At 48.0% G+C, this 144,179-nt stretch overlaps 1 protein-coding gene and 1 non-coding gene across 2 annotated transcripts; one reads left to right on the top strand and one right to left on the bottom strand.

Moving 5' to 3' along the window:
- Window positions 1-24,581: 24,581 nt before the first annotated feature.
- SCARA5 (scavenger receptor class A member 5) lies at window positions 24,582-141,783 on the bottom strand. The gene is made up of 9 exons (XM_029203414.1): window positions 141,755-141,783; window positions 137,798-137,918; window positions 117,495-117,623; window positions 72,913-73,587; window positions 63,003-63,083; window positions 60,836-60,934; window positions 58,866-58,922; window positions 36,353-36,547; window positions 24,582-25,875 (listed from the first exon to the last, which is right to left on the bottom strand). Exons 2-9 carry the CDS (start codon window positions 137,910-137,912, stop codon window positions 25,739-25,741), a joined length of 1,488 nt encoding a protein of 495 aa, XP_029059247.1. The 5' UTR covers window positions 137,913-137,918; window positions 141,755-141,783; the 3' UTR covers window positions 24,582-25,738.
- TRNAD-GUC lies at window positions 91,010-91,082 on the top strand. The gene has a single exon. It is a non-coding gene; the product is annotated as a tRNA-Asp (tRNA).
- Window positions 141,784-144,179: the final 2,396 nt, after the last annotated feature.

The following is a 144,179-nucleotide window of genomic DNA, read 5'->3' as shown; positions in this document are numbered from 1 at the left end:
TTATCAGTTTAGACAAAAAACTCTGTTGATATTTTGATTGCATTGCATTGAATCCATAGAGAAATTTTTTTTTTTTTTTTTTTTTTTTGTGGTACGTGGGCCTCTCACTGCTGTGACCTCTCCCGTTGCGGAGCACAGGCTCCGGACGCGCAGGCTCAGCGGCCATGGCTCACGGGCCCAGGCGCTCCGCGGCATGTGGGATCCTCCCGGACCTGGGCACGAACCCGTGTCCCCTGCATCGGCAGGCGGACTCTCAACCACTGCGCCACCAGGGAGGCCGCCATAGAGCAATTTGACCTCTGAGTAATATTGAGTGTTCATGTACACGGACAAAGTGTACCTCTCATTTTTTTAGGTCTTCTTAGCAATGCTCTATGGTTTTTGTGTGTAGAGGTTTTGCATGTCTTTTGTTAAATGTATTCCGCAGTAGTCTATTTTTTTGATGCTATCGTAAATGACCTTGTTTTCCACTTTAATTTCCATTTCTTGTTGCTAGTATAAACAATAATACAGACATACAATTTTTGTACGTTGAGCTTATATCCTGGTATTAACTTAACTTATTTACTAGTTTTAGTAGATTTTTTGAGATTTTTTAATATACATAATTGTGCATATATATTTTCTTAATTTAATTTTCCAATTTTTTTTTTTTTTTTTTTTTTTTGCGGTACGTGGGCCTCTCACTGTTGCGGCCTCTCCCATTGCGGAGCACAGGCTCCGGACGTGCAGGCTCAGCAGCCATGGCTCACGGGCCCAGCCGCTCCACGGCACGTGGGATCTTCCCAGACCAGGGCACGAACCCGTGTTCCCTGCATCGGCAGGCGGACTCTCAACCACTGCGCCACCAGGGAAGTCTTGTTTTTTTTTTTATATCTCAGTATTATTGATTAATAATTTAATTCCATTTGGTCAGAGAACATACTCTGTAAGATTTTTTTTTGGAAATTTACTGATACTTATTTTTAATGACCCATAACTTGGTCTATATTAGAGAAATTTCCATGTGCATGTATAGAAATGGTATATTCTACAGTTTGGAGTGGATTACCCTATAAATGTCCATTAGATCAAGTTGGTTGACAGAGTTGTCCTACAAATAGGACAGCATATATTCTATGTATATAGTGTCTATTCTTATTGATTTTTTCTCTCCTTGTTCTATCAGTTATTTAGAGAAGGGTGCTCAAATCTTGAATTATGATTGTAAATCTCTCTCTCTTTTTTTAGTTCTGTTAGTTTTTGCTTCACGTGTATTAAACCGTAAGTGGTGGCACGGTTTTTTTCATCAGGAGGCACATATGTCTGGTTGTCTCTCTTTTTATGATGTTAGTAGTTACTGATGGTTAATCCTTTGATTCATTAATTTATTGAAGGTTACAAAATGGTGATATTTTAATTCTCTCAGTTCTTCTTCATTTAGTAGTTGCTTCTCAAACTACTATTTTGTTAATCAGTTATACTATTTATATAACTGCTCATTCTTTCCATTCATACACCAGTTTTCAAAATAATGAATTGGTTGCCAATCATCTTTCTAAGGTGACCACTTATGGTTTTTAAAAAATACCATTATAAATACATGGATTTGAACAGATTTGATGGATTTTAATTCATTTCAACTATAGTCCTTACTGACACACTGTAACATCTTTTGCCGGTGGAAGACTCTTCCAGTTGCCTCCTGAATCTTGTTTACATGACTTCAATAGTTTTTGATAGTTTCATTTTCAATTGATATGACAAGACGTTTCAGACCCATCTCGTACATTTCTCACCCCAGACTTGGTATCAGCCATTTCTTCAAGAAGCACCCATGTTTTTCTTTTTAAAGTGGGCTATTTCAATACCACAATCTGGGTGCTAGGGATGAATCTTGCTTTTGGTTTGGTCACTGTTTCTAGGTCTAACTGTTTCTTAAACAGAGTTGCAACCAATTTTCTAACTTTAGCCACACATTCACCCCCACTTTCAAAAGTCATTACTGCCACTGAGTCCTAAGCTTTTTGGGAATTCCGTAGCCTTCTCCGATCATGGTTATCATTCAGCCTTTTCACGTCTGTTAAGTCATTCACTTCTTGTCCATCAGCTTCCCAGTTTGTTATTGCTTTTGTCTCCCTCCTGTTAACCCATTCTTGTAGGTTTATGCCTGCAGTAGACAAAGTCGCTTTATTCTTCTTTCATAAGGGCATTAGGAGGAAGTGAAAGAAAGGACATGGGTCCACTTTCTCATTTTTAGCTCTGAAACTCTCCTTGACCTTTGTATTCGTTGTTCAAGTACAGCCTTCATTACTACTTAGTAAACATTTGTGGAAGAAAACTGTCCTCTCTTGGGCTTGCTTTGTGACAAGATGGGTCAGTCCAGGACATGCTGGATGAGTTGTTCCTAGACACTTTCCATTTCTCCTCATTCCCCGACTTTGCCTTGCATATTCCCTGGCAATCGCCTTATTATTTAAGTTTTAGATCCTGAACTTGCGTTCCCCTGAATTTCAACACATATCTGGTTGATCTGGACTTTCTGATTCTGTCATGCTTAGAGCCCCTTCTTGTTTATTAATCTTGCTATTGACTGACTAGTCACCAAAGCTTAATCCGGAGCGCAGATTCCCGGGTGAGGCTACTGGTCAATGGTAAGCTGCAACAGAAACCGTTTAGCTGAGTAAGACCTGAAGATGCTGAGTTTTAAGGCAGGTAGGTCTGCTCAAACAGGAAGAAAGCTTTAGGAAAGAACCATTCTCATCCGTCTATAAAACATGGAATGTCATTCAACCCAGAGCTCCTTTGGCTTAAAGAAAGTTGAGCTCTACTCTGTTGAGCTCTACTCCCCACCCTAAAGCCCAGGGAGGAGACTTTTTGCCAGAATTATTATTTATTTCAAAACATTTTATATTCTGAGGAAGAGAAAAAAAGACATTTACATTATTTGGTTTGGAAGTTATTTTGCTTTGCCCAAGTTATTCCTCATCTTCTAAGTAATTTGTGGGATGAGGGGATTACCTGATACCTCATGTGAAAAGGAAAAAAGGAAGAGGAGAATAACTCTCATAATTCTCTGGGGAAGCAACATGTAATTAAAATTGGAAAAGGAGGCACCAGTGACACATTCCATTTACTTGCAGTAAACACTGTGTAGAGAATGCCTTGACCACAGAATCCACAATGCCAGAGATGAAGGCTGACTCCTTTTCTCAAATGTGACATATTTTCTTCAGAATTTTACTATGATCTTTGCTATGGCTGCCCCTGGTCACTCAGTTACTGGAAACCTACAATGCCAGTTCTTCGCTAAGTGTCTTTGGCAAGGTCTTTGCTAGTGTTTAATCACAGTAAGAAGGCTCCAGAGACTTTATTAGCTGTATAAAGAATTATAGAGATATTAGCCTAAGTTGGATGAAGCCCAGAGCAGCTGTACTGCTCTTCAAGTGCAGGAGAATTTCTCAGAGATACGTTATGCTAACAGAAAAGTATCCTGGGATTTAACCCTTAAATTATGTTAACAATGAACATAAGTGTTCCTCGTTTTACAAAACAGCTGTATTCCTGAAAATAGTTGTGTAAATCTCACATCTCATACCTACTCTTACATCCCCTTTGAATACATTGTAATTTCCAGAATGCTTAATCTCCATTTATGGCTGAATGTCAATGTACATACTGTTATCTTTCAATTCCTCTACTTCTCCAAGTTTCTTTGACAAGTACTTGAATATAAAAAATGTAAATATACTCTGATAGCTATGTATTTAGGAGGTGTTTATTAAATGTTTTGGTAAAGTGAATATTCGCTCAGTATATTTTGATTTTTACATATTGATAGGAATTAAGTCTAGGCTTTATCCAAAATGTATGACTAGGGAAGGGGTGCCTTGCAAAAACAAGGGAGCCCAATAAGTTTGCCATTTTTATTTGTTTAGCTTGCAAATTTCGACGGTTCCCAAATGCCAATTTTCCAATCAGTCTGTAACAAAGCTTCCACAGGACTACCATTAAAAGAGTAAAAAGGGGGAATAAATGACATTTTAGAAGGCTAAATGCATTCAGTTTCAAAGATCATCCTTCATAATCCTGAGATTATGGCCTCCTTTCCTTATTGATGCTCAAATGCCCTCTCAGATCTGAAATGGTGATGGTTTGTATAGATGGTTTTTCAAAGATGTCCTTATATGGCAAATATTAAAAGGGGGCAATCCTACAACAGCCTCCCAATATTTTTTGGAAATTAACTGATCAGTGAAACTCAGAAGTATGGAATCCACTGGTTTACTTAACCTTCTGAAATGTATTTGCCTGTAATTAATATATACTGGCATGAGGTACTGGGAGTGCTTTGGCTATGCATAATTTATGGAAGGAGACAAATATGCTCTTCCTTTTGAAAGTAAAAATAAAAATATTCCACTGTTGAGGGCTTCCCTGGTGGCTCAGCGGTTGAGAATCTGCCTGCTAATGCAGCGGACACGGGTTCGAGCCCTGGTCTGGGAAGATCCCACATGCCGCGGAGCAACTAGGCCCATGAGCCACAACTACTGAGCCTGCGCGTCTGGACCCTGATGCTCCGCAACAAGAGAGGCCGCGATAGTGAGAGGCCCGCGCGCCGCGATGAAGAGTGGCCCCCGCTCGCCGCAACTAGAGAAAGCCCTCTCACAGAAACGAAGACACAACACAGCCAAAAAAAAAAAAAAAATTCCACTGTTGAAATGGGTGTCATCAATGTATTTTCTATTAATCATTAAATATCATCCTTTTCAAATTAATCTAATTTTCCATTTATTCCAGTGCTTGATTAGCCAACAGCACCACTTCACAAAGTAAATTTTGTAAGGGCACTAGTTCCCTGTGTAACAGTTTTCCATGCTGCATGACAAATTACCACAATATTAGCAGCTTTAAACAACAAACATTTAGATTTCCACCTCTAGGATGACAGTGTTGAGAGCTCTGCAGTCTCCAGCAAAACAAGCATAACTAGTGAAAATTATTTCTTAAATCCTAATATTTAAAGTCTCTGGAAATCGTCCTTAGGGTATAGAGCAAATGAAGAAATACTTATTCAAGAAAACCTGGTAAAACTTGGTGAGAGCGGCGGGAGTCTGTAGTATTTGAACCATGACTCATCCCCTCCCTCCCTCCTCCCAGCTCAATGGGACAAAAACTGTATTCCAGGCAGGTGACGCCAAGAACACAGGGCTCCCTCTTCTCCCATCTCTCACTTATGGGATATGGTATCTTCCTGGCAGAGGCAAGCCATTGGAAGTTCTCATCAGCCCCAGCTATGCGTTGGTAAGGAGGTTGAGAAATCAGAAACCTCATACACGGCTGGTAGCAATACTGCCTTGGAAAACAGTTCGGCAGTTCCTCAAAAGTTTAATCATAGTTACCATATGACCCAGCAATTCCACTCCTGGACATATACCCAGGAGAAATGAAAACACATGCCCCCCAAGAAACTTGCACACAGACATTCGTAGCAGCATTACTCATAAGAGCCAAGAGGTAGAAAAAACAAACGCTCATCATTTGATAGCCAAATGCGGTATATCCACCCAATGGCATTATTCAGCAATTTTTAAAAAATGAAATACTCATACATGCCACAACATGGATAAACCTTGAAAACATTGGGCTAAGTGAAAGAAGCTAGTCACAAGAGACCACATATTGTATGACTCCATTTATGTGAAATGTCTAGAATAAACAAATTTGTAGAGACAGAAAGGAGGTTAGCGGTAGCCTGGGGCTGAGGGAATAGAAGAATGGTGGGTGACTGCTAAAAAACATGGGCTTGCTTTTGGGAGTACTGAAAATATTATGAAACTGATTATGGTGATGGTTTCACAATGCTGTGAAGAGAATAAAACCCAAAGAATTGTATGCTTTTAAGTGGGAAAATTGTATTGCATGTGAATAAAAGCGTTAACAGAAAAAATCTACTTGACCCAACATTTATCAGCTCACGTTTTCTGTGGATCAGAATTCTAGGCATGGCTTACCTGGGTAGTTTGCTTAGGATCTCATGAAGCTACAGTGAAGGTGGTGGGCAGGGCTGTGATCGTATCTGAGGTTGGGATCCCCGTCTAAGTTAACTGGTTGTTGGCTGCATTCATGTCCTTGCCATTGTAGGACTGAGGTCCTCAGCTCCTACAGGCTACCTACCATTCTTGCACATGGCCCTCTCCACAACACGGCAGTTCGCTTCTTCAATGTCATTTACAAGCTTTGGTGACTTTGAATAAATGAGCTAACCTATGTTCCACCTTCTTCATTCGAACCTGGTAACAACAACAGCAACAATAAACATAGTAGCTGCTTACCGTGGTTGTTGTAAAGATCGAATAATATGCCTGGATCCTCATATCAGTCAACAAATCATAGCTGATACACTATTAATAAGCACAGGATGGTAACAGATGTGGCATAAAGAAAGCGTTCTATGGTTTAAAAACAAAAGTTTGGAGGATCTGACTTCTAGAATGATGTAGTAAAGAAAACATCTGCTCCCCCAAAAAGCAATGAGAACACCAGTAAAAATTATCCAAATCAACATTTTTATAACTCTGGAAATTAAAAGTTTGCAACGATCCAATGAACGTTTATTAAAAGGAGGAGGAGAAGGGGGAGAGAAGAAGCAACCGAACCTCAGTAAGAAGAATGAACTTTGTGGTGTTTTAACTTGTCCTATCCCAGCTCCCCCTCCTCAGCTCCATGGTAGCCAACAACAACGATGGTAGGCATGAACTGGCAGGGGGGAAACACGTTTGAGGTCCCCTAAAAAGCCCCATCCCCAGAGAACTGGCACTATTTGACCTGACTGGCAGTTCCTTGGAAACACCCACTTGCAGGGCTTGTCTTTATCTGATCTGACTCAGAGTTTTCTCAGTGTCAACAGCCTTTTCCCTGGGGCATTTGTTGAAAATAATTAGTGGCAATGGTTTAACATCACAGCTGCCTAAGGCAGCACTAACAGTGGGAGCAACGAAGAAGCTGCCCCAAAACATAAAAGGAAAAGCTGGGGAATAAAATATCCATAGGGGTCTTTGAAAAGCTCTGACACATTCCTGGGAATCTAGAAGGCCGCATACGTGGGCAGGGCTGTGCACTTTCCCAGGAAAGTCCTGAGAAGGCTATAATCTTTCACCTCTGGCTGACCTTGAAGCTCCATGCAAGCACGAAGCGAAGGCCAAGGCAGTGTTACAAACTGCCCGTCAGAGCATTGAAGGCATTTTCCAACACACACAGAGCCTCTAGACAGAGGCTGGGAGACTTTAAGGTATTTAAGGAAATCTCTATTTGATGAACCCTAAACTAATCTAGCAGAGACTTCAATGGCAACACATTGAGTATAGACTTTACAGAATTCATTTAGAAAAGTCACTAAACAAACAGTAACAATAACAACAGCAAAAGGCAACAGCAAAAAAGCCCAGGGGAGGGGAGTACAATTTTCAGAGTCACTGTATTACACAATTTAAATATCCAAGTGTCCACAAAAAATTGTGGGACATGCAAAGAAACAGGAAAGTATGACCCATACACAAGGAAAAAATAGCAGTCAACAGTAATTATCCCTGAGAAATACCAAGTGTTGGAATTAGCGGACAAAGAACTTAAAAGCGATTACAAATATTTTTAGAGAACTAAAGGCAACTATGTTTAAAGAACTAAAGGAGAGTATGAGAACAATGTCTTACCAAATAGTAAACGTTAATAAAAAGATAGAAAATATAAAAGAGAATGACCACAACATTGTAAATCAACTACAATAATAAAAGAAAAGAAAATATAAAAAGAATAAAACAAAGTAAGAGAGCCAACATGCTCCTCAAGAAATACCAAAAGGAGTCCTTCAGGTGGAATGAAAGGGTACTAGGCAGCAACTTGAATACATAAGAAGAAATAAAGAGCACCGGGAAAGGTAACTACATAGGTAAATATAAAAAGGCAGTATAGATATTGCTTTTGCTCATAAGTCTCTTTTTCTTCTATCTGATTTAAAAGGCAACTGCATAAACAATCATTGTAAATCCGTGTTGATGGGCACATGATGTATAAAGACATAATTTGTATGATGATCATAACAGTACAAAGGAGAGTGGAGGAAATGGAGCTTGCGGGCTCTAGAGCGCAGGCTCAGTAGTTGTGGCGCATGGGCTTAGTTGCTCCGTGGCATGTGGGACCTTCCCGGACCAGGGCTCGAACCCGTGTCCCCTGCATTTGCAGGTGGATTCTCAACCACTGTGCCACCAGGGAAGTCCTGGATTTTTGTTTTAATTTGGGGAGATAATGGCCTTAATAAAATTAAACAAATTTCTTTATTTCTCAGAGCCTTGAATAAGCTTTGAGATATGCTGGTCTACCTCATTCTAATGAGTAATACTTCCTATCTTGGAGTCAAATTTGGATACACTTCCGGTTAATTTTGTGTCAGAAGTGGTTTGTGTACAATACTGCACTTTGCTGTCAAAATTTCCTTAGTTTCTTTAACACTATTGTTGGGTTTCTGACTTTTTTCCCTTGCAGCTCCCCCCATATTGCTACTAAAAAAATATTTTCCCAAGAGAAACACATTATTTTTTCCATGGTTTCCTACTTCTCCTGGGTTTCTTTCAAGTGGCATAAATAGGAAGGTGAAGAGTAATTACACAGTATAAAATTCCTGATGATGAGAATAACCCAGAGACAATTCTTAACAACTTTTCATTTTTCTATTATAAAACAAGTGTCTCCAATGTTAGCTACCAAGGTGCTATGTGTACATAAAACACTTCTCTACAGCTTGTTGCTATCAGCCACCTACAATTTTTGCCCTCTCCAAGTCAAACCATTCTGTAAAAAACATTTAAATGACTTTTAAAAACAAAGCTACAATGTTATTTCAAGTCAATTACTTGGTTTTACATCTTAGGTCATCTTATCTTTTCATCTATGCTCTCTCCCAAGGCAGCCTTATCTTTCCCCATGGCTTTAGTACTGTCTAATTTATGGTAAGTGCTAACAGCTTCTAATTCTATATTGCTAGCCATTGGGTTGGCCAAAAAGTGCCTTCGGTTTTTAAGTAAAAAATAAAAGACACATTTTTCATTTTCACCAAGAAGTTAATCGAACAACGTATTCACCCTTCTGTTCCATGACCTTCCGCCAATTTTTAGGCAACTTCATAATTCCACCTTCCCAAAACATTTTAGCTTTTCGAGCAGAAAATTGTTCCAGGTGCCTTTTACAGTCTTCCAGGGAATTGACATTTCTTCCATTAACAGAATTTTGTAAAGACCGAAATAAATGGAAATCTGAAGTTGCAATGTCTGGTGAATACGGCGGTTGAATCAGAATGTCCCAGCCAAGCTGTAACAGTTTTTGCCTGGTCATCAAAGAGACATGTGGTTTTGCGTTATCCTGATGGAAGATTATGCATTTTCTGTTGACTAATTCCGGATGCTTTTCTTCGAGTGCTGCTTTCAGTTGGTCTAACTGGGAGCAGTCCTTGTGGGAATTAATCGTTTGGTTTTCTGGAAGGAGCTCATAATAGAGGACTAGCTTCCAGTCCCACCATATACACAACATCACTTCTTTGGATGAAGACCGGCCTTTGGTGTGGTTAGCGGTGGTTCATTTCACTTGCCCCACGATCTCTTCCATTCCCCATTATTGTACAGTAACCACTTTCATCGCCCGTCACAATTTGTTTTAAAAACGGAACGTTTCCATTACGTTTAAGTAGAGAATTGTATGCGGAAATATGGTCAAGAAGGTTTTTCTTGCTTAACTTATGTGGAACCCAAACATCAACGCGATTCACATACCCACGCTGGTGCGAATGATTTTCAACGCTTGATTTGAATATTTTGAGTATGTCGGCTACCTCCTGCGGGGTATAACATTGATTGTTCTCCAAAAAAAAAATTGATTGTTCTCAATTAATGTCTCCATTTGATTGCTGTCAGCTTCAACTGGTCTGCCCGACCCCGTGGAGCATCGTCCAGTGAGAAATCTCCAGCACAAAACTTCGCAAACCACTTTTGACACGTTCAATCAGTCACAGCACCTTCTCCATTCACGACACAAATCTGTGTTTGCGTTTCAGTTGCGTTTTTACCTTTCTTGAAATAATAAAGCATAATCTGCCAAAAATGTTGCTTTTTTTCTTCCATCTTCAATATTAAAATGGCTACGCAAAAATTCACCAATTTTGATGTCTTTTTTTTAAATGCACACTGATATGAGAGCTGTCACAATACAATCTAACAAAATTGTTTCGAATGAAGTTAAAGACAACTAAGTGCTACTACAGCCATCTTACAGAAAAAACCGAATGAAACTTTTGGCCCACCCAATAAATATTTAACTATTGCACTGCCTCCCTGATTCCTTTGCCTGAATATCTCAAAAGAACCTCACATTCTACATGCGTCAAACTGAATCTGTGTGTTCCTCCCACCTCCACTCCCTGCCACATCCAAAGAATCGCTTCTGCTCTGATGTTTTTCTACTGATGCTTCCAGAAACCTCTCCTCCACCTTCTACCTCAAACCAATCAACTCCTATCGATTCTACATTCTTAATATATCTAGAATTTGGCCCTCTCTCTCCATTTCTAATGCCACTTCCTTTCTCCATAACACTGTTATCTCTCCTGGATCACTACAATTGCCTCTTACCTCTTACCTTAGATTCTATTTGTCAAACACATCTATTACATTTTCATACCACTAATTTATTTATTTATCTATTATTGTTGTTATTATTATTATTTTCTTGGCCGTGCCATGCAGCACGTGGGATCTTAGTTCCCTGACCAGGGATCGAACCGGCGCTCCTTGCGTTGGAAGCTCGGAGTCTCAACCACTGGACTGCCAGGGAAGTCCCCATACCACTAATTTAATTGTGCATTATGATTTCAATATGTGAATTTGGGGAGAGGGCACGAACATTCAGACCATAGCACCAGCTATGTGACTTTAGGCAATTTACCTAACCTGGCTGTGCCTCAGTGTCTTTACCTACATAATGGAGATAATAATAACAGCCTTAACATCACAGAGCAATTACAAAAGCCAAATCAGATAACACATAAAGCTGCCTTAAATTAGGTTATGCTATGCAAATGTAAGGGTTTATATTCAAGCAAATTATCCTTGATTGATTAAACAGGTTTAAAACCATAGAATAATCAGTCATTTACTAGGATGGTGGTTCTCAAATTTGAATGTGTTTTAGAATCATCTGGAATGCTTACTGAAACACAGACTTCAAGACCCTCTTCTTCAGGGTTTTCTGATTCAGAAAGTCTACATTGGGGTCTGGAAATCTGCATTTTTAATAAGTCCCCAGGAGACACTGATTTTGTTAGCCCAGAGACCACAATTTGCAAACCACTGTCCTGTTCTAAGAGGATAGGAAATTTTCATTCTTGTTACAAATTTTGGTGCGTGCCCTGAGGGAAAATGGCAGGGGGATATGAAAGCATTTTTTAAAAAAGAACCTGCCCTGGTCCAAGGGGATCCCAGAAATCTCTGCGAAGGGAGGAGCATTTGAGCTGAAATCTGACACACGGGCAGCAGTTAAATCAACGTAACAGGGTGGCAGGTGGAAAGAACTGCTAGCCCCAGAGGAAAAGCATGTCAAGGACTCTGAGGCCTGATGGAATTTGGTGCTTCTGATGGAGCAAAAGGCCGTGCTAGAGTACGGGAGGTGGAGGTGGGGCGTCAGTGGAGGCACCAGGGCGAGGCTGGGGAGAGAGGAACAACCAGACCATGTGGATTTTGAATTTTATCCTAAAAGCAGCGGGAATTGGTGGAAAGGTTTCCATCAAGGGACTGAAAAGACCAAATTTGTGTTTGGTCTCCTCTCTGCCTACTGTAGAGAAAATTGATTGTAGGCAGGCAAAAGTAGAAATGGTGCAACCAGGTAGGAAGGTACCGAAGTTGCCCAGGTGAGTTGGAGGCGTGGGCTAAGGCGTGGGGTGGAGAGCTGCAGCCAGGGTGGGTGATGCAGTGGGTGGGGCGGCAGCAGAGGAAGCTGTCGGCAGGCCACCTGGACCGTGGTGTTTCTTGTTCACTGCACCGGAGAGGACTGAATGACAGAGGACTACTGTGTGATGGTGGTCATGGATGGAAGGGGATACAGGATTTAGTTTTGAACATATTGTATTTTAATTTGAAAAAATTCACATAGAGTAAAAATCAGGGCTTTCTTTTTTCTTTTGGAGGGTATACACTTCTATGAATTTGGGCAAGTGCATAGACTCACATAACCACCACTACGCTGAGGATCTATAACAATTTCATCTCCAAACATTCCCTCAAGCTGTCCTTGGTAGTCAAATATTCCCCTTACTCCTAAAACCTGGCAACGCCCGACAGAGTGTTGGTCCTTGTAATTTTACTTTTTCAAAAATGTCATTTAAGTGAAATCCTATAGTATATAGTAATCTTTTGAGTCTGTCTTCTTTCACTTAGAATAACGCATTTGAGATGCATCTGGGTTGTCATGTACAGCGATAGTTCCTTTCTTTTTATTCCTAAGTGGTATTGCCTTGTATGTACCCCAGTTTGTTTATCCACTCACCCACTGAAGGACAGCTGGGTATCCAGTGTTGGATATTTGTGAATAATGCTGCCAGAAAGATCCATGTACAGTGAACATAGGTATTCATTTCTCTAGAGTTGCTGGCTTGGATAAGTATATAATTAATAAAAAACCGCTAAACTATTTTCCAAAATGGCTGTGCCACTTTGCATTCCCAATGGGGAAGTTATGAGAGCACCAGTTACACCGTATCTTCATCACTACTTGGTATTGTTTGTTTGTTTAGAATTTTGCCCATTCTAGTGGGTGCATAGTGGTGTGGGTTTAACAGTGTTGAATGTCTTTTCGTGTACGTATTTTACATATGTATATTGTCTTTGCTCAAGTGTCCCTTGAAATCTTTTGTCTAATTTTTAACCAGGTTGTTTGTTTTCTTCTTGGTGAGTTGGTCATATTGTATTTAATAGGATTTGGTGAAATCTTGGTGACAAGGTCAGCCCTTGGAGATATAAGCTTAGGGTTCAGAGATGTCTGGTCTGCAGATAGACATTTGGGAGTCGGGGGCATAGAGATGCATGATAGTCCAAGGAGTGCTAACAGAACTGAGTCTGGAGAAATTCCAGCACCTAAATGGCCAGGGAAAAGGGGGAGCTCACAAAGGAGACTAAAGATAAGAAACCATAGAGGGTGAGGGAAACTAGAAAAGCGTAGTGTGAAGGAAACCCGATGAGCTTGTTCCAAAAGAAAGATGGTGGACAGCAGAGCTGAATGCTGGTGAGTGAGCAGGTGTAATAAAGACTACAAAAGGCCCATTTTGTTTACCAACTAAAGGAAAACTGTTTCTCAACTCACGACACTTCTGACACCAAATGTGTGGGTTGTCCACACCAAACATCTCTCCAGTTCTCTGTAGATATCACCTAGTGTCTCACAATTTAATTCAATTCAGACACTAACTACCTGGGGTTAGTGCAGACCCCACGGGTTAGGGGCTCAGTCCCCCAAGATGCCAGTCTCAAGTCTGGGCCTCCTGTACTCATGACCAATCAGCTATAAATCAAGGGTTCCCAGGACTCCCCTCCTGCAGTTTGGTAATTTGTTAGAACGGCTCACAGAACTCAAGGAAACACTTTACTTACGATTACTGGATCATTATGAAGGATAGAACTCAGGAACAGGCAAATGCAAGAGATGCACAGGGCTTCCCTGGTGGCGCAGTGGTTGAGAGTCCGCCTGCCGATGCAGGGGACACGGGTTCGTGCCCCGGTCCGGGAGGATCCCACATGCCGCGGAGCGGCTGGGCCCGTGAGCCATGGCCGCCGAGCCTGCGCGTCCGGAGCCTGTGCTCCGTAACGGGAGAGGCCACAACAGTGAGAGGCCCGCGTACCGCAAAAAAAAAAAAAAAAAAAAAAAGATGCACAGGGCAGGGTATGGTAAGAGGCAAGGGGCTCTCATGCTCCCTCCAGGCGTGCCACCCTCCTGGCACTTCCCTGTGCTCACCAACCCAGAAGCTCTCCCAATCCCGTTGTTTAAGCGTTGACATATACACACTACTAACTGTAAAATAGATAGCTAGTGGAAAGCAGCCGCATAGCCCAGGGTGATCAGCTCGGTGCTTTGCGATGACCTAGAGGGGTGGGATAGGGAGGGTGAAAGGGAGGCTCAAGAGGGAGGGGATATAGGTATACATATAGCTGATTCACTTTGTTGTACAGCAGAAACTAACACAACACTGTAAAGCAATTATACTCCAATAAAGTTGTAAAAAAATAAAATACAATAAAATGTTTAACTCAGAAAAAGAAAGATTAAAAAAAAAAGATTTTTATGGAGGTTCCATTATGTCGCATGACTGATTAAATCATTGGCCATTGGTGATTAACTCAATCCCCATCTCCTTCCAGAGATCAGGGTGGGGCTGAAAGTTTCAACTCTCTAATCAAATGACTGGTTCCTTTGGTAACCAACCCCCATCCTCTGAAAGTCACCTCATTAGCATAAACTCAGGTAAGGTGGAAAGGGACTTACTATGAGTACCAAAAGATGTCCCCTCTCATCTTTAGCACTCAGGAAATTACAAGGGCTTTAGGAGCTCTGTCCCAGGAACCAGCGACCAAGACCAAATATACACATTTCACAGTGTCACACCAACACCAAAGTCACTGGTAAGCCTAGGATTATGTCAGTGTCCCTCAAGGGGTAGGTGTCAGTGGGAAGAAGGAAATGGAGTCAGCAGTCATCCCTTCAGATTTGGCTTTAAAGAGGAGACACATAGGGTAGTAACTGGAAGTAGGATCGAGGAAATTATGATCTTAAGCCCTGCCAGAATTGTAGAATTTCTAAATGAAGACTTGACTCTCTTCATTCACTTACTCAACATTTATGAGGTCCTGCTATGTGCTGAGGAAACACAGCTGAATATGATCTAGGTCCTAGATGGCAAACAACTAGCTCTGGACAGCTGGCCTGTGTCTGCGGGTCTGCCTCCATGGGGTCCAGGGGTCAACCAACTCTGTATAAAAGATATTCCCCCCCAAAATCCAGAAAATTTCAAAAAGCAAAATTTGAATTTGTCTGAACCATGACTACTGTTGACCCTTGAACAACACAGGTTTGAGCTGGGCGGGTCCACTTATACACCGATTTTTTTTCAATAAACACTACAGTACTACACAATCCAAGGTTGGTTGAATTTGCGGATGTGGAAATTTGGATATGCGTAGCTGACTGTCAAGTTCACAGCTAATTTTCAACTTCAAGGGTTGGCACCCCTAACCACAGAGTGGTTCAAGGGTCAGCTGCATTTACATAGCATTTACATTGTGTTAGGTTTTATAGGTAATCTAGAGATGATTTAAAGTATATGGGAGGACGTGTGTAGGTTACATGCAAATCCCACACCATTTAATATAAGGGACTTGAGCATCCTCGGGTCTTGGTATCCATGGGAGATCCTGGAACCAATCCCCCACAGATACCGAGGGACGACTCTATACAGTTCCTGAGCAGAACAGACAGTTCTGTGTGTGACATTAAGGTATAAGAGACCCCTTACTAGCATTTTTCTTCTGTTTGTGAAACCTATACAGGTTTTGAGGTCATAAAAAATCGGAGCTGGAAGGGAACTGAGAGATCATCTAACAGCCCTTTCATCTTACAAATGTAGGAATTTGGGTCCCAGAGAGGTTAAGTAGCTTGCCCAAGGACGCACATCTAATAAGTGGCAGATTCAGGAATAAAGCCCTTATCTTCTGCTTCCCAATTCAGGGAATTTTCCACTACTCCAGGCCAGATCATACATACAAGTGTCAATTTCTGCACTTGTAATTTCATAGAGCTGAACCATTACTTTAAATGGTAATGTTAATGAATTCCATGAGTCAGTGCTTATTTTCATATTGTGTCAATTAATTGTGGTTTGGGGGTAATTCACTCCAAGGCCCTGGATTATAAAATGCAGCGTCAGCTGTTTTTTCAAGGTAATTCATTCCAAAACTTGGACCAAGGACACCTAATGTAGTTCAGAGTTAGTTGAATTTGTCTCTAAGTGTCCTCGGATTAAAAATCAAGAGTCCTGTTCGTTTCCCCCATACCATGGCTACAGGGAAGAATTGTGGCATTGGGCTGGGGTGGAGGGGGGTTCCATGGAACCTGGGGAAGTGGGTACGCTGGGGAATGTAAGGGTCAGGCTTGAGGTAACCCCGCTGTAACCTGGTGGGTGATGTGCTGTTGCGACTGTTTTGGGAGATGGCCTTTCTTTGTAATTGCAGCCAGAGATGACAGTTGGAAGAACTAATGGGATTTCTGACCCAGACTTCCCTTCAGCAATCTGGACTGGGCTCTTACCATCTGGAAAATATCAATTTCATTTGGAAACCAAGAACATCATCTACCTCATCTAGAACTAGTTACTTCCCCAGCCAGGAGTACAAGGAGGTCAAGGAGAAACAGGAAAAAAAAAAAAAAAAATCATTCAGTTGTACAAAACAGCCATTTTGATGCCCAAGGCATTTGGTAATCAGATGAACCTTGGGGCGCCTCTGCCATCCAACCTGATCTCTTGAGCTCATCAGAGGAGGCAGATTAGACTCGCATTGCTCTATCTAAGCAGCGTGGCCTTGGGCAAGTGATGTCTTCATTAAACGTAAGAGCTGGAAAGCCTGTCTGAGCTCAGGTAGTCTATTGTTACAGACCAGGAAGCCAGATTTAGAGAAATGAAACATCTTGTATTACTTACATTTGTGGAGGTGCCCACCTTCTCTCTGTGCCCTCAGGCTTCCTCACCTGTAAAATAAGGAGGTTGAACAAGATGACCTCTAACACCCTCTCCACCTCTGCCATTCAATGCCCTGAAAGTTCCCGAGAGCCCTGCCACCCGGCAGGTGGAGTGGTCAAGCAGTCTCGGGCATTACCCGGGAAAACAGACCTGTGGAATCTCGGGTCCCAACCAGACCTACTGAATGAGAATCCGCATCTGAACAAAATCCCCAGGCGATTCATTCGCACGTTAGAGTCGTCTTTAGAAATCTGGTTGATTTTGGCCCTAGATAGTTTGCGTTCTTTCCCTAGGGCTTTCAAGCCTCATTCTCTCAATAGCCTGCAGGTGTCACCAGAGAGCCAGCAGTGATCTTACTGGAGAGGCGGGAACTGTGTAGAGTTTTTATTCCCCTTTCTTTTGTGTATTCTACCCTCCTGCCCTTCAAGTTCCCGTACACTCTTTGGCCTGTTATCCAGTAAGCTGGAGAAATGGGCTGCAAAGTGTATTTTGCAGCTGTTCACACTACAGGTGCTTCAGTGTCTGCCCTTCCAGAAAAGAACTGGACCTAGGGGACCTCTTGTTTCATGAGCAGACTCCCATGGAGTGATTTTTTAAAGACCCCAATTCTGTGTCTCCTTGACAATTCAGGCAAATCTGTGGCTGATACTCTAACAATGTAATACTACAATGAGTATACTTTATTTTGGTCCCAGAATTTATTTATTAAGGTATGTGTATTGTATTATATTATCAATCAATTCTTACAATCTTAAATTATAATGACCATCTTTCCAGTAAACCAAAGGCTGAAGTCTTCCATGTTATTATATACATGTTATTATTCGTATAACCCTTTAGATCTTTTTAAAAACACTTTTAATTTAACATATTTTTTGAAAATCCTTGTAACATACGGTGTGTAGGATACTTCAATTATAGATGATGATCTTGAGGCTGGAGTTTCATCTCGTACCTTGTGGAAATAAGACTTGGATCCAGGTCTCCTGATTCCATATTCTATAATCTTTCTACTTTACCAAATGGCCTCCCCTAACTATAATCAAATTTCTGCTCAATGAATGATGTCAAGCTACAGTTGCTCACCACTGAGGTGTTTAATTGGGGGGATGTGACATCTTCACCTACTGATTTTTGTTTGTTTCTGTTTTGGGCCGTGCGGCATGTGGGATCTTCGTTCCCCACCAGGGATGGAACCCATGCCCCCTGCAGTGGAATTGCGGAGTCCTAACCACTCCACCGCCAGGGAATTCCCCTACTGATATTTTTCTGAGCTGTGTTAATTCACCAGCAATAACTGATTAGATAATGGAATTTCCAAAGATCTCCTTATGTCTGTGGTTGGGAAGCTGCTACTGGGAAAAATATACTTTAGAAATAATAATATCCCAAGTACTGTGGGATGGGGTAACAAAGCCAATACCCCTTGTCCCCTCAACCATCCGTCTACACAGCCCCCAACACACCGGGGACACTGTGGGGGCTGATGTGCTGATGACACAGTGGGTTCCTGCCCTCATGAAGCTGACAGTCTACTGAGGGAATCAGACACCAGAAAAATAGCAGTAGTGATGTGAAAAGGAAAGAGCAGGGTACCATGAGAGTGGATAATAAGGAGACATACCCTAGAGTGGGGCTCCGGGAAGACTCACCCAGCAGCACTGATATTTAGGTGGAGAGCTGAAAGACAGCAACGGCAGGGAGTGGGAGTGGGGCCGCGGAAGGAGGAACTCTCTCTGCAGGGGAAATGGCACACGTGTCGGGACTGTCAGGCAGACCGGAGTGAAGGGGCAGGAGATGGACAGTGGGACAAGATGAGGCCAGAGAGATGGCCTGGGTTCAGATAGTCAAGGGCTTCATGGTCCAAACACAGTACTCCCTGCTCCAAAATTATTGGTCATGAATCCACCTGTTTATATATTTCAGTGGGAGCATCCTGCTACTATTCATATCTTTTGAGGAGCTTTAAAATATACACTGGGGGAATTCCCTGGCGGTCCAGTGGTTAGGACCCTGCACTTCCACTGGAGGGGGCACGGGTTCAATTCCTGGTCGGGGAACTAAGATCCTGCATGCCGTGTGGTACAGCCAAAAAATAAAATAAAATTAAACTAACATTGGGATATAATATTTCATTTTTTTAAACATCAGAATTAAGAGTGTACCTAAAAGTGATCAGACATCAGAATGAGAGACTGCATGTTTACATCTCTTTCTGTCTCATAGTTATTCATTCGTGCATTTAACTCATACTTATTCTAATAGCTTGTTCATATTCTAAGTTTTCTGTGTGTATATGATCATGTTTCCTATGTATATCACCTGTAAGTGCTTAGTTTTGTTTCTTCCTTTCCACTCCTCACACTTTTAATTTCTTTTTCTTTTCTTATTGTGCAGGCCAAGATGTCTGGCACACTGCTGAAGGGTAGCAGAGATGGCTGGCATTTTTAATCTTGTTTCTGATGTTTGAAAGGAAAGTTGCTGATACTTACATGTAAGTATAGTTGTTACATGTCTTTTAAGTATATTTGTTTATGAGGAATTCCTGTCTATCCTTATTTGCAAAGAGTTTTTATTATTAATGAATACTGAATTTTCATTTATTGAGATAACCATTTACTTTTTCTCCTTTAACCTGTTAATGATTTACATTAGTAGATTTTCTAATGTTAAACCAAGTTTGCATTCCTAGGATAAATCCAACTTGGCATGTTGGACAATGCTTTTTATACTTCGCTGGATTCCATTTGCTAATACGATGTTTAGGGTTTTTGCATCTATGTTGATGGCTGAGATTGGCCTATAATTTTTCCTTTTTCATGTGTTTTTTCTTCTTTTGTTATGGAGGTCATTCACGTTTCATATAATGAGTTTCATAAAATTATCTTTTTCTATCATCAGGAAATATTTGTGTAAGATTCCCACACTCTGTTCTTTGAATGTTTGGTGCAGCTTATCTGTTCAACCACCTGTAGATTCTATTTCTTTCAATGTCATTGCAATATACACTACTATCTATAAAATAGATAACTAATGAGAACATACTGTATAGCACAGGGAACTCTATTCAATGCTCTGTGGCGACCTAAATGGGAAGGAAATCCAAAAAAGAGGGGATATACGTATACATATAATTGATTCACTTTGCTGTACAGCAGAAGCTAACACAACCTTGTAAAGCAATTATACTCCAATAAAAAAAGAAATTAAAAAAAAATGTCATTGCACTGATTCAAGTTCTTGGTGCCATTTAGGCATTTAAAAATTACCTGAGATTTCATCCTCGATTTTCATCAAAATTTCATCTAAGTTTTCAAAAAATTCATAGACATAAAGTTGTTTATAATATTTTCTTATTTTCTTTTTATTCTCTGCTACGTCTCTACTTTGTCCTTGTTTACATTCCTAACATATTCTTTGTTTCACCTCTTTTTCTTCTTGATCAGTTTTGCCTCAAATCTATCAACATTATTTGTCTTTTTAAACTTCCAGCTTTGGCTCTGTTCATCCACAATTATGTCCATTGTTCACAATTTATCTATCCATTCACCTGTTGCTGGGCACTGATGGACATACAAAAAAATACATTTTTGTGTATTAGAAATAAAGCTTCTATGAACATTAATATATCAGGTCTTTGTGTGAACACGTGCTTTTATTTCTCTTCCATAAAAACCTAGGACTGAAATGGCTAGATTGTATGGCAGGTATATAAGTAACCTTATAGAATTCTAGTACTATCATTGCTTGTGTTACATAGAGTGTAGTGTTTAAGACTTCTTGGATTCAAGTCCTAACTTCTTCATTTACTGTGTGATCTTCTCAGTGCCCGAGTCTCCCCCACAGAACTGGAATGATTAGAACAGAACCAGTGGTTGTAAAGACTGAAGGAGTTCATTCTTGTAAAGCCCGAAGAACCTGTCCCACGTTAAATGCTAAAGGGATGTTAGCTATTGTTTCTGCTTATGTACTGCTATTTGGAATGAACGGGCATGTGTACTTAGTGTTCAATCATCCTCATTTCCTATTTGTTGATTATTTGCATAACCAGAGCCACCTATGCTGCTGTTAACTCATTAGCAATGAAGATGATTTTTTTTTAAAACAATTGAGCTATTTGTGTTTTGTATAAGTAGCATGGCAGGCAACCACTGTTCCCTCACCTGGGCATTTCCTGTTGTTAGATATTATTGTTCTTGTGTGGTTAATGTTATACTGAAAGCCTGTGTAAAGGATATAAGAGCTAGAAGGTAAGCTCCCTGAGGGCAGGGACCAAATCAGTCTGGTCTTATATCTCCTATACCTGGTCTGGGCCTCACCCGTGGCAGAGACTCAATAATTACGGATTAAGTGAACATGCAGACGAAGGAAGGGCAAGAACTTTGTCAGAACCATTGCCCTGGGTTTCCACCGGGAGAGAAAGGTGATCTGTTGTGCCTGTTAAAGTGATCTGTATCCGTCAGCAGCAGAAGGATGAGGTCTTCCCCTGGGCCCAGAATGAGCTCTCAGTGACTGGAGGTCCTGGAGGCAACAGAGCCAGTGCACTCGTTTCTGCTTGTTGAGGAGAACAAGATGGGAAACGAGAAAGCACCCATGATGTAGACACAGGCAGAGGCTGAGAGGGAAGTGGACCAGGCAAGGAGCCAGGACATTTTTACCAGATCTTGGGGACCACAACTCAAGTAGTTTTTGAAGGATCTAAGACTTCTGTTTTGGAGACTTGTCTGTTTGAAAGCTGTTTGTCTCTTTCTGAAATTACTTCCTCGTTGCTCATCCTTAGTTTAACTGGGCCAAGTGCTGAGGAGAAGCATGCAAGCAGCCCCGGGGAGCTGACCTTTGGAAGGAGTCTGAGCGGTCGGGGGCCATGAGAGAATGTGACAGGGAAGCCCTCTCCCCACCTGGAGAGCCTCTTTCCAGAACTAGTCTCCACCGGATCCTCATGTTGTGCTGAGTTCTAACCTCGAAGGCTCTTCCCTTATGATTCTCTCCCACCAGAAAATACCCACAGGGGAGACTTCCGCTTTGGGCCATGAGAGAGTCCTTACCAGAATTATCCTCCTTCTGTCATAACTAGAAAATTGTCCAAAATACTTGACAAAATATTTTCAGACTTTGGACCACAGGTAGCATAAGTCTTTGCTCCTTGAGAAAAAGACAGCAAGTGAGGTGAGCCTCCCCTGGCCTAGGTTCCCTGCTGACTGCGGCCAAGTGGCAAACTCGCGGAGGTGAGGAGAATTGGAGATTGGGTAGGCCAAGGTGGCTGGAATTTGCAGGGCACAGTATCCGAGAGTACGGAGCTACGCACAGAAATTTCCAGAAAGGTGTATAGGGTTCCCTTGAGTTGTCCGCTGAATACCAATCTGTGTGAACCCCAGGAGGCCAGCTAGAACAACTTCTGAGGAAGGCATCATTACCAGAGCTCATACAGAGCTGGGAATAGTTCAAGTTCCCTCCAGCCAGCGTGGGAGGATGACCTGGGGGACTGGGGGTCCTCCCAGAAAGCTCCTTAGCCTATTCTAACTGGGGGCTGAGCTGGTGGAGAGGATTCAATAACAAAGCTCCAGTCAGTCAGAACCCATCTCGGCTCCCAGAAGCGAAAGGTGGAGGAGAAGGAGAGGAAAAGGAAGGGAAAGATGTTCCATGGAGGGTTGAAGGGAGAGCGCTTCTAATATGGAGGGTTGAAGGGAGAGCGCTTCTAAGAAGAGAAAGACAAGTGATTCACACAGCTGACATCTTACAGAAATGTTAAGAGTAACTGTCAGCAAACAATGTAGCTGAAGAAACCACGGTGCCTATGGTGGAGAACGGTGTAACTCCTTTCCATAATTCAAACCCACTACAGTGGTTGGCTTGACCACAACACACGAAGGCGCCAAAGGTCAGTTCTCAGGTATCTGAGACCAGGGAAAAGCAGTGCCTTGTAGACATTAGAGTGGAGAAGAAGGGCCACCGCCCTTCTCCATGGGACTGAATATAGAACGGGAACCACAGTGATTTGGGGGTGGGTATCACCGGACTTTTTAGAGAAAACCAGGATGCCTCCTTTGTGCATTTCCAGAAAGTCCACTTTTCTCTGTTGACTTCCTCTGGCAAATTTTTATGGCCTACAGGAAGCTTGGGCCATTAGGTTTTCCCACAGGTGCAGCTATGAGTTTGCGGCCAGGACTAGGTGGTGACCTGGGCCATCCCCACACTCTCCCCGGGTCCTGTGCCTGGGAGGTCATACCTCTCACTGGGTGACGAGGCCCAGTGACGTCACAGACCTTGTACCAACTCCGGACGGTCTTCTTATCTGTGAATGGAACTCCAGATGAGAGCACATCCCCAAGTAAGAACTCTGGAGAAGTGAGGAAATAGGTGTTCTTTCCTTTAATGACTATGAAAGCAATTCTCTTACAAGCTGGGCCGTGATTATTGTTCTGCTGCTTGGGACCCTTTCCTTAGGTTACCGAATAGGGCTTAAGACATCATGTGCCACCATGTTCTTGGTCTAGACTGTGGTTATTGACCTCTGGAAGTATTAAGACAGCTTCTCATAAGCCACCCATTCCACCAATTCCCGCTGAAAAATTATCAGACGATCCAATTTTCACCCGTCCTCCCCACGCTCACTGGGTTTTCATGAGAAAGAATATGAGGGGAAGCTTGTTAGCCACATGTTTTTAGCTTTATTGAAATTCTTTCTTATAAAAGGTCTGATGTATTTTAGGCCTGGCCTAATTTCCTTTAGTCCCTGAAATACAGGTCCATGGTTATTTTATTTCCAGGTCCTCTTAAGTAGGAATGTAAACTAGTAGACTTTTATTTTAAGGTTCAAACACTTATCACCGTTGTTTTTCTTTGATGTAAAGCAAGACTTGTATTTTCCCGAATGAAAAGACCAAGTAAGAAAGTTATGTGGGTCTTCGTTGGTAGGATAACTGGATTCTTTGCCAGAACGGACTTGGGAATTTACATCGTTCAACGTGACATCTTTCCACCTTGAGTATTTTCTTTTTTAATGCAAAATTTGTGGTGTGCTGAGCTATTTATAGTAAAGAGTGCTGTGTTCATATATGCATACATATATTGGCTCTGGGAAAAGATGCATGAGTACATGCGTGTTATGTAAACATAGCAATTAGTCAGAAGGAGAGTCTCTGATCGTTGGGACATTAATGAATAACAAGCATATGGTTCGCAAAGAACAACCAATAGCACATATTGGTTCAGTTGTCAGCCAGGAACTTTGCTGGTCTTACACCCAGAGGGTCCCAGCTGTCACCTTCCCCAGGCAAGCGGTGCTCACCAGATAGGACAGGTGACTGTGTATCTGAGGCCTGACTGAGTTTGTGTCTCCCTCAAGGGAGGAGGGTCTGCGCTCACTTGCTACCATGTAGGTCCCCAGGCCTAGAACACATATATGGCCCAGTCTGACCTCCTCCTCGTGTCAAAAGCAGAATATGATCTCCCCATCACTAGGAAGGGGGTGCAGATTGAGGACTTGCAAAGGCCCACGGCCTCTTCTTCCCCCAGAGATTGTAGGGAATCCTCATTTCCTTTCAATCTTTTTTTTTTCTTTTAATATTTATTTATTTGGTTGCAGTGGGTCTCAGTTGAGGCAGGCGGGCTCCTTAGTTGAGGCTCGCGGCCTCCTTAGTTGCGGCTCGCCGGCTCCTTAGTTGCGGCACGTGGGCTCCTTAGTTGCGGCATGCATGTGGGATCTAGTTCCCTGACCAGGGATCGAACCCGGGCCCCCTGCATTGGGAGCACAGAGTCTTAACCACTGCGCCACCAGGGAAGTCCCCTCCTTTCACTCTTATAGGCTCCATCAGGACATGTGTTCTCCTGACCACAGGATGACACCCAAAGAGGCCTGGAAGGTTCCATATCATCACCTCCAAACAGCTCCGAGACACAGGTGACATAGCTTCAACCCTGACTGCCAGATAACTGAGGGCTGATCTTGGTTTAACCCCATGTCCCCATAAAACCCCATGTCCCCCCTCCAAATCAGCTTTCCTCCTGTGTGGATGGTTGCCCTGGGAGCCAGTCCTGTCTGACCTTGAACTCATACCCTGTGGGGTTTGGAGTATGTAACCTTCTAGTCACACCCGTCCTGCACCCAAGCTTCTTGCTCGAGCCTGGCCAAGACACAGGAAAGTTCAGGTAGCAACAGTGGTCTCAGTCATTCTCGATCTGACTAATAGGTCAGGTGAAGGGGTCAGTTGAATGCTACCTGGCGGTGACGTGGTACCCACACTAACCTGACTTATAGGAATGCTGCGAAGTGATAAACGAATTTAGCACCCAAGATACTACATAATAGCACGCGTGGCAGTCACTCAATAAATGTTCCTTTCACTCCTCTTCTCTGAATCCAGACTGGTTCCTGCAGGAGACTCGCATTTCCCTCTGGCCCCTACAGCTGGCCTCTCCTCTATGTCAGTTCCCTCAACTAACAAACGCTGTGCAGAGGCAGAGTAAAGGGGGAAAATGAATCACTCAGTATTGTCTCTGGCTGGTCAAAACTCTTGGCCTGAGGTTAGGGAATGATCTGCAGAGTAAACGATCTGGGATGCCTCCCTCCCATCTTCACGGATGCATTTGTGGCCAACATTTATCTGTAACTCACAGACCACAGAGAGCATGGATACGGAGGCCTGATGCATGGTGTTTTAGAAGACTTGGCAAAATGGCGATCCAGCTGACCAGGGCTCCATGCAGGAACCCTGGTGGAAGGGAGAGACAGGCAGTAGATCCCAGAGTTGTATTTGGAAAAGATGTCCAAGGAGAGGAGGATGACAGGCCACCATGGGTCCTGGGATGGGAATCCGGGGGGTCTGGGGGTGCTGGGCGGGGAGGCATGGGTCAGGGGAGCCCCGAGCGATGCCCCCACCCCAGGAATGCAGGAAGGAGGCTTGGCAGCTGGGTCCGGACCTTGGGCTGTGCCCACCGTCAGTGTCTCTTGCATGTCACTCCAGCGTCCTCAGCGTGTCCGCAGTTTGTCACCCCCCATTTGGAGAAGCTGCAGTGGAAGACGCTTTCCTCCGTGCCCTTGCAGGCGACATCATCCATCCAAATCCTCCCTGTGCCTGTGGAGACAAGTCAACACGATTTCTTAGCGGTGATGCAGGAGAGCAGAACAGACAGGAACACTGCTGCCTGTCCTTGACCCGGCTGTCCCAAGCTCTGCTGTCAGTTCTCAAATCTAGTGGTTCCCATCTGCCTTCTCCATTCCACCAAGACCAAATACTCCTTTTCTAGGCTCAGTTTCTTGAGGGCAGAGTAAGAATAATTGACAGTGGAGACGGTGGTATTTACTGAGTAGCCCCTATGTGTCAGCATCTTACACATACGATCTTCATCCATTCTCACCATGGTGCTGTAAGATAGCCATGAATAAACCCTTTTCCTAGATGGGAAAACTGAGGTTCAGATGGCAACTGGTGCAAGGTTGCTCAGCTTGTAAGTGGCAGAGTCTGAACTCAAGCCCAAGTCTTGCTGCCTCCCAGGCCATGCTTTATACGAGACACTTCATAGCTTTTGAGATACGATATCTTGCGGCATTTGTTGATGAATATTCAGAGGGGGCCTAATCAGAAGGACAATGTTAGACAGACGCTGGGTTGGACAGATCCAGTGCCCCGTAAGTATCTCAAGTATGCCAGTACCAACATTACCTTCAATCTTTTGAAATTTAAAGCAGACGGTCTCTTTCTATGAGCTCAAAACATTGGTACTCGGAATGACAGGGGATCCCAGAATTTAACATTATAACCAGACATCTATGTAATGACAGGCAGAAGCATCCCTAACCACAAGTAATTAGGTCAAGTTCCCAAAATACAAGGTCCCTACGACAACGTAGCTGAGTTTTGCCTGTCTGTTCACTCAGCTCTTAAGGGGACCAACCTACTGGTCTGAAGATGTCCATGCAGGGGAGCCTTTAGCTGGCTTTCCCAGGATTGTACCTGAGTCTCAAGAGACATAAACTTGGCACTGAGGTCCCTTACTGAATGTCAAGGGAATAGGGCAGCTGGGTGAGGCTCCAAGGGAATGGAGAGGGCTCGTCTGGGGTCAGAGGGGTCAGTGGAGAGGGGAGAAGTCACCTAGAGCCCCCACGGATGAAAGGGCAGGGCCATCACCCATGGTTCAGGTGGGCTCTCTGGGCTGATGGCCAAGGAAGGTCTCCAATGGCGGGAGCTCACTTGGGAGCCCTCTGGAAGGATGCCTGAGCTTTAGGGCTCCCATCTCCCGTGGAAGCAGTAGCTTAGAGCTTCGCTACACAAAGCGTGGTCCCGGACCAGGCATCAGCATGCCCCAGAGCTTGTCAAAACTGCAGAACCTCAGGCCCCACCCAAGACCTACTGAATCCGAATCTACATTTGAAGCAAGTGGTTCTGCATTGAAGTTCGAGAAGCAGAAATAGGTACAGCAGAAATAGGGCTTTACAATAAGTAGAATAAATCTCAATTCAAGTCTCACTCCCATCTAGAAAGACCATTTCAGTTGTAAAACTGGGAAGGGATTCCCGAGATATGAGACTTTTCGTGCTAAAGCTGGGTAGGTTCTGGGTAAAACGGGATGGTTGGTCACTCCAGCACCTTGACTTGTTAGGTCTATGAGCCGGCACCAAAAATCATGGGGTCAAAGGTCATAAACTGGGTTCCAACATTACTGACTGTGTCAACCTGGGCAAGTTCAACGAGGTAACATGTATTCCTATATTTTGTTTTTTGTGTTTTTTTGGCCACACTGCATGGCATGTGGGATCTGAGTTCCTCAACCAGGGATGGAACCTGCGCCCCCTGCATTGGAAGGGCGGGGTCTTAAGCACTGGACCACCGGGGATGTCCCAAGAGAATATTTTTCTTATTTTTGGCCACACCATATGTCTTGTGGGATCTTAGTTCCCCGACCAGGGATTGAACCTGGGCCCTCGGCAGTGAGAGCACAGAGTCCTAACCCCTGGACCACCAGGGAATCCCCAGTTCCTGTATTTTAAAGGGCTTTCAGATGCACCAAAACCCTATACAAAAGGTAGCTCAGGGATTAGTACTGTACCCTGACCCTACCCCTGTTTTCTCCCTGTCCCAAATCTCGGCAGCCAGACAACCTCTCCTTTTAGAGGAATTGTCAGGACTAATTCTTAAAACCCTTAAAACTGTCACTCACCCTTGGATTGCATGGGAAATCTCTTTACAAAGAGCATCAAGGGAGCACCTAAACCATTTTGCTGCCCACGAAATCGACCGCATGAACTAAGTGGTTTGGACATATTTTTTATGTCGAGATTTTCAGCATCTGTTGTCATGTGAATACCAAGCAGCGAATTCAGGAACAGAGCTGGGAGGAGAGGCCTCCTTCTGCTGTCTTTTTGGATGTTATTTCTTCATCAGAGCCTCTTCCCTAGCCGGATACAGTGTGCCTCTTACACAATAAGCCCTCTGAAGCCGAGCAAAAATTCTCAGATTAAATGTCTCCTGGAAAACACATCAGTTTACAAATGACCCTTCCTTGGGCTACAGGCCCAAGAGCTCTGTGGGATTAGTCACATCCAAAACAAATAAAGGAGCAAATGAAGGAGACCGACAAATACAGAACAGGCCCCAAGGTTACGAGCCCAAATGCATACACAGGATCACAAGACCCCAAACTCTAGCTGGTGTTTGGCTAGGGAGCTCTGGCTAACATCCAGTCATGGAAGAGCTAATAAAATGAGAAAAGCGTTGTTAAATCAGCAGCAGTGAATATCTACAGTTCCTGGGACATCGCTGAAGGGCCTATGAACCCGAAGACCGTTTCTGCTCCTTGCCATGTCAGAGGAGCTAGCACTGTCATGACTCCAGGTACCAATCATCCTTTTAGCTTTAGAGCTGACACCTGATACTCAACGTGTGGCCCGAGGACCAGGAAATCAGTATCACCTGGGAGGTTGTTAGCAACACAGAGTCTCGGGCCCACCCGGACCCGAATCAGAGTCTGCATCTTAACAAGATCTCCTAGATTCAGGCATGCATTCAGGTCTGAGAAGCCCTGCTCTAGATTAGGTCTGCTCCTCCGCAGTCTCTCTGTGAGCTCCATAAGATGCCCCATCAGGTAAGCGGGAAAGGGGCTACTCTGCTCCCTACTGTACAGTCAGAAAAATTAAACAACAGGGTGAGGTTTTTACCTTGAGGAGGAAAAACTGGGACGAGAGGCCAGGTCTTCTGACACTTAGAGCTGTTGGAAGGTGATATTGTTGGGATGTGTAAGTGGAGATTTTATTCTATCCTTATTCATTCATTCATTCAACAAGTATTTTTTTGTTTTGTTTTGTTTTTGTTTTTTTTTTGCGGTACGTGGGCCTCTTACCATTGCGGCCCCTCCTGTTGCGGAGCACAGGCTCCGGACGCGCAGGCTCAGTGGCCATGGCTCACGGGCCCAGCCGCTCCGCGGCATGTGGGATCTTCCCGGACCAGGGCACGAACCCGCGTCCCCTGCATCGGCAGGCGGACTCTCAACCACTGCACCACCAGGGAAGCCCCAACAAGTATTTAAGAGTCTACTCCATGCTCAGCACTATTCTTGGTGTAGGGACTACATCAATGAACAAAAAATGATTGAAGAAAAACACTGTTGGTGGGAATGTAAACGGGTGTAGTCACTGTGGAGAATAGTATGGAGATTTCTCAAAAAACTAAAAATAGAACTACTATATGACCCAGCAATCCCACTCCTGGGTACATATCTGAAAAAAACCAAAAACACTAATTTGAAAGATACATGCACCCCAATGTTCATAGCAGCATTATTTACAATTGCCAAGATACGGAAGCAACCTAAGTGTGCATCAACAGATGGATAGATAAAGAAGCTGTGGTATATATATACCATGGAATACTACTCAGCTATAAAAAAGGATGAAATTTTGCCATCTGCAGTAACACTGATGAACTTGGAGGGCATTACTCTAAGTGAAATAAGTCAGACAGAGACAGACAAATACTCTATTATATCACTTATAAGTGGAATCTAAAAACTACAGCAAACTAGTGAATATAACGAAAAAGAAGCAGACTCACAGATATAGAGAACAAATTAGTTACCAGTGGGAGGGGAGGGGCAATACAGGGGTGGGGAACAGGGAGGTGCAAACTATTGGCTGTAAGATAAGCTGAAGGATGTATTAGTAGCTTGGCCAAAAAGTTCGTTCGGTTAGTGAAACCGTTGTTCAATAAAGTTCTTCGTGAACATGAAAAATGTGTCTTTTATTTTTACTTAAAACTGAACGAATTTTTTGGCCAGCCCAATATATAACATGGGGAGTATAGCCAATATTTGGTTATAACTGTAAAGGGAAAGCAACCTTTCAAAACTGTATAAAAACAAAACCAAAAATCTCTGCTTCATGGAACAAACATTTGAGCTGCTGCATGTTTGAGTAATATTAATAGAAGGAATTGAGGTAGGAAGTAGATGGGCCCCTGGCCTGGACAGCTGGTGTTTGTCAAGGGCAGTAAAATTGAAGCTTTGTTCTCCCCCAGACACTCGAAGGACAAAGTTAGTGGCAAAAACTGAGCTCTGCTGAAGTAAAGAGATAAGATGACTACTCCTGAGGTTAAGAAAAACTCCCTGACTGCACAGGCACATTAAGACTCCTTGGGGGGGGTCAAAAAGGAGGGGGTGCCGTCCCATAATAAGTGATGCCAAGACCCCCATAGGCCTCTGCAGTGGGATCCATCTTAGCAAAAAGTTAGCACGCATGTTGGGGAGAGTCCTAGGACAGGTCAGGCGTGGAATAAGAAACAAGAAATTGGCCAAAGGTAAACAAAGACCTGGAAGGACTGTCCTAAATAAATGATTTAAATCACCTCTTTACTGCGCTTCTCATTAGAAGACGCCTACATCCTTTCTCTCCAGGTGTGTATTTCTGCCTTGCTTCAGTCTCTAACAAACTGTTTTTCTGTGTGCTCTCCCACTTGTTGTGCTGTGTCTCTAATAATAAACTTTGTACGTGCTTTTACAGTTTTTGCCTCCTTGAAACATTCTGGCTTTCAAATGGGGGCAAGAGCCAGGGCCACTTAGCTTCTAGCCTCTGGCCCCTGGTGGTCCAGCGGCTAGGATTCCTGGTTTTCATCCAGGCTACCCAGGTTCAGTTCCTAGGCAGAGAACTAAGATACTGCTTCAAGCCACCACTCACTGCTGTCTCTCTGAGATCAGAATGAGTTACACTGATTCCTACAGGCTGGCATCTGAGCCTCACACAGGGACAGGCAGGATGGCTATCAAACAGATATTTAAGAGGTAGGAAAACTAAGGCCCCAGAAAGGTTAAGTGACCTGTCCCACGACTATTAAGGGGATGAGATCATGACCCAGGCCACTGACGTCCTGCCAGTCCAGTCCCCGTTCCTTATAGAACCACATACACGGCACACAGCACAGATCACTAAGCCAGGAGGCTGCAAACCCAATCTGACCTACTGCCTGCTTTTGTAAATAAAGTTTTATTGGAACACAGAGCCTCCCTGCCCCCAGTCTGATTACATTTCGTCTGTAGTTGCTTTTATGCTACAACTACAGAGCTGAGTAGTTGTGAGAGCGACCATCTGGCCCAGAAAGCCCAAAATATTTACTCCCTGGCCCTTTAATGTTTGCTGACCCTTGCACTAAGCCACCTCCCAGTATTTGAATTTTATTTTAGAAAAAAAGGGCAAAAAAAATGCTAATAATATAAGTAAAAGAGAACACTCCCAATTCTGTCCACCCACTCCCACCTACAAATCTGTATGCATTTGTACCCCTCCTCAGCTCCTTTTGTCTGTCTCAAAGAAAGATTTTCTTGGCGGGCTCAGGACTAATTTCCCAGCAGTGCTATGGTGGTCTCACGCCCTCCATCTCCTCCTGGACCCTTGCTCCAGCCATCACCCTCCATCTTCCTGATCTGCACTCATTCCCTCTCCAACAGCTCTTGGACCAATTTAAAATTAAAAAAAAAAAAATCTCCAAGTCTTTCTCATTTGGGTCTTTCCTTGCTTTTTTCCCAGGGAAACTGATAATTCAATTATTGAGCCCTGTCCAGGAAAACTTTTATGGTGCCAGACCACAGAGAGCACTGCCAGGGTGTGGTAGTTTCTTGTATGGCTCTGGGGAGGACACAGGTTTGGCAGGCACAGAAGTTCCTTCCTTCCTTCTTCCCCTCGCCCCCTCCTCCTGTCCCTCCTTCCTCCCTCCCACATTTATCCAGTACCTATCACATCCCAGGCACAGTCCCGGGTTTTGGAGCTCTGCCCTCAAGGTGTTCCCACATACCCCAGCGACCAGGAGCGTGTGAGAGGTACGCGCAGAAGATGCCACAGGAGCAGAGGGGGTATCTACATCACGGGCTGGGGTGGAGCGGCAAAGCTCCCCTCCGGAGGTGATCATTGAGCTGACTTTAAAAGCTGAGGAGGAATTAGCTAGGTGAAGAGGAGGGAAAGGCATTCCAGACCCAAGGAACAGCACCTGAGGGGACACAGAGCTGGGAAACAGCTGTGTGAGCTCAGAGGCTACACGTGGGCGCACGCAGCTAAGGGATGCATCGCCAGAGGCGGGAGGTGTGTGAGGACTGGCCTTGGGCACTAAGCTAAGGAAACCAGATTTGATCCTGAGAGCAGGAAAGGCCCACTGAGCATCGGGCAGGGGAGTGACAGAGGCAGGAGCGCATTTTAGAAAGATCCCTGGCAGCCAGGAGGGGAACAGGGGGCAGCAGCATGGGAAGCAGCTCATGGAGGACGCCCCCATCTCCACCCAACAAGCAGCAAATAAATGTGCACCTCAGGGCCTGCACTGTGCTAACTGCTCACCGTATGTGATCTCACTTCGAGTTTGCAATCATCCTGCAAAAGTGGAGGGACTGAAGCCTGGAGAGGTTAAGAAATCTGCTCCAGGTCACCAGCTAGTAAGTGGCACATATGGGATGCTAGGTTGGCTTTGACCCAGAGACTGAGCTCCTAGCCACTGCTCTACCCAGCCCGAGCTCCTAAGGCAAGAACAGGGGGAACAGAGAGGAGGGGACAGAGTCAAGGGACCAGAGACGTTGACACTGGTAGCATCTGTTAAGACTCAGGGACCCAGCAGATAAGGGACACGGGAGTGGGTGAGGGTGCGAGAAGGGACGAGTCTGCAATCCTGGCTGGCAGGGTAGGAAGCACAGCCGGAAGAGAAACAAGCGTGGATGGAGAGCAGGGCCGGGGGCTTGGGAGACTCCGTGAGGCTGAGGGTGAGCAGACCGGGATTGGGAATCGGGGCACCTGCATGATGCGAGGCTGTGGTCAGAGGGCCGTTGGGACCTGATGCAAACCCCGCCAGCTGCCAGGAGAGGCAGGCTTCCCCTCCCTCTGCCCCCAGCTGCTAGGGCAGGATAGCCCTTCCAACAGTTCAGAATCTGTGAACATGTCTGCCTCCCCCTCTAAACTGAATGTGCTGAGGTCAGAGACTAGGTTGACTCAACTCTGTGCCCCGGTGCTGAGCCTAGTGCCTGCCCGTGGAAAGTGCCAGAAGCCGCTGTGGGAAGAAGGGACTGCAGCCGGGCTAGGAGGATGGGTGCCAGGCAAGCCCCATCCCTTCCCCGGCCCCCATTTCCCTCTGTGCACCCATGAGTGACACCTGGCCTGCACACCTGTCCAGGTCTCGAATATCACGCGACCTAAGTTATTGGATGATTGATGGAAAAGTACAGTGCAAATTTGATGCTGATGTGGAGGCGAGCCTGGCTGCCCACTGACTGGTTTAAAGACTTGAGTGGTGGGAATTCCCTAGCAGTCCAGTGGTTAGGACTCGGCACTTTCGCTGCCGTGGACCCGGGTTCGATCCCTGGTCGGGGAACTAAGATCCCACAAGCCGTGCAATGCAGCCAAAAAAAAAAAATCCGGTGGCAATTGTAGAGCTTCCCTTCACACCATACAATACAAAAATCAAGGCAGGATGAAAGAGTTTTAGGCTAACTCTGCCCATGACATTCAAATGACCTAATGTGGCTTCACTAAAAGAGTTTATGATTTTTCCCCTCCAAAGGTTTACTTCCACTTATTAGGGAGAAGCCCTCACTGGAGCCAAAAAAGGAAAACGAGGACCGTTCCCACTGTTTCTGTTCCTCATGCAAACAGAAATGGCAGTTTTCCTTGAAGAAAACAGGCTGAGACCCAGCACAGAGCTTTAGATGGGAGGGAAGCACTCTCCCCGAGTGGGCTGCCCTCCGTGGAGCTGGACCCTTTGAACTCCCCACGCGCTGGCCTTGAAGTCGAGAGGCCAGGACGCTGGGGTCAATCTCTCCGCCAGCTGTCACAACACATTCCACAGGAGTCACTTCAGTGAGTGTGATTGTCTTGTCTGCTCGGACTGGGTGGCTTCTAAACAACACACATTTATTTCTCACTGTTCTGGGGGGCTGCAAGTCTAAGACCAGGGTGCCTGCGTGTTCCGGTTCTAGGGGAGGGCCCTCTTCTGGCTTGTAGGCTACTGTCCGTCCTCACGGAAGCAGGAGGGAGCTCTCTGAGGTCCCTTTTATAAGGGCACCAGTCCCATTAGGAGGGCTCTGCTCATGACCTGATCACCCCCCAAAGGCCCCACCTTCTGATACCATCACATTGGGGCTGAGGATTCCAACCTATGAATTTGGGGGGGCAGGCGACACGAACATTCAGTCTGCAACAGTGACTGAGGTCTAAGGGACAAGATTCTGAGCCAGGACTGTGGCACTCCAAAGTGGGCGCGAGAAGCAAGGCAGCCGTGGGGAGCGGAGGGTTCCATGGCCAGTTGGGATGTGACCCGGCTCTACGTCCCCATCTGAAAAGGATGCCCCTCCTCTCACCATGAGGCCCTTTACCATTTAGCACAGTGGGCTGGGCCGCCATGGTCTCAGGTAAGACAGCAAACGCTCCATGACACAAGTAGCCTCCATAGCGGGGCCAGCGGTCCCTCCACAGGTCACCAGGGGACCTGGCAACTGAATGTGAGTGGGTCAGTCCAAATCCCTCCCCACACCTGCCAGAATGCAGGTCCTCGTGACAGCTGAGCAGAAGTATTTCACATTCCAGGGGCCCAAGCTGGAAGGCACATCACAGAGTCTGTAAGGCCCTTTAAGTTATAGATGGGACACCAAGATGCAGGGTGGAGGGGCAACGAGATCACACAGTCGCGCACAGCACATTATTACACAGGTGCAGGGAGCACTGTCTTCAAGCAGGTGGGACCATTGTTTTAGTTGTGAGTCAACACAGGTCTCTCTGAGTTCGAGGTCCGATGAAGGGCAAAGCATCTGTGACGGTGAGTATTTATGTTTGAGTGTGAATGTGTGGTGTGCTGTGTGTGTAGCTGAATTGTTATGGGCTGAATTGTGTCCCCCCAAAATTCCTATGTGGAAGTCCTAACCCCCAGGACCTCAGAATGTGCTTGTCTTTGGACCCAGGGCCTTTAAAAAGGTGATTAAGGATAAATGAGGTCATTAGAGGGGCCCTAATCCAATATGACTGGTGTCCTTCTAAGAGGAAGAGACACAGACCCACACAGAGGGATGACCATGTGAGGACACAGGGGGAAGGTGTCCCTCTACAAGCCAAGGAGAGAGGCCTCAGGAGAAACCAGACCTGCCAACACCTTGACCTTGGACTTCTAGCCTCTAGAACTGTGAGAAAATAAATGTCTGCAGTTTAAGTCCTATAGTCTGTGGTATTTGTTACAGCAGCTGAGCAGACTAATCCAGAGAACTAGCCTGAGGGGAAGACACAGTGCTGTGGATAAGGACTGGAGCTGGGGTAGAGCCAACCTCTTTGCAATCGGAAAGGGACAGATGGTTCAAATCAGCCATCTGCCCAGGAAGGGTCTGCACCTCTCCCTCAAACTCTCCTGTACCGTCTAAGCCTGTCAAAGGAAAGCAACCAAAATGGTGAAGACTGCCAAAATCTTTTCCCCTGAGGATGAGATGAAGTGTTTGGAGATCTTCATGTGAAGAAGAAAAGACTCAAAGAGGAGCAGGGACAGCCAGCAGAGTGGATAAGAGAACGGACTCCCGAGCTACCTGCTTGGGTCTGAACCTGGGCTCTGCCATTTGCTAGCTGTGTGACCTTGGACAAGTTATCTAGCCTCTCTGTGCCACCGTTTCCGCATATGGAATATAGGGATGATAGCTGTACCTGCTTCCTAGTGTGGTAAGGATTACGTGAGTGAATATTTTTAACATGTTTAGAACCGAGCCTGGCACACAGACAGTGCTATCTAAGCACTAAATAGTAACAAAAATGTAATCGGGACAAATGGGCGTGGGATTAGATAAGAGTCCTGAGATGCAGGGCTGAAAACAGGGGCCAGTAGGAGACCAGAAAAGAAAGGGAGTCAATTCAAGGGAAGGAAGAATGTTCGAATAAGCAGAACTGTCTGAAGACAGACCAGCTCGCTTGGGGGCCGTGAGCATCCCGTGGTCATGGCGGGAAGGATCCAGGCAGAGCCCGGCTGACACTGGCAGGACTTCTGTCAAGGGGATGCTGGACAGGAGGGCAGGCCTAGGCCTCCGGGACCCTCGCCCCACATTCTCCTCCTCCGGGTGCCCTACCTTGTCCGAACTGAGCCGTCCGGTGCACGTCCTCGGCGTTGGGGAAGCCCAGCATGCGGCACACCACGTCTCCGTCCTTCTTGTCCCAGCCGTCATCGCACACGGTGCCCCAGCGCCGCTCATGGTACACCTCCACGCGGCCCTGGTGTGGGCCCGAGCCGTTCACCAGCCGGACCATCAGGGCCTCCATGCCACCTGCCAGGAGCAGCACAGGGTCACGGGTCACTACCCGAGCTGGACATAGTGGGGCCCCACCTGGGGACCCCCCCAACTCCCCGCCACCACCCAGCATAGGAGAGGGGAGCTGGGGCTACAGCTGAGATGGAGCCGGCAGCCAGAAGAAACCGTGGTGTCACCCCTGCCCATTATCACCCCCGCCCATCTTCTCTCCACCTTTTTTTTTTAAATAGACTTTATTTTTTTTTAATAGTAAAATTGAGAAGGAGGTACAAATATTTCCCATAAACCTCCTATCCCCCAGCCCCCCATGCACAGCCCCCTTTGCCACTATCAACACCTCCACCACGGCGGTAATCTGTGAACCCACAATGACACGGCATGATCACCCAGAGTCAACAGTTTACACTAGGGTTCACTCTTGGTGTTGTCCATTCTATGCTTTGGGCAAATGTCTAATGACATGTCTCCATCATTACAGTGTCCTACAGGGCGGTTTCACTGCCCTAAAAATCCCGTGTTCCACCTATTCACCTGCCACCCCACCTCCAAACCCCTGGCAACCACTGATCTTTCTCCTGTCCCCATAGTTTTGCCCTTCCCAGAATGTCATATACTTGGAATCATACAGTATGTAGTCTTTTCAGATTGGCCTCTTTCACTTAGTCATATGCATTTAAGGTTCCTCCATGTCTTTTCATGGCTTGATAGCGCCATTTCTTTCTAGCACTGAATAATATTCCATTGTCTGGATGTACCACAGTTTAGTTATCCATTCACCCACTGAAGGACCTCTTGGAAGGAATTATGAATAAAGCTGTTACAAACATTCCTGTGCAGATTTCTCTGTAGACATAAGTTTTCAACTCATTTGGGTAAATACCAAGGAGCAGAATTGTTGGATTCCTCTCTACCTTTTGACACCTGGTGACCAGCAGTCAGGCCTGCCAGAGCGGAGGGTGAAGGGGAACAGAGGAAATCAAGGGATGGTCAAGGCTTTGTGAACAGGTGGCCCTGCTGCATGGTTTAGTAGGTGGAGAGGTCCCCCAGGAGTGTCTCAGCCCTGTGCTGTCATCAGTGTCCACCTTCCCACTAGGCTGTCAGCACGAAAGTGTCTGAAGCCAGACAGACCTGGGTGTGAATTCTGGCTCTGTCCCTTACTACCTGTTAAGTGGGGGACAGTAATTCATCAAATCTAAAAAGCCGCTGTTTTGTAAGGCCCATCACTACTTTACATGCTACTAAGAAGGAAGAAGCTTTGCCAGTTACAGTGGCAGGCTATACATATTGCTACAGGCTTCCAGATTTCAGAGATGTTAAAATGTGTGTCACAGAATCAGTGAAATACAGCAATAGGTGTAAAGAGCTTAGAATGGCGCCTGGCACATACAAGACTCTTCTTTCTACCTGAACGACCTTAAGAAAGTCTTCTAGACTCTCTGAGGGCATTGCCCCAACTGTGACATGGGGACAACGCATAGGGCTGTTTTGCAGACTAAGTGAAATGACCTGTGCTAAGGCTCCAAGCACGGTGCCTGGAACATAGTAGGAAATAAGCAAGTCCTAGTTTGCAAGCCCCGATCCCCATCTCTGATGGCTGAAGCCCTGTCACGTTCATCTATAAACTCTATTCAGCACAGAGCTTGGCTGCAGGAAATGTACAGTAAACGTCTGCTACATCGATGAAAGGGTGAAGATTCATTCTTTTGCATTACAAAGCAAGGCGTTACTTCTCCAAGGGGAGCAGCTGAAAAAAGCCTTTGGATCATCTCAAAGCCAGGGTTTGGCTGGAGAGGTACAGCGTCAGGGAGATACACACCGTTAGTGCCAGAGCTGGGATGGCAGCTTGGGTCTACCGATGTGTCATCTAAGGTCCTTTCACCAACCTGTCTGCCATGCCATGAGTTGGGGTGGGGGGCAGGTATCTTTGCCCCTCAGGGACATCAGCTTCCTCTTGACAAGATATTGGAGTGGTCACTGAGTCTTAAGTCTGGCCACACATCAAAATCATTAGCAACGCCTGTGAAAAGGCAGATTCCTGGGCCCACTCAGACCGACTGGATCAGAATCTTGGCGGCAGGAGTTAGGGATCTATATTTTTTACCAGTGTCCCAAATGACTGTGAGGTAATCTACGTTTGTGGAGTGGCCTTTGGGAGAGATGGGATTAGGTGATCTGTAGGGTTCCTTCCGGCTCCGTGGCTCAGTGATTCCAAGACCAGGGACGAGGTCAAGGTTGCCACTTTTGCAGCCAGAAGCCGCCTGGACATGTGGGGTGGAGACGGGTACCACTGTGCTGTGACACAGGGACAGGTGTGTGATACGATGCAGGAAAACCCTTCCACAAACCGCCAGCGAAAATAGCAAACCTGGACTTCCCTGGTGGCGCAGTGGTTAAGAATCTGCCTGCCAATGCAGGGGACATGGATTCAATCCCTGGTCCAGGAAGATCCCACATGGCAGGAGTTACTGAACCTGTGCTCTAGAGCCCATGAGCCACGACTACCGAATCTGCATGCCACAACTACTGAAGCCCGCGTGCCTAGAGCCCGTGCTCCGCAACAAAGACAAGCCACCGTAATGAGAAGCCCGTGCACCGCAATGAAGAGTAGCCCCCGCTCGCTGCAACTAGAGAAAGCCTGCGCGCAGCAACAAAGACCCAACGCAGCCAAAATAAATAGATTAATTAATTAAGTTTAAAAGTCCTCATCTAAAAAAAAAAAAAGAAAGAAAATAGCAAACCCAGTCAAGTTCTGCTCCCAATAAGTACTGCACTCTTGGACTATGTTTTTGTCTTTCTTTTCTTGACCGGCTGGGCTAGGGGATTCCCTCTTCTAATGACTATGACTTGGCAAAGACCTTTTTTTTTTTTTTAAAAATAAATTTATTTATTTATTTATTTATTTTTGGCTGTGTTGGGTCTTCGTTGCTGCATGCGGGCTTTCCCTAGTTGCAGTGAGCGGGGGCTTCTCTTGTTGCGGCACACGGGCTCTAGGCGCCCGGGCTTCAGTAATTGTGGCTTGTGGGCTCTAGAGCACAGGCTCAGGAGTTGTGGCATACGAGCTTAGTTGCTCCGCAGCATGCGGGACTTTCTCGGACCAGGGCTCGAACCCGTGTCCCCTGCATCGGCAGGTGGATTCTTAACCACTGCACCACTAGGCAAGTCCTGGCAAAGACCTTTATAGGATCCTGGAGGAGGTGGCAGGATCGATAAACCCCGTATCTGTGTCACATGGGAAAGGAGAGGAATTAGAACTGGCTGAGTGTCTGTTTTGAGTTGCCCAGGCTAGGAAAACCCCAGAATATTCTGCACGGGGGGACCACAGAAGTCCCCAGGAGACCACACCCCTCCCAAGATGCTGCAAGAGTACAGTGTGATGGCATGGAAAGGCTCCTGGAAAAGTTTAATTCCGTTTTCTATGCATCCTTCATCCCTGACTATTCTCCCCACGTGGGTTTACAAGCTCCAGCCAGGTTATCAGAAAAGGCTGAGGATGGGCAAGAGAGTGTAGGAATCCTGGAGACAGAAAACGCAGAGAGAAGCAGGATGCAGAGGCCAGGTCTGAGACAGGGACGCTCCCCTGGGAGCAGTCATGACAAGCTAACCTGGAGCCAGCAGCAGCAAAGGAGGCCTGGCCCCGGGCCAGGGGTTGGCCCTGGTGGGTTGGCCGACGCTGAGATGTCAGCCTTGATTTCTCCCGGGCCCGCCTCACCTCTGTCACCACACTGTCACGGTGGCAGTGGGCCACGCCAGGCCAGGAGGCCTCCAACAGCAGCCCCCGTGTGGGGTCATCAGTAGAGGGAGAAGGGGCAGGAGGATGCCGTGTGTCCCAGAGCAGGCCAGCAGAGTTCAGGGTCAAAATAACAGGAAGAGGCTGAGTGGAGCGTGGGCAAACAGGGCTGATGTTCAGAGCTTCCCCCTTAATGTCTCCACTCTGGCCAGCCTGAACTCACTCTGTTCACTTCTTTGTTTAGCCAAAAAAGTGATCATCTATTAGGGGCTTTGTCCTGTTCTAGGAGCTATGGATACATCCATGAACAAAGTCTCTGCCCTCGTGGACTGATACTGTAGTGGGAGAGACTAGCGATAAAGCTAGGAAACAAATAAAAATATAACTATGGCCACATAGTGATGCACAGATGGGAACAGAAGCACAGGAAGGGAATGGAACGTGGAGGGGGCGCCATCTTGGACGGGTAGACAAGGAAGGGAATGGATCATGGCAGGCTCACCATCTTGGATGGGGAGACAAGGAAGGGAATGGATCATGGCGGGGGGCACCATCCTGGACGGGGAGACAAGGAAGGCCTTGAGTGTTGACCTGAATGAGCAGAGGGAGAACATGGACCTCCCCCCACCCCCCAACTCAGAAAAACCCATGTCTGTACTCTGGCCTAAGATTTTCATGTCCTTTAAATCTCAGCTTGAATGTCACATCTCTCAGAAAGCCTTCTGTGGTTCCCCCATACCTGGCTACAGCCCCTTCTGTGGACATACTTATCACTCCATGTAATAATTTCCTGTTTACTCTTTTGGGACACTGCAAGCCTTCTGAAGACAGGTCATGTGGCCTGATACAGTGCCTGGTATATCAAGATGCCCAAGCTGGGTTAAACGAAGGCATGCACGAATGAATGCACTCAGATAGTATATACCCCAGTGGGCAAGTCCTGTCTAGTGGACACAGCTCCCCAGAGCCAACGGCTTTGGCGGGAGCCTGAGGAGAGTCAGCATCAGGGCTACCGGTGTTTCCAACACCCTCTTTATTACAGCACAGCCCCTTCTACTCAGTCCCCTCACTGATGGCTTCTTTCGGTGGGACGGTCCCGGATCCTGGACCCAGAATTCAAGTTATTGGTACAATGACCATACATTCCAAATGAGAAAATAAGGCTGTGGTCTGTCACGTGATTATAGTGAGTGCTGAGGGAAATCTGGAGAGCGTCACTTGGATGCTGAAATATTAGAATTCCCAGGAGGCTTCAGTGTATATGGAAGTGGCAAAAGAATATTTGGAAACAGATCAACTTCCAAAAATTGGAAACATATGGTAACCATAATTACGGGACACAGCGTCAGTCCTGGTCTATGCCCCATGCTCCCCACACATCAAGCAAGGTCACGGCCCCCCCATCAGTCCTGTGGCTACGTGTGCCCCCCGCGCCCCGCACACCCAGACCCCAGGGTTGGCTCATCAAGCACTGGAGCCTGTTCCTTTTCACTTGTTCCCAGGTTCCCCCCGATCCAGGGCTTCTCCCTGGATGGAGGCTGAGCACAGTTCCCTGCCCACGGGATCGGCAGATGCGGCATGCCCCAGAAGAATCAACGAGGCACATCTTGGTCTAGCTCCATCTTACAGAACATGGCACGAAGCTGTAATTTTTAAATCCTTTCTTCCCCTTAACAAAAGCCCATCCCTGTGGATACCTTCCTTAGGAATCCGTAGCTGAGAGCTGACCTGATTATGATGCAAACTGCCCCAATTCAGGGAATCAGACAGTTTAAGGGGCTGTCCTAGGAACAGAATCTCTAGCCTGCTTTGCCCTGGAAAGCTACAGGGGGGCCTGGAGGCAGCCTTTCCCAGGCTGAGCCATAATGCCACCTCCTGGAATGCACTTGCGGAATCACCCAGTGATGGCAACACTGACCCCGTCTCCAGCTGAGGAGAATGACACGACTTGCTAAGAGGTTTGGGTTTCTGCGGGCAGAGGGTGTAAACTTTGCTTTTTCCCAGCAGTTTCTGCCCTAGAGCAAAGCTTTCCCACCAAGCAACCAACCACCTATGGGAAATGCTCTTACCCCACAGCTGTGTCAGCCCGACATAATCAGATGTGGTGTCTGGGAGGCTGCCTCAGCCTGGTACGTGCCCCCCACCCCCTTACACTTATTGTAAGTCCAGGGAGCTTATTCCGTAGACACCCACGCAGAGTGCTCCCCAGGGAGTGTGTGGGTCTATTTGGGGTCAAGGAGATGCCTCTCTTTGCTCATGACAGTAGAGGAAGATGGAAGGCAGGGGTTTTGATTGTACAAAGCCCAGGCACTCCTAGGCCAGTCAGAGGGGATGGCCCAGGTGGGGGGCAGAGGAACTTAGGCTGTCACAACTGCATGTGACTTCCCCTAATAGATGCCCTTGACCGACAGGCCTCTTTACTTTCTTCTTAACCTCCCAGCTCGGTGAGCCCTGGGAAATCCTTCCCGAGCAAAATGTGGACCCACAACTCCACAGAACCCAGTCCGCCAAGCGAAGCTCATGTGGATATCTGAGTTTGATTCATAAAGGGAACCCCCTGAGTGAAGAGAATATCAAACTCTTTCTCTTGCTCTGGGGTCCCTACTCTGCAGACTGGAATCTATCTGGACACGTGCCTACGGTCTGTAAGTGGAGAGGACAGTAGCGACCGCCAGGCTGGCCCACACCCTGCTCTCTGCAGGAAGAGCCCTGCCCGCGTTCCGTCTCTGGTCTGGGAGACCCAAGCTGAAGGGAAACACCAAACGCTGTTCCCCACCGAACACCTGGAGGATGAGTGGAGGGTTTCCTGACTTGATAGCTTGTCCCAAGTCCTGGCCCACTAAGTCCTGGGCACGAGTTTTTCCTCATACCTCCTATAGCAGGGACTCCCGATGTTCTTTTTTCCCTGCTGCCCCAGATTTGGGGTCAGAGGTTCTCCCTTTTTATACAGAGAAGCAGAGAGGAGTCCCTTCCACCAAAGCCTCGACGAGCAGCATCACCGTAACTAACAGAGGAGGAAGCTGATGCATGGAACTCAGGGCAGGAGGCTGGTCCTTTCCAGCTGGGTAGCCTCCTTGCTCTCTCCCAGATCAAAGGGTTCAGTCATCTCACCAACACGTTTCCCAGAGCATCAGTGGCTCTAATCCCTGCTCGGAGCTTCCTGCCTAGCTGCAGGGCCAGACCCCAGAAGCCACCTCCTCATTCCCAGACCTGCTCTGCTGACCCTGCCCATTACCCAGGCCACTCCTGGGACCGACCATGAGGCCCTCATCCACCCTCCTGCAGCAGGATCGCAGGTCTGCTCCAGACCTGACCAGGCCCCTCAGTAAAGAGGGTGGGGCTGAGGCACAGAAGAGGTCAGATGGTGGAGAAGAACAAGACATTGTGTCTGGACGAAGGAGCTTTGCATTTTCTGGAGATATCTCTAGCAACAACTTCCTCACGCGCAGTTGTAGGCTACAGATGTCATCACCATTTGGTGTGTGGAGTTACTTTCAGGTAATCGTCACACAGTCTTTAGGCTTTTCTTTTTCCTTTTTTGCTGCACCGCATGGCAGGCGGGATCTTAGTAGTTCCCTGACCAGGGATTGAACCCATGCCCACTGCAGTGGAAGCACAGGGTCTTAATCACTGGACCGCCAGGGAAGTCCCTGGGCTTTTCTAACCATCACAAATGATGGAGAAGCCTAGAATTTCCCAGCTGGCAGAGACTTGGAGATCATCATAACCCAAACTCTTCATGTGATACACAAGGGAACAGAGGCCCAGAGAGGCGCTGTGTTTGCCTAAGGTCATCCCACAGTCAGCAGTAGAAGAGCTGGGACTGACCTTGAGACTTCACATTAGAACCAGTTCTCCATCCATATCTTCCTTTCTCTCCAAGTCCTTCATTCTTTTTTTTTTTGGCCACGTTGCGTGGCTTGTGGGATCTTAGTTCCCTGACCAGGGATTGAACCTGGGCCACAGCAGTGAAAGCACCAAGTCCTAACCACTGGACTACCAGAGAATTCCCTGAGTCCTTCATTCTTCATGGGATCTCTGGGCTGGGGTCCACTAAGTCGGCTTCACGACTTTGATGCAAGATGTCTTTGGATGGAGGAGTCCCCTTAAAAACAAATGACTTTAACCCTTGAATAGTAATACTTCTACCCTAAATGCACAGAAACAATTTGGCTTCTCCTAAGTCTTCTGGGAGTTCCAAGATGGCAGGAATACCCTTGTGAAGCACAGCTACTGCTGAGTTTGTAGATGAAAATGAAGATGTTGCTGTTTCCAGCTGGGGAAAGGATAAACCTGTCTTAGCTTTCGAGAGAAGTGGTAATATCCCATTGACATTCAATGTGATTCTACTTCCTGTGCACAGATGTGGGGGACTGAATATGCATTATCTTTGTTAATTCTCTATACAATGTGTGTATTTCTTTTTTCTGTTACTCATTTACTTATCCATCCAGATGCACTTATGGAATCCCTACGATATTCCAGAATTGTACTAGATGCTAAGGACGCAAGGACAAATAAGTATTGTCTACCCTTGAGGCACTCCAATGAACTAACAGCCTAAAATGGATAAAACCACAGAATGTCAGAGCTGGTAGAGACCTCAGGGACTTCCCAGTCCAAACCCCTCATCTAGAAATGAGGAAACTGATGTTCAGAGCTGGGATGCCAGACCCCTCTCTTTCTAGACCACTGCTCCTTCATTGGCATTTTCAGTACCCTCAATACTTAACATTATGCTTGGCCGGCTGAAAAAGCTAAGTCAATGTTTGATGACTAGGCGGGATGAAGGGCAGATGGGTGGATGGATACGTGACTTTGTCAGGGGATCCGATCAGAATCCCCAGCTGAGTACCGCATGGTTCCTGTATCTCTCTGGTTCTAGGTGCCTGGCTGTTCAGAATGGGTGCAGTGTCTACCCACTGAGCCCACCACACCAGAATGAAGACCGTGACGGGGGGCCCTGACCCCAGGTTGTATCTATTTGTGCTGCTTTTCTGTAGATCATTCTAGACTCCCTGTTACTGGTTGATTTCTAAACATGGATTGACCCAGTCATGGGGACACAGGGGGTTGGAAACTGCTTCTTCTCTGGACACAAAAATGCTACAAGGCAATTCCAAACTGCCCCTGCTAAGTGCCACCAGAGGGGATCTGGGGTGGGCAGTGTGGGGTAGGCAGGAGGGCGGTGAGCCAGGAGGAGGGCACTGGCAGGGGCCAGGCAGGGCACGCTGCCAGTGTTCTTCTTAAGCCTTAGAGGCACTAGGACACTCTTTTCCTCCTTTCTTCACCTGTCACACTCACTTCTCAGGGTGCTTGAGGGGATCAGTGACAAAGACCCTCTCCTTGACCAAACCCACAGTTTCTAACAGCTCCAAGCTGCATCCCTAGGATGACCCTAGCCCCCCCTTAAACTGCCTGCCTGAGAACACTCAAGGCTGCTAAAGGAATTTACTGTTTGTTCCAGCCACCATCTGAAGTCAGCACCCTGTCTCCCAGCCTCTGTGGGAGGGGAGGGGCTTAACTTGAATCAGTCCCAGTTAGCAACCCAGATGGGTTTCTCAGGGACCAACCCCCTCCTGCTTTTAGTAATTTTTCACTTCCCTGACTCCACTGAGTCCCCACTCACCCCTCACTCCCTCACTCTCCCATGAAAATGCCCAGTCACCTCTGTACGAATCAAAGTTGAACTCAATTCCCCTTGACCTCATTGCCCCACTACATATAGTATATTACTGATTAAGATCTGTCCTGACCACTTTAGCACCCAGCTTTGCTTATCTTTGACATCAGGTGTGATAAGACTGGCATTAGATAAGCTAGTCAACATGTATGCCATGCTCACAGCCCGTGGGCACTTCCTTTCCCATGTGTAAGGCCATGAGTAATGGATGGGTCTGGCTCAGGAGTTCGGTCCAAACCACTAGAATGATGTAGCAGGATCACCCAGACCCTCTCAGGAAGCTGAGTGGGGGGAATATGCAGAGAGCTGAGAAGCAGCAGAAGCAAAAAGAGGCAGGGACAGTGGAATTAACAAGCCGTGTTGGACATGAGACACTAGAGTGAAGACATGAACCCCAGTCCTGAAGCCCCCAGAACTGCCTGGGATTCTGAAAGAACTTCCCCTTCCAGGCTCTGCAAAGCCCACTTGTATTATGAGCCCCAGTCTTCCAAAGTCTTCCCAGGTGTCCTTACCATATGACCCCATTACGTGAAGTGACCCAGTGAGTCTCTGGTCCTTGCTACCAAAAGTGCCCAAAGAGAGCACCTGTGAATCCCACACACCCATCTGAAAGCTGCTTAGCTACTTGCCTCTTCTGCGCTCGGTGGATTGGGGAATTCGGATGGAGGAAAACATGGTGGTGGGGATCCCTGTGGGAGGCACCAGGGGAGAGGGGAATGAGGCTGGCTCTGGACTCAGGAACAGGGTCTAAATCCTGGCTCCACTATACGACCAGATAGGACCTCTCTACACTTACCCTCTTCTTAAAATGGGTAAAATGGTGATGGTGGGAGCAGTCGCACATGTCAAAGACTTGGCACACCACGGGCACACATTACTGTGAGCTCCAACCCCGGTCAGCCAGCACTTCGCCCAGAAACATGTGCGTCAGCTCTGAGACGTCTTCGTGAGTTGCTGAGTTTGGCTCGGATACCAGTAGCCCCATCAGGGGTGTATCCTTGAAAGTCTCGTTGCAAAGCCAGCCTGCTGCCTGGGGAGCGGGAGCAAGGGGGGGGGCTCATCCCTCCAATTGGATTAATCTCCTCCTAACTTCCTCTGCTCTCCCCAGGGCTCAGTTCCTGGCTTCTTAGCATATTAGGGGAGGGGGACAGGGGCGTCAGCAGAAGACTGGCTCCTGCTGTCAGCAAGTTTCTGCTCACTAATGCAAGCTGGATGTGATTCGTTAAGCAAGGCCACTCCGGAATGGTCCAGGAATGTGAAGCCAGGGCTGAGGCCACTCTGGGGCTCCCAGCACATATCTAATATGTGGGGATTCTTTTCGAAAAAACAAGTATCTTTGCTCTCTTTGCCTTGTAAATGTAGATGTAGGAAAAGCAAGGTCTTAGACAAAGCAGGCTGGGTCTGCTCCAGATTCCCCTGCTTTGGCGTTGAATGCCTGAGCCCCAGAGCTGGAAGGGACGCTGGATGTTGGCGTTGAATCCCCCCGCCCACTTCAAATACAGGATTCCTCTCCACTCTGTATCAGGCCTGACAGCTGCTCGTTCTGCCTCTGGGGATGGAAGGGAACTTGACAGTATCTCTTGGGAATCCATTCCAGGATTTAAAAACCAACATCTGCTTTCACTCACAGGGCGCTGGCATCTCTGGAGGGCTCCAGTGTTTTTTTTCATCCAATTACTTCCTACCTTATTTTACTCTATTTGCTTTGGGTTTCAGGGTTATAATTGGGGGGCGAGATGCAGAATATCTTCCTCTTTCTCCAGCATCTGGTGGGAGCACAGCCGAGGGAGTGGCTGCATTATTCAGCCTCTCAGTGGGTCCGGGAGGACAGCTTAATGATCAGTAGCTACCATCTCGGAACTGGTTTCCAGGGCTGGGGCAGCCTTAGAACTACCCACTGCCTATGGGGCTTGTCTGCACCTGGCTCAGAGCCGCCCCAAACCCAGCACAACAAAGGCAGGTCCTGGGTGCTGCCCGGGAGAGATTTCAAGTCAAGGGTGGACGGTGAAGGGAACTCATATACACTCAGTCCCCACGACACGTCAGGCCCCGTGCAGAGTTCTCATGCCCACCCTCGCTCATTTACTGCTCACAATAGCTCCATGAGTTAGGCATTATGACCCTCACTTAACTGAGGAGAAATGGGCCCACAGAAGTCAAATAACTTGCCTAAGGTCACACAGCTGCTCCGAGGTGGAGCCAGGGAGAGCAAAGGCCTTTCATTTTCAAACCACAGAGCCAACTGTCAGGCTGAACACTTCAGACAAATATTTAATAACAGCCCACGCCATATGTAAAGTACCTTTCATCTATCTCCCAGCAGCCCCCTGGGTCTGTAGGAATTCGTGTCTTTAGGAGTAAGGGAAAGAGCCTGGGACTTAAAGCAGTGGTTCTTGGCTCTGGGCTTCATGTAAGAATCACCAGGGTGCTTCAAAATCTACCAGCGGGGAATCGGGGGAGGGACATTTTTGAACAGTTGGCAGGTAGTGGAAATGCCCAGTCAGGGCTAGAAGCACTGTTGGAGAGGATGGATCTGGGATCAAGCCTGGGCTACACGACTTCACAGTAGTCAGGTCACCTCCTCCAGGAGGGCCTCCCTGACCTGTGGCCCCCATATGCGCTTCCCACAGATGAGAAATAGTCCAGCACCGCTCCCTTGGCCAGCCCGCATGCCCCACCACTGGAAGCTCCCAGGAAGTGACAGTCATTCAGCATCCTTGTGGTTCCCAGTCACAGTCCCACTTGCAGGCAGAGACCTAGCACATCGCCATCAACAAACGGTACTAAATGAGTGAGTGGATGAATGAATGGTTGAGGGGCTCTAGGAACAGAACTGATCCGTAAATACCCCAGAACCTGCTTGGTTGTGCATCAGGAGGGCCCAAAAGCCCAGGGAACTTTGCTTCTCAAGAGAAGAGAGGGGGAGGAACCCAGCATAATACTGAAACCTCATAGCTCCTTTAGGTGTATTTATCTTGCCTTCTAGGCCCTGCCAAAGCAAAACAAGTCGAAAGAAAGGAGGTTGTGGGGAATAGAAATAAACACATGGGGCTGGGAAAATAGGCTCTGATTCTCTGCAGCTGCAGAGTAGAGACCTGGTGATAATCTAGACCAGCTGCCCTTTAAGGAAGTTGAACTTTTCTTCTCCTGTGAAGAAAGAACTCCCCATGCCCCCAGCCAGCCTGCAGCGCAAGGGCTCTGTGCCTGCCTAGACAGGGCACTGCTCTTTCCCCTGACATCCACAGGAAATGTGGTCTGTATGGGAAGGACAGGAGTCATCCCACAAGCCTAAGGAATTTCCGGTCAGGCAGGAAAAGCGATGCTGGAGGGCATCGCTTTTAAAATGTGGTCAGGCCTGCGGGTGCACTTTATAAAATGCTATTTCCTAATGGCAATCCGCTCTAAATATGGTGATTTATGCCTCTTCAAAGAACTTTTGTTAGCCGGTCTTATTTGATCTTGGCAGTCCTCCTCTAGGGTGGTGGGTGTGATACCCATTTTACAGATGAGAAAGCGGAGACTCAGAGAAGGAAAGTGACTTTCTTAAGGTCACAGGATAAAGTGGCCACATGTGGGTCTCCAGCCCCACAGGCCACTGTGCTGTGTCTTTCATTGGGGGTCACATGGGGGTACTCGGGACTTTACTGTACAGAAGGAATAGCAGAAGTATCTCCCAATTATCACTGTACTTTTTATGCTGGATTTTTTTCTTAACTGTTGACTCTCCCACTGGTCTCCCCATGCATATTCCTTGGAAACCAGGAGTTTGTCTTGGCTGACTTTGTTCCTCTAATGCCCTAGCCGTGGTCGCCTGGCTCCTAGCAGGTGTTCAATGAAAATGTGTCTGATCAAATAATAAACGAAGCACTTTCCCTGCCCAGTCCTGAAGCAGAGGCTCACCCCATCACAGTGGGAGGATGTCGCTAATGCCCAGAAGCTCTGCTTGGAGCTGGATTTGTAGGAATTTACTGGGCGGCCTGGGTGGACAGGTGAGTCCTTTGCCTTGCTTTTGCTCCTGGGCCTCTCAAAGGGCAGGGAGGGGTCATAGGGGGTCAACAGGCCTTTAGGACTAGAAAGAAATGCTGTAGAGCCGGGAGAAAGGCCACGATCCTGAACCCTCATTTTGTCACCGGTAGAGCTGAGAGGAGGTGCTGATGTTTACAAAGCATCCCTCTAAAGCCTTCACGGACCATTGCCTTAGCTCTAGGGCTCATGACCAAGACTAGTGGCCTTTCCTAAGAAGGCTCTTTCACACCCTTTGGCTTTGTTCACCGTGTCCCCGCCCTTCCCTGTTTCCTCTCTCTTGGTACTGCTCTCTTCCAAGTTCAAGGTCTGAGACTCCTGGCTGGGATGCTTCCCCATCTGCATATTCTAAACCCTTGAAGACATACCTGCTTGTATACTGGGTCCACCACTTTCTAGCTCTCTGACCTTGGGCAAGTAATTTAACCCCTCAGAGTAGTTTCCTCGTCTGTTTAAATGGGATAATGACACATACTTTAAAGAGTTCTGAAATATAAGGAGCTCAGGGACTGGGGTGGTCAGTTCTCAGTAAATAGTACTGAGCTCAGTATAATTCCCAAGGATGGTGCTGGCCACTGCAGCAAAGGACTCGCCCAGCCTTTGAGTCGGTGAAGCATCAGCCGTGAGCTCCCCCGACCATAGCATCCACAAGACCTCCCGGGACGTCCACAGGCTTTGCCTACTCTTTGTTCCATCAGAATTCCACAATGGCACTCTTTAGAAGAGCGGCTGAAATCCAGCGCTAGGGGAAGTAAGTCCATCTAGACCACTGTTTCCAAGTACACCCCGAGGGGCTTTTCGACAGGCAAAGGACTCGAGAGGAAGTGGAGCCATGAAGTTAATGCAGTGGCAGCTAACTCTGATCCAGTTACATCAAAAAGACACGGCAGCGGGGACCTCCTGGATTTAATCTAGTGCCTGCAGCCCGTTTACCACGCAACCTAAAATGAGTGAGTGCAGGGTCACGGGGATTACAAACAATTCCTGAGCTGGTTGAGTTGCTTTCTCAATAAACAGTTCAATCATTCCTGGTTTTAACGTACGTCTCAAAACTTTCCTCGTACAAAACCCACATCAAAGGCCAAAACTTCAATTCTTCAGTGGTTCCAAGGCATTGTTTTTGTAGAAAATGCCTCTCTCACCCTCGATCTGAGGTTTGTATTCCTACAAGTTTTCTTTAGGGCAGATCCCAGAAACCGACGCCTGTTGGCCAGGGAGTCGAGGATGTTGTGGTCCTGCGGGCTCCAGGGGGGATGGGCTGAGCAGTGCCAGCTGAGTGTGGGGCATGAGAGACACGCAGACAGTGCTGACACGCTCCCTGGATCACTCATCATAAAAAGAACAGGTGCTTAGGGGACAGACTGGTTACCTCCACCTACAAGAGTAATACCCACCAGCCTAACAGTTAAAAGCAGCAGACCTCTCCAAGTGCCGCTCCAGCGCTTGGACACTCACTTTCGACATAAACGCCAAACACTGGCTTGTTCCTTTTTTGTCCCCCTGGCCCTCAGCGGGCTCCTGCGTCTGTTCACTCAGCATCTATGTATCTAGAGTACAAATACTAGCGGGCCTGTTAAGGACCTCCTAGCATCCTCTGCTACTCGGGGACAGCGTGGATTCTCCAAGGGGGGCTGCGTTGCTCCGGGGCCCAAGCTGCAGCTCTTTGCTCTCCGTTTTACAAGCCGGGGAGTGTCCGTGGATCTTAGACAGCACACCTCCCCTACCACATTCTCCCACTTCGCCCCCTGGCTTCTTAAAGGAGCCAGCCCTTGTGTTTTTCCAGGCCTTCCTGGATCTATTTGAAGCCATCGAACCCAAGGGCGGCTTGGGTTCAACGGAACTGAGCTGCTTTCTGGGCAGAGCGATTTGAAGCTCTCCTGGAAGGGGTCACTAGGAAGCTTTCAGGAAAAGTCACTGGATTGGTTTTTGGAAGGCTTAAGGTAGGCTCTTGGCAAAGCGGAGCCCGATCCCATCCTTCGCACAGAACGGGAGAGAAAATAGGAAATTGTGGCTGGAGAGGCTCAGCGAGTGGCCTCAGGGCCACACGGCCGGGTCTGGAGGGGACTCAGATCTCAGCACTGCTGTTCCACAGCCCGCCCGTCCCCTCTTCTTCTCAGGAAACGGGGGTTTCTGAAAAACAGGCCTTTCTCAAAGCACAGCAGCTCAGCCAAGAGCAGGCGGAGAGGCAGCGGGGGAGCCCGGCCCTGAACGAGGACCTTCCCGTCGGGGGGAAGGGCCAGCCTGCCAGGTGCAGGCTTTGGCTGAGGGGCTGAGGGCCATCAGGGATGCCTGGGGCTCCATTGTCACGGCCTGGGTCCTGGCTCTAGTCTGGTTCTCCGCTTGGCCGGTCACCTCCCACTGTTGCCATGTCACAGCCTGCTTAGAGCCCGTCCGGGTCGCCCAGAGACCAAGCCTGCATTCCTGCGCACAGATCCCTGAATACCCCTCTGGCCTTAGTTTTTGTTTCTTGCTCCGCAAACCTCTGCTGTACCAAACGCTTCGGGTTTATCAGACAGTGCTCTGCTGTTTCACGCGCAGTTCTCTTTCCCCGGAATTTCTTCACCTTCTCCAGGCACCGGTTGGACACCTACTTGCCCTTCAAGATTTGGGTCAGAGACACCTCATTGAGTGACTCCCTTTGTATAGTCACCTCCTAAAATCCTCACCATGCTCTCCTAGGATTGTCACCTGCCAGCCTGGGAGCTCCTCAAGGTGAGGCCAGGCCTTCCTCATCTGGGCTCCCCAGCCTTCAGCCACAGCCTGATCTCCAGCGAAGCCTCCATGAATGTTTGCTAAGTAAGTGAATAACTGACGCTCTCTTGCCTAAACGTTTCCTTCCTGCCATACATGTACCTTTTCTCTACGACAAAAGTGAGGGCGGCCCCCTCACCTTCTCTTGCCTTGGCCCCCTTCCACAGCCAGCTCCGCGCTGTGCAGGCCCGGTTTCTGATCCGCGGGCTTCAGGCCCTGCCTGCTCAGCTTTCATCTGGTGCCCAGTGTTCCCCACTTTCCACATCCTTGTGCTCATTTCTCCATCTGGGGTGTCCCCCACTCTGCTCCAGCCAACACAGGAGACAGTGTTTGCTGTGGGACAATTTTTCTCAGTGAGTCTTGTGTGTCTGTGTATTTTCAGTCACCAGACATAAGCGTAGGGGGAGAAACATTTTAAAACCACTTTTCCATCTCCACCCACCCTGTGATGTTTGCATCTGTCAGAGATTCGCTATGTGAGGATAAAAGAAGGGACAAAGGAAGGCACAATCGCTTAGTCACGAAGAATGCGAAACGCCCACGAGGGGGGAGGCTTCACTGGCAGAGGCAGAGAGCCCCATCCCTGGTTTGAAAACTTTAGTCTGGCCTATCCCAGAGCCACCAAGGCAGGGGAGGCAGTTAAGGCTTGGTGAAAGAAAGAGCGAACTCTGAGACGGGGAAAAGTCTCTCAAAAGTAACTGAGCATCTAAAAAATACAGCAAACTAGTGAATATTAACAAACAAGAAGCAGTCTCAATGATATAGAGAACAAACTAGTGGTTGCCAGTGGGGAGAGGGAAGGGGGAGAGGCAATACAGGGATAGAGGGTGAAAAGGTATTAGGTATAAAATGGGCTACAGGGGACTTCCCTGGTGGCGCAGTGGTTGAGAATCCACCTGCCAATGCAGGGGACACGGGTTCGAGCTCTGGTCCGGGAAGATCCCACACGCCGTGGAGCCACTAAAAGCCTGTGTGCCACAACTACTGAGCCTGCGCTCTAGAGCCTGCAAGCCACAGCTACTGAGCCCGTGAGCCACAACTACTGAAGCCCACGCGCCTAGAGCCCGTGCTCCGCAACAAGAGAAGCCACCGCAATGAGAGGCCCGCGCAACTCAACAAAGAGTAGCCCCCGCTCGCCGCAACTAGAGAAAGCCTGCGTGCAGCAATGAAGACCCAACGCAGCCAAAAATAAATAAATAAATTTATAAAAAAAAAAAATGGGCTACAGGGATGTATTGTACAGCACGGGGAACAGAGCCAATATTTTGTGATCACTGTAAATGGGGGATAACCTTTAAACATTGTGAATTGCTTTGTTGTACACCTATAACTTATATGTTTTATATCAACTATACTGCAATTAAAAAATAAATTTAAAAAAAGGGAGCATTGCTAAGGAAGAAATTAGCGCTTTCATATTAAACCCACTAAGGATGGTGGCCCATGAGGACCCCATGCTGACGCCCACGTCAAAGGTCAGAGAGAATAAAAGAGTAAAAGATAATCCAGGATGGTAGCAGGACTGGTGGCAGGCTCCAGGGTGGACAGACCCGATCTGCGTCCTGGCTCTGCCCCTGATGAATGCCGGTGGCTCTGGGCGGGTTCCTTATCCTCTACCCTCAGCCTCCTGATCTCTCGAACAGGGACATCATTATGCCTCCTGAATAGGAAGGGCTGGAGAATTAAGTGAAATGTCAGGCACAGAGAATTTACTCCCCAGAGTACCAGGTACAAGCTGGTGAGAAGTCTTGTGTGAGTGCTTAGCTTTTCTTGGAAGTGTGGTTTACTTTTAAACCATGCTGTTGCTGGGGCATTAAAGTTGTATAAGGAATAAGATGTACAGGCAGTTAATAAAGAAATATAATTATACATAAAAGGTCCAGTAGCTCTGTCTCTCAGGCCTGAAAGAATGCTATCTTCTGGTGCTCCAACAGGTCCCGGGGGCACCCAGTGCCGCCAATTCTAGGGACAGGGATGGGCGGAAGGGAATTCACGGACTCCAAAGGACTGTCTTTGCCTCCCTTATTCTCAAACAGAGATAGAAGGAATTTCGTGGCAGTCCAGTGGTTAGGACTCCACGCTTCCACTGCAGGGGGCACGAGTTCGATGTCTCGTGTCGGGTAATTAAGATCCTGCATGCCACGCAGCGCACCCCCCTCCCCCAAAATGAGTACCTGTTAAAACAGAGATAGAGACATCTCAGTAGCAATGGAAAAAAAAAAACTGTCTAGAAACCACCATCCTGATCATTTATTTTGAGCTTATACTGCATGCTGGGGTGCCCACTGGTTCCCCTCCCCGCCAAACACACACAAACCTACTTCCCTAAGTGTTGAAAACACACACAAGGTGTTAAACATTTTTTCAAGTTTTCTGAGATGCAACTGATAGCTATCAACAAGCACTGGCTTGGAATTTACCCCTGGGTCATTCTGCATACTTTTTTCCACGTGAAACCAAATTGAGGAAAGTATTTAAACAATCTGAATTTATATCCTGCTTGAAATTCACGCTGCGGGGCTTAAACAAGACTGGATCCTTTACCCACCCCTTAGCTGCAAAAATACGATTTATTTTTCTTGCAAATGGACCATATATGAGGGTAAAACAAATGTCTTTCTGTCTTGAGATGTGTATATGTAACTTTTTTTTTTTTCCTGGCGAAACTCTCAAAAGCCAAACATCTAACAGAACGACTGATATCACCCTTGCCTGAAACAAACAACAACAACAAACCTTTACCTCATATATAGCACAGGGAACTCAATACTCTGTAATGGCCTATATGGGAAAAGAATCTAAAAAAGAGTGGATATATGTACATGTGTAACTGATTCACTTTGCTGTACCCCTGAAACTAACACAACGTTGTAAATTAACTAGACTCCAATAAAAATTAAAAACAAACAAACACCTTTACTTCTCATCAAGCAGAAATCAACAGCTCTGTATTCTAGCCCCAATTTGGCCATGACCTAGCTGGGGGACTGTGGGAATTCTCTCCAGCTCTCTGTTCAGAGGACCGTTCACTGGGCTCCAGGGTGGGAGAGGAGTTGGTTTGAAACACCATCCAAACCCTGTGACTCCAAAACCCTATGACTCCAGGCCAAAACATGGGTAAACAATTACAAGATCTTGTTCTGAAAAATAGTTTAATATTTACTTAAAACAGGGGTCCTGAGAAGTCTTTTCTGTAACGCCCTCTTCAAAGGAAAACCCCTAATTTCCAATTCTGACCTGAGGCGGGGGTCTTTGTTGTTTTTCTCATCAATCCCTTTAATGTAGTAACATCCCCACCTGCTGGAGCTTTAGGATTTCGCTGCTAAAGGTGGGAGGTGTTTGGTAAAGGTTCCAGGCCTTAGGTGCAAGCTGGGCTCCCAGAGGAGGATGCCTCCTCCACTATATCCTTTTTTGAAGGAGGGTGGAGCCCTGCGGTGAGAACTCCTTCTTCCCACCCATTGGATCTCACGGTCGGGCTGCCCTGGGCCCAGGGAATGACTAAGAACCCCCCAGAAGCGGGCACTCAGCCTGGGTCAGAATTTCCGCACTTCTCTGAAAGATGATCCCTGGCTCCCTCTTCAGAACCTCAGTCCCAGGGATCCAGTAAAGGCCTCTGGGACCAGAGTTCCTTAGAAACCTAACCAGGAGTCTGACTACAGTGTGGGTTTGGCGTGAGCAGAGGCAGGCCAGAGGGTGGAGGCCATGGGAAGGCCCAGGTCTCAGCCCTGAATTGCTTCAGCGGGCCCCCTTCAGCCTTAGGCCCTTCCATCCATATCTCCAAGTGGAGGCATCTCTAGGGGGTTTAAGGAGCCCAACCCTCCTCTTCAAGACCAGGGGCCTGAGCTCTCATTCCAGAATCAGAGAAGGTCGAGGCCTGGGTTTTCCGTCCAGCCTCTGCCTTGGGTGTCTCCTCTCCCCATTCCAGGTCTCTGAGAATGGGAGATGGATGGATGGCCGTCCAGCCTGGTGGTTCTGCGATCCCCATATGTGTCCCTCGTGCCTCCCACGCTGTGTATGGCCGCCCGTCGATGGGGCCGTCCCTGTCCCCACTTTCCAGCTCCATCACCAATGGAGACATTTTGGGGTCTTGTGAGGGGGCTGTTACAGCATCTTCAGGGCAGTCCCCGAGGAGGGGCCATCCAGAGCTGACACGGGCCTCTTGCGGTGCAGTCAATAGGCTCCAGGGTCAAGTGGATTAGCTGCCCTTCCCCAGGCTCCCCTCCCGTGCCTGGGGGAGCGCCCCCAGGTGGCTCAGCTCCCACCCCCAGCATCCCCCACCCCCCCAGCCACACACACACAGTGCCCCTAGCCTCAGAGCCCAATCCCAGTGCAAAGCCCACCCAGCTGAGCCCACAGAGGCAAGGTAAACAGTAACGCGAGCATCCCTGGGGTGAATGGTGACTAACAACCATCACCTCTCCCAGGCTCGGCTAGCTCAGACCACACCATCCTCTCGAGTCAGCTGGGGAACAGCTGTCAAAGAGTCCTGACAAGCACCCCTGGGTACGCGGGCAGTGTTTCTGATTCCCCTCTCAGAGGTTACCTTTCCACAGTCCCTCCCTTCCTGCCACCCCATCAGGAGTTATTTATTTCACACAGCTAAATGCCACGGTCCTTCTCGGCTGCCTTGGCAGCATCCAGGAGACAGAGTACTGGTGCCCAGCCCTTAGATAAACGTGAGTCAGACCTATCACAGACATCCTAGGTCAGATCTAGCCCCCTTCCTTTGCCTTCAAAATTTTCTTTTGGCTCCTGCAGCGTCCAGCAGATCTCATCTAGCCGGGTCGCTCCCAGTTAAGCCCTTGGCTATCCTTGGAAGGGACTCTCCATAATGCTAGACAGACTGCGAAGCACATAGACTGCTTTGTGGACTACAGCATCTAAGGTAAGGTGGGCATGTGGAGTCCAGGGTAGACACAGGCGTACCTCCTCCTCAGGTACACCCATCACTTTAGAGCGACAGAGAGCTGTCACCTACACTTTTCCTGTTTGATCCTTAATCACTGCCCCGGGAAAGCAAAGGGTAGAGGAAGTAGGAGGCAAGTAAAAGTATCAGGGACCTTGGAGAAGGGCATTATTCAACAGCAAGGTCTCCTGGTCCTGCATGGCTGGGATGGAAATGTCATTTTAAGGACCCACTGAAACCGAAGATCAGCCTTCGAGAAGCCCTCAATCTGGGTCCAAAGTGTGCATCCACAGTGGTATCTGTCCCTTTCCCCAGGCCCAGCCTTCTTAGGCAGCCCCACACCAGGGCCCAGATGCCCTAGAAGTGGGTAAACTGCTTGAGCCTTCACCCAGATGGCAGCATTTCAGAGCCCAACAGATACTATATGGTGGTATTTTTTTGAATCTTGGCTAGGAGACTCTATTCACTGAAACTTGGCTGGGAGGCTCACTCTTTTCTGGCACTCTCTCCAAGGTTCTACATGTAGACCTTTGTGGGAGAAATAAACCCTGGAAAAGAGTGTCATAACTAGATAAGCTGGCTTCCCTTGTAAACATTTTAGGAAGGACCCTCGTTGGAAAGATGCCCATTCCTGGCCTCGGTGGTCTTCCAGATAATGAGATTTCCAGCATCACTGCTCAGTTAGTGGCAGAGGAGGAAAACAAACAGGATTCTGCTTCGCCTCTACACCTTTCCCCATGAGGTCCTGCTGAATTTTAACAAGGTCAGTAACTGAATTTTAGCAAGCATCTCCAATGATGTAAGTCTGTCTAAATTGGTGTATTACATAGGAGGATAATAACAAACACTTACTGAGTCCTAACCACATGTCCTAACCACCTGTTACATGGATTAACTCATTTAATTCTCTACAATGACTCTATGACATAAGAATGCTCCTTCTCCCCATTCTGTAGATGAGAAAACTGAGGCACACATTACATAGTGAGGCGGCCGGAAGGGAGCCCATGCAGTCTGCCTCCAGTTCCTCCCACACAACCACTGGGTTTATACCATGTCTGGAAATGTGGCCTGTGCCCCTGGGGTATAATTCTCTCTTGCTGGATCAACTGAGCCCTGGAGTGGACAGGGGGCTCCTTTGACACTGGAGCCCCAGCCTCCAGCCACCGAAACTTGGGTTGCTTGGGCAACAGCTACACCTGTGCTGACACAGAATCCAGTGACCCCAACAGAATTTCCTTACTGGCATCCCCTGTTCTGTCTCCTTTCTCTCCTTTCTCTCCTTTTGGGCCTCGGTCACCTGAAACAGAGGAGGAAAATGGGCATTAGAAATGGAAATAAATCCTAATTGTAAATAAAGTCTTACCTGCAGGAAACATTAACCCAAGACCAGAGAAATCCTCAGGGAGGAGCCCGCAGCCCTGGAGGGCATGCATGGCTGAAAGGGTAAGAGCTTGGGCCAATTATGTTGCCTACTCTGGTCCCCCTTGGAAGCAGGGTGGGTGGGCACCAAGCAGAGAAGTTTCATTCCCTCCTAACTAAAGCACAGAGGAGCAGCGCAGCGCAGACTAAAGGAGTACATGGTATCCCACAGGAAGAAGACAAAGCAAAGATATTCCTATTAAACAGCCAAAGTTTCAGAAGTCCAAATCCAAGGTTGTTCTAATAAGCACGGAAAGAGAAAAGGGGGGGAGGGTCTTCAGTTACAAAGGGAGACACATAGGTTCTATGTCAGGCAGATTTATCAGTGGAGGAGGCTATAAAACACGGGGGAGAGTTTCCAGGGAATTGTGGAATTTCCTTCCCAGGATATGGTTAAAACAACACAGCCTCTTTCTCAGCTAGCATCCCACTCTACAAAGAAGTAGAAGGGTCCTGACACCACTCAAGGGGACATTAAAATGACCAGGGAATTCCATCTAATTGCCTCCAGAAAGATATCTGCAAATCAAAAGCTTATGGCATATTCTCTCATGAAAAAAAAGCAAGCCAGCAAGTTCCAGGGGAGGATGCCTCATGTGTTCCAAGTTTTGAAAAAAACAAAAGCAAACATATATGTAAATATGAATGTGCTTGGAAAAGGGTCTGGCAGGATGTGCTCCAAAGTGTTTACAGTAGTTATTCTGAAGAATAAGCCCTTAAGAGACCTAGGGGGAAGGCACTCACTGTTTACTTTATACTTTATACATTTCTGTATTGTTAAGTTGTTTTCAATAAGCATGTGCTGCCTTTGTAATGTGTTTTAAAATCAATTTTTAAAAATGTGGATCATAAAAGGAAGGAAAACCTCAGTCTGTTTAATCACCCAACCAGAAAGTAGAATAAAAGTTCCCAGTGATCCCAGATTAAGAGGTCATCCTAGATGTGGGGTGGGAATGATTAATAGTACTTTTCTTTTTCTTAGTTTTCATTTTAACAAGTGAGAGAGCCTGGGGAAAGAGTATCCGAGTTCCTCTTTTTCTTCTGCAATGGTGCTAAGAGGTCTGGACACTCTTGAAATGAACGTGGAAAGATGGGACTGACTCTAAAGTGGGATTCCCTGAAAATGAACAAGATGACTATTAATGGGAAGGAAAAAAATTCAGAAGAAACACTATTGGCAATGGAAATCTGAGGATTGATTAAAGTTTTAAATATTTGGGGAATAAAAAGAATGTGAGGAACTGTGAGGAATCTGGCAGTACTGGGGGGAGGAGGCCATCCTGGGTCTGTGTTTCTCCTGCAAGCCTGCTCTCCTGACCTGGCTTCCTCTGGTTATATCACCGAGCTGCAACCAATAGTAACACTCCCTTGCATTTCTACAGCGCTTTGGAGTTTACCGTGTTTTCACTCATATACGTTCCACGTAATCCTCGTGACAGCCCTGTGAAATATGGTATCACGAGGCTTGTTAGTTTGGGAATGAGGAAACTGACACTTAATGGTAATTCCCTGGGCAGTCCGGTGGTTAGGACACGCGCTTCCACTGCAGGGGGTGCGAGTTCCATCCCTGGCTGGGGGAGCTAAGATCCGGCAAGCCCTGCGGTGCAGCCAAAAAGAAAAAAAAAAAAAGAAAAGAAAACAAACTGATGCCTAATGAGATTAAGTGACTTGCTCAAGGTCACTCAGCTTGTCAGTGGAAGAACTAGAATTTGAACCCGGTCCACACTCCAGTGCCCACACTGGTGTGCAGGGGCTGGCGGTGAGCGAGGGTGAGCTGAGATGCGTTGTTACCTTTGAACCCACGCATGCCCATCGGTCCCATGGCTCCCAGCTTCCCTTCGTCGCCCTTGGGGCCGGGCAGTCCTGGGGTCCCTCTCTCCCCTGGCAGACCTGGGGAGACAAGAAAGTTTTGGAGCCTCAGACTCAGAACTGGAAGGGCCCCCAGAGGCCATCGTCTGGCTCAGCCACAGACCTCAACCATGCATCCTCCTGCTATCCCTGCTTCCTGATTCTTCCGAGTTAAAGATGCTACAAAGACAGTGTCCAAAAGGTCAGCACAAACCCTCCCCATCAGCACCTTTTATCCAGTGAGGCTGAACCCCTCCCCCCGAAAGGTCCAATTCTATTGTGAGTGATGGTGGAGGTGCCAACCTCATTCGGAAGCTGTCTCTATACCTCTAGCTTTGCTAGAGATTTAGACTTGCAAAATTTTTTGGAGCCTTTTGAACGTGGCAGGCACTGTTCTGGGTGCTTTCCATTACGTATCTTATTTAATCCTCCCCATAAACTGAGGTATTATTTCACCTGTGTTACCAATGAGAAAACTGAGGCCCAGAGAGGTTAGATAACCTGCCCATGGTCACACAGCAGAGAGCGCTGGAGGCAGGGTCCTATCCCTGCTTGGTCGGCTTCATCTCAGCTGGATGAAAAGGGCTTACTGGTACTTGGGGTAGGAGGAAGATTAAATCACTCCCCATCCTGTGTAAGAAAAAACCAGCAAGGTCCCTTCCTTGTGGTAAACACAGGGAAGTGTAGAGCAGGGGAAGGTAGGCTGAAGAGGAGGCAGGAAGTCTGCAAGCTCAGTAACTGGGGCAGACAGGCTGCTGTCACATCAGTCCCCAGGGCTCCCGGCCACAAGGCCCCGTGGCACTGGCTGCACGTCACCATGGAAAGCCGGAGTCAACAAGCGGTTTCGCCCAGTGAGGCCTCGGCCCTGGAGGTCTGACCTAAGCCCACAGGGCACTCTAATTAACTAATTAATTTTACTTCCTGCTTCGAATGTTAGTTGGTTTCCTTTGGCCTTTTTCCATGACACGGAGAAATCTGTCTCACACTTAGGATTCCTCCGCCGTAAACATCAAACGGCTGGAAGAGGACGGGGGCCCCAAGAGGGTGATAGCACCTCAGACGAGGGCTTGATTTCTTTATTTTTTTCCCTAACGCAACATTCCTGGAGCCCAACAGCCCTGCTGCCACGGCATTCTGTGTCTCCTGCAGGACATGCCCAGGGATCCTGCATCCTGTCATTGACTAAGGCAGAAAAGGAGGTTCCACAGCTCTGGGAGCCCCTGGGCATCCTTGATTCTGAGTTTAGGGAGCTGTGCTGAGAGGTGGAGGCCAGGCCGTGGGTTCTGCCTCAACCAGCCTCTGCCTCTTCTGTTCTCAGCCTCCTTAGAGACTTAGGAACGGGGTGGTTTGGAGGTATAATTCCTGACATAAATAAGCCGACACCTTTCCCCTGATAAACCTCCCCTTTTCTTACATCACTTAGAAGACTCTACACTCCCTTAGAAAAACACTGCTCACAGCAGAGGCTCGGGAATGGACAGGCTGGGATGCAAAATTTGGTAAAGTAACAGAACGGGAACTCCTGAGACGAGGCATTTAAGACGAACATACCCTTTCCAGAAGGCCCCAAAGTACCCTCCCTGCCAGCTACTGGACCCTCCGGGCTGTCACTAGTGCATGTAGCAGGGTGGAGAGGGCATGAGAGGGCAGGTATCTGCTGACCGGGGCAGGTTCCGCAGGAGGTAGGGGGTCAGGTGCTGGGGACTCAGGAAACACTGAGGGGACACAGCATACTTGATGGGTTGCTCTGGATCAGGGGACACCCTCAATACCTTCCAATGGCCCTGGTCACAGGGACCCTGGCTGCTGGGGTGGGAAGTGGCTTCAAGGAGTTGTGAGCCTCATGTGTACCCTTTTTCTTCAGGTCCTGGTATTCTCTATGGAAAAGGATTTGCTCCATCCTACTGTTATACCAATAACCTTTTAGTCTCTTAACAGAACAGGGCATCTGAAGCTTTAACAGAACAGGGCATCTGAAGCTGAGTTGATTGGGCACTGTCCCAGGAGCCCCATCACCGATACCAAAGAGAAAATAGAGGGTCAGGGATGTATAGCAGAGCCCCTTCCCTTCCTGGTATGTCCAGTGCCCTCCCAGGGGCCTCCCCATTACCTCGAAGTCCAGGTAATCCAGGGGTTCCAGGCTTGCCTTCTTTCCCTTCATCCCCCTGATCGCCTTTGGGGCCCGGTGGTCCTGAAAGGGTTGCAAACAGCACTAAGGTTAGAGGATGGCTTTCTGGAGTAGGTCACCTGTGGAGGAAACTCCCTCCTAAAAAGAGGAAGGGTCAGCATTATGCTTTGGATGTACACAGGGCTCCATCTAGTCCAGCCGTGTGTGTGCGTGCGTGCATGCGTGTGTGTGTGTGTGTGTGTGTGTGTGTGTGTGTGTGTGTGTGTTTGCACTGGGGAGGTAGGAATCAGGGAAAGCTTCCCGGAAGAAGTAACATCCAAAGTGAAATTGCAAGGAGGAACAGAAGGTGGCTAAGTAAAGAGAGGAGTGGGAGTGTGTTATGGACTGAATGTCTGTGGCTCCCCTAAACCAACACCAAATGCATATGTTGAAGCCCTAACGTCCAACGTGCTGGTATTGGAGATGGGGCCTTTTTGGGAGATGATTAGGTTTAGATGAGGTCATGAGAGTGGGGCCCCCATGATGGGATTAGTGCCCTTATAAGAAGAGACCCCAGAGAGCACTCTTCCTCCCTCCCTTCCTCACGCTGGCACCGATGAGCATGCTTTCTCTGCCATAGAGGGGCACGGCAAGAAGACAGCCATCTGCAGCCAGGAAGAAGGCTCTCATCTGAACCCAACCCTGATCTCAGACTTCTAGCCTCCAGAGCTGTGAGAAAGGAATGCTGTGTAAGCCACCCAGTCTGTGGTATTGTTGTAACAGCCTTAACTAAGAGCAAAAGGGGAAAGTTCCAGGCGGAGGGAACAATCCCTATAAGAGCTTAAAGATAAGAAAGAGATCTGGGAGTCATGATGGGATTAGAAACTGGGGGTGGGGGTCCCATGATGGGATAAGAAGGGTGAGAAAGTGGAGGGTCCTGGAGGTCTGGTGTAAGTGTGTTGAATTTGACCCTGAGGGCACCAGAAGCCACAGAAGGGGCCTGAGAGAAGAGTGTGGTCATATCTGCACACGAGGAAGACTGCTCAGGCTGCAGTGTTGGAAAGGGATTGGAACAGAGGGAAAGCAGAGGCAGGGAGGTCAAGGAGGAGGCTGCACCCCAGGTGCGAGGTGGCGGAGCCCTGTATTAGGGAAGTAGCCGTGGGGAGGGATATGAGTGGCTGTTAGGAAGTAGAAGAGACAGACCTTGGCTAAACTAGGTGAAGGCAGGGGAGGCGGCCAGGATCAGGTTCAGATCTCTGGCTTGAGCACCTGGATGGAAGAAGAGGTTTCTAATTGCTCCTTAGTGAGGCTTCCTTCCAGGGCGAGGGTGCAGCATCACGGCAGGGATTCTAGCTTGTGTGATCAGATTCAGTCCCCACATGCTGGGTGCTGAGACTACACAGCCAACTAGCGAGTGAGGGAGCCGTGGTTTCAACTCAGGTCTGCCTGGCCCCGCCCACCCTGCCCTGCTCCTCATGTAGACCTCCTGCCATTCCCAGAATGCACCCGAACCTTCCCGCACGGCAGCCTGCTGTTCCCAGACTGGCGAGCCAGGGGGGCCCTCCATGCCAATCGCCTATGGCTACCTGCCCCTCAGGGATGCTCATGACCACCTTCTCGGCCAAACCTTCTCTGATCTATCATTCCTGCTGCAAGTGGGCATGGCCTGTTTGAATGCACGTCCTGGGCGCCACTTGACGTTTATCTCACACTGCCTGGTCTTACAGTCACGGGAGTACGCGTTCTCTTTTTCCTAAAAAAATGGCCATCTCCCTGAGACAAGACCACATCCTTGACATCCTCGTACTGGCTGTGAAGATCCAGACTCTAACTTTCCCTGCTCTGGCTGCTCGATGAGAGAAAAAAAAAGGACCAAGGAAAATGCCCAAACTGTATTGCACTGGGTGGAAGTGTGTCCCCTCCAAGTTCACGTCCACCTGGAACCTCAGAATTCGACTTTCTTTGAAAACAGGGTCTTTGCAGATATAATTAGTTAAGATGAGGTCAGATTGGAGTAGGGTGGGTCCTTACCCAATGACTGGCATCCTTATAAAAAGAGAAAGCACAGACAGCTGGGCAGAAGGCCAGGTTACCATGGAGGCTGAGACTGGAGTGATGTGTCTACAGGCCAAGGAATGCCATGGATGGCTGGCAACATCAGAAGTCAGAAAGAGGACGGGAAGGATCCTCCCCTAGACCTTTTGGAGGGAGTACGGCCCTGTGGACACCTTGATTTCAGACTTCTGGTCTCCAGAACCGTGAGAGGATAAACTTCTGTTGTTTTAAGCCACTCAGCTTGTGGCACTTTGTTATGGCAGCCCTAGGAAACCAAAGCATGTATACTCGCAGCCTAGCAGTCATGTCTTGCACAATAAATATTTGATGACTGAATGAGTATATGAGATCAGAGGGTGTTAATACACATGAAACAGCCAGGTGGCCAAGATCAAGATGTACTGATACATTCCCCAAGTTGACACTGTCCGCAGACCCTAACCAAAGTGGACAGCTGTTTAAGCATTAATGGCATGCGCACAGGGAAAAAAGTAATCAGTAATTGTGCATTGAAAAATGCACAAATCATTACACAATGACTTGTGAGTTACACAGATCATTTAAGGGGGACTGGGGTTTGCAGTCATCTTCCTCTTTTCTAGGAAGAAAAGCAAAGTAAGACTGGCCACGGTGACCTCGGTTTTTGGACAACAGGAACGGCTGGGAACACGCCTAAGATTCTACAGCAAAGAAAGATAGAGTACGGAAGCAAATGAGCTTTAACAAGGCCCATTCCGACAATCTCCTGGCCAGGTCAAAGCTGCAGCAAAGGGAGCTGAGAGCGGTTCCTGGATCTCTGTACGTCACGGGCTGTCACTGGGCTGTCACCCTCCCCCTGCCCCCAGTCCACTCCATCCCTTTTCACTCTTCTCTGCTCCCTCCAGGCCTCCCCATGGGTAACCTAGCACTCTGGGAATCAAGCAGGTCAAGGATACCGTGGACCGCGCCCTCCATTTGTTTTATTCGCTCTGATGTGGGTGTGACCCAACATATGGACCTTCCCGGGAGTAATTCTGGCAAAGACAGGATGCTGCCCAGTGGCCTGACCCTGATGGTAAGGCATCAAGGTGGCAGAGATCACTTGGAAGGTGAGGTTTGAGGATGGATATGGAAGATCTTAGGTTCAGGTCCTGGTTCCATAAAATCTAAGTAAAAATCCCTTCCTCTGGCATTTGTAGTGAGGAATAAGCGAATTCAGTGACATGGTGGATATCAACAGGCTTGGGAAGCCTTGAGTGGCAAGGCCATCCCTGACCATCTGTACCTCACTTTTCGCAATGCTTCATCAGAACTATTTGGAGATGGTTATTCCAGGCTCTGAAATAACCCTTCCAATTAAGGGAGAGCCACATCCAAAAAACATCCTACGCATGGAGAGTTTTTAAGACATAACTAAGTGGTTAGTGAAGGCCTTTACTAGAGATTAACTGGGAAGAAGCTGGGGTAGACAGTTAAGGTGGGTGCTGATTTCCAAGCCTTAGTCATATCCTCAGGTGGTACTGGCCCGGCCGACTCAGAAGAGCCTGGAATGCAGCCAGCCTGAGTCTCATGGGGCCATGCTGCCTGGAGCTCTGAGGATCAAGTGCTTCTTTCAACCACTGCTGCCCATGGGTGGTGCACTCTTGGGATCTGACGTTTTGTCATTTTCTCAGGAATCCAGGTTAACAATCTGGAGCTTTCTTGGGCTCCTCCCTTTCCTCTGCCCAGCCCCCTTCAAGGCTGTCATCCAGGTGGTTCCCATATCATGTGTCTAACTCCTTCCTCACTGCCTCACTCATTGACTCCAGCCTCTCTCTCCAGCCCACTGTTGCTGTCTGATTAATCTCATCAGAGTCGAGTGAACTCAGAGCCCTTGGAAGCCCCACACACCATCATGGGCAGCCCCCTCTGTTGGGGACCCCCTGAAAATCATTCCCAACCTGACCCCTTCTTCTGCAAACTCACAGCCTGATGCTTCTCGACACCAACTCTCTTCCACCTCCGCAAAAATGTTCTCCTCGTGGTGTCCCCAAATACCAGCCAAATCTTTTCCTTTCTAAGAGGTCCATCACTCTCATCCCTGAAGCTCACCTTCACACTCATCCCTCCCATCTCTAAGGGCACCACGGCAGAACCCCCAGATCTCAGAACTGGAAGGACCCTCAGGCATCACCACGTACAGACTGCTCAGGGGAGCACCAGAGCCTGGTCAGGCCACCCTGTGCCCACACGCCAGCCACTGTCACTCCCCTTGGACTGTGGTCCCCAAGGAGGACAGGCCTATCTAAAGGGCTGGAGCTCTACTCTCTGTGGCCCTGGGCCTCACAGAGCACCTGGCACACAGGACAGATTTCAAGGAATGACTTCTGGGCACTCATGGAAGCTGCTATGGTGTCAGTGGTTCCAGTGGTCCCCAGATGAGCATTTTAAAAAATTTTTATTAAAGCATAGTTGATTTACAATGTTGTGTTAATTTCTTCTGTACAGCAAAGTGACTCACTCATATATATATACATATATATATACTCTTTTTCATATATGGCTTATCACAGGATATTGAATATAGTTCCCTGTGCTATACAGTAGAACCTTGTTGTTTATCCATCCTAAATATAATAGTTTGCCTCTGCTAACGCCAAACTCCATCCCTCCCACATCCCCCTCTTGGCAACCACAAGTGTGTTCTCTACAACTGTGAGTCTGGTTTTGTTTCATAGATATGTTGATTTGTGTCATATTTCAGATCCCACATATAAGCGATATCTTACGGTGTTTGTCTCTCTCTGTCTGACTTACTTCACTTAGTATGATCATCTCGAGGTCCATCCGTTTTGCTGCAAATGGCATTATTTCATCTTTTTGATGACTGAGTAATATTCGGATGAGCTTTTAAGCTTCTCAGCTTACGCTATCATGTCTCACCTTTTCTGTCACTGGAGCAGGCCAGGGCAGAGGTGGGATGGGACAAGAGGAGCAGAGTCCACTTCTCCTCAGTCGTGGAAACAGTCCAGAGCCCCTCCACTGGGCTTCCGGTCCTGTGTGCCAGCCCCTCTCTCCCGCCACCTCCCACAGGGGGCACTGGGAGTGAGAGGAGGTGGGGAGGGAACCTCCTGGCCCTGGGCCCGGGTCCCCCTCAGAGCCTGTCCACTGGTCTAGCCCACCCCCAATGCTGCCCCCAGCACAGCTCTGCCCTCGCTGGGTTGCCGTGAGCCGCTCCAGCTGGAAGCATCTCCAGCACAGAACAAAGGATTTGGGACTGAGCATTTGGGAGAAACACCAGGATTCTTCTGGGGACCAGCCAATGGGGAGGGAAAAGCAATCCGTTCTCCCTTCCCGGATCCTGGAACGAGAGACGGGGTGGGGGACTCATGTATGCTGGAATCTAGACAGTGCCCTGCCAAGAACAAATGATCATGACAGCTGACGCCTCGGGCCCGAAGCCAGCAGAACGGTGACCAAGCTCGTAATGTAAACACCACTGCAGAACCACGCTAATCCTGGGGCAGCTGCCAGAGGTCGGCTCCCTGCTTCCATTGCCCTGATGTCACTGGGGCTCTGCATTCTCAGCGCTATGACGTTTACAGTATCAAGAGCTCTCTCACTTCATTTCATGCATCCTCTCTGGGACCCTGAGCGTATGCATGGGGCTGTGGCCCAGCCTGCAAAGCCAGCTTTCTTCTGAGCCTCAGGCAGAGGGCTGGTGGGCAAGGCTGGGGGCAACTGCTAATTTCTACAGCAGGCGTTCCATTCCCCTCCCAGCAGAGCCCCCTGCAGCCTGCCTCGGGGTTGGGGAGGGCGCCACCAGTCCATGCTTCCTAGTCCGTGGTGGGATAGAAACACCTCCGTTCACAGAGACGCCCACCACCTTCAGGGATGCACATCCCTGTGCACCAGAGACCAGGGCCCACTGCTCCAGCCTGGAATCCAAGACCCCATTCCCATTACGAACATTTGTTGAGTGGGACTCTCTGCTCTACTAGATGGTGTTTTTTTCTCAAAACAGCAGCCCACAGGTAAGTTTGCTTTGTCAATTTGCTTTCACGAATTGAGAGATGAATCTTCTAGCCCAGCCGAGGCACTGGCTGGGGATTTGATGTAGGCAAGTCATTTCCCCTCTCTGAGCCTCAAGGGCCTCAACTACAAAATGAGGGTAGTGGCCTAGGTGATTTCAGAGCCCTATTGTCACTCGAACCTTCTGTGAATCTATAAACACCCGTGTAGCGAACTGAGCCACCTGCCTGTGGCTGGCAAGTCTTGCCTTCAGGCCTTTGCTCACACACTGCCCCCTCCTGGGATGCCTCCCCTGTCTGATCATCTAAGTTCTCTGCTTCTTTCAGAGCCACAGAGAGATTTCAACAGACTTGATAAATGCTGAAAGTCCAACATCCCTTATCTAAAAGCCAGGGTAGAGTTTTGTGCTGTTGAAGTTGAATGGTAATTACATTCAGATATACCAAACAGAACTCTCTTTAATCATACCAGTTGGGTCCCTAACAACCATGAGAGAGGGAGGTGGGAAGGGGAGACACCAGCCACAGTAGTGGTCCTGGGAGATATAGGGGCCGAATGGTGTTCATCTCTGAAGAGCCAGCAACCCATCAATAATGCCAAGCTTGAAGACTGGAAGGCAGGTCTGGGCAGAACCGAGATGAAACTTCAGTTCAAAGGAACCAAGTGTGAAACTTCGTTTCAGAACCAAAGAAAGACCGCTTGGAGGGTTCCACCGGAAGAACCATGGCAAATGCATGCCCCAGAGCCGCTTCAGCGCGAGCCAAGGAGAGGGACTCAGAAATTAAAGAATCAGGATGGGAAATGTTCGGTGAGGCCAAAGAGGCTGCACCAGCAGGAAGCCTGGTGATGTCTGTTGACCGGAAGGAAGCGGGAGCGCCTGGTAGGGCCTACCCCCCAAATACGGGAACAGACCCGAGGGACCACGCTCCCTTCTCACTTCATGGCTGCTAGCTGGTCTCTCTCCACCCCAGAAAGCACCACGGTCAGTGAAAAAACATGGTTTCTGAGCCAGAAAGACCCACTTTAAATCTTGGCTTTGTCACTTGCCAATTGTGTAAGAGACACTGGGAAAGTTATTCGAGTTTCTCAGCCACAAAATGGGCTCAATAATACATTTTTTTGCAGGATGTAAGGATTAGCAGTCTTTAATGTCTACTTAGAGAATAAATGTCGACAAAATGTCTGGCTCGTGGTAGGTTCTGATTCGGTGTCGCTGCTATTATTAAGTACTGAACAGACTTGGGGAGGTCAAGGTTATGAAAAGATGGGAAAAGCTAAGACCCCAGGGGTGTGGATTTGGAAGAAGACATGCTACCGCCTGCTCTCCTTTGATTTCTGAGACATGAAACCAAAGTGACCCAGGACAAGAAAACTGATCCTCTGATGGCACGGGTTCAAAAGATGTAACGGCTGTTCCACAAACATTCCTTGAGTTCCAGTCACATGTATCACACTGTTAGGTGCTGGGGGACACAGGGGTGGACAGCTGAGGGTGACTGTCTGTGACAGATTGAGCACTGGCGTTGAGTTGAAAGTCGTGGGCTGGTGACTGAAGGGCACATTTAAAACGGGTGAATCCGACGGCATGTAAATTACACCTTATTAAAGCTGTTGCATACAAAAGCCCTGGGTTGGATCGTTTCTAATCGTGCGTCCTGGAGTAAGCCTGGTATTTTCTCCTGCAGCCTCAGCTGCTTTTCTGCAGGAATCCTACCCCGCTCTCCATAGTGAAACCTGTCTTCAACCAAGCTCGTAGCTGGTGATGGGGACCCACTTTAAAACAAAATAATGTTCTGTTATTATTAACTGGATCTGGAAAGTACCATGCAAATATAAGTCTCCATCATGACTACCTTCTGCTCTGATAAATACAGAATCCCAGAGAAGGGAGACTTCGGTGAACTAGAGAGGCCAGCGGGTTCCTGGAGGAGGTGGGTTTGACTGAGATGGGAAGGATCAGTGGAATTTGGATCACGAGGAGGAAGAAGGAGGTTTTGCAGTGGAAGGAACCGCTGGAGTAAAGCTAAGGCAGTGGGAAAGGTGGGCTGGGTCTCTGGGGCAGGGATAAGACGTGTCCCACTGGACTGGATGCTTCACATAAGGCAGGGGATGCAAGATGGCCGTCTGTGGACCACGTATGACCCACAGATGTGTTGTATTTGGCCCACAGAGTTAAACAATTAAAAATTTCTAGAACATTCCATGCTTCCAGTTTCTCTGGAAAAAATGCAAAGACCTTATCAATGCCAGGCCAAAACGGGCTGGACCTGCCATAGCCCCTACTACTCCCCTGACACCGAAGTCATTTGAGGCATTGACATTGCTCGACTGGCCCCTGCAGACAATTGTGTTTGTAACCCCTGGTACAGGGGACCAGTCAGAGGAGAAGGCAGGAAAGACAGGCTGGGGCCAGGGATGTGATGGAAGGCACATCAGCTCTGGGATCAGAAGAGCTAGGGTTCAAGTCCTGGCCCCATCACCTCCTAGCCTGCAACTGTGGGCAGTTTCCTGAATCTCAGCACATGCATGGTTGTTTTCAAAACACACCCTGTGAGATACACTTGGCGCGGTACCTGACATAGCTGGTGTTCAAAATGGTATTAGCATTGTCCACTGTCAGCCTGAGGAGTTTTTGGTAAACCCCGCAGACCTGGGTTCTGAGCAGGGGGTCATGCAGGAAGAGTACATTTCATGAACACTCTGACAGTGACATGCAGGGCAGACAGCAGCGGGAAGGAACGGGGGAGAGGGGAGCGGGGGAGTGGTCAGTCAGGGGTGCAAGAGAGGAAGGTTGGCTGTAAAGGTGCTGATGTTGGTGGACCCCAAGCGAGAGTCTGAATGGAGGCCCGTGCATTTTTGCCATTATATTCAAGAGTGATAAATGAAGCCAACACATTGTTAAAGAAAATAAAACGTGTTCTTCTACCTGGATGAATATAGCTTTATAACAGCCTGGAAGGCCAGGTTCAAATTTGGAATTTTCCAACTTTTTGTAGCTCCACCATGTGTACGGTCAGGCCACCCAAGATGGCTGTTCTCTTGCTCTCTGAACATCCCCTGCCCAACGAGTGTCTGCTTCACCTACACCCTAATCACGTGACTCATCTTCCTACATACTTGCCTCCGCCCCAGCTAGTGACTGTGCTCATCAAAGGGGCCTTGAGGGGCGTGACCCTCTGCTAGTTTCCCTGGTAACCGATGCGCCCACCTGACATCAATTCCCAACTGGCAATCTCCCCGCCCCGCCCCCCACCGCCCCACAGAGAGGACTGCCGCCTTGTCCTGCCCGCCCATCGGACGCACACGGTGGGGTGTCACTCCAGGACCTTGCTTCAGACGTGTAAACTCCCCAATCCATTAAACCACTCATGTCTCTGTTGCTGACTCCAGGCTCTTTCTTCTGTCTTAAAGCTGGGCAAGTGCAGGCCTTGTAGGCCTGCGGGGCGCAGCCCAACATCATGGAACACCATGCAAGGACCAGGACACTGGGGGGGCGCCTCCCTGTCTGGCCTGAGCCCCAGCTTTCCTCCCCAGCCCCAAAGTCTTGGAGGCTCCGGCTGGCACATCCAAGCTCTGACCACCCAGGTCTCCAGGAGCCATCTTGGCCATTCTCATGCCTAGGGGTGCAGACAGAGTGCACTGTCTGGGGCCGGGGGCAGCAGGGAGGAGGTTTATCCTGTGCGGGCCTGGAAATGGGCACAGTCCGTTTGGGCAGAACACTCCAGGGTCCTGGAGGGCAAGACTTCATGAAGGGGGAGCGGGTTCGGGGAGGGAGGGGGACTCCCGGACCTTGGGGAGGCAGGTGCGGGAAGAAGGCCTGAGCAGGAGGGCGCAAGCAGCCCCCGGGGTCCCGGGCGGTCGGCTGTACCTTTGGCCAGGGAGATGTTGCGCAGCGCGATGGAATGCTCCCAGTCCTTGAGGCGCAGGTCCTCGGTGACGCTGTTGAGCACGGCCAGCTCCTGCTTGAGCTGCAGCTCCAGGCTCCGGTGCACGAGGCGCATGCGGCGCGCGTCCTCGCTGGCGTTGCTCACCAGCACCTGCAGGTCCCGCAGCCGCGTGCCCTGCAGGGCCACGTCGTAGGACAGGCTGAGGTTGAGGCCGCGCAGGGCGCCGCCCACGTCGGCCAGCTCGTCGCCCAGGGCGCCCACCCGGCGCGCCAGCCCGTCCAGCAGGCCGGCGTGGCGCCGCAGCAGCAGCTGGCTGCGGTTGCTCTCCACCTGCAGTTGGTAGAGCTCCAGCTGCGCCGCGTCGCTCTGCTGGGCCGTGCGGTCGCGCAGCAGAGCCACCGCCTGCTCGCTCTGCGTCGCCTGCGCCTGGAGTCCCCACAGCGCCCCCTCCAGCCGCTGCACCGCGCCCGCCAGCGCCAGCAGCGAGTCCGACTGGTTCTGCAGCGCGTCCTGCGCCTTCCACACCTGCTCGCTCAGCTCGGCCTGCAGCGGAGCCTGCAGCAGCCGCAGCTGCAAGTCCCGGAAGCTCTCGTTCAGCCGGTTCACGTTCCGAGTCAGCGCCTTCAGGTCGTCCGGGGAGCTCCGGGGCCTGGACACTGCGGAGGAGGAGGAGGGGTGGGGTTGGGGGGGAGGTGAGGCGGCTGCGGAGGCCCCCGGGGCCCAAGAGGCAGGCCCGGACAGAGCCCGGCAGGCCGGAGGTGCTTAATAAACGACAGATGAAGGGAAATCAGACGTGGCCATGGCTGAGCGCCTCAATACATCCCCGGCACTGTGCTCAGCCAGTGGTCCCCAAACGTGTCTGCCCATGAGAATCACCTGGCCAGGCATCCCACCTGTCGAAATTGTGATTGGATGGGTCTGGGAGGTGACCCGGGCTTTGGAATTTTAAAAAGAGCCCGAGATAATTCTAAGGTGCGGATGAGTTTGTGAACGGGGGACTCATTATGGATGGGTTGATCCATAAGATATTGTCTTTTTTTTTTTTTGCGGTACGCGGGCCTCTCACCGTTGTGGCCTCTCCCGTTGCGGAGCACAGCCTCCGGACGCGCAGGCTCAACGGCCATGGCTCACGGGCCCAGCCGCTCCGCGGCATGTGGGATCTTCCAGGACCGGGGCACGAACCCGTGTCCCCTGCATCGGCAGGCGGACTCTCAACCACTGCGCCACCAGGGAAGCCCCGACATTGTCTTTTTTATATTTTGGAAATGATCAGACATCAGCGGTTCCACGTGGCTCACCCTACAGTATTGTGTGTCATCCTTTCCATTTTAGGAGGGAGGTACCCTTATTTATCCCCTTTTAGGGCAAAAGCTGTTAAAGTTGCCCCAGGCAGAACAGCAAGTAAGAGGTGGAGCCAGGATTCCAACCCAGAGGGCTTGCTTGCTCCGGAACCCAGATGCCTCCCTCCAAGTCTACTAGGGAACTGCCTGAAGGGACCGCGGCAGCAGCAGACTCAGCCAGGCTCTGGGCGACACTGGTAATTCCCACTCCTGAATTCAAGGTCCCATTCCCTCTGGGTGGGTGGAGATGCTTTTACATCCATACCCTCCCTTCTCTGCCTCTGACTTCTAAATCTCCTGTTTCCCTCCTCAGGCAAACAACCCATCTCAGTGATCTCCCTCCCTTTCCTCTTGGCGAGGTTTCCTTTTCTTGGTTGTAAGAAAAGCTATTTCACAATACGAAGGGGAGGGGTGTGCATCTTAATCATTATAAGCTAGCATCCGGTGTCTCCTGGAAGCTCACGGACTGCACTCAGGTACACTACAAGCCCTGGTGCATCCTGGGATGTCTAGGGATGCTTGTTTGTTTGCTGTGCGCTCTCCACAGCTGTCTCCCGCTCTGCTCTGCAAATCAGAGAAATGGAAACTAGTAGTGGGGGGTGGGGGGCAGGGTAGGAGATGGGGGCAAATGAGGCACAGAGGGAGTTGTGCCTTGGAAATCTTGGAATGGAGCGAGCCGGGGAATTTGGTACACAGCTTGTTCAAGCAATGAGAAGATTTGGAAGGGGAAGGTAGTTTGGGGGGGTGCTGGGGCTGATGCTTCCGGAAGTGCACAGCATAGATGGTGGCCACTCTGGAGGAGATAAGTCATTTCAGATTAGATTCAGAGGCTCACAGTGCTAGCTGGGCATTGGAACCCCACTTCAAATTCTCCCTCGAGACTTCCCTGGTGGTCCAGTGCTTCCACTGCAGGGGGCAAGGGTTCGATTCCTGGTCGGGGAACTAAGATCCCACATGCTGTGCGGTATGGCCAAAAAAAACCCGAAAACCAAACAACAACGACAACAAAACAAATTCTCCCTCACTCAGCCCTTTAATCTCCAAGAAAAGCATATGCCCAGCCTCTGCATATACCCATCTCTCCACCTTCAGTTAGTTCTAACTGTTCAAATGTTCTACATTCCGTCCAGACTTGAAAGTTGCCTCCCTGTAATTTCTATCCACTGATCCTGCCCTCTGAGATCACATAAAGCAAGTGAATTTTTTTTTTTCCCACAAGACAGGTCTTCAGCATCTCAAAGACAGTTATCACATCCCTGCTACGTAACAATGTTTCTGGTTTAAATCTGTAGTTCCTTCATCTGCTGTCTCACAACAAGCTTCTAAGCCTCCATGTATCCTGGCTAACCTCTTTTGCACATACTCAGTGTGTCAACATCCCGTTACAGGGTGCGGCTTGATCTAAATTTGATTTTTCCATGATGTGGAAAGACTGGGCAAAGTATGGGAGAAGGATCGTCAACTTCATTCTGGGCATAAGACTCTCTAATACGGCCCAAAGTGGGTCTTTCAGACTTTCATCATAGAATTTAGGTCTATGCAGTCATCTGTAAAAAGTTTCCCCAATTTACAGATAAAAAGACTGAGTCCGGGAGACTATTCGTGATCTGCCTAATGGCATGCTTCCTGACTCCTGGTGCAGTGGTTCCCTCCATTACTCCGCTACTCTGGAAAATTTAACCTAAAGAGTTGTCAATACAAGTAAAGTTTCTGGGGAAATGAATCCATGAACCAGTCACAGCCCAAGTGACCACAGGAACTGTCTACCTAAGAAATCATTGCAGTCCAGGATTAGATCATGTGTTTGTCCAATATTCGACCCAGATTGCTTGACAAGTATTAGAGGCAGGGCAGTTGGAAAACAGAAAGCCCAATATTTTAGTGGCAGTCTCTGCTTTTTTTTTTTTTTTTTTTTTTTGTTGTACGTGGGCCTCTCACTGCTCTGGCCTCTCCCGTTGTGGAGCACAGGCTCCGGACACGCAGGCTCAGCGGCCATGGCTCACGGGCCCAGCCGCTCCGCGGCACGTGGGATCTTCCCGGACCGGGTCACGAACCCGTGTCCCCTGCATCGGCAGGCGGACTCTCAACCAGTGCGCCCCCAGGGAAGCCCCCGTCTCTGCTTTTGATGCTCCAAAGTTCAAAGAGATACCGCAGCTTATCAGAAGTAGTAAAACACTGTGAGTTTTGTTAATTCTGGTTTTAAAATTGGGATTGTGAGTGACTAAGAGTAACAGTGCAACTACTTGATTTAAGACCCCATTAGCTCAGGCCGGCCAGAGGCAATGCCATGAAGGAGGCAATTTCCCTTAAACTCACTCTCTGTCAGCTCCCACCAGCCCCTCCTTCTCTCTTCAGGTGGTCCCCACGCCCAACTGGTGCCCTGTGCCCTTGGAGGCTCCTGGCCTTGCCCATCAGCCCCCTCCTTTCAGAACCTACCAACTTTAAGACCCCTTCTCTCTGTCCAGAAAACTGGACTGAAACCTGCCCGTATGGTAAAGGCTGACAATCAGCTACCCCCTCCAGGAGGGTTCATTTGGGTCTTTGATTATTGTTTATTGCACAACCAATATTAACATAAATTGAAATAAAAGAAAAAATTCTTCCACCATCCCACAATCTCCAACAAAGCCCACTGGTTTTCCTTCCATTTCCTTCTTCTAGTTCCATCCATATGCATACCCAATCTTTATGATTTGATTTCTGGGTTTTTTTAATTGGTGAATGATTATTTTACAAATATTCTCCCATCTGTCATTTATAACTATATTTTTGATGGCTGCCTAAGAGTCTGTCAGGGAGATGTCTTGTAATTTACCCATTCTCAATCATGGAAAAATAAACACAGAAAGGTCCCTCCTTCTTTTGAAATTTTTCCTACCAGTAAATTCCCACAAGTTGGATTAGTAGAGCCAAAGTTATAGACATTTTTATGACTCTTAAAAATTCCAACCCAATCACAAAAGAAAAAAAAAGAATAAAAAACTTCCAGCCAAATCGCATCCCCCAAAGTTATACCTATTTATAGGTATATTATAGATTTTTTAAATGTGCCAGTTTCAGTGAAACCTTAGTGTACTCTTACAATTTTCATATTGTTAATTTCACAGATACAGAACGATACCTTGTTATTTTATGTTAGTATACTTGCATTTAAGAAATGGCTGTTTCAAGGCAATGCATTAGCTCAAAGGAATGTTACAGGCATTTTAGGTACTCCAGCTAATGAGAACAAAATTATTTTGAGGGGTTAATGCTCTTCAGGCATCCAATCATGCCGTGGAAGCCCAGAGCAGCTTCCCCCTTTTGGGATCACTTACCTACCCCAGAAGTGAATTATCTCCTTCCAACAGTCACAGTGTGTTCTTAGCTCACATTACCCCCACCCCCTCTCATCCGCCATTTAATTCCTTCCAGATGTTTGCTGTCCTCAACAGGGAACAATTCTTCCTTGAGTGTGACTCTCTTAATTCATGTTTATGCAAACAGTTCATTTATCTCTCTGCCTGCTGTATTTACTTTTAATGGGCTTTAACTATGCTTCAACTTTCATACTTTCACAAGGGGAAAATAAGTTATAGAGTAACAATAATAACTGGTATTTCCTGAGTCCTATGTGCCAGCCACTCTTCTAAGTGCTTCTCGTGTTAATACACTTAATTCCATAACAAGCCTATGAGATAAGATCCTCATATTCCAAACGAGGAAACTGAGGCACACAGAGCTTGAGTAACTCACAAGGTCACACACTGGTTGACGGAGGAGACTGACTTTGGGCTCGCGCAGTTTGGGTCCAGAGTTCCCCTTGCGATACTGCCGAAACGGTGGAAGGCACAGAACAAACTTTTTAACAGAGACACACAAATATGGAATAAACCTTGAAGATAATGAGTTCCCCATCATAAACCCAGGCGGGAGTCAGACTGCTTGGCAGGAATCATGGATTCTAACTGGGATTCTGATTCAATATTAATTGCTGAATACTAATGAATGTGTTAATATACACTTTATAATAATATATGAGTAATGTATTAATGTCTGTCTCAGGCCATGCCCTGGGCTAGGTGGTTCGCATAGACACGTCTCCTGCAGCCTTCCTACCCACACCCCAGCCCTGAGATGTCTCCCTGTTCCATAACTGTCTTCTATGTTCATTAAAAAACGATCACATGCTGGTTAAGTCAAGGTGCCCCAGATGTCACTGACCAGAGAGGATGTCTTCCCCCAAAACATCAGGCACACCCACAGTGCCAGCGAGGAAGGGGAAGTTTGTATGAGTTGGGAGGAAGAAAGCTAAGTGTTCTGTTTGAGGTCTGGTCACCTAAACCTTGGGCATTGGTGTTAATAACCCTTTATCTCTGTACAAAATTTCACATCCATTACCTCCCTTAATTTTCACTAGAACTAGTCTTGGGAGGTAGGAAGGGCAGGTATTCCTAATCTCATCGAAGGGTGAAAAAAAGAGGCTCAGAGAAGGCAAGAGATGCCAGAAGCATGAAATAAGGATGTGATGGGGTCATCTATCCCTCAATCCAGTCTTCTGTCCTCCATACCTGCTGCAGGGAAGGTCAGTCCCATACTGAACTCCAAAGTCTCCATGGGGAAGCAGGGCAGGAGATGACATTTATTAAGCACCTACTGTATACCAGACTCGGTTCTCATTTCTTGCTAGAAGTGGCTTCTTTTCCTCTTCCCAGCACACTTGTGAAGTAGGAATTCTGCCTGTGTTCAGATGAGGAAGCGCGAGAAGGTGGCAGAGCATGAAAGGAAGCTCAGGCTGCTAGGACTCTGAAAGCCCTGCTGGCCCCCCCTTACCCCCCAACCCCCTTACACAAAACAGCAGAAGGCATCTGCCTCCCTTTCTACCCAGACCACCTGGGCAGAGGCCCTGCACCGGCCCAAGAAGCAGGAGGGACTTGTTAGAGGCTTGGGGAGGGGGGTGGCATGAAGAAATAGCATCCAAGTTTGATGGAGGCCCTTGGGGAGGTAGATGCTAGAACACTGCCAAGGGCCGTACAATTCTCCTATGGTCCCCCCAAGCCTACGGGCAGACGGTATCACCATTTCACAGATGGAAAATGGAAACTCAAGCGATGAAGTAAGTAACTCAAGGCCATCTGTGAGTAGGAGGTGGACCTGCCTGGCTCTTTCACTGCCCCATGCAGCGGTCCTGCCTTGTCTTCATTTAGGCTGACAGAAGGAAGGCGGGTATCAGAATTCATAGAGCATCACATTAAGGGCAGAGATGGGAAAGGATGGGGCTGAAATGAAACTGCAAGGTAAGCACCTCAATTTAAGCACCAAGAAAAAGACAGGGGCTTTCTTTCAGGAGGTCTGCAACACAGGGTTGGATTTCCTGAGATCTGGAGACATGTGACTTTAATAGAAAATTAATTTAAAAGTGAAGCATAATATTCATTCAGAATTGCATAACGAAGAGGTTATCAGTAGACCTTTAGCACGTAAAGTGATGCACATTTTCACTAGGGCCCCCCTGTTTCCAAGAGGTAGGAGGAAACCAGGGCCAGCCTCGTGGTGTGTGACCAGTGCAGTGACACACGGCGCTGCGTGCAGGAGGGCCCCATGCTTGGGGCTTACTGCTCTGCAGTCACTCTCTTGAAATTTTGCATAATTTTATCTTCGAATGCGTGTTTTGTAAGTGAAAGGCTGAGGCAGGGGAAATGAAGCAGACTGGGGAGGGAGGGTATTAGGGGACATTCATAAGGACCCAAAGAGGAGGGCAGCAAATTGGTACATTTGGGGTGAGCTTATTGCCTTATTTGTTTTTAAGAACCACATGCCCTCGTTCCTAGCTCAGCAGGATGTCCAGGATAAACATTTATAGTCTGGAGACTGGCTTCTCCTTTTTCTGTGGCCTCACCAGCCCCTGCTCACACAGGAGGGAGCCGGGAGCTTGCAGCTGCAGCTCAGAGCATCAGGAGGCCCTTTGAGAAGGAAGCCAGACAGACTCTCCGTCTTTGCACAGGTGGTCTGAGCTTTTTGATGCCCGGTCCGTCTGAAGACTCATCACCCATTGGCTCCCGGGGCCACAGGCTTTGTCCACGTAGGTGTGACCTCCTGAGAGCCTACCTGCAGTGGCCTTTGTCAGTTCAGAGGCTGGTAGGGCTCCCTAAGTAAGCAAGCACAGGTGGCCAATTCTCCGTCTTACAGGCAGGATCCAACAAACAGGCATGAAGGATGGAGACTACCTGCCCCCTGGAACGGTGGGTTGGCTGCAGCCCAGATACCCATCCTTTACACATAGACCCTGACTCTGGCCCATGGATGAGCACAGACTGGGAGCTGGAGGATGTATGGAGTGCAGGCTGACTGGAAGCCAGCGGACAGCCATGGATATCCATATTAGGATGGCCTGGTACAACCTCAGAGGAAGAAAAATCCCACCAACATGTTGATTACTTTCCTCAGAGATGTGGCTGGATATTCTGCGCTCCTGGCATAAGCATTCCCTTTGGTGGTCCAAGCAGATGGAGTCTCTGATAATTCACTGTTGATTACTGTGGAAATGGGATCCAAGACAAATTATAACTCAGAAGGCTCCTCGTGGAGAACATATCCCCAGGATTCCCATTTCGGAGGCTAAAGGATCTGAAATTAATTATTACCAGCAATGTCAGGAAACCCAGCATCTTGATGGGGCGCCTACGTCTAATAGGAAAGAGAGCAATTCTTTGTGAATTCACAAATGGAATTAGGGACTTGCTATTTAGACAAACATAGTGCCTAGTGCAGAACCTTGCAACCTGGTAGCTGGTCAGTAAATAGCTATCGGATGAATAAGTGAATGATCGAAAATGGAGAGTGGTAGGAGGCACAGAAGTGCCCACATCTCTTCTTAGAAGAGCTTGGAGGACTTCCCTGGTGGTCCAGTGGTTAAGCTTCTACTGCAGGGGGCACAGGTTCAATCCCACAGGCCATGCAGTGCACCAAAAAAAAAAAAAAAAAAAAAGCCTGGACCAGTGGAGGAGACGGGGGCAGCCTTTGGGCCCGGCCTCGCTCTCTCTTAGCCCACCTTTTACTCTGGCCAGGGCTACAGTGACCAACTTCAGGTGGGTGTAACCCGGCAACACCCTACTTCATCCACACCTCCGATCTCTAGCTGTCTGCCCCCAGGCTTCTGTGACTTCTCAGAATCACGGCAACCACCTGGACCTCATCCATGCATGGGCTGGCCACTCAGGGTAATCCTGACCTATGCAGGAAGCAGCTGGTGGATAAACACTCTCCACAGACAGACAAGTCTGCAGCTTTTACTACATAGCCCCTTGCAAGGTCCTGGAAGGACTGAGCTCTAGCCACCACAGCAGAGACCGGCTCAAGAATACATCGTTCTAATTGTTTTCCCTCCTTTCTGATCCCTCCAGTCCCCAACTCCTGCTCCCCAGGATCACTTTTCACAATAAACTACCAAGCCCGTGTCTCTGGCTCTGATTTCCAAAGAAATTCCAGGCTAAGACAAGAAGCATCCCTTCTTCCCTAAGCATAAAGAGCCCAGCTGTCTTCCCACCTCCCTTTTGGCAGATTCCCTGTTCACCTCCTGATTCCCTGTTGTCCTAAGAGCTCACAAATAAGTTTGAATTGGGGATATTCATTTGTTTGTTCATGCATTAACTCATTCAATACATGTCTGTGAGGTACCAACTCACTATATGGGTTTGGGCAGCAGTAAATACACAGAGGTCTAAAATGTAAGCTTTCCTATCAAGAAATTTATCATTTACTTAGGGAGAAAAGTACACACAAAAGGAACCTGTTTTAAAAGTCTTCTAATGTGTTTCCAAATGTTCTTTGGGAAAAGAAAACCCAAACCCAATATTAAGATTATCTGAAGAAGCTGAATGCAATGAGTGTAATGAGTGAACTTTCTTTAGTAGTCTGGAGTGGCTTCTCATCAGATGTCCCTGCTAGCAGTGCAAAGACTGAATTGCAAAGAACAGGACCTAGAGAAGGCGTGGAGATGCAGTAGGAGGCTGTGGTCCTGGTGACAGAGGAGGGCCTTGGGGCAGGGCCACGCCTGTTAGGACAGAGAAGAGGGACATAAGAGACACGATAGAGAAGTAACATTGTTAGGACTCAGTGGCCTCTTGGAACTGGAGGTTGAAGAATAGGAAGGCTGTAGTACTGTTGAATGATATGGTATCAGCCTGGAGGGATCAAAATGCTATTTTGTGGGGGGCAGGAGGGGGTCCGCTTTTTAAAAAATTGAAGTATAGTTGATTTACAATGTTGTGTTAGTTTCTATATAGTTTCAGAAACTATATAGTCTTTTTCAGATTCTTTTCTGTTATCGTATATTACAGGATATTGAATATAGTTCCCTGTGCTATACAGTAGGTCCTTGTTGCTTATTTATTTTGTATATAATAGTTTATATCTGCTAATCCCAAACTCCTAATTTATCCTTCCCCCACCACCTCTTCCCTTTGGTAACCATGAGTCTGTTCTCTATGTCTGTAAGTCTGTTTCTGTTTCATAAATAAGTTCCTTCGTGTCCTATTTTAGATTCCACCATATGATAAGTCATAGTATATAGTATTTGTCTTCCACTGCCTGACTTACTTCACTTAATATGATAATCTCTAGGTCTATCCATGTTGCTGCAAAATGGCATTATTTCATTCCTTTTGTATGGCTGAGTAATACTCCATTGTATATATGTACCATGTCTTCTATATCCACTCATCTGTCAATGGACATTTAGGTTGTTTCCACGTCTTGGCTATTGTAAATAGAGCTGCTATGAACATTGGGGTGCATGTATCTTTTCGAATTAGTGTTTTTGGTTTTTTTTTTAGATACCCAGGAGTAAAATTGCTATTGTTCTATTTTTAGTTTTCTGAGGAACAACCAGACTGTTTTCCACAGTGGCTGCACCAACTTACATTCCCACCAACAGTGTGGGAGGGTTCCCTTTTCTCCACACCCTCTCCAGCATCTGTTATTTGTAGACTTTTTTATGATGGCCATTATGACTGGTGTGAGATGGTACCTCACTGCAGTTTTGATTTGTATTTCTCTAATAATTAGCAATGTTGAGCATCTTTTCATGTGCCTATTGGCCAACTGTATGTCTTCTTTGGAGAAATGTCTGTTTAGGTCTTCTGCCCATTTTTTTTTTTTTTTTTTTTTTTTGCGGTATGCAGGCCTCTCACTGTTGTGGCCTCTCCCATTGTGGAGCACAGGCTCTGGACACGCAGGCCCAGCAGCCATGGCTTACGGGCCCAGCTGCTCCGCGGCATGTGGGATCTTCCCGGACCGGGGCACGAACCCGTGTTCCCTGCATCGGCAGGTGGACTCTCAACCACTGCGCCACCAGGGAAGCCCCCGCCCATTTTTTGATTGAGTTGTTTGCTTTTTTGTTATTGAGTTGTATGAGCTATTTGTATATTTTGGAAAGTAAGCCCTTGTAGGTCACATCATTTGCAAATATTTTCTCCCAGTCCATAGGTTTATTTTTCTGTTTTGTTTATGGTTTCCTTTGCTGTGCAAAAGCTTATAAGTTTGACTAGGTCCCATTTGTTTATTTTTGCTTTTATTTCTATTCCCTTGGGAGACTGACCTAAGAAAACATTGGTACAATTTATGTCAGAGAATGTTTTGCCTACGTTCTTTTCTAGGAGTTCTATGGTGTCATGTCTTATATTTAAGCCTTCAAGCCATTTTGAATCAAATTGCTGTAGATAACCAACGAGATGACAAAATCAAAACTCAACATTATCTTAATTGATGTGAAATCTCAGCTGAAGGCAAGAGGATTACATATAAAAGGGACAAATGTGGTATATTGCATTTACAATCAGACTCTCAAAGCGATACCTGGATTCAACATTAGTTAGCTCATCCTTGTCAAATTCTTACCAACACCTCAGACATTCCATGTACCTGTGCTACTTAATCCTCAGAACGACCTGTGAAGTAGGCATTATTTATTATCCCTGTTTTAAAGTGAGGAGAGCTAAAGCTCAGAGAAATTAAGTAAACTTCAGAGGTCTTATAGCTAAGAAGGGGCAAGCCAGAGTTGGGAGCTGGGTGTTCTGATGCCAACTGCAGAGGCTCTCCATCAGACTCCTCTTGGCTTCACATCATTGTGGGGAAAAAGAAAAAGCACTCACCATGAAAACAAAGTGGTGTGATATTATAATCAGGGACTGCAAATAAGATGATTTCTTGTGGTTATTCTAAGCTGTACCTGTAATCACCCTGCCAAGCTTCAGTGGGCCATCCAGGGAGAGGCAGGTCTAAAAACCATTCTACTCATGGATATGCTTGTTGTTATCATTGTTTCTTTCCTTTTTTTGTCTTTATTTTTTATTTTATTTTTTCCATCTTTTATTTAAACATTTTTTAAAAGACAAATAAATGGTATATTAGTTTGCTTGGGCTGCCATAGGAAAATACCACAGGCTGGCTTCCCTGGTGGCGCAGTGGTTGAGAGTCCGCCAGCCAATGCAGGGGACACAGGTTCGAGCCCTGGCCCAGGAAGATCCCACATGCCACGGAGCAACTAAGCCCGTGTGCCACAACTACGGAGCCTGCATGCTGCAACTACTGAAGCCCATGTGCCTAGAGCCCATGCTCTGCAACAAGAGAAGCCACTGCAATGAGAAGCCCGCGCATTGCACGGAAGAGTAGTCCCCGCTCGCCACAACTAGAGAAAGCCCACGCACAGCAACGAAGACCCGACACAGCCAAAAATAAATAAATAAAATAAATTAATTAAAAAAATACCACAGACTGCATGACTTAAACAACAGAAATTAGAAATTAATTATCTCATAGCTCTGGAGGCTGGAAGTCCAAAATCAAGGTGTTGGCAGGTTTGATTTCTCCTGAGGCCTTTCTCCTCGGCTTGTAGATGGCTGTGTTCATCCCATGTCTTCATGGCCTTCCCTCTGTGCATGTCTGTGTCCTAAACTCCTTTTCTTATAAGGACACTAATCATACCGATTTAGGGCCCAACATGGTGACCTCATCTGACTTTAATCACCTCTTTAAAAGCCCTGTCTCCAAATACAGCCACCTTCTGAGGTACTAGGGGTTAGGGCTTCAACATATCAATTTTGAGGGGTACACAATTTAACCCATAATAAGTGAGGGCCTTTACTAGAGATTAACTGGGAAGAAGCTGGGGTGGAGAGTAAAGGTGGGTGCTGATTTCCAAGCCTTGGTCACATCCTTAGGTGGTACTATCCTGGCCAACTCAGAAAAGCCTAGAATGCAACCAGTCTGAGTCTCACGGAGCCAGACTGCCTGGAGATTTGAGGACCAAGCCCCTCTTCAAATCATTGCTGTCTTTGGGTGATGATGCACTCTTGGGATGTGACAGTTTCATTTAGAAACAAATATCTAGTGGGGAATCTTCTCTATACTTTAATGGGGCTTGTTGGTCCTTTATTGCAGTTATTTCTACAAAGTAGCCCTCAAAGACTTACTAATGGAATATAGTTATAAATAAAGACCTCTCCTGACAAATTTAGACCCTTATTCTCAAACCACACATGGAAAGGAGAGTCCCATTTAGAGAAAAGTGACTTGCCCCATGGTACACGCTCAGTGATTTTCCCAGGCGCCTTTCTTTGTCATTTAAGCTGGAGTCCCCATTGATATACAATATAATACAACCCCTAAGCTATAATGAAGCAATCCATCAAGAAGAAGGGGTCAGGGTGTAAATATTGCTCTTTTAGAGCCCAGAGTTGATCTTATCTCCAGCAGTTTTCATTCTAGTTGAAAAGGAAAGTAAAACAACAACAACACAAAAGAAAATGAAAAAAACCTAAAACCTAACTTGCTGGATTTCACTTAATGCACGGCCCTTCTATATACATGGTACCCACCCATCATAGAGCATAAACTCCTCTCTAGAATCTCATGTCATCACTGGGCTAGCAAATGGACCATTCACATTTTTTAAAAGATACAAATAAGTGTTTGAATGTTATTAAGACATGAGACAGTTTCATTGGGTCATGAATAATTCACAAGAGAGGAAACTTTCATATCAGCACTTATTGATTGCTGGACACTTGACCATGTGTGGAATATTGGATACCCACCCCAATCTTTTTTTTTTTTTTTTAATAGTAGTCCTCAGAGTTAGATGCTGTGGGGAAACTTAGGGGTTTGGTCTACAGGCAAGATACTTACATCAGTGTGAAAATTAAATGTATGCATTTAATACATACATATGGAATAGGTACTTTTGTGCTTCACAACCTCATACGCACTGTCCCCGCTCCCTGGCTCACCAAGGCTGGGCCCATGGCTGGTTACTGGGGAGATTAACTGTGTGGGTTCTAAAGAGATGGCCCAGCGTGGGTCATCAGAGCTGGGCTCTGTGCTCAAAGGTGTGGACAATCTGTTTTTCAATCTGGCATCACGGTTTCAACCTCCAAGGCTGCCTTTTCCATGCCCCCCGTGGGACCTCTTGTCCCAGTCCTTCCATCCCAGAAAGGTGTGCTTCCAATCTCAGCAGGAATCAGACAAGGAAGTGGCAACATCAGGCCTTAAAGGTACCTTGGTGGGCTTCCCTGGTGGCGCAGTGGTTGAGAGTCCGCCTGCCGATGCAGAGGACACGGGTTCGTGCCCCGGTCCGGGAAGATCCCACATGCCGCGGAGCGACTGGGCCCATGAGCCATGGCCGCTAGGCCTGCGCGTCCAGAGCCTGTGCTCGGCAACAGGAGAGGCCACGGCAGTGAGAGGCCCGCATACCGCAAAAAAAAAAAAAAGGTACCTTGGCGACCATGTGGATGTCCCTCCCTCTTTCACAGATATGAAAACAGAGTCCTAGACAGAAGGACCCTCTTGCCCCAGGTCACACAGGTAGATAGAGGTGTAGATGGGATGACTAATCCCATGGTCCTTCCACTTAACTGAACAGAAGAAGAGAGAAAACTAATATTAATTAATCCACTCAGTATTGGATAGTGGGCTGGGTGTCATGTATTTTATCTCATATGATCCTTTGAGATCGCCATTTGTATGTCCAGTTTCACAAATGAGATGTGTTCTGTATTGTATCTGTGAGTATACATACAGGCATGCCTTGTTTTATCATACTTTGCTTTATTACACTTTGCAGACACTGTGTCTTTTACAAATTCAAGGTTTGTGGCAACCCTGCATCAAGCAAGTCTATTGGCACCATTTTCCCAACAGCGTTTGCTCATTTTGTGTCCCTGTGTCACTTTTTGGTAATTCTTGCAATATTTCAATCCTCCATCTCCCGGCAAAAAAGATTACAACTCCCTGAAGGCTCAGATGATGGTTAACATTTTTTAGCATTGGAGTATTTTTTTTTTTTTTTTTTTGCGGTACGCGGGCCTCTCACTGTTGCGGCCTCTCCGGACGCGCAGGCTCAGCGGCCATGGCTCATGGGCCCAGCCGCTCCGCGGCACGTGGGATCTTCCCAGACCGGGGCACGAACCCGTGTCCCCTGCATCGGCAGGTGGACCCTCAACCACTGCGCCACCAGGGAAGCCCGCATTGGAGTATTTTTAAATTAAGGTATGGACATTGTTTTTTTAGACATAATGTTATTGCACACTTAATAGACTATAGGATAGTGTGAACATAACTTTTATATACACTGGGAAACCAAACAATTCGTGTGACTCGCCTTATTGCAATATTCACCTTATTGTGGTGGTCTGGACCCAGACCCACACGATCTCTGAAGTATGCCTGTATATATAATTATTTTCTGTATATTATGATTTTTGACTTCTTAAGAAACCTTTTTTGGCTGGGGAGAGACAGCTCTTCCTGAAGCCAGCCAATTCTTAGAGATGCAAATGACCCAGCGGGGAGCATCCTTCACTATCCAATCTGGAGCCATACCTCCTCTCTCTGGCCCCAAGAAGCAATATTCCTCTACCTTAATCATCCCAGGGCCAGGTAAAAGGCAACTAGAGACCACCTCTATAGCCCGAAGTCCACCAAAATTATTCAAACTAGCTAATCCTAAATTGTTTACCCTGCCCTGCCTCGTCTTTCTCACAGAAACCCCGAGAAAGGCCGTGGCCTAACTGTTCCCCTCACTCCTGTCTTCTGCTTCCTGATGCCCCTGATGCTTCCCCATGTGGCCCTGTGTGGCCTTCGTGCCTCCTGTCTCTGGGACCTGTGAGTACAAGACACTTGGCTTGAGCCTCTGTCTCCTCTTGTGGCCACACATGCCTGGCCATTTCATAAAAGAATACATGACATGTTCATATCCCCAGTTCTACAGATGAAGCTCAAAAAGACTGAGCCGCTTGTTCGAGAAAACACTACGTGCAAATGGCAAATCCAGATTTAAACCCCGGAGTACGTGACTTTTTGCTCTACCCCATGTGCGGTCCATCCCTCTGGCGCCAGCAAGAGCCTCCTGATGCTGGGTTAGAGGGGCCCCCTCCATCTCTCCAGTCCGCCTCCCAGCCACAGTCACATGAGACCATAATCTGAAATCAGGGAGGGCAGCGAGCATGTTTCTGTGTTTCTATCTTTCTGGACAATTTGTTCCATAAGTACTTGTTTTCAAACAGCTCAATATGTGTCTCCTAGGGTTTCCATGCAGCTTTTGGTTGGAGTCCTGTGAGCTCTCCCCATTGGCTGATTTTCTCAGATCCATCTTTCTTCATTTCTTGAGTCTGTCATAAAGTATTTTGAGGAGGTTGGAAATTATTCTCACTAATAAACATGTGAGGAATCTGAGCCAGACTTGCCAGGAGTCTTGGCACTTACTGCGTTTCCTCTTTTGGAACACGAGGTTTGCAGCCAATGTGTCAAATCTCTTATATCTTTGTTCTTCAGAACTCGGACTCATGGTGCAGTTAGATCATGGATTGCTTTGAGCTAAAAGTGACCTTAATAATCATTTACTTCTCGATTTCAGATGAGGAAATGAAGACTGAGAAAGGTGATATGAAAATGTCCCAGGTCATCTAACAATTGGCGGCAGAATCAGGGCTAGTTCTCATATATCTTGAAACCCAGTTCACATCTCTTTCTACTATACCACACTGTTGTCCAGGAAATCAGAATAAGGTATCCATCCATCCATCCATCCATCCATGTGAATCATTATCAACAAAAATGCAAAAGCATTTTCACCCAAACAGGCAGAGTTTTTCCAACTAAAAACATTTACACCAAGAGTAAGAGTTACTTTGAAATATTAATTGGTCCCCAGAGTATCTTGCATTATTAGATCGGATATTGTTAGTATTACAAAAATATTTACTACTGCAGAAGAGTCATATGAAATTGTTCCAGTGACAATCACCAATCACGATGTGGTATTATGTGGGTTCAGCGCCTTTTCTACAAAAGGGAAAAATTTAATGACGACTTTTAACATATTGTAATTAAAAAAACCCAAAACACTGCATGTATCTCACATGTACAATTGTTCAAAAACTGACATCTTGGTGTGAAGTGCGGATTATATAAAGGAAGTGGATTTGAGAATGTCATAGACTCTGAAAATTGGATGGGTCCCTACACATAGATTAGAAAGAAAGGAATATCGAACTTAGAGTCCAAAGACCTGGGTTCAAGTCCTGCCCACCACTTCATTTGCTGCTCTTGGACAAGGGAATTCATCATTCTGAGTCTCTCCCTTTTCATCTAAAACTAGAATTAACAACATCTATCTGGGGGGGCGGGGGCGGGGCATTGTGAGGACTAATAAACTCTAATTGAGCACTTATTATGGGCCAGGCACTGTGTTGTGTTTTATGTAGATGTTATCTCATTTGAGGAAATCAAACATGTGGGAAGAAAACCCCAGCTCTATTGCGAAGGCCTATTCAAATTCAAGCTTTCGGTGTTCAGGTAACCCTCTACTCTAGGTGCCTTCCCTTCCTTCATTGATTATCAGATTAGTTGACATGAATATTCATAATAGTACATCGAAGAGTTGTATACAGCTTTACATAATTGTATACTTTTCACCAGCACTTAATGCCCATTTACATTAGAGGAAGAACTGAGGACAGTGAAAAGAAATGGTTTTTCCAACATCAGCCAGTGACAGCCAGGCCTTGAGATGCAGTCCCACATACATTTGTCCCTCATCTTCCTCCCGTTTGTGACTCTCTGGGGTCCCTGGGGGTGAAGAGGGTGAAGACCACCCCCCCGCCCCACCCCTTCCCCTGGGACCTGGTATCATTGGGTACTTTCCAAAGAGACCCAAACACTGATTCCCCTCTTTTATACCAGCGCCACCAAGCTTGTCGGCTCTCCCATCAGGAGGGGACCTGCCACTGTCCTCAACGGGCAGACTGATCCTAGTAACTCGACCTCCTCCGTGAGCCCTCCTCTGGCTACGCCTGAATCACTGCTGTGCCCGGATTCAGACCTGCTTTCAAATGCCCAGGCCTCTGGGGAGTTTTTCTACTTTATACTGATCAGCGACAAACCCCGGGTAGCTGCGTCCCCCTCCTTTCCTTGCTTTACTTCTTGGACCCCGTAGAAGAAGAATTGTGCTGACTTGGCTTATCCTTGTGCTGTTGGAATACACCTGGAGTTGAACTGCCTTGAGTGGGACAGTAGGCCGGAAAAAATCCCCTTAGCTGCTACTCAAAACTTTCTTCATGCTCCTGACGCCCAAGCCTACTTTATCCCTCATTCTTAGAAGTAACTCTGTACGTACTTTACCAAGGATATGAAAGCCACGAACTCTATGTCCTCTGCACCTTACAGCCCTGCGTGCGCATTGTTTCCTCTAACATCAGGGAATTCCCTGGTGGCCCAGTGGTTAGGGCTCCGCTCTGTCACTCCTGAGGGCCCGGGTTCAATCCCTGGTCAGGGAACTAAGATCCCATAGGCCACTCGGTGCAGCCAAAAAACAGAAAACACATTGTTTCCTGTAAAATCAGAGTGAGGAGCATCCCTTTCCCTTCCCAAGGGGACCCGCTGCCTCTGCCCTCCGTGCCACACCCCTCAGCTCCACACAGGAAGGTCAGTGGTGGGGACGGAATGTAGAGTGCCTGTGATTCCATCAAGGGCTCAGGCACGGCTGGAGCACCAAGTGGGGAGAGAGGGTGGGGTGTTCATGGATTTCCTCCTAAATAACGAAGATTCCGCACAAGGTAGTCATTTTAATATTTGAAGACAGATCCCCTTTCCTTAAAGTTTCAAGGGCCATCACTACCAAAACCATTCTCCTTTGAATGTGTTTCAGCTTGTCTGCAATTAGCAGTAAATGTTTAACAACTGGTTCTCCAAGGGAAAAACAAAAATCCTTCTTTGCAGCACTTGCCAATTTCTGAGGTGTAAATACTCCCGCTATGGCCTACATCAAGCTACCGAGAGGACATCACAGTTCGGAGCTGCGGAAAGACACCTGTAATTGAAGCCGGCCTCAGCACTCCAGGGTCTGTGTCCACCTGTAACTCTAGTGTCACTGAGGTGGGCTAGGAAAAAACACCATTTTATGACCAGCTTTGTGATAACTGATTCAGACAATAGTTATCAGTGGATGATAAAAATCACTGAGTGAGAGACTGTTGGGAAACAGTATATCTACACAGTATCAAAGAGTCTCCCACAGATCACTTCTTAATTAGAAAGGAAATAAAAGGTACCTTTACAGTAGATGAAGGCCTCAACCAAGTGATCAAATTTAACATCATCAGTAAAGGAACAAAATGACATAATATGTCCCTGATGCAATTCACTGAGCAGGATTTATGAAATAATTCTGCCACAAATGTTTAACTGATATCTTATCACGGGGAAACAAACAAACTCAAATTGAGGGACATTATACCAAGCAACAGACCTGTGTTCTTCAAAAATATCGTGGTCGAAAAGGGAACCCTCTTGCACTGTTAGTGGGAGTGTAAATTGATACAGCCACTATGGAGAACAGTATGGAGGTTCCTTAAAAAAACTAAAAAGAGAACTACCATATAACCCAGCAATCCCACTGCTGGGCATATACCCTGAGAAAACCATAATTCAAAAAAAGTCATGCACCACAATGTTCATTGCAGCTCTATTTACAATAGCCAGGACATGGAAGCAACCTAAGTGTCCATCGACAGATGAATGGATTAAGAAGATGTGGCACATATATACAATGGAATATTACTCAGCCATAAAAAGAAATGAAATTGAGATATTTGTAGTGAGGTGGATGGACCTAGAGTCTGTCATACAGAGTGAAGTAAGTCAGAAAGAGAAAAACAAATATTGTATGCTAACACATATATATAGAATCTAAGAAAAAAAAAAGGTCATGAAGAACCTAGGGGTAAGACGGGAATGAAGACACAGACCTACTAGAGAATGGACTTGAGGATATGGGGAGGGGGAAGGGTAAGCTGGGACAAAGTGAGAGAGTGGCATGGACATATATACACTACCAAACGTAAAATAGATAGCTAGTGGGAAGCAGCCGCATAGCACAGGGAGATCAGCTCGGTGCTTTGTGACCACCTAGAGGGGTGGGATAGGGAGGGTGGGAAGGAGGGAGACGCAAGAGGGAAGAGATATGGGGATATATGTATATGTATAACTGATTTACTTTGTTATAAAGCAGAAACTAACACACCACTGTAAAGCAATTATACTCCAATAAAGATGTTAAAAAAATATATCATGGTCATGAAAAACCATCAATGGCTAGGAGTTATTTTAGATAAAAGAATGACTAAAGAGACATGGTAACTGAATGGGTAATCCTGGCTTTGCAACCGTGTACAGGCCCCTGTGTCTGCCTTTTGAAGTAAAATGCTGACTTAGGAGTAAAGATTGGGAAATGTGAAGATGGAGAAACAGAGAATAGCCGTTGGGCTGGGGAACCGGTAACAATTTAGACTATAAATCTGCCACATTGCAGAATCACTGAACTCCCAGTTCCCTGAAAGATACAGATAAAGGCCTGACACACATTCCTAAGTTGTTTGTACAGGAAGCCGACCCACCAGATGAAAACTGCTGACCACAGGAGCATGGACCCCTAGACTAGTTGAAAGTGGAGGGTAGATGATGCTTGAAACTTCACCTTGATGCCAGCCAATCCGAGAATGGTCCACGAGCTGATCACGCCCTGCTCCTTGAACACTATAAAATTCCTCACTACCCGCCTCCAGGGTGGGTCACACAGTCTTGAGGGCATTAGCCCGCTGTGCTCCCCTGTGCCTGCTGGCAAAGCAATAAAAGCTCCTCTTCTCAGGCTTCCTTGGTGGTGCAATGGTTAAGAAATCGCCTGCCAATGCAGGAGACATGGGCTCGAGCCCTGGTCTGGGAGGATCCCACATGCCGCAGAGCAACTGAGCCCGTGTGCCACAACTACTGAAGCCCGTGCACCTAGAGCCCGTGCTCTGCAACAAGAGAAGCCACTGCAATGAGAAGTCCGCACACCGCAACGAAGAGTAGCCCCCGCTCGCTGCAACTAGAGAAAGTCTGCATGTAGCAACAAAGACCCAACGCAGCCATAAATAAATAAAATAAATTAAAAAAAAAAAAAGCTACTCTTTTTTACTTCACCCAGAACTCTGTCTCCGCCTTTCTGTTCAGCACCAGTGAACAGAGGCTGAGTTTCAGCAACAGCTTTGATCCTGCAGCAGGTTAAAAAAAATGCTACGGAAGCAAGTTAATTATGGACGATATATTTACGATTGTATTGTACCTACATTACATTTCCAAATGTAAAAACTCTAAGTGGTGATATAATAGAATTTCCTTGTTCTTGGAAATCCATACTAAAGTATTTAGGGGTGAAGTTTACAACTTACTTTCAAATGGTTCTACAACAACAACAAAATAGTACTAATAACAATGAGAGAGGATAGGAGAGAGAGAAAATGTAGCAAAATGTTAACAATTGAAGCACCAAGATGAAGGGTATATAGACACTCATTATACAATGTTTCCAACTTCTCTGTAGGTTTAAAATGTTTTTCAAAATAAAAAACTGAAAAGACAGGAAAAAAGGACAAACGGGAATTGCAGAGCTGTCTAAACTACGTGGAGCCAGACAGTACTGTCACCTCCCTTATTCTACACACTGCACCGCTATTAACATGACTCTGATGGCAATAGCTTTTGGTGAGCAGCTGTATTATACAGTTACTCATTCTGCCAACCTCAAACCCTGAGTCTCCCTTTAAAATTCCTGTCAAGTGCACCCTCCCTATGCTGGAACACAGGACCTCATGCTCATCCAAGATTCTCAGTTTTGGGCTATCTCTCTGGGTTTCAGGCTCATCTTGGATTCTGAGCCTGCATTCCTTTGAATGGAATACAGATCCCTGTGAACTGGAAGAAACAAGACACATGTTATCTGGGGTTGAACTACACGCAACAAAATTTACTGAGCACACAAAATGTGCAAAGCAGTGGACTGGGTACAGAGAAATCAGCAATAACTAAATAAGATGTGATTGTTGATTTCAGCTTCTGGAAGGTAAGAACTAAGCCTTACACACCCTTGGTCACCCTCTAGTATTCCCGGAGCGTGTAGTAGATACTTGATAAATATCTGATGTGGCGTCACATAGGTAAGCAGGAAAAAGGCTTAAAGAGCCAGTTTCTTAAGAGATGCTACAAGTAATAATCAAATGTATGAAAAACTTTATGAGATTATTAGTTATCAGAGAAATGCAGAATAAAACAAAATGAAATCTCTCTAAAAATAATGGGACGGTGCTACATCATGCTGGCAAAACTATGGTGAAAACTTGTACGTTTATATATTGCTGATGACAATATCAAATACTTTTGGAAAGCAATTTGCCAAAATATATCAAGAGCCATAAAAATGTTCACATCCTTTGTCCAATAATCTCACCCCTGGGAATTTACCCTAAGGAAACAGTCCAAAAGAAGGGAAATGGAATAGCACAAAGAAATTCACTGTATCCTTGTTTGTAGGGGTAAAAAACTGGGGAAAGTCATGACTGAACCATTTAGGAATAATTAAATGATTATACATCCACTTGGTAGACTTTGATGAAGCCCTAAAAATGACAGCTATGAGATCTATTATGTAACAATGTGGGGAATGCATATGCTTTAATATTAAGCAAACACACACACAGATCAAGACTGGGATTCTTAAAAATAATTGATTTTGGGGGCTTCCCTTGTGGCGCAGTGGTTAGGAACCTGCCTGCCAATGCAGGGGACACAGGTTCGAGCCCTGGTCCGGGAGGATCCCACATGCCACGGAGCAACTAAGCCCGTGCGCCGCAACTACTGAGCCTGTGCCCTAGAGCCCACGAGCCACATGTAGTGGCTCTGAGCCACTACAACTACTGAGCCCACGTGCCACAACTACTGAGCCTGCATGCCTAGAGCCCTTGCTATGCAAGAAGAGAAGCCACCTCAACAAGAAGCTGGCGTACTGCAACCAAGAATAGCCCCTGCTCGCCGCAACTAGAGAAAGCCTGCGCTCAGCAATGAAGACCCAATGCAGCCAAAAAAGAAAACTGATTTTTTGTGGTGGAATTATGAGTAATTTTTATTCTATTTTCTGATGGTATTATATTTGAGCAAAAGAAAGAATTTAAAATAATCATCTATTGAATAAAGGAGGAAATGATTGTGTTAGGGGCTAAATCGTGTCCTCCCACCCAAAAGTCATGTGTTGAAGTCCCAACCTCCGGTACCTTAGAATGTTAACTGTATTTGGACGTATTTTAAACTGTATTTTAAAGAGGTGATTAAGTTCAAATGAAGCCATTGGCCTTGATGCAATATGACTTGTGTCCTTATAAGAAGAGAAGACACCAGGGGCAGAAGAACACAGAGAGATGACCTGGTCAAGAGGCAGCAAGAGGGCGGCCATCTGCAAGCCAAGGAGAGAGGCCTCAGGAGAAGCCAACCCTGCTGACACCTTCATCCTGGACTTCCAGTCTCCAGAACTGTGAGAAAATTAATTTCTGTTGTTAAAGCCACCTGGTGTATGGTATTTTGTTATGGCAGCCTGAGCTAATTACAGGCTGTTGTAGACAACCCAGCCAGGCGGGGGTCACTGTGCTATGACCAAGAATCTGGCAAACAGAAGACCAGATGTGATGGACTGGTCATTATCGACACTCCAAGTGTACCCAGGACCACAGAGACTCTCACGAGGTCCCTTTTACCCACTTTAGCCCAGTGGGTGGAATGTGTAATTTTCAGGCAGTGGCTCTAAAACTTGCTGCGAATCAGAAGCACCCAAGTCACTCTGAAGTTACAGCCTGGAGATTCCGACTTAGGAATGGGCTGGGCCCTGGCAAGCTGCATTTCTAATAACAACCCTATCCCATTTTTGTTTCAGTGACATTGCTGTACTGAGAGCTGTGGGATGATGAAAGTTTATTATCTCCTTAGCTTTTGGTTTTCTTCTCTAATTTCCTTCAACCTCTTCTGTCTCTCCCAGCAAACAGAGGGCCCAGGTGGTCAGAATGTCCTGCTGAACTTTCAAGTACAAAAATCCAAAGGGCAAGCAAGTTACGCTTCTGGGGCTACTCCCAACAGAATTGAAAACATGGACTCGAATAGATATTTGTACACCCATACTCATAGCAGCATTATTAACAACAGCCAAATGGTGGAAGCAGCTCAAGTGTCCACTGATGGATGAATGGATAAACAGAAAGCAGAATATATATAGACACACACAACGGAATATTACTCAGCCTTAAAAAATGACAGCAATCCTGTCACATGCTACAACATGGATGAGCCTGGAGGACATTAACTATGTTAAATGGCACTGTCGATGCCACTTACATGAGCTTCCTAGAGTGGTCAGATTTGCAGAGACAGAAAGCAGAAAGGTGGTTGCCAGGGTCTGGGGGGAGGTGGAAATGGGGGGTTGGTGTGTAAAGGGCACAGAGCTTCAGTTTGAGAAGAAGAAAAGCGTTCTGGAGATGGATGGGGGTGAAGGTTGCACACTGTGAATGTACTTAATGCCACTGAACTGTGCACTTTAAAATGGCTAAGATGGGGACTTCCCTGGCGGTCCAGTAGTTAGGACTCTGAGCTTTTGCAGGGGGGCACGGGTTTGATCCCTGGTCGGGGAACTAAAATCCTGCAAGCTGCTTGGTGAGGCCAAAAAAATTTAAAAGTAAGTAAATAAAATAAAGTGGTTAAGATGTAAGTTTTACTTTATGTCTATTTTACCACATTAAAAAAAAAATTCTAAAGGGGAGCTAAAGAGAAGAGCTGGGGTGGGGTAGATGAAGCCTCACCTGGGTCTGGGGACTGATCCCCTGGGGTAAGGGCGGGGCTGAGGGGCGAGTCTGGCAGGGTCTAAGCGTGCACCCCAGGCAAGCATTACTCAGGCTCTGCCCGGTCCCACCCAAGGCCAGATGATAAATGGGCCGACCGGGAGCCACTGATGCAGCCCCAGCTCAGTTTTTACAACTGAAGTTTCAGGAACTGGCCTGGGGCCCATGGGCTGGAATCGTTTTCCCTTCCCCCATCTTCTCTGCCATCAAGCGTAAAGGAGGAGGGGCCTGGGGCCCGCCCTGCTTTGGAGAAGGTCAGGACCCTGGGCCAGCTTTTTGGCTCATTGGGAGAAAGAGTACAGCCTGGGGCCTGTGTGTTTGTGGTTTGTGTGCCTGGGGACTTGAGAGCTCTTCAAACTGCCTATTCCTCTGGGGTTTGGTGGGTAACCTTCCCAAGTCCCTCTCCAAGGAAGAAAAACAAACAGTTGAGAGCAGGCGGCTCCAGCTGCGGGACATTTTCCAAGATTGAGAGGAAAAAAAAAAATTATTCCAGACCAAACGCTTAATTAGATTGAAAGCAGTGGGCTGCAGAATGGAACAGGAACGTCTCCATCACACCCTGTTTTATTGAGAAAATTTAAAAATCCATCCTTGAGGGTTCGTGCGTTTTGCTTTACAGCCCTTTTTGATCTGTTTGTATAATGTGTGCTAGAAAAGCAGACATTATAAAAACCCGCATGGCCAGGCTGTGTGAACAGACACAAAGGGATGAAACTGTGGATTGGCTTGGAAGTAGCCTTCTTGGTGAAAAACCACCCCCCTTGTCCCTCATGACCAGGTTCCTCAGTTTCTCTACCTACCTGTTGCCCAGAGGCCATGAGCTGCGGGAACAGAGATGAGGACCTGAGCCCCAAGCCTGCTTTCATCCTGCCTGGCCCAGAGATCTGCTTCCAAGCTGAGCTGCATCTCCTTGCTGGGGGCCAGGTGGAAACTGTGTGGACGCTGCACAGGCGCGTGGGATGAGCTCTTGGCTGGAAAACCCGAGTCTGAGCCCAGCTCAGACCCCAACCATGGGTGCCAGTTAAACTTCATGAACACCTATTCACCTGTGGGAACTAGCAATCTCACTGGGTCTTGGTTTTCTCATCTGTAAATGGGGATAATGGTATCTACCCCACCAAGTGAAATGGTGGATGGAAAATAGAATATGACTGTGATGTAATGGTGGCCGGGGTGGTGAAGGTAGCAGCTGCCATGTGCCAAGGTGGGGGACTCGGGCACCGCCAACTGGGCAGCTGGGGCATCAGGCCGTAGTTGCCACGGGAAAGCTCAGAGAGAGAGGAAGGTGAGAAGAGGGCGTAGCAGTGATACGTTAACTCACCCCCAGCGGACCCGCTTCCGCCTTGACCACAGCCCCTTACAGAGCTCTTCCTGGTGGAAACTGTTACGCTCATGGTGTCTGGAGCCGAGTGGGAGCACCCCTGCCTGAAGCCTGACAGGGTTGCAGGTCTGCATCCTCCACTGCAGGCGGCCTGGGCGAGGACGGCCGGTGGGCACAGGTATGGCTCCTGCAGAGGGGCTGGGGGTGGCGGTGGGGTGGGACACTGGCCCAGCCGAGGAGAGCAGAGCTGCTGCAGGAAGAACCAGAGCCGGAGGCAGCAGGCTGGTCCCGGGCAGGTCTGGGGGCACCAACGGGGTAGAGACCAGGAAGGCACAGCGAGTATGTCTGAGCATCCTTCCCCGCTGCGAGGCCTGGGCTGAGAGCATCCCCTCCACCCACCCACCCCCGCTGGTTGCCTCTGAGCAGAGTCCCTGCAGCCAGGGGAGGTCCAGAACCCCCGAGGAGGGGACAGGCTTAGCACATGGTCACTGCCAACTGGAGGCCAGCCTCGAGCTCAGAGGCAGTGACACCAGCACATTCGTAACCATTAAATCACCCATGTCTGGGCTTTGGTGAGAGCCAGAACTTGGAGGTGCCAGGAACACATACGCCCCCCCCCCCAGAACCTGGTCCAGGCATTGCCTGGTGAGAAGACCCTCACCCTCCCACCCCTGTGCGGTCCTGCACCACTGCAGACCTCACACGCATGCCTGGGGTCAGTCCAACAGCCAAATTCCACCCTCCCATTCCCCCAACACCTGCAAACAGCTCCTGCTTTGCCACCCTCTGGCCAGCAATATGATTTGCTCTCAGCAAGACTGTCCAAAAGCCCTGGAAGAGAGCTGGGCCTTCAGGGCAGGAAATTCCCCAGCACCAGGTCCCTGGGGCAGGGCCCAGAGGGAGGGGTCAAGGGCTCCAGGCAGGTATGCTCTCTTAGTGCCGAAGAGGTCTTGCCTTGTGGGATCGAATGTGGTAGGATGAGGGACTGAGTGGGTCCCTTTAAAGTATGGGGACAGGGCAGGGGCTCCAGTCCAGGTGCCTGGATCTCAAAGTGGTACTAACCTTGTCCATCTCAGCAATGCCCAGAAACCCCGATGCTGACTCTTTCCCTGGAATATAGGTTAAGAGATACCATGGGTGCACCCGCTCAGTCTATCCAGCTGAGATCTGTCACAAAACGCCTATTTGAGTGCTCAGCTCCAAGAGGAAAAACTAGGTTAGCGTGCACTAAACAGCTTATCCTGTAGCCCACACCGAGAATTACCGTAATATATGGTGTACTGGGACTCCTTCCCAAGAGGAATTGTGGGCACTTAAACACACTGTCTCGTTCAAGGATCACCACGTCGCTCGGAGGATGGCAGTAGAAGTGCCACTTACTGAGAAGAAAACTACAGCTCAAAGAGGTTAAGTAATTTGCCGAAAGTCACAGAGTGAAGAAGAGCAGCTTGGGACCGGAGCCCAAGTCTGTATAATTACAAAATCTAGGCCAATGCGGATGATACAAAGGTATTCGCGTGTGGTCCCTGCCCTCACAGAGGGCACAGTTTAGTGGGGAGTCATAGAAACCACCAGCCTTAATACAAGAGTGAGATGAAAGATGGGCTAAATGGAGGCAGAAGGGGGACACCAGGGGACCTTTTCCGAGCTGATGGGACGTCGAAGGTCTAGTCCAGAAATTATCAACCTGGAGTCCCTGATATAACCTCTAAAGAGCCTCAGAGTAGAAATGGGTTTTCTAGGTAACCATCCGTGTGCCAGATGATCAGGTCTCCAGGCTTCCAGGCCACACAGCCAGTGACAGTGCTGAGGCCAGACCACCAGCGTGGAGACCTGTCCTCCTGGGGCAGCTGCTGACTTGCCCACGGTGTCCCGGTGAGACGGAAGACAGAGCCCACTCTAGAATGTGAGTGCACCCCGCCAGCCCCCCAAGAACGCTGCACTGGTGTACTTGAGCTGGGACCAAGGAACCCAGGTCCTTCCTCTTTCCCACAGGAGGGTGTGTATTGTATATGTGTTTAATTTTCTGTATATTGCAATGTTTTGACATCTCTTCCTGGCTGGGAAGGGACAGCCCCTCCCTGGGCTAGCCAATTCTTAGAGATGATAGCAAGAGCCCAGCCTGATGCATGCCTATGATTTGCAAACTAACCAACCCAGAGCCACACCTCCTCTATCTGGCCTGTGCACCCCAGGAATCAATTTTCCTCCGTCCTAATCATCCCAGGGCCAGGTACCAGGCAACTAGAGGCCACCCCGATAGCCCACAGCCCACTGGAATTATTCAAAGTAGCTAATCTTAAACTTTTTACTCTGCCCTTTCTCTCCTTTCTTTGATCCCCAATACAGGTCATGACCAAAGTACTCCCCTTACTCCTGTCTTCTGCCTCCTGAGCGCCCTGATGCTTCCCCATGTGGCTCTGTGTGGCATGTGTGCCTCCCGTCTCTGGGACCTGTGAGTACAATACATTATGTTTTCCTCAGCCTCTCTGTCCTTTCCTCTTGTGGCCGCACCTGACTGACCATATCATGAAAGAATATGAAATAGGGAGTTTCCCTTGAGATTCAGCAGAAGAGGAAGCCCAAAATGTTTTCTTTCTTTCAGTGCTTTTCACCAGCAATGACTTCAAAGGTACTTCCGTTCCCTGGTATACTGGATCAAATAACGTCATGTCTACCCAGAACCTGTGAGTTGGCCTTATTTGGAAAGTAGGTCTTCGCAGATATAATCAAGTTAAGTTAAGGTCATACTGGATTACAGTGGGCTCTAAATCCAATATGACTGATGTCCTTACAAGAAGAGGGAATTTGGACACAGAGACACAGGCACACAGGCAGAAGGCCACTTAAAGATGAGGCACATATTATAAGATGCAGCTACAAGCCAATAAATACTAAGGATTGCTGATAACCACCAGAAACTAGAAAAGACAAGGGAAGATTCTCCCTTAGAGCCTCCAGAGGGAGTACAACCCTACCTGCACCTTGATTTTGGACTTCTAACCTCCAGAACTGTGAGAAAATAAATTTCTGTTGTTCTAAGCCACCCAGCTTGTGGCACTTTGTTAGGACAGCCCGAGGAAACAGATAGACCCGGGGAGTCATTTTCTGATCAGCTCAAAGTTGGAATATGAGGGTCGGGGTAGAGATCCCAGTTTGTATGGACCAAGTCCTTGGAAAGGTGGAGGACAGTGGACTCTTTCTGCCTTCACTGCCATCACCTAAGGGCATGGGCTGCAGACCCAGCAAAGTGCTGCTTCCCTTGGGTCCTGAGTCCTCAGCTGGTTACCCAAAGGGCAATTAAGCTACTTCCTCTATTTCTCACAAGTAACAAGACCTTCCTTGTAGACCCAACAGTGACAAACCATTTACACATAGTTAAGACAGAATAATTAAAAATCTTGTCCTTCCATGTAAACTGGTGCAATCTTTCCCTAAAACCTTAAAAACATATATCCACTGTGACCCAGCAATACCACCATCAGGAATCTATCCAAAGGAAATCATTGGACCGTTATAATTTACTTGCTATATGGACAATGGTTTATGTGCAAGCATTATTTATTATAGCAAAAAAGAGTGAGACAGAATGGATTTTTTCCCTTCTCCCTTCACCCTCTTCCTCATTATGACACATACCCAACTCCTTTTGGGACCAAGCAAAGGCCAAGTTTGGGCTAAAAAAGAAGAGGGGTCCTTTGTAAAAGGCCACAAAGAGAAAGAAAGGTGACAGAAGTTCCTTTTTAGCACAATATTCCATGGGGAAATTGCTTAGAGTAGGTCATTTTTGCAGGAGAAGGTCTGATACACATAGATATCTGACCCTGAAGCAGATCCAGTGAGGGATGTTTTTCTTCATTCTTGTTTTGGACTGAATTGTGTCCCCTCCAAATTCATATATTGAAGCCCTAACCACCACCACACCACCCCAACTGTGACTGTATTTGGAGATAGGACATTTAAGGAAGTAATGAAGGTTAAATGAGGTCATAAAGTGGGGGCCCTAATTTAATAGGACTGTGGCCTTATAAAAAGAGAGAGACACACCAGGGATGTGCACATAGAGGGAGGACCATGTGAGGACACAGTGAGAAGGCAGCCATCTGTAAGCCAAAGAGCGAGGCCTCAGAGAAAGCAAACCTGCCGCCACCTTGATCTTGGACTTTCAGCCTCCTATCTGTGAGAAAATAAATTTCTGTTGTTTAAGCCATTCAGTGTGTAGTATTTTGTTATGGCAACTTGAGCTGACTAATACAATCCCAGTCCCTCTTTCTGTAGTCTAGCCCAGAGGGAAGCCAGATGGCCTGAAGGCTGACATCCAGGACCAAAGGCTGTGAGGAAGCGGTAGGATGGGGTGGGGTGGGATGGCGGAGGAGGAGGGGCCTATTGGGCCAGGTCATCCAAGCAACCGAGCAACAGGGAGGCTCCTTGAAATGTCAGGAAAGGGATGCTTAGATGGCCCCAAGGTCCAAAGCAAATGGGCACAGATGACATGCTGCAGAAGCCCTTTCCTCTCCCCACCTGGGGGAGGACCTGGTGGGCCATTGGAGCCTGGGCTGAAAAGGGCAATCCCATGCCCTCCTGAACTCTGCCAGCCACAGAACAATGTCACCATTAATCAACTGTTGCGTCCTGTCCCTCATGCCGAGTTGGAGACATTAGTGTCCAACAATGGGGATTTGGTTAAAGAAATAATGGTACACCCATAAAATGGGCTTAACATCTTAGATGGTTATGTTACCAAGCAAGGTGAGGAATAAGGGAGGCTGGGATAAGGAGAAATGGTGAGTTTGGGTTTGGGACTGTTGACTCTGAGGTGCCTGGGTGCCCTCCATGTGGAGCTCTTTAGAAGGCAGTTGCCTGTAAGGAAGGACTTAGGGGCTCAGGGTCCTCAGAATGTGCAGGAGGTGCTGGAGGCTGTGAAAGTGGACACATGTTAGGGGACACAGGTCACGGCGCTGAGGCCTGCTCCTAGCGTGGAAGGAGTTGGGCGTGCACACGGGGGAGAAGTCACAGATAAACAGATGACCTCATGCACTGCTGGTGGGAACGTAAAGTGGTACTGCTGCTATGGAAAACAAGTAAGGAGACACCTAAAAAAATTAAAAATAGAGCTACTTGTGATCCAGCAATCCCACTTCTGGGCATATATTCAAAGGAAATGAAATCAGGATCTCGAAGAGGTATCTGTTTATTGCAGCATTATTCACAATAGCCAAGATGTGGAAACAACCTGAGTATCTGTGGATGGATGAATGGATAAAGAAAATGTGGTATATACATACAATGGAATATTACTCAACCATTAGAAAAGAAGGAAATCCTGCCATTTTCAACAACATGGATGAACCTGGAGGACGTTACACTAAGTGAAATAAGTCAGAGTACTATATGATCTCACTTATAGGTGGAATCTAAAAAAATTAAACTCATAACAGCAGAGAGTTAAAGAATGGTTGCCAGGGGCTAGGGGGTAGGGGACGTGGGGAGATGGTGGTCAAAGGGTACAAAGTTGCAGTTATGCACCATCTAAGGTCCAGCATGGTGACTATAGTTAACAATACTGTTACAATAGCCAAGACATGGAAGCAACCTAAATGTCCATCAAAAGAGGAATGGATAAAGAAGACATGGTATGTATATACAATGGAATACTACTCGGCCATAAAAAGGAATGAAATAATGCGATTTGCAGCAACATGGATGGACCTAGAGATTATCATACTAAGTGAAGTAAGCCAGACAGAGAAAGAAAAATACCATATATCACTTATATGTGGAATCTAATTTTTAAAAAAATGATACAAATGAACTTATTTACAAAACAGAAACAGACTCACAGATTTCGAATACAAACTTATGGTTACCAAAGGGGAAACGTGGTGGGGAGGGATAAATTAGGAGTTTGGGATGAACATACACACACTACTATATATAAGATAGATAACCAACAAGGACCTACTGTATAGCACAGAGAACTCTACTCAATATTCTGTGATAACCTATATGAGAAAAGAATCCAAAAAGGAATGAATATATGTATAACTGAATCACTTTGCTGTACACCTGAAACACAATATTCTAAATCAACTATACTCCAATAAAATTGAAATAAATTTAAAAAACAGTACTGTACTGTACACTGGAGATGTGCTAAGAGAGTAGGTCTTAAGTGTTCTCACCACACTTAACCATGTGAGGTGATGGATACATTAATGGCTTCATTGTGATGATCATTTCATAACATATATCAAAACATCACATTGTACACCTTAAATCTATATAATTTTTGTCAATTACACCTCGATAAAGCTGGGCGGCAGGGAAAGCTAAAAGCAAGAAAAAAGAAAAACAGTTTAAATGGAAACTTGGAGCATTTGATTTTATTCCCAAAGGAAGTAGAAGTTATAAACAAACAAACAAACAAAAATCAGCCAAGCAGAGAGCTTTGAGAACAAAGGGAGGCACCAGAAAGCATGTGCCTGGTTCTAGATGACAGCTGGCACCCCTGAGGAGGGTGCACGGGAAGACAGGGCTTCCTGGGGGACCAGGAGCTTGGGGGGATCTGGAGCCTTGGATGCAAGTCTGTACTGGGACACAGAGGCATGGGAAACCCTGAGCCAGACACCCCCTCCCTGGGCCTCAGTCTCATTTACAAAGTTGAGGTCAGGACTACCCCTTCCCAGCCCTGGTTTTATTTGTCCTTCGGCCTCTCCCTTGCTCTGTGCCCTCGGGGCATTTGTCCAGCTCTCCATCTGTGTCCCCTGGTCCCGGCCTCCAGGAAGCCTCTACTGGCCACCATGTAAAACCAGGCAGGGGCAGCACCCACATACGTTTGGAGAGAACTGAGGGTGTGCTGGTGAATCCAGGCCAGTCAGAACTAGGCTGGCTGCTGTGTGTTGTGTTCCTGGGGTTATAGAAAGATTCCCATGGCTTTTTTTTTTTTTTTCCATTACGCAGGCTTCCCACTGCTGTGGCCTCTCCCGCTGCGGAGCACAGGCTCCGGACGCGCAGGCTCAGTGGCCATGGTTCACGGGCCCAGCCGCTCCATGGCATGTGGGATCTTCCCGGACCGGGGCATGAACCCGCGTCCCCTGCATCGGCAGGCAGACCCTCAACCACTGCGCCACCAGGGAAGCCCTCCCATGCCTTTTTTAAAGGGTGGTTTTATTAAATCACCAACAACATTAGAGGAAACTGAGAAAGAAGAATGTGTGCCAGTAAGCCTCACTCTACCACAGTTGTTTTCTTTCCTCCAAGTTTCCTTCCACCCTTTCTCCTTTTATATGCACATCTGCTTGTACAAATGCCCTGGAGCCTACACATACAATTGGGCAGTCTTTTCTCCCTTGACATGATTTCATAAACGTTTCCCCATGTTGCTTCATAGTTATCATTTGGAATGGCTGTGTAATATTCCTTTGTGTTGACTTACCAAAGTTTAGCTAAACAATCCCTTAAGGTTGGTATTTAGGTTTTTTTCCAGTTTTGAGTGATGCTGAATAACACTGCTAGGAGTTTTGAGGTTTTTGTCTTCCTTTGTAATCATTGCATTGAGTCAAACGCAGGATTTCTGAGCCAAAGGGTACTAACTGCTTTTATAGATCCTGAAAGGACACGATGACTTCCTCAAGGCAATCTGCTTGTTTATTCAGGCTGGAGGGCCACTAATGGTCAGGGGACAGGTGTTAATTTGTAAATCAGAGACACCTTTCCTCAACTCCTCCCAGAAAGATGCGGTTTTTTTCCAAAACCTCGGCAGATAATATGCTAAAATGTTACACAGAGGACAACTGGCCAGACCCAGTCGTCGTTGACAACAGCAAGAAGGAGAAACAAAGAGCTTTGCAGAAGGACTCCCTCCCAGAGTGACTCAGCACAGCTAGGGCTCCAGATGATTCCCCAGCTTCTCCACCCTCGGAACTGGCACCATCGCCTCCTAGAAGCCACTTCAGACAACTTCACTGCCCTCCCTCATGTTCACGCAGGTACTAAGTTGGGGTGGAGGTTCCAAAGACCCCACATAGAGATGGGGATCTTGTGAAAAGGAGGGCTGCCTCTGGGTAGCCCCCCTAGATGACAGCTGAGCCCAGAGCGATGCTCTCATCAGACAGGAGTGCGGCGAGGGACCATTGGGAGAGGCCACCCATGTGCCCTGAGCTGGAGCAGAGCCTGGACCTGCCTGTCTTCTGGGATTTCCCGAGGAGGGGAGACTGTGGAATGAGACCACCCCAGCAGGATGAGCCGGGAATACACCAAGGAGGCACACCCCACCCCCTGCCCCAGTTCCCCGCATCCCTTGGTTTGCTCTGAAAAGGATCTTGGGGAACGTGGGGCTCCCACAAAGGAGCACAGAAAAGGGCAGGAGCCCAGGGATGCCTGCAGTCATCAGCCCATGCTGGCCTGCTCAGGTGGAAGGGCAGCTGAGGCCAAAACACTCAGTTTCCCAACTCTGAGGGACTTCTTAAGGATGGATGGCATGGACCCCCTGGTATAAACCAGGCATTGTGCAAGGCATTTTATGCGTTATCTCACTGAATCCTCATAATACTGATAAGTGATCATTATTATCCCCAATTTAATGTTTTTTTTAATGAGGGTTAAATAATTTCCCCAGATCACAGTTCATAAATGATCAAGCTGACATTTGAACTCAGGTTTGCCTCGTTCCAAAACTTCTGTTTCTTTGCTCTATACTGTGTTTATAGTTTATCTTTGCATATCTGCTCTTCCCATTGCTATGATCTTTATGGCAGGGGCCTCTCTTCATTCCTCTTTGTATCTCGCTGTGTCTAACACACTGCCAGGCACGTTGTTGGCACTCAACAAGCGTTTGTTGTTTGGGATTTGATGCGAGAGGGCTCCAAGCCCCTGGGCGGGGGCAGACGAGGCAAAATGCCTAGGATCGTTGCAGAAATTCCAAGTTTATAACTCCTTCTCTCCAAAAGAGCAAAGAATGAGAGCTTGTTGGTGGCTCAGCTTCAATCCCAGGCCACACTCAGAGCCATCAGTTAGTGATGAGATCTCTGTGTGCCCTGACAGCTAAGGGCACATAGAGCAGAAGATAGAACCAGAAAGCAGAAGGAAAGGCAGGTTTCACAGGTGCAAAGGCTGAGCCATGAAGAGGGAGTTGAAAGCTGCAGAAGGAAGCAAGAGCCCAACTCAAGCCCATTCCATCTTCTTTTCGCTTAAATAAGAAAGCTCTTTTCTTAGCAAGACCTGGGTGCTGTGTTCACAGTGCCTCTAAAATTTATTCCAATCCTGGCTTCTGCGAGAGAAATCAAAGCACTTGACAAGGCTCTCTTGCTATTTTCTGTACAGATATGGACGAATGAGGGCTGGATTGTGGTACGGCTGATGGGAGTTATTTTTTGTTTGTTTGTTTTGCTTCGTTTTGTTTGGCCGTGCTGCACGGCTTGTGGGATCTTACTTCCCTGACCAGGGATCGAACCCAGGCCCTCAGCAGTGAGAGCACGGAGTCCTAACCACTGGACCGCCAGGGAATTCCCCAGTTGACGGGAGTTATTCTCGATTACAGTCACCTAACGACACTGATGATACTTAACTACATGCCATGGACTACTGTAGGCAGTTTACACGGATGGATTAATGTAATCTTCACCGCAACACTTTGAAGTGGAGAGTGTTATCACTTCCACTTTACAGACAGGAACACTAAGACTCAGGAAGCTTGAATAACTTGCCCAAGGTCACACAGTACGTGGCAAAGCCAAGACCTGTACCCTGGCAGTCCGACTCTAGCTCCTGTGCACTTGGACAGTGAGGGGTAGATAGTACCTCCAACTGGAGTCTGGGGTAAGAGAAGTCCCAAATTCACACATTCCCATGGTCCTGTCCAGGTTCCCACTGCCCCACTGCGGGACCACAGGCAGGCACAGGCAACTCCCCCGAGCCTGTTTCCTCATCCACATACTGTGAACTCTTTTCTGGAGTCCTTCGATTGTTAGAAGGATTCGATGACATCATGTATGTGAAAATTCTTTGAAAACTGTGAAGCACAACACAGAGGAGAAAGATTAAAGGGTTAATTAGTGGTCAGTACAAGCCTGGAGCGGGAGGTCGGCAAACTTCTTCTGTAAAGGGCCAGGGAGTAACTATTTTAGGCTCTGTAGGCCATCTGGTCTCTGTTATAACAACTCAGCTCTGCCCTTGTAGTAAGAAAGCAGCCGTAGACAATACACAAATGAACAGGCATGGCTGTGTGCCAATAAAACTTTATTGACAAAAACAGGCAGTGGCTGGATTTGGCACTTTGTCAAGAGGAAGGATTCTAGGGGATGTAGCTGAGTAGGTCCTCTGTCCTGTCCTATCTAATTATTGTAACAATTTGATTGAAGACCCAGAGAGCATATTGTCAAGTTTGCAGGTGACCTTCCCCCATGCCCACTTTTCTCATTTCAGGGGTGGTTGGAAGCCTCCATCAAAGTCAGAGAGATGTGAAATGTCTCCCATGCAGGGCAGTGGAATATTTTGTGGAGAAGTCAGGATGTCAAACTTCCTTCTTCCTTTTCCTCCCTCTGCCCTGGAGCTAAGGTGAGGCTGGGGGTACTTCTGGGGGAGCTCTGATGGCAAGGCCCACACAGCCAAGGTGGGTTGCAGGAGAAAGGTGGTTTCTTAGGTGGGGTTGGTCTAGGTTTAAGGAAGAAGGCTGGTGGGGGTCTGTGAGGTGTCCCCACCTCGCCTCACAGGACGGTAGAGCACGTGCCTAAGCTGGTGTGCCTTTGGTCGTGTCCTCCTGGGAACCGTCCACGTGGCGGCCGGCTGTGGGATGGGGATCGGGTTGGGATGCTGGCTCAGACACGACTCATGACACAAGACTGAGAGGAAAAGTTAAGTGACAGATGTCCGAGTCTGGATTCAAACTCGTCCAACAGGCTGCAATACTTGGCAGAAACCTGTGTGATGACATGGAATTGGGATCACTGACAAGATCATTTAGGTGAAGGCAAAGACAAAATCAACCAAAAGCCAGTTGTACTGTTGTGGGACAGAGGAGCCCTCGCGAGGCAGTGTTTCTTTTGAGAGAAATCTGGGCTTGGGGTGGGTGGGCAGTGGACATGATTATTAATGGCCGCCTAGTATTCCATCATTTTGACGTGGTATCACGTGTTACTATGAGTCACTGGTGGGAAGGCTCATGAAAATTTAGGCTACATCAGCCTAAATTTGATCTGGAATGTCCAGATCAAAGTTCGTCTGGGAATTCCCTGGTGGTCCAGTGGTTAGGACTCCGAGCTTCCACTGCAGGGGGCACGGGTTCGATCCCTGGTTGGGGAAATAAGATCCCGCATGCGGCATGGTGCGGCCAAAACAAAAACAAAAAACGAAACAGACCAAAGTTGGTCACAGCCCAGCAAACCCCGTCCTGGCCAGGCCACACCAGCCGTCCTGTGTCTATTCTGTTTACCACTAAAACCTGGAGTTCGTTGGGAGGGGCTGGGAGGATGTCCATTATGTTGAGGTGTTCAGTTTAGGCCACACATTAAATGAGCATCTACTATGTGTAGGACATCCCGTTAGGCACTGGGAATACAGAGATGAACAAGACATGGTGCTTTATTGTGAACAGCTTTCTTTTGGACTAGGAGGGGAGCAGGCACATAAACTGATGACTTCAGTATAATGTGGCAAGATCAGGGCATCTCACAGAGGCCCCCAAACCAGGTCTCCCAAGCGACTGTTGCTGAGCCTGGTATTTTCAGCTCTCTGGGATGAGGAGACAGCCTTGTTGTGAGCTGTTCCTGCCAGAGAAACTAGAAACAGCATGTGTGGGACAGTCAGGGGTGATTAGGCAGGAGTTCCCTGTCACTCGTGTCTGTTCTTCCATAAGAGCACAATACCTCTTCTGTCTGGGGAGTCGGGAGGGAGCTTCCTGCCCTGGGAGGGAGGTTGTTCAAGGCGTCCCCTGAGGCCCCTTCCAAGGCTCAGCTCCCGAGTAGCACCGCAGAGCTGGCTCGCCCGCAGTGCTGGAAACACTGTCCTGTTTCTTGGCATCCTGTTCCCTGTGCTGCCACAGCAAGTGCAGGGTCCCTCAGAGCCTCCAGGCTTCCCCTGTCGATTTATTGGAACCATGTGGGCTCTGAGCACATCCCCTCCCACTGCACCGAGCATGCCTAGTTCCCTCTGTTTATACACAAAACCACTGGGTGCTCAGGCTGAATGAGGAGGTTTCTAATCCTTTGCTATTCTGACAGAATGTGCCAGGCACGAAGAGTTTTCATGCATGGATTAATTTCATCCTCACGACAACCCTAGGGGGCTAGGTACCATTGTCATCACATGCAATAGGTGGGGAAACTGAGGATTTGAGAGGTTAAATGATTTGCCCCAAGATTACAGAAACATTCAGAGGCACAGCCTGGACTTGAACCCAGAAATTTACTCTCAAAACCCACAAGCCAAAGAGAACATAACTACTCTCTTAGAATGTTTGAAAGACACATAGAATAATAGAGCTATCATTTAGCCCATTGTATTTCAGCCTTTAGTTTGTACCCCATTCATGGATCATGAAAAAAATGTGTGAGTTGTGACCATTTTTTCTTAAGTGAACAGAATAGAAAGTCATCAGCATTCATCACACATTTAAGATTATTTCAACTATGAATATATGTGTGAAATAGTTGTCATGTAGAATGTATTTCTTAATGTAGGTCATGGTCAAAAAGTTTGAGAAACACTGATCTCATCCAACCTGCTCATTTTGTAAATGAGTGTACAAAGGTTCAGACAGCAAAGTGATTTCTCCCAAGATTACAGGGTGTTAATGGATGAAGAGGGACTATAAACCCAAGTTTTTCTGACTCTCAGTTTATGTTATCAAGCTTAACTGACTGCAAAGAAAACCAAGAAAAAGCCAAAGTCATAATACTGATAGTAGGCGTAGTACTACTACTATAATAACAATAATAGCTACTACTTTTATCATGTTTAATGTGTGCCAGGCACTTCTCTAAGCGCTTTAGATATATTAACTTATTTAACTCTCATAAGAACCCAAAGAGGCAAGTACAATTACTTCTCCCATTTTCAGATGAAGAAAAATTTATGTCACTTGGTTAACATCACATAGCTGGTATCAGAGAATGGGGAATTCAAACTCAAACAGGCTGGCTTCAGAGTCCATGGTGTTAACCAGCATAAGGTACTACATGACCCTCTCTATCCTAATATTCTCCCTAAATGCTGTAATGCCAATACAGTAGATACGATGATGTGTGTGTCTTAATATAATTAATTACCCACCTACTTCTTCTATTAGCCAAGGGTACCTGATGGTGAGTCCATAATTACCATGTCATTTAGATATTTGGCTAAAACTGAAACCATCATCTTTTTTCCACAACTAAGATCCCCTCTAAGGTACCTTGTCTCATTCGTTCATTCATTCATTCACATATTTTAAAAATCATGTACTTGCAGAATTGAATAGAGTAGGCAGAATTAATTTTAAAAGACAAAACTGGGCATAATACCCTTCCTTGTTCCAAAAAGGATTAAGGCAGTTTATGAGGATACATAAAATATTCTAAAATAACAGTAGATGAGAACAAGATAAAGGAAGAACAAGTTAGAGACACTAAATGAAGGTAAGAATAAGACTAGCAGAAAAACATTTTCCTGGAGGTCAATACACTTGCTGTGGGTGAACCAGAGATGTCTCCAGGTTTCAATTTTAATTGCCTACAAATCCACACATCTTACAAAGGGATGACAACTCGCTCTCAGCTTGCATTAACTGCCGCCCCAAAAGTGATTTTAATGACTTTCAGATCCACAGTCTCCTTCAGGTGAAAACAAACTAATTCCTCAGGAACAGTGTTTCTCCTTCTGAGACTAAGACAGAAAATACTTTCTCCACGGGTCCTCTTAGTCGACGTTATGTAACAGAACAAACAATGTCCTCAAGGGCGCCCTCACAATAAGCACAGGATGAAATCGCATGTGCTGTTTCTGACAGAGTGTCCCAGAAAAGGCTGAGGGCATCACGCTCTAAATTCCAAGATGCACGATAGTATCAGTAATCTGCCGTATCAAGGGATGTGGGCTCTGAGCATGCTGTTCCCAGATTGCAAAGTTGGCGACAGACCTCCTTGAAACAACGTGATCTAAAAAGGGGGGTGCTCAATTTAAACAACATTTGGGTCACTTGGTGTTCAGCTCTCCCAGGCTGAGGCTGCCCCAACCCCTCCAGCTCTTGAGAATCAGGCTCTCCTTTGCAGAATTTGGCACGGAGCCTTAGCTACATCACACTGTCCTAATGTGTACGTGTGTTAGGATTTTAAATCCTCCCAGAGCAGGAATTACATCTTTTATTCCGTAGCTATAGACTGAATGTTTTTGTTCCTCCCAAATTCATATGTTGAAATCCTAACCCCCAAAGGGATGGTAGTAGGAGGTGGGGCCTTGGGGAGATAATTAAGTCATGAGGGTGGGGTCCTCAGGATGGGATTAGTGCCTTTATAAAAGAGACCCCTGAGAAATCCTTAGCACTTTCTTCCATGTGAGGACACAGCAAAATGACAGCCATCTATGAACCAGAAGTGGGCTCTCACCAGACATGGAGTCTGCCAGTGCCTTGATCTCAGACTTTCCAGCCTCCAGAATTGTGAGAAATAAATACTTGTTGTTTAAGCCACCCAGTCTGTGGTAGTTTGTCATAGCACCCTGAACAGACTAAGACACCAGGGCTTGCTCTGTTGTCCTAAACCCACTAAGCACTCATGCACAAGTTAAGTACTTATTGAGGATGTTGATGGCAAAGGCTGACTGCTATTAAGAAAGGATTAAATTAAGACATGATAGGAGCCCTCAGTTCACCAGGAGCTCTCCCTGGTCCAACTCTATAGTCTGGATTGCTGTAATGCTCCAGCTTTCCACCAAATTAGATCCCCAGATGTTGACACGTCCCCTTTCTGCTGTTTCATGTCACAGTGAGAGTTCAAACTCTTCAATGGAGCCATGACAGGCAAGGGGAGGAAGAGGTAGTTCCTGATGACCACCCTTTGTCACCACAGTGATGTCCCACAATAGTCATGGATAAGGTTGAACCTCCTCTAACCCTTGAACTCCATCACAGGGGACATCTTCCATAAAGTACTAGATGGAGGACCTCCTGACCACATAACCATTCAATCTCAATTCTCTTGTTCATGAACTTAAGCCTGAGAGTCTTTACTGTCCCAAAATGAATGCTGGAACAGAACAAAAACATAATAGGAAACCATCAGTCCAGGTAAAATGGGTTGAAGACATAGAAAGGCTTAGAGGAATTTGGGAAGAATGGACCGATGCCACCTTCTTGGGAGATGATGGAAGACTGTGGGCATAGAACCCAGTGATGGTGTGGGAATATCAGAGGAAAGCTCCCAAGAGGATGCTGGTCAGGAATGGAGAGTTAGGTGGCGGGTAGAAAGCCCAAATGAGTACATAGTTTGGGCAATGGCTGGATTAACCTGAGAGGGGATGCTGAGATGCTGCATAAACACAGATACAGTATTTGTCTTTTATTTTGAATACTTGGATAGAGAATGGAATCAAGAGAAATCCCATGAGAAATTTTATGAGTAATATTTTTATGCAGTGAGACTATAATTTGGTAATATTGAAGTAAGAGCAGGCATCTGTACTTCAATCAGATGTTACCAATCAGGTATTCAGACATGGCACTTGGTTGCAGTGGTTAATTTTGTCATCCAGTTGTCAGATGTATGAGTTTTGTGTCGACGACAAGGAGGTTTTGAAGTCTAAGAGTGGTTCATACAGAACTCCTCTTGTCTTAGCTAGGGCTGCTATAACAAGGCCCCACCCTCATGACCTAATTAGCTCCCTAGTGCCCCACCTCCAAATATCATAGGCCGGGTGGCTTAAACAACAGAAATTTATTTGTCGCAGTTGTAGAGGCTGGGAAGTCCAAGATCAAAGTGCAGGCAGATTTGGTTGTTGGTGAGGACTCTCCTCCTGGCTTCAGATGGCCCCTACTCCCAGTGTCCTCACATGGCAGAGATCTCTCTCTCTCTCTCTGTGTCTCTCTCTCCCCTCTTCTTATGTGGCCACTAACCCCATCATAAGGGCCCCACCCTCATGACCTAATTAGCTCCCTAGGGCCCCACCGCCAAATACCATCACACTGTGGGCTAGGGTTTCATATATAAATTTTGGAGGGGACACAATTCAGACCATAGTACCTCCTATGAAAGGTGACCTCAGTAGGGCACTGCAGAGCAAGTTCTGCCCCAAATGAGGAAGCAGCCACAGCAGGACACCTAAGAAAAGGCCAGGCTAGCTCTGGTTTACACTGAACCATGTATCTTCCCACCATCTTGGTGTTTTGGAAAAGGAGCATCCCTGGAGGTCTTCAATCAGGGTAATCTGAAGAAACGTCCTACCCAACGTCAGGCAGGGCTTCTTTGAAGAACCCTGGACTCATCCACCACATTCCTAAGTCCCCTCCCTAGGGAAGGGGTAGCTGGTGACGATAGTTTTTCATTGGCTACCCTCCTCAAACCTCTCCCAGAGGCCAACATGATTTTCCGGACAAGAAACTGGGAAGGTGACAGTGGCCAGGCCACAGAGCCAAGAGATAAAGTCTGATGCTCTGTTTCATCAGATCAGTTTCAATCCACCCCAAATTTTCATTCCACACAGGCAATCTGGTACTCATAAACTTCAGGTTCAAAGGTAATTATGATGATCAAAATCCTCCCCAGATTTCCACATGGAATAACAAGAAGCAAGGCAATGTTTCCATTAGATTAGGAAACCATGCTCCACCCTCCTTTCTGAAACTTCCAGAACATCATCATAAATCCCATTCGACCTCCAAGCCTGGAGAAAAGCCTCTCTGCATTGTGCTGGGTACCACTTCTTGTTAGAAAGTCTCCTCTATTTTGAATGGGAATTTGTCTCTTTACAAAATCCACCCATTCACTTAGTTCTACCCTCTGAGACCACACAGAATATGTCCGTCCTTTTCCACATGGCAGCCCTTCAGACCCCAGAAGAGAACTTTCATTCCCCTGAAACCCAAGAGATGATGCCCTTCCAGGCCTCCAGAGACCTGCTCCAGGGTCCCCACCAGCCTGGCTCTCTCCTTGAGACCCTCTTCTGTCACCTAAAAATTCTTGTTCAGCAGAGTAGTTATAATACCATAGCCCAGCTTTCCTGCCGGGCCGAAACACTTTCCAAAAATTTTGTAAATTTGTTATGGTCGTGGCTGCCAAGCCCACAAAACCCAGATCCCAATCTCTCACTGAGCAGCCCAAGAACATGTTCAAAAAATCCTCTGGCTGGACATCATCCCTTGGGCGAATCATTAGTTTCTCTCATTGTTGCTGCTGGCTGCCCCCCAACCCAGGTCAATGGTTGATGGGACAGACACCACCCCTAGTGATGCCCTTTGCCCCAATTGTGGGAATCTGAGGGCAAAGGCAACATTGAATATCCCATCACCGGGCCCAAGTGACTAGTCTCACTTGACAGAAAGTGACACGAGACCAGGGATTTCTAGTGAGGGGTCATTTGCAAGGGCTTAGCCTCCATATTACTAGAGTTAAGGGCAGGAATTAAGAGTTAAGTCAAGGACCCCACCCTCTACACTCCAAGTCAGCTCTGTCTGGCCAGCAGCCTTTCTCTGACTACATTCCCCGTACCCACCCCGGCCCCTCCATGCAACACCCACACTTGCTCTGTGTGCATCTCCTCTGGGTCACCACAGCACTTGTGTGTCAACATCAAAGGCCCCATCATAGTCCCTGTCGCATTCTGCCTTGAGACAAGGCTCTACCTCTGTGTTCCCACCTCCTCCCCTAGACTGGAAGCTCCAGGAGGGGAGCCCCTGGGTCTTATTTAGCAGTGTCTCCAATCCTAGCATCCCTTGGCCTCACTTTGTCAAGCCTTATATACCTCCATCAAGGTAGGTGGGAACTGAGCCTCTCTCCCTCTGGGTGGGAGTCAGGAGAGACCACCACGGTCTCTGCCCTATCTGCTCCACCATCTCCATCACGGTGGTCTGACCTGTGTGTGAGCTGGGCTGATCAAAGCATGGGATCTTCCATCTGATCCCTTCCTGGGTCCATGAGCTCTGCTTCTGAGCTAGAGGACACGGTCCAAAGTCCAGCCTGTCACTAGCCTGTTCTACAGACAGAAACTGGGGAGAAGAGCCCGGCTGACCTGGGGCAAACTCATCCCACCCCCAGTAATCACAAAGGGGCAGCAGGTTTACCATGACCCTGATTAGCCTCAGCAACAAAGTGTCTCATAACTATTTTCATCACATCCCAGGACAGGGGGCCCAGCCTGCTCAGTATGAACCATAGTGCAGAGCTCTAGGGAGGCCCAGTGTAATGCACAGCATCATACTAGGAGGCAGGACAAGGCAGAAGCCACCTGGAGCAGCTAGGTCTCTACTCAAGAGATTTCCCGTGCTCATATAGCCCCTGCCAGCTCCTCACCCCACACAGAGCAGGCAATGATGCTCAGACTCATGCCTGGTTGGAAAGACCAGCCAGCTTCCTCCTTTGTGGTTTCCATGGTGAGAAAAGCAGTGTTTGAGTTCCTGACTGTGGGGAAGAAGAGCTCCAGCTCCCCAGTTTTCCCATCTGCTTTCACTTCTTTTTCACCTCCTTAAAGGCCAGGATGGGAAAGGATGCTCTTACCTGCTAAGATGAAGATGCCCACGAGAATCAGGAAGACCAGCAGGTAGAGCCCAAGGACTGCGTGCTTCAGGGCCGACAGGGAGCCCAGCTGGGTGCAGCAGCCACCCGCCCGTCCCTTGTGGCACGGACCTACACAATAAGGGTAAGAGGAAGAGGAAAAAAGACATTTGAAAATCCCCAAAGCCCTTTTTCTCTTTTGGTCTCATCTCTCCCTGATGCATGCAGATGTTCACATGGAACCTCTCACACAACTTCTGCACATCTGTAATGCAGCTGGAATAGTGGGAAGCTTTTCTGAATCGTGAGAAGCTTTTCGGCTTCTATCTCTCCTCCCATCCTCTGTGCTCATGAACTAGCCAGACAGGCATGCCCACAGCTCAAGAGGCCACGCAAACCCACCTCCTAGAGCCAGTCCAAGCCACAGAGAAAGCTCAGATAGGCTGGCATATGTGTCCTTTATAAAGTGTTATTGTTCCATGTGATCAGGAGAAGATGGAGAGAATTTTAGAAAGAGGTTGCAAACTCCAGCTTCTAACAGTGGCCTGGAAGGGATGTGGGCCAGGTGGGCCTGGGGAACCCAACAGTGCATGCCCAGTCTGGAAGAGGTTGCCATGCAGGAAGAAGGGCTGGGCGTTGGCAGATCCAAAAATCACTTCTCCAAACCACTTCTGGCTTCAAGACAAGTCAGAAGTGATTTGGAGAAATCTCCCTTTTTTTAAGTGTTGACAACTAATTAGAGAAAAGAAACAAAAAAACAAAAAAACCACTAGGGAGCGTAAACAAAACAAAACACATTTACATGCCGGATCCAACCACCAGTTTACAACCTCGGGTTAAGATTTACAGGAAAACATAGTACCTAACTTCATCCTGTGAAACTACACAAGGCTCACCAGGTTCTGGCCAAAATGGAACAGCAAAATATCAGAGTTCTAATGGAACTTACGGATTGTCTAGTACAACCCCTTCTGTTTACAGATGAAGGACAGCAAATGTTAGTGACAAACCCTGGGTGAGGACCCAGGTGCCCTGACCCTCTGTCCTCTTTCCACTGGACTTCTCCTTCGAGGCAGCCTTCAGATGGCCGGTGCAGAGGCCAGCAAGCTTACTAACCTCCACCTGCTCTGTCAGCTGACAATGGAGAGGAAGGGATGCCGTCCCACCCTGACCCCCAGCACGGCAGGTAAGAATCTATGGAGAGGGGACTTCTCTGGTGGCACAGTGGTTAAGAATCCGCCTGCCAATGCAGGGGAGACGGGTTCAAGCCCTGGTCCGGGAAGATCCCCCATGCCGCGGAGCAACGAAGCCCGTGCGCCACAACTACTGAGCCTGCATGAGCCTACAGTCCATGCTCCACAGCAAGAGAAGCCACCGCAATGAGAAGGCCGCGCGCCTCAACAAAGAGTAACCTCCGCTCGCCGCAACTAGAGAAAGCCCACACACAGCAATGAAGACCCAACACAGCCAAAAAATTAATTAATTGATTAATTTTTCTAAAAAGAATCTATGGAGGGCATTTTTTTTTTCAAAGTACACACGTCCCTATTATGCACATTCTCCACCCCCTGCAAGGGAGAGTATTGCCAACTGGAGAACATTGCGCATAGAGGCATGAGTGGGGACCGGAAAAGGCTGACAGCAGATGGTGAAATAATTGAGAGCCAGAAAACCTTTGAGGTGCTTCGGGGGCTCCTTATCACCTCTCAGGTAACACTGCCACCTGCACGGCCTTCAGGAGGTTTGGTGACCACAAGGGAAGTGGCGGTGACCACGCTGGTGCCCTGGCTCTCCAGAGGTATTGTTCAGTGAGGAACATTTTCCCACGCATTTACTCCATTTTATTGAAAATGCTGTTGTTAAAACAGCTAAGTAGGACTATTACATAATATTTCCGTAAAACATCGGGTACGATTTGGAACAAGTTGTCGAGAAATACGAATTCAGTTACCGTCCTCATCAACACTTAAATGTTAGCAAATTTTCTAGACTTAACCTGATTTTCCACAAAGACCTGCACATCTTTCCAACTCACCCTAAATCTTCTTTTTCAGAATTTTCTATCTCTTTCCACACAGTAGGATCTGTAACCTGTTTTGCTCCTAAATACGCAAGCTTCTTGTAGCATTTTGCCTTTTTTTTTTTTTTTTTTCCCTCATGAGAGCCGCTGGCTGGCGGGTTGCAACTCTTAGAGAACAGTTTTTTTCCCTTGAGAGTCAAAGCGGTAGGCATAGCATAGTGTATTATACAAATATTAGTATCTTTATTGCGGTGGTTGTTCCAGCTCTCCTCATCCCTGCTTTTCTTGACATAATGATGAGAATAATGGCAGCCTAGCTACTGGGAGGGGTCAGAAGACACCCAGGTTGAAATGCTATTGTCCTTGTGTTTATCCCCAGTCCATCTTGGGCTTCTTCATTTGTTGCCTTTGTTTGACCCTCTTCTTATTTCCCTTGAAGGTTTAATTAAGTTCAACCATATGCTGTTAACTGTTCCAGTTTCACTGCAATGTTGTATTTCTTGTTCATTACAAAAAGAAATCGTTCTCTCAAAAATATGTTGATATAATTTTTTGCACATAACTTTTTTATTGAGACACAAGACTTTATATTAACACTTTGCCTGAGCTCGAGGCAGTCTGTTTAGTAAGCTGAACATTAATACAGGAAAGGATTAAGTGCAAACAACACACATTCACGGGTTGACTAGTAAGGCTACTGAACGATTTATAAAGTGCTAGATTAGTGCTAATTGTCATTCAGTTTGAAATTTTTCAGCTTGGGGAGGAAAACAAAGCAATCAGGACTGCTTCCTTCCTCTAGGAATGAAAACATTTTCCTAAAACAATCAGTCACAAGAGCAAGGGCTACTTTTCCTTTACTCCCACTAATTAGAACATCATCCCTTTATTGTCAAGTCTGTGCTAACTTTCAATATTTGGCAGAATGGGGGAGGAAAATCACACAGCCAAGAAGACTGCTAACGTGCATTTTGCCCTGTTGCTTGCACGTGTATTGCCAGCTCATTGTAAGAGTGGGGCGAACTGCAATGATATAGTTCTATTTTTTCCCCATCAAAAAAGAGTAGTTCCCTTCTCCTCTACCTGAGGCTTCTGTCTAATAGCAAGCACCCCTGGTGACATGTCCCTTCATCAACTTACACACACAACATAGACCTTCCTCTGAGAGAGCTCAGTCCCCTTAGCAAGACTCAATTACCTTGCGCATTACACAAAATCCATTCTAGATAGAACATAAAAAGGGTTTCAAATAGAGATTTTGCAGAAACATTCAGTGATCTTCCGTTCCACAAGCGGAACTTCATTGAATGTTTCTGGCAAGATGGCTAGAGAATATGATTGTGAGGGAAAGAAGACAATTTAGGGGAAAGACAAGTTGCTAAATCTGCCCCAAACACGTTTATTGACTTTTTAATATAACATAGCAGCAGCATGTTAGCTGAGTAGATCATTCAAATTATTTAAGCTTGGTGGAGGGCTGAAAACACTCCAAAACAATGCAATCAGTAAAAACCGTATGCTCGTTTATTTTTTTAAAAAAGTAAAAGAAATGAGCCATCAAGCCATGAAAAGACGCGGAGGAAGCTTAAGTGCCGATTAGCAAGTAAAGGACACCAATCTGAAAAAGCTACTTACTGTATGATTCCAGATTTATGACATTCTGGAAAAGGCAAAACTATGGGGACAGTAATAAGATCAGTGGTTGCCAGGGGTTGGGAGTGGGGAGGGATGAACAGGTGGAGCACGGAGGACTTTCAGGGCAGTAAAACTCCTCTGTATGATACTGTAATGATGGATACATGTCATTATACATTTGTCTAAGCCCGTACAATGCTCAGCACCAAGAGTGAACCCTAACGTAAACTATGGACTTTGCACGATAATGACGTGTCAGTGTAGGTTCATCAGTTGTAACAAATGCACCTCCCTGGCGGGGGATGTTGATTATAAGGGAAGCTGTGCACGTGTGGGGCAGGGGGTACATGGAAACTCTCTGTAATTTCCACTTAATTTTGTTGTAAACCTAAAACTGCTCTAAAAGTTAGTCTATTTAAAAAAAGTAAAGGTTTTTTTTAAAAATATTTATTTATTTATTTGGCTACACTGTGTCTTAGTTGAGGGATCTTTGTTGCAGCACTCAGGCTCCTCTCTAGTTGTGGCATGGGCTCTAGAGCGCACGGGCTCAGTTGCCCCGAGGCATGTGGGATCTTAGTTCCCCAACCAGGGATCGAACCCACGTCCCCTGCAGTGGAGGGCAGATTCTTAACCACTGGACCACCAGGGAAGTCTCAGTAAAGGTTTTAACTTATGGATTGTTGGGGTAAAAACTCTAACAGATTTTATTGAACACCCACTGTCCTACTGTGGTAGCCCTACTGTGGTAGCCAGCCTTCAAGATGGCCCCAGATTATCCCATCCCCTTGTATAGTCTCCTTCTGCATTGTACCAGGATTGGCTTGTGTGACCAGTAGAATATGGCAGAAGTGATGGTGGGTCACTTCTGAGATGAGACAAAAGACACTGCAGCTTCCTTCTTGCTTACTCTTTCTCTTTCTTGAAATATTCATATGGGGGGAAGCCAGCCACTATGTCATGAATACACTATGGAGAATCTACACGGTAAGGAACAGAGGCCTTCAGCCAACAGCCACGTGAGTGAGCCTGGAAGCAGGTCCTCCAGCCAAATCAAGCCTTCAGATGACTACACCCTGGCTGAGATCTTGACAGCAGTCTCATGAGAGACCCTGAGCCAGAACAACCCATCTAAGCTGCTCCCAGATTTCTGCCAGATTGGACTATATGTATACACATATTTTCTGAGCAGAATTTTGGATCTGAAAAAATAAACAAAATCTTGGATTTCCTCGCACACCCATGGCTTCCTCAGAAACAGAGTGAGATAACAAATTTTGTTGTTTTAAGCTGCTAAGGTTTGGGGTCATTTGTTACGCAGCAGTAGATAACTAATACACTATGGTAGACATTGGGAAATACAAAGATAACAAGCTGTGTGAGGGAGAGATTTTGTCAGTGTCATTCACGTCCAACTTTCCAGTTCCTAAACCAGTGCCTGGCACACAGCAGGCACTCAGAAAATATCTGTTGAATGAGAGATGAAGATACAATCACTGCCTTTCAGATGCTCACACCCGAGGGGAAGAAGACATATAAACTGATAACTATCACACAAGTGTGAATGAAGCAGGTGTAGAGGGGCGATATGGCACAAACAAAGCATGGCACTGCAGAGGCAGTGAGTCCTTCTGTGTTGCAGGTCATCTCAGGGTCTGCCTTGAAGAGGCAGCAACTCAGCAGGGCTTTGAAGGACAGGCTTTTGTAGATGGGCTGAAATCCGTTATCTTTCTCTCCAGCTTTAGCGTCTGATTTATAGCTATTAGAAATTTGAAAACTGTGACTTGAAGAAGAACACTTTCTTCCTCCGTGTGAGAACTGTTTTGAGGAAATTACCAGGCCAAGCTGTTAGTTATTAAACATAGTCGTTGCTTGCAGACATGCTCACACACAAAACCAGATCGAGGGAGAGAATGGTACCAAAAAAACAAAACAAAAACTCTTCCAAGATCTGGGAGAATCAAGAGAAAGGGTTTTCATCTTGCAGTGGCCTCCAGAAAGGCGGGTGACATCTCAGACGATCAGGAAGCCAAGAGAAGGAGGCTCAAGAGGCTTGGAGAAGACAGTGACTCTAAAAGGGCAAATAGGAACTAAAAAAATACAGGCTTGCAGACTGGGTTCCGAAGGCCAGGCTGGGAGATGTTGTGTGGAACCGTGCTTGGTGATGAATGGCTAGAAGCAGCCCGATGGGTGGTTTCCCCACCGCTAAACACCCATCTACATGTAGCTTCACAACTTTCCTGTAGCTGAGTACCCCTGGGCTATTATTTTCTTTCTCACTCCACTTTTTTTTTTAACTTAAATTTATATAAGAAGGAAATTTTATATCATCCTCATAAGTGGAAAATTAGTATCTTCCTATTCCATTATTATTAATGGAATAAATAAATGGTACTTATTCCTTTAAAATAAATATCTAACTATTAAAATAACAAATTCACACCCATATGTCACCTTGAATACCACTGTCGTATATAGTCACATTCTGAGAATCACTGACTTTAGTAAAAGTAATTAAATCACAGTTCAATGCAAGTTGTGGAGAAAAAGTTGATGCTCTCCATAGAAGAATTCACTTATAGAGAAGCAAAACCAATCTTTTTAGATGGTCAAGATTAAGAATAATCTAGAAGGTAAAATGTTAAGGATTAAGTGCCATTGAAATAACCACGTCAGAACCTTGCCCTCATCTCTGATACTAACCTCATTATTCACAATTGTCGATTTCTGTCTCTCCCTGCCCTGCTTGTCTAAAGGTCCTCTGAGACTCACCCATTTCCCTACCCATCAACCAGCACACAGCAGAACTGCAACAAGGTTCTTTGCAAGAACAAAGATATGTGGGGCTTCCCTGGTGGCGAAGGGGTTAAGAATCTGCCTGCCAATGCAGGGGACATGGGTTCGAGCCCTGGTCCGGGAAGATCCCACATGCCGCGGAGCAACTAAGCCCGGGCGCCACAACTACTGAGTCCACATGCCACAACTACTGAAGCCCGCGCACCTAGAGCCCATGCTCCGCAACAAGAGAAACCACCTCAGTGAGAAGCCATGCACCTTAACCAAGAGCAGCCCCCGCTCGCCACAACTAGAGAAAGCCCGCGCACAGCAACAAAAACCCAACGCAGCCAAAAATTAAATAAATTTATAAAAAGAACAAAAGACATGTGTAAGTCATTTATTTTTGGTGCAAAGACTGGTTCTTACAGTTGTATGCAAATAGTTGACACATTTTTGTTGGCTGAAAAACAAATTTTTGAGTAAAATTTTGGTCTGAAAAAATAAACAAAATCTTGGCTTTCCTTATTCACCCATGACCTGGAATAGACACTTAGTGCCCACATAGGTGAACTGTGCGAGCAATTCATTGGAACTGAACTTAATCCTAGCTGAGCAGCATCATCACGTGTGGTGCTGTTGATGACATCCAGAGGCCTAAGCCACAACCTTGGACGTTCTTGTTCTGATTCAATGATGAAATCATGCATCTATGACATCGAGGTACCCAGTTCTGGAGTAAGGCATTTGTCACATCAAAACAATGTGAAGACACATTTTTGGAAAATCGATTAAGGTCCTTCTATTATCAGAGCTTCGTTTAATTGTTTTTGAACTTTGAGTTCTCTTTAATAGGACACACACAAAAAGAGGTGCCTCAAACTATTGTATTATTCCCAGAGGTTAAAATTGTGACGGGTTCCTTTTAATCATGGGAACAAGAGTGCCCCCTAAAGAGCTTTTGCTAAAATACTGCTTCCTGAGGGTGGTGAAGGGCTTGGGAGCAAGGATTAACGAACAGAAAAGGAAAGTTTATCTGAAAACCACTTGGTCCCAGACAGCTGAGCTAAGGATGAGTCATGAGATGGTCCCCCAATGTTAGTGGGAGCATCAGAACCTCTGGGTCTTTGTTTCCCTGTACTATATTAGGCAGGTGAGGGTCCCTGACACTCTCACAGGGGGACAAGCATGGTTTGGGGGCTCTGTGCAGAGAGATTCAAAGCCTGCCTCTGGCACATACTGGCTGGGAGACATGAGAAAGCATTCTGAGTTAGCCCTTGCATCAATTTAGCCTTTCTTTGCAAAACTGAGCTTTCAATTTCTTAACCATAATCTTAAGGCATTTGGGGAGTCATCTGTTTGAATTTATTTTCCTTCCATTTGAAAAAATACTCACAAATCGCATCTGATAAAAGTGGGTATTTACTTCTTTCCAAAGAACCTGGGTCTAAACAACGTTAAAAACAAATAAAAATAAAACAGGATGAAATCATTCAATTGTCACCTAATTGAGTTTTACCAACAACAAGCACTCAGCCATTTATTTGTGCTTGTTGTTGCCCTCTTTGGTCCCATAGCTCATACACAGCAGGTGGAGGTAAGGTCTTATGGCTGGGAGGGACCTTGGCGCTCATCGCATCCAGGGGTCTTGTTAAACCCTCCCAAGGTTGACTTCCTCACCCTCACTCTGGTTACTCATCACTCACATTGTTCATTGTAATAGGCAGCCCCAAATAACCTCTGTCTTCGAAGCTGCCACCCCTTTCTGGCTTTCACGGAGACCTCTGTTTGCTTTTCCTCAATAAAGGGAAGAGGAGGGTGTGAGGCAGGGACATTACAGAGCAGTTTCATCTGACCTGAGTCTAGGAGGGTCCCAAACCACCAGCCGGGGTGGGGTGAGCACCAATCACCTCTGCCCTGTTGGACCACACACCTGAGTCTTCAAGGCAGACAGCCCAGTGAGGGCGCCAGACAAAGGGGACTACAGTCCTCTGCGTGTTCCGATGGGATCCCATTTCTAAGGAAAGAAGAGGGAGGGATGGTGGAGCTGATTCCATTTAGATGTTATGATGACCTAGGACAGTTTCTCCAAGTACTTCCAGAGATATTTTGTAACTTCCCTGCAATACTTGTTATTTTTTCCCTCCCTATCTATTTCTCAAGTTACTCTGCATAAAAATTCTTGAGAACAATCAGGGGCTTGTGTGCTTATTTATCAGCAGTGGGAAGGGACCCTGGCTTGTGTGCATACAATTTTGCAGCTGGGGCTGAGGGATGAAGAGAGAAAGCCAGGTGGGAGGGGATAGAGGGCAGTCAAGGTGAGCTGGCTGCTCACTGCAACCCAGGAGGACGGGAGAGGCCAGGGAGTCCCAGGAAGAAGAAGCAGGTTCTGGGGCTGGGGGAAGATGCCCATACTCTTACCCAACATGGGCAGTGCATGGATCGGAAGAAATGCTGTCTCAATGCAGGGAGACTCAAAACAACAGTGGGCTCAGGGTTCGGCCTAAATAGGGGCCAAAGACCCTCCTCCAATTGAGTGGCTCTGGATCCCTTTCAGAAAGATTCCCAGTTCCTCTCCTGGCGCCTTGTCAGAGGAAATAAATCATCTGATAATGTATTAGCAATGTGGAGGCCAGGGCTCAGCTATTTCCATGTTTAAATCATTACTCTTTCCAGGCTGCTAGAGCAACCTCCCACCCATGCCCTGGTCCACCTTGGTTTGATGAATTGGTTTATCCTCGGGGCAGGAATGGATAGGTTTAATACCCTCCGCCCCACCCCCGTCTCACTCCCCCAAATCCCACCACCAATTGAGTTGGAAGGGCCACCTGGCTGTTTGGTTTTGAACACAGGAAGGCTAAAGTCTCAGCCCATGCCATCTGTACGGGAGGGAGCTGGGACTGTCCCTGAAGCCTCCAGGCTCAGAAGCCCCCAGCTCTGGCCTCTGCACAGGAAGCAGTGCAGGCTGGGCCACAGGTGGGAGTTCAGCAGATGTGAGCAAAGATGATGGCCCTCAGACCCACTGAACCTCTGTCACCTGCTAAGGCCTAGAACCAACAGTTGTCAGGTATAGAGAGCTTCATTGGGAAATCATGGCCAATAATAGGATAGATAATAATGAGAACGGAATTGCACCCATCAGTCAATGAATAAAAATACACATTTGTCGAGGGTCAGCTCCCAGAGAACAGGGTCTGTGATTCATCTCTGGATCCCACAGGTCCTGGCCTATAGCAGATACTCAATTAACATCCGTTGGCTGTTTGTAGATAAGTGAGACTAATAAACTGAACGCAAATTTACTGGGCCTTCCAAGCCATTGTTTAGGCTTTTGTAATAACCATGTATTCTAGTTTCTGTATTTGATGCTTTGACATCTTGGAGCCTTGGGATAGGAAACATCCTCCTCTCCACCACTAAGTTCACCTTTGTATCCAAGAGTTGTGCTGTTTCCTTTGGTGATGGAGTTTTGCCCCTCCAAGAGAGGTTCATGATCTCCCAGAACCTAGGACCTAAACTAGATACAAAGAGCTTTGGAGCTTTGAAAACTTACCTAGAAATAGAGTAGCTGAAACAACCATTTTTATATTCCTGGTCACAAACAGAACACTTTACCAGGAGGGCCTTCCTCAGAGGGCAGGGAAAGGACACACCCAACAAGCTGAGGGTCCTGGGGCTGCCCTGGGCGTCCCCAGGTAGGCAGGCTTTTCTTACTTCCACCTGCTGGCAAGACAATGCCCTTTTCACCTTCAGTCTGTCAGCATCCAGGGACCACCCCCGCCCCCAATCCCCATAAACCTACATGTGAAAGGCAGCTCCCCCTGGACACACTGGAAATGGTTAGAATACTTAACATGTCATATTTACATTTTAATAGATGCCCTTAGGTCAGGTTTGGGAGATCATCATAGCTCCAGAGGGAAGAAAGGAATTCCTACATGATATACTGAGGTCAGAATGGGACCAGAGAACCAAGATGCCCAGATAGAACTTGCCAGGCAAAGGGACAAGATCAAGCTCACTGTTACCCGTGCACAAAAGATGAGATCATTTTCAGACAGAGACACTGTCAAGAGTAGTGCTGTATGAATCAACACGCAGGGAGAGCCGAGCGCCATAAACCAAACGGTTCCTGCGAGCTTCAGACAGGACGCTTGTCCCAGTCTCCCCTGTCCTCTTAATCCTTTTCAATCTGCCCCTCCCAACCTGATTGCTGCCATCTGCCGCCTTCGGGTCTCTGGTACGCTCTATCTTCCCAGTCCCTCCTCCATCAATTGGAGAAACTCACCCACACGGAGTGTCAGGAGAGGAGGCCAGCAGCCAGCCCCTCCCTGCAGCCCCCTCTCTTAACAGGACTTCCTAAACACGTGGCTTCTTCTGCCCGCTATGAACATCTTGGGTTGTCTTGACTTGAACTCAATCTCAAGCCAGATAGCAGGAAACAGGAAGGTACCAGGGAACAGGTGGGCTTCAGGACACTGTGCGGAAGGCTGGAACCATCACGGGCCCTCATCGGCTCTGTGGCTGGGCCTTAGGTTAACCAGCAACTGCGTCTGCAGGGCAGGGTCCTGGCCAGCCCTACCCTGCTGGGCTCCCTCTTCATGGCCGTGTTTATATCTTCCGAAACCTACTGCTGAACTCTGCATATGCAGTTTAGACTCCAGCCCAGAAGCCACAGGAGACGGTGGGGGGAAGGGGGAGGATGCTGGGGAGAGAGGGGCATTTCTCCGACCTAATATCTGTAGAGGATAGTGTCCCAGGCTTCCCTCTGAAGCCATTTAAGACCCTGTCCTTGTGCTCCTGTCCAAACCTATTTGGGTTTATATCTATTTCCTCTTAGAATAATTCATTCCATCTCTCTCCTGCAACAGAGCCATTTATTCCCACGGCCCCGTCCTAGCTTTGTCATTGCCCAGGATGTCTCCACCTCTGAAACCTGAAACTCCAAGAATCCACGCTCAGCCCCTCAGCACCAGCAGCCTAGCTCTTGAAAGTCCAGGGTCTCCGAGTCCTGGAACCGCAGTGAACAGGATGAGCTACGCTGAGGGGCGGGGTTTAAGGACCAGGCAGATGTGGATTTGAATCCAGGCTCTGCCTCTGACTACATGGGTGACCTTGGGCAATTTGCGTCACCTAAGATATTACCTTCTCATCGACAAACTGGGAATAATAATATGCCCTGAGGTGGGTTTGTTTTGTTTTGTTTTGTTTTGTTTTGCTGTAGGCGGGCCTCTCACCGTTGTGGTCTCTCCCGTTGCGGAGCACAGGCTCCGGACGCGCAGGCTCAGTGGCCATGGCTCACGGGCCCAGCGCTCCGCGGCACACGGGATCTTCCCCGACCGGGGCACGAACCTGTGTCCCCTGGGTCGGCAGGCAGACTCTCAACCACTGCGCCACCAGGGAAGCCCCTGAGGTGTTTTTCTAATTTACCTTAATTATTTTTTTATTGGAGTATAGTTGCTTTACAATGTTGTGTTAGTTTCTGCTGTACCACGGAAGTGAATCAGCTATATGTACACATATATCCCCTCCCTCTTGGACCTCCCTCCCATCCCTGCCCCCCACCATCCCACCCATCTAGGTCATCACAGAGCACCAAGATGAGCTCCCTGTGCTTTGGAGACAATGTACTGAAGCCCTGAGCACAGCCTGCTGCTCCATCAAGGGGAACCATTGTATCATGATAGCTTGTATGTATCACATCGTATCATCACTGCTACAGGATCCCTGCCCCCTTCCCACCACCTCCCTTGGCCTCCCCAGATCTCCCTGTCTCCACAAGAGCCAAAATGATCTCCAGAGCTCCTGGCGCTCCAGGACAAGGCCCCCCTCCCCTGGCCCACACACCACGGTTGGGAAGGGGGCACTGGTGCCCTAGGGCTGTGTGCTCCTGGCAAGACCCCTATCACCAACACTCAGTCTTGCCAGCAACTCTTCCCTGAGACCAGCACCCCAACCTCACTGAGTCCTCGATCCTGACTTCTATCAGCCCCACAGAAGCCCCAGGGCTCCCCATCAACCACCATAATCCCCAGACAGCCTTGTTTCTTCTCCTTTGACATCTCCCTCCCCATCTGCTGAAACCTTCTCACTGTGGCCCAAGATGTCCCAGCCAGCCAACCAAAAAACCCTGATTTCCCCAACCTCTGCTCGAACATTTCCTGTTCTTTCTTCTTCTAACTGAACCCTGCTTCCCTTTTCTTCTCAAGTATGGATTTCTCTCTCCCACATTCATGCAACTGACCTAAGGGTGCGGTAGGTGGTTTTATTTGCTCCTCGTTACTTCCAGAACCGTCTCTCTCTTCTCCATAAAACTCCCAGCTCTCGGGCTTCCCTGGTGGTGCAGTAGTTGAGAGTCCGCCTGCCGATGCAGGGAACGCGGGTTCGTGCCCCGGTCCGGGAAGATCCCACATGCCGCGGAGCGGCTGGGCCCGTGAGCCATGGCCGCTGAGCCTGCGCGTCCGGAGCCTGTGCTCCGCAACGGGAGGGGCCGCAACAGTGAGGTGCCCGCGTACCGCAAAGAAAAGAAAAAAAAAATCCCAGCTCTCACATCACACGACTGTACGCCTCTCCTCGCGCTAAGGGACACGTGCTACCCTCCCCATGTCTGCGCTCACTGTCGCTCTCTCTCAATCTCCAGTTCTGACTGTTCCTTACCTTCCCTCTCCTAATGGCACGTCCTCCCTGATGCACTCGAAAGGTGGGCAAAAATGAGATGGGCTCGGAATGCAAAGTACACACCGGATTTTGAAGGCTCAGCCCGAGTAAAAATGTATAAGTATTTCCATCACTTTCACAGTGATTACATAGCGAATTGATACTATTTTGGATATACTGGATTAAATCAAATACATTCCCGTATTTAAATTTGGTTCATCTGTGTCTCTACCTTTTTGTGTGGCTACTAGAAGGTTGAAAATTGCACATGTGGCTCACATGACATTTTGATTGGCTCTACCAATCATCAAGGCCCTTTCTTAATCCCAATTTCACGCGTCCCAGGTGAGAGCTACCTCTCAGGTTTTCCTGGTGCCCTCCGTCCAGAACGCCAACCCGGCATTCCCTGACCTCACCAGGACCTACTAACCACGGACCCCACCGTCTTTCCACCACCCTTCCCGTCTCCCATCCAGCCTTCCCTTCTTGTCCGACTTGCATTCCATGATTTACGTTATCCACTCTCTCCCACAGACTCCCCTCTCTCGTCCCTGTCTGGCTTCCTCTCACTCACTGAGCAGCACTCTGACCCTGGTTAAACCTACCTCCGCAATTGCACTGCATCCACAGAGTGGAGCATGGCTGGGAAGGGAAGGACACGCCTCCATGCTCCTGACTTTGCAGGAGAACTTCCTTCCTTCCCAAGGCAGACTGCCGAAACTCTCCCCTCTAAACTGCACTTCCATTTGAAAATGAATCACATTATAATGCGGGGTCTGTGTCTTCTGGGGACTTTAAGCCCCTTGAGGGCAGGAACCAAGACCTTTTATTTCTGCACTCGCCAGCAGCACCGTGAAACCCTGTCCTCTTCGGATGAAGGAGGTCCCAGTTCCTTGTGTGGACTCAGGTGCCCGGGGCGAGTGAGGCTGTGTGTAGGCTGCACTGAATGCCATCCTCCACCAGGAACAAGGAAATGCACCCCTTGACTCTTCTGGTAGCCAACCTCAGGGACCTACTGTCTCTGATAGGGGTACAGGGGTGGACAGACTCACACCTGCCACGGAGCCAGGTGCCCTCGGGACCCAGAATATTTCTTACAGATCCTACTGTACTCTTTGGGGATTAGGACTAAAAGAACTTGCTTGGTTTCCTCTAGTATCTAGTCTTCACGAGGAAGCCCACTAACCAAAACTCTGCCTTCTTTAGCAGAAGGAGGAACCAGACTTAAAACACCGTCCAGGGGCTTCCCTGGTGGCACAGTGGTTAGGAATCCGCCTGCCAATGCAGGGGACACGAACACCTCGAGCCTTGGTTCGGGAAGATCCCACATGCTGTGGAGCAACTAAGCCCGTGTGCCACAACTACTGAAGCCTGTGCGCCTGGAGCCGGTGCTCCGCAACAAGAGAAGCCACTGCAATGAGAAGCCCACGCACCACAATGAAGAGTAGCCCCTGCTCACTGCAACTAGAGGAAGCCCGCACGCAGCAATGAAGACCTAATGCAGCCAAAAATTAATTAATTAAATAATAAATTAAAAAAAAAAAAAACACTGTCCAGGCCAGGGGTCTCTGAGAAGTGGCGTGGGTGCTTCCTGGGAGACCCTGGGTGGCAGTAGCTGTCCCTGACCTCTCTGTCTCCCCCTGTCCTTCTCCATTTCCCCAACATGTGCAGAGGACTCCCCAAAGGGCAGGGGGGTGAAATAAGTGTGTATCAAGGGCGCACTGTGTCCAAGGAGCTCTACTCGGGTTATATCACGTGATTCCCCCACGGGTCCTGTGAGTTGAATAACATGATTTCCACTTTGCAGATGGGGACGCTGAGGATGAGAGGGTCAGGGCCCCAGTGAAACAGATGGCCCACTTAACTCAGGAAATGTCATAGAATTTGATAAAGGGAACATATGCGAAGGTGTGGCCAGGGTGTAAGATGCCCACAAGGGACAGAGTGGTGTCCTTGAACTGTAACCACCTCGGTTACAAAGCCCAGGAGGGGAGCAGTTACTGGAGCCTAGAAGGAGAAAGCCCGAGTGGAGAGGGTGGCTTACAAGGGGCTGTGACCTCGGGTGGAAGGACACAGTGGCCCAAGGTGACCCCATAGGGCAGGAGCTGAGGATAAACAGGCAACCTCCCATCTTCCATCCTCCCCGTCCTGCCAGGGCGGCTCCCCACGAGGCAGAGAGTGGCGAGTGGCAGCGGGTGGGAAAGCAGGGGCAACAGAAGACACCCCGCGCCGAGCCCAGACCTGCCAAAGTTCAACATCTTGGCACCTCCCTGGGCTGTCCCCCCTCTTGTGGAGGGACAGTCCCTGGGGCCCAAGAGATCCAGGATCCTCCCTGGCCCCCAGCCCCCCGTGAGCTGGGGTAGCTGAGTGCACCATGGCACCGCGTGAGTTAACATCTCTGCTATTCTCCTGCTCCAGTGCCGGATTCTCCAACCTGTAGAGGGCCTGACCCTCTGTGAGGCCCCAGCCAGACCCTCCCAGGAACTCCACTCCCACCCTTGGGCAGCTGCCCGGCGGCCCTCAGCTACGCCAGATGAACCAGGGAGAGGTGATGGATGAGAAAGGAGATGTGGGGACTCCCTTAGGAGAATAATTTAATTTTATGGGGCAGGGACGCAGGAATGGGGAGCTCAGGCCCTAAACACAGCAAGCGGGCTGGCTTGCAGGCATTGGGCGCGGCCAGGAGCATGTGTAACTCATTACCTCTGCGAGCCTCCCATTTGCGGCTGATGGATGATGCTGGGAGCGCGGTGGAGGGCCCGAGGCCACGGGGTGAGCGTGACTGCAATATTTTTCTGACACTAACACCTCTCTCTGGCCCTTGGAGAGAGCCGTGGAGGAGCCAGGCCCGGCTGAACACCACCCACGCCCAGCCCTCTGCCTTTGGGCGCCAGATTGGAGAGGCTTCAGCTGTCTGGGGAAGAGAAAGGCAGGACCAGGGAAGGGACGGGGAGGGGCAGAGGGAGGGAGGCACAGAGGAGGCGGGGTGAGGTGGGGTCGCAGGCCCAGACAGCCCCTGTTTGGGTTTCTGCTCCAAGGGAGGTGTTGGTGGGCCCTGAGGTCAGCGGGGGCTTGGCTGGAAGACTTTGGAGGTCGCGTTCTGTCACGAGCCCACCCACAAATCCCAGCCACACAGGTGGAGCCCATGCTCTGCCCCGCTGGAGACCGGCAGGTGAGGAGGGCCCTGCCTGGGCGTCTTCCCATCCACAGCGGGGCTCAGACACAGGAAGGAGGCGGCGGGGTCCTGAGAGGTGGCCCGGCCAAGGGGTGCAGAGGATGGAGAGGTCCCGAAGGTGTCACCATGGAGCAGGGGTGCGACGGAGAGAGCCTGGAAGGATGTGCATGGCACCATGCGGGAGAGGGGCAACGTGGCCTGCCATGGCGGGTGCCTAATAGCCCCTCAGCTTCCTTGTCGCCTGGTGCGTGAACAGAAGGGAAGGGATGGCGGCAGGTAAGAGGGGAAGAGAAGACGACAGAGCAGAGGAGGGGAGGGGGCAGGGACGTGTAAATAATGCCGCGTTTACACCCTGTCTTTAAAGTCCCACCTGCATTGACGCCTGAGTCATACCTCAATATCTAGACTGAAGTTTTGCAACTTTGCTCCCCCCTGATCCCAAGATCCCCAGGGCCGAGAGGAGGCACCCCCTCGCCTCCCATCTCCCTGCTTTCAAGGGGAAAATCCTGGGAGGGACTTGGAGCCCCTACAAGGCCTAGCAGATGACACTGCTTTCATTTACTCAAGGCCCGGAGTGTGGGGGATGGGGCTGGCAGGGTACCCACCTCTGTCCACCTCTGCTTTCCCATCAACCTCCCTCCGCCCCTACCAGCCCCACCCCTTCCTCCCTCTCCTGTTACTCTGCAGAGATGAGAATCAAAGCAGCAAAGTGCCGGGGAAACAGGTCAAATCTGGCTTGAATTTCCCCAAGTCGGAGCTCACCATTTTCCTCTTAGAAATGAGAGGGAAGGGGGAAAAAATCAAACCAGAAACCAAGGAGCCTTTAGGTGGTGATTTCATCTCAACACTCCAGTCTCTCCGGGGTCTTCACGGCTGCCCCTCCACCCCCGGCCCCATGTCTGGCGTCCAGGAATGAAGTGTGGAGGAGACCCAGACGATATGGAAATCAGGTTTAGAATTTATTTGTTCCGCCACCTTTAGATTTCAAGGACCCCTGTGTTTGCTCAGCCATTAGTTTGTTCATTCAGTCATTCAACAAATATTGATACTTGGGAGCACCTGCTGTGCCCCAGGCTGGGAGACACTGATGAACAAAACAGAGATGCCTGTCCTGGTCCAGCCTATGTTCTTCCCATGAGGAACAGAGAGTAAACGGTAAACATGATAAATAAGAAAATGATATAGTATGTTGAGGAGACTAGGACTCGGTGAAAAAGGAAAAAGAGAAACAGGGAAATGGGTGTGCAGGGGAGGACGGGAAGCCCTGACACAGAGGTGAGATTTGAGCAAAGACCAGAAGGAGGTGAGGGGGACGCCTGGAGGGTCTGGGGGCAGCGTACGTCGGGTAGAGCATGCCAGCAGGTCCACTGTGAGGGTCAGAGGCTCCTTGGCCACAGTCAGTGCCTGGGTTTTTATTCCCTTCAACGTGGGCGCCTTTGCTGGGCTTTGCTCCAACTTAGGTTTTAAAAGGACCACACCGCAAATACAACATCCAAGTCTGTTTCTGTGCACAGGATTTTAGGACTGGATGGGAGCTCAGAGACACCCCCTCTGCCTCTGTGGAGCACTGAGATGGAGACACTGAGGCCCAGAGAGGGGACGTGCCCATCAGGTCACATGCCCCGGGGCGGGGTGGGGACGGGGAGGGAAGAGTCAGCATCCAGCCTACATCTTCCGACCTCTGCTGTCCACACTTCACGGGGCGCTGAGGCTCAGGTGACCCCTGGGACACTTGCTGACCTGGTTCTAAAACTGCCCTCTGATCAGATCTCCCCATGGCTGGGGTTACTGTTATTTTTCAGTCCTTCTGGTCCAAATGGCCTTTCTAAAAATCTCAGGTTCAGAAAAGGGGAGGTAAGATGAGGTCAAGAGAAGGGGGAGCCGTGGCCCAATGACACTCCCCAGGCCTCTCCCCACCCCTGGGGTCCCCCTGCCATGCCCTTCCCCACTGGCACCCCAGGATGGCCCTGGTGGTCCTGCAATTACCTCTCTGAGCTGTGCCCCAGTTCTTTCTTCCCAAATCAGGCCTCTTTACTGATGGGTCACTGGGGAGAGGGTGGATGAAGGATGTGAAGGCCAGCTTGGCTTTGCTGATGTACTGATGGGGAAAAGCTGAGCATTGGTAGCTCCCTGGGGGGGGGGGGGCCTTCCTCTCTTCCCAGGTGTCATTAACTTAACAGAAACACTGGCCTGTCTGGTGCAACTCAGCTGGTAATACCTTTCCCCAGCTACCTCGTCTCTTACAAAACTGTATTCGGTCTTTAAGGCCTTTACCAGAAAGGCTTCGCCCTGCTTGACTTTAATAATCACACATTTTTACCTGCTTTACATGGTGGGTAATTGTCCCCATGCCAGTCCCTCCCACTGGGATCAGAAGCTCTTGGAGGACAAGGATGGTTTCATTTCTCTCTGGAGCATCTCTGGCACCTAACCCATAGCTTGACACATTGTGGGTCCTCAAAATGTGGTTGTGGACTGGAATTCAGAGGAAGGGCTCTGATGGTGGGTAGTTTACTAGGGCAGGTGAAGGGCCCAAATCTCCTGTCTCCTCTCCCTCCTGAGACAATCCCTAATCCCTGCCTTTCTGAGCCACCCAACTTCCCTTCCTACACTCAGCACCTCATGGGAGGAAAGATGGGGTTGAATGAGGGGGAGTCATTTCTAATTTTGAGTAATTTCAAGACAAAGGCAGTTGGCATAGTGGAACACAATGAAACATGGTGCTTGAGAAAAAGTTTGAATAAAGGCATCTGGGATGGTTAATTTTATATGTCAACTGGGTTGGCCACAGGGTAACCAGATTAAACATCATTTCTGGGTGTCCATGAGGGTGTTCTAGATGAGATTAGCTTTTAAATTGGTGGAATCGGTAGAGCAGATCGTCCTCCCCAATGTGGGTGGGTCTCATCTAATCAGTTGAGGGCCTGAGTAGCACAAAAGGTGGGGGAATTCACTTTTTGCTTCCTGCCTGACTGCTGGAGCTGGGACATATCATCTCATCCTCTCCGGCCCTCAGACTGTGATCTACACCATTGGCTTCTCTGGTTCTCAGGCCTTCTGACTCGGACTGAACTATACCACCAGCTTCCCTGGGTCTCCACTCTACAGACAGCAGATCGTGGGACTTCTCAGCCTCCATAACCATGTGAGTCAATTCCTTATAATCAGTCTCTTTTCGTGTGTAGACATCTCGTTTCTGTTCTCGCTTCTGTTTCTCTGGAGAACCCTAAGACAGCCTGTTTCCATCTCATTGACCGTAAGTTTTTACAAAACCCTCCTGTGAGTTTCCTTCTACTCACCTGTGAAGTGGGGATGAAGCTCTCACCTCCTATACTCACTGCAAAGAGGAGTGTATTCATTCAGGCAATAAGCATTTATTAAGCACCTACTAAGTATCGAGCTCTGTGCTGGATGCACAGGAGTTGGCTGTCAGCAAGGTGCTCTGAGCTCCTCTAGAGGAAACTGCATCCGTTGAATCTCCAGGGTTTTAGCAAATAACCAGCCCCCAAAGATGCAGTGCGGTCTGGGTCACTAGGATGGGGCCCCTTCCTGTGCCATGACCTGAGGCCTCAGTTCCAGGGGAGGATGAGCATCTGGAGAGGTGCGTTCCCTCCTTGCAAACGCTTTAGGAAGCTCACTGGAGGCTCATCACCCGAGAGGGTCTGGGCTTCTTGGTTCAGTTGCCTTTTGTGTGACCCCAGCCTCACCCAGAGGAGAGGATGGCAAAGAGGCAAAAGGATTGCCCTAGGAGTCAGGAGACTCAGTGCTGGGGCCCCTCTATGACCAACGAGCTGTGTGATGCTTAATGCTTTTCTCAGTTTCCGCTAGCCCATCTGTAAAATGTGTCTTAGCTTGCTGGTCACACAGGTGTGTTGAGATGCATGAATGAGAAAACACACAGAAAAGACCCTTCCGAGCACGCATTTCAACCTATGCAGTATTGTGTGCGTGAGTGTGGGGGGGTCACCAGCACCCTGGGGCAATGCCAGGATCCGGTGGTGGGGGCAGGGCTGATCTCGCGCCTAAGACCGAGCCAGAGGCACTCACCGTCCTCACACAGGTTCAGCTTGGACAGGCTCCTGCCATCAAAGGGCTCCTCAAAGATGGAGCCAGAGTCACGGTCGCTCACGGTGGCGTGCAGGTACATGGCTTTGTTCTCCATCGCGTCCTGCAGCAGCAGGAGAGGAAGGGAGGACGCAGGGGGGAGAGAAAGGACATAAGCTGTAGGTGGAGACACAAATGAGTGGTGACCTTAGCCTGAACACTGGGAAACTCCCTCATCAGCAGGCATCAGTCACCAGATCCTTAGGACCCAAATTCCCCCTCCTCAACGTCCTTGGCTTGGGGAGGCCAAGGCCCTTTGGACCTTTCTGACCATGGGATCCGTCCCCTCCCTTTCACAGGTCTTGGTGGGGCTGGAGCCCTGCGCTGGGGGACACCAAGGGCCATGCTGGGTGGGGCTGGGAGAAGCCAACCCTCTTGACCCAAGCAGAGGAGTTTCCAAGATTCTGGAGTCCCGGGCACATCAGGGAGACTTGGGCGTCTGCTCTGTGTTGGAAATGGAGAGAAACTAGACTTAAAGTGGGGTACAGAGACCATCAGCCAACAGAGCTAAGACCAGAACTGCTCCCAAACCTGGCCGAGGTGGCATGGTCAGAAGGGCTGGGTTCAGGGGACCATAGCAGGGATTCACCCCCATGGGAGCCCAAGGGGCAGGTGGCCTCAGTGAGGTCCCCCAGACACTAAGGTCTGGGCAGCCTTAGACTGGGGAGGGCCCTGGTGTCCGATGGCCTCCTGAGGCTGGATCGCTGGGGCTTGGGGAGGACCCCATGGAATTTCTAGAATGTCCCATCAACATGGGGAAATGCTGTGTATGCTATTTAAAATGAACCAGCCCCGTTTACACAAGTGTGCACAACGTGATCCCATTTTGTAATATCTACACACGTCCCAAGTACGTGACGGGAAAGATGATGTTCAGAGATGCTCTGGGTTTCCCTGGGTGAGACGTGTATTACAGGACTCTGGGTGGGATTGTGGGGATTTGTGCTTCTTTTTGTTTGCTGGATTTTCTGGGTTTTCTATGATACGTTTGCATTCTTTGTGTAAGAAGAAGAAATCATTTGCGGAGCCAGATCACAAAGTATTTATTTACGTAAAATACTCAATATCCTTTTCCCACATATACGCTTGGTGATTTTGCAAATGACTCTCCACTTTCTGCTCAGTTCCAGCCATTGATTTACGTTGACTTTCGGTTCTGATGCTCTTTGACTCTCTGGATATCGAACCCCAAAATTCGCTTTTAAAAAGTGAATTCTTTGGAAGATAAAAGCCCCCCGGGGAGGATGGGTGGGTCCCAGGCCCAGTGTGAAGCTAACTCAACCCTGAGGTCCAGAGAGCCTAGCCAGGCGTCTACCTCTGTGAGAAGGGGACAGGGCCTGGCAGGTGGCAGTGAGGGGACAGTGGCCACTGACTGAAGGGAAAAGAGGCACCCACCCTGTTCCAATAAACAGGGACAATGGCCAGACCCCCTTGCCGGGCACAGCAAACACAAATCCCCTATTTTCACAACCTGGCTTTTCTCTCCAGAGACCTCTGACCTCGGGGCTGAGAGGAGGCCAGAGCTGACCAGTTGCCATCCACCTGTCCTTCCGCTGGCCCAGGAGGGATGGCTGGGGCTTCTGCTTTTGACTTCAAGTAATGAGATGCCGTCTGCCCCACACATATGGTCACGCATGCACACACACACACACGCAGGCACACACACTCAGGGTGTTCCCAGGCCCTGTGGGCCTTTCTTCCAGCCAGTGGGAGGGAAGGGTGGAGGGGAGCCTGCAGCCCTGCCGGCATCTCTCTTCCCTGCCCTCCGGGGTTCCCGGAGAGACGGCTCCCAGCCCCGCTTCTCCGGGCTGCAGTTGTGTCCAGTTTGCGAGTCCCCTGATGCTGGCCCTCCGTCTAAGTCCTCCACCCAGGGAGGGCCTCTAGGTGCGGCCCTGGGCAGCTCCACTGCTGCTAAGCTACAAGGGACCCTCCCTCGTTTCACAAGCGCTCGTGCGGCACCCCGCCCTCTGGCCTCAGTCCTGGGGAGCTGCAAAGCAGGAGGCCAGTGTCTCCTCTGAGAGAGAGAACCCTCTCTCTGCCAAAGGCAACAGCAGCTGCCGTCCAGAGCCCGTGGGGTCTCCGAGAACCAGGGGTGGAGGTGTGGAGCCGGGCTTGGACCAGCTTCCCTCTCTGCCCATCAGCTCCTGGATCAGAGCTGGAATGCGCAGCGCATTATCTGGAGTGTGTCTGTAGGGCGGCCCCTCCCCTGCCCCTCCGGACCCCTCAGCTGGTGGAGCCCTGGGGAGCCTGCTGGGAAAGGGGCTGAGCTGGAGGCCAGATGCCGTGCCATGAGATTGGCAGTGTTCAGCCGGCGCTGCTAATGTTTGCTACTTGGGAATGAAACCTAAGAATGTTCTGTCTGCCCCAGGTTTTATCTGGGGCTGCTTTTCTTTCTTGGGGAATGGGGGGCAGGAATTTGGACCTTCCCGGCATTGGTCTTATAGCCTTTGGGCCAAGCCTGTGCAACCAATTGCCAAGTGGGGTGACGACACAGCAATACCTCCCAGCCCCGCACCCGTGTGCGTGCGGCCCCCGCAGTGCAGACCCTTTGCCTTTGGGACCTCTCTGCTTCCCAGGAGCCCCGTGAGGCAGGCAGGTGGCATCGGTCTATCATATTCCCATTCTAAAGATAAGCCAGCCAAGGCCCAGAGGGGAAGAACCGATGGGTGTCAGAGAGGGTGAGGCTTCCCACCCAGGGCACTGGCTTAGCGCGAAGTTGCTCTGTCCAGGAAGCATGTGTCAGTCCCTTTTGGTGGCCCCCTTTCGGGCCCAAAGTGATGCAGTGAAGAGGGCCAGGTTAGGTGACCTGGAGCCAGGAGAGCCAGAAGGGAGGGGACCAGAGCCACAGAAACACGGGCAGGGTGGAGACACCAAAGGGACCTGTGGGGAGTGCGGGCTCAGAGGACACGGGGTCCCATCCCAGCTCCACTTCTTATCCCTGGGGAACTTGGCCCAATCAGCTGAGCTCGTTCAGCCTCAGGCCATCACCTCTGTGATGGGAAGAACACATCTGCTAGCCACTTGGTCCCAGCGAGCCCCGCGTGGGACAGAGCATGTGGGAGGGTTGCATGGACAGGGGCATGCAGGGAGTCGGTGGTGGAGTCTGGTGAGAACCAACAGCCCCTCAGCATTTTCTGATCCTGCCAAGCAGCCAGGTACAGGGGTCCCTGGTCTCTTGAGGCCACCCTCCTGCCTAGTCAGTCCCAGAAACAATGCCAGTTGGATCCCTTTGCGAAAGGCAATCACAAATGCAGACCAGAGCTGAGAGCTGGAGCCTGGTGCTCCAAGTACCCCTCTGGGCAGCAGCAGGACACCATCAATTCTGCGTGCTGAGGGGGTGGCCCAAGCCTTGCTGGGTTCCAGCATCTAACTCTACAGGGCTCGTGACTCATCAAAACTAAATAGAGATCACCCTGAACGTGGCCCTCTCTGGAGACAGAATCGCTAAGTCGGTTTTAAGCCCTTTCCTCCTCTAACGGTACTTAGTTCACCTAAATCATAACCCGGAGCTGGAGAGGCACAGATGGTTTATAAATAAGCTCTGCCTTCACACGCTCCACCACTGGACACACCTGCAGGCACGCACACACACGTAAAGGGACTGTCACCTGTCCCATCTGCTCCCTGAATAGGCTCTGGAGCTGTGACATGAGGCTGGCAGAGTTGCCACTAAAGCAATCGCTTCCTCTGGCTCCCAAATGAGGGCTCACACCCACCAGCCCAGGCATCTGGATGAGGGCCCAGCAGATCCCCCAGGCTGACAGCTAGGACTTTCCCACCCAGCACTAGCACCTCCACGCTCCACATCCTGGGGATGCTCAAACCCAGCGCCCTGTGTCCCCTGGCTGCCTTTAGAAAGCTATGCGCAAGTGCTAGGACAGAGTCAGCACCAAGACTCACCTGAGGGCTCCCAGTGAGGCTGCAGCGACCGTCCCCTCAGTTCCTGGCATTGGCCATGGTGGCTGGAGAGCTGGCTGCCGCCACCACCCCGAGACCCAGGCAGCCCCTCAGAGCTCGTTCCCACTGCCAGCCAAATCCAGATGGAGTCATAGAAAGAGGCTGCACGGTGCCCAGGGTCTCGGGGGTCACTTCTCCAGGAGGATCAGGTCAGGAGGCAAGACTCAACCTTGTGCCCATGTGGGAGTCCCTGTCTTGGTGCCCCGCCTCGGTCAGCCTTGGGCAGCGCTCGGGAGATGTTCTGTGGAGGCACCAGCGTCTCTGCTAGATATTGTCTGAGCTGTGAACTGCAGCTGCTCTGGCCGCCGGGCTTTATAAAGTTCTTGGAGCAGTTGCGAGGCTCCTATGGGGTCTGGAACGCGTCTCCCTCTAGTGGCCAATTTGAGCATTACAGCCCCACGCAGGAACACCCGCGGGATCCAGAGCAGCCTTGGTCTTCGGGACTCCACCCGCTTGTTCTAAAGGCCCTGCTCAAGGTATTTTTGGAACGCTTCTAGCGGAATGGCAGCTAGACCTGGCTTATGAGCCGCGCAAGAAAACCAGCCTTGTAAATTTACTCATAGGACGGAATTGGCATTTCTCTGTTCATTCACCAAACTTAGCTTAGAATTACTTTCTGTGTTTTCCTGGAGTCACATCCACCAGTAAAGGACACGGATTGCCTGATTCAGAAGGGGGTTCTGGGAGTGCTGAAGGAACTTCCCAAAGTCAAGTTCAATGCAACTCAGTAAGGAAGCCAGCATTTCTGGAGCACTGACACTGCGCAAAGGTCAGGATACAGAGGCGAGCGAGGGGATACAGAGGTGAGTGAGAGGACACCGCAGGCCGTAGGGGGTTGCAGTCCAGGCTGAGAAGTGGGCTTGGGCACAGATAACTGTAAACCTAGTGTAAACCTAAGCATAACTGAAGACGTGTAAAAAAGGAGATTTCACCAAAATGTTAAGAGGGTAATTACCTTCAGGTTGAGGTGGTGATGGCAGCTCTGCCTGGGGGACAGAGCTCTGAGGTGACATTCACGAACACGCTCCCGTTCCTTGGTTACGAGCTCAGCCTTAACCCCTGAGGGTCAGACCTCGTACAGGAGAATAGTTTGCCAACTCTCAACTCTCCCCACTGTGAGGCCAGCAAACCACAGCTGAGTCGCAAATGTCTTAGTCATTTGCAGTGACTGCGCCTTCTGACCGTCCCTGGCAGGCAGCTACCATGTGAGGCTCCAAGACTCCGTTTTACAGGAAAAAAACCCCGGTAATTATATCATAATGATGATGATAATAATAATAATTGGAGAAGGAAGAGGAAGAAGGAGGGGAGGGGAGCGGGGAGGAAGAGGTGAGAAAAAAAACCTTCATAATATATATGCTGTGCTAGGCAATTCCAAGTGCTTTTCATATATTAACTCATTTAACCTTGACAATAGCCCTATGAGGTAGGTACTGCTATTATTCCCACTTTATTGAGACAGAAGAACTAAGCAATATGTCCAAGGTCAAGCAGCCTGTGAGTGGCAGAGCTAGATTCCACTCCAGGCAGTTTGACTGTAGTCTGTGCCCCGAACAACTCCCCTAACTGCCTCTGATGAAAAAGAGTGTGTTTTAGTCACCCATCAAGTCACCAGTATTCCTGGGAATGTAATCTTACAAATAGCAGGAAATGTGCTCAAAACGTTACTTCCAGTGATCTCATGGTGGAGACATATATATTAACAATCAATGCCGTGGTTGGTGAGACCCTGGTGATGTCCCACTTATGTGAAGCAAGGCCTTTTTTTTTTTTGAATATAGCTGATTTACAAGGTTTCAGGTGTACAGCAAAGTGATTCATTTATACATACATATACATTCTTTTTCAGATTCTTTTCCATTATACATTATTACAAGACGTTGCATAGAGCTCCCTGTGCTATATAGTAGGTCCTTGCTGGTTATCTGTTTTATATACAGTAGTGTGTATCTGCTAATCCCAAATTCCTAAGTTATCCCTCCTCCACCCCCTCTCCCCTTTGGTAACCATAAACTTGTTTTCTATGTCTGTGAATCTGCTTCTATTTCGTAAATAAGTTCATTTGTGTCATATTTTAGATTCCACATATAAGTGATATCATACGGTATTTGTCTTTCTCTTTCTGACTTACTTCACTTAGTATGAAGTATGATAATCTCTAGGCCCATCCATGTTGCTGCAAATGGCATTATTCCATTCATTTTTATGTCTGAATAATATTTCATTGTATATATGTACCACAACTTCTTTATCCATTCATCCGTCGATGGACATTTAAATTGTTTCCATATCTTGGCTATTGTAAATAGTGTTGCTGTGAACATTGGGGTGCTTGTACCTTTTTGAATTAGAGTTTTTGTTTTTTCTG

The sequence above is a fragment of the Monodon monoceros genome, unplaced genomic scaffold (assembly GCF_005190385.1).
Source record: "Monodon monoceros isolate NGI ecotype Baffin Bay Population unplaced genomic scaffold, NGI_Narwhal_1 Super_Scaffold_5, whole genome shotgun sequence".
In the NCBI taxonomy this organism is placed as follows: domain Eukaryota; kingdom Metazoa; phylum Chordata; class Mammalia; order Artiodactyla; family Monodontidae; genus Monodon; species Monodon monoceros.
The sequence above is the reverse complement of the archived record's forward strand: the minus strand, read 5'-3'. Positions and strand labels throughout refer to the sequence as shown.

Coding starts and splice junctions, on each gene's coding strand:
- SCARA5 (XM_029203414.1), bottom strand. CDS start 137,912: ATGGAGAACAAAGCCATGTACCTGCACGCCACCGTGAGCGACCGTGAC. Junction 73,588..117,494: donor GGGCATCTTCATCTTAGCAG/GTAAGAGCATCC, acceptor CCTCCTCCGCAG/TGTCCAGGCCCCGGAGCTCC. Junction 36,548..58,865: donor AGACAGAACAGGGGATGCCA/GTAAGGAAATTC, acceptor TGCTCCTGGCAG/GTGGCATGGAGGCCCTGATG.